The 115,000-nt window shown below is 39.2% G+C and overlaps 4 protein-coding genes and 3 pseudogenes across 7 annotated transcripts in view; all 7 read right to left on the reverse strand.

Annotated features, from left to right (window-relative positions):
• Positions 1-9,463: 9,463 nt before the first annotated feature.
• On the reverse strand, positions 9,464-20,241 carry LOC148722332 (sodium-coupled monocarboxylate transporter 1-like; annotated as a pseudogene). The gene is made up of 16 exons (XR_015992496.1): positions 19,812-20,241; positions 18,476-18,541; positions 18,088-18,139; positions 17,623-17,690; positions 17,343-17,497; positions 16,789-16,929; positions 15,768-15,897; positions 15,218-15,306; positions 13,901-14,010; positions 12,804-12,874; positions 11,945-12,031; positions 11,347-11,552; positions 11,042-11,142; positions 10,767-10,918; positions 10,215-10,266; positions 9,464-9,849 (listed from the first exon to the last, which is right to left on the reverse strand). The product of XR_015992496.1 is annotated as a sodium-coupled monocarboxylate transporter 1-like (transcript).
• Positions 20,242-21,625: 1,384 nt separating this feature from the next.
• On the reverse strand, positions 21,626-30,450 carry LOC148722333 (sodium-coupled monocarboxylate transporter 1-like). The gene is made up of 14 exons (XM_088737034.1): positions 30,375-30,450; positions 30,214-30,281; positions 29,927-30,081; positions 29,244-29,384; positions 28,933-29,062; positions 28,054-28,142; positions 27,815-27,927; positions 26,474-26,544; positions 26,123-26,209; positions 24,922-25,181; positions 22,762-22,849; positions 22,404-22,634; positions 21,989-22,084; positions 21,626-21,766 (listed from the first exon to the last, which is right to left on the reverse strand). Exons 1-14 carry the CDS (start codon positions 30,448-30,450, stop codon positions 21,626-21,628), a joined length of 1,746 nt encoding a protein of 581 aa, XP_088593160.1.
• A 17,501-nt stretch (positions 30,451-47,951) lies between these two features.
• LOC148722334 (sodium-coupled monocarboxylate transporter 1-like) lies at positions 47,952-57,225 on the reverse strand. The gene is made up of 14 exons (XM_088736172.1): positions 56,958-57,225; positions 55,640-55,705; positions 55,248-55,299; positions 54,780-54,847; positions 54,500-54,654; positions 53,943-54,083; positions 53,118-53,247; positions 52,270-52,358; positions 51,600-51,709; positions 50,503-50,573; positions 49,611-49,697; positions 49,012-49,217; positions 48,707-48,807; positions 47,952-48,583 (listed from the first exon to the last, which is right to left on the reverse strand). Exons 1-14 carry the CDS (start codon positions 57,222-57,224, stop codon positions 48,390-48,392), a joined length of 1,737 nt encoding a protein of 578 aa, XP_088592298.1. The 5' UTR covers position 57,225; the 3' UTR covers positions 47,952-48,389.
• Positions 57,226-57,636: 411 nt separating this feature from the next.
• Positions 57,637-62,549, reverse strand: LOC148722335 (uncharacterized). Its single transcript, XM_088737035.1, has 5 exons — positions 62,429-62,549; positions 61,272-61,470; positions 59,073-59,176; positions 58,731-58,873; positions 57,637-58,120 (listed from the first exon to the last, which is right to left on the reverse strand). The coding sequence occupies exons 1-5, from the start codon at positions 62,547-62,549 to the stop codon at positions 57,980-57,982; spliced, it is 708 nt and encodes a 235-aa protein (XP_088593161.1). The 3' UTR covers positions 57,637-57,979.
• A 33,411-nt stretch (positions 62,550-95,960) lies between these two features.
• On the reverse strand, positions 95,961-107,435 carry LOC148722336 (zinc finger protein 862-like; annotated as a pseudogene). Its single transcript, XR_015992809.1, has 4 exons — positions 107,421-107,435; positions 107,045-107,237; positions 96,796-97,462; positions 95,961-96,743 (listed from the first exon to the last, which is right to left on the reverse strand). The product of XR_015992809.1 is annotated as a zinc finger protein 862-like (transcript).
• Positions 101,348-105,950, reverse strand: LOC148722337 (uncharacterized; annotated as a pseudogene). Its single transcript, XR_015992393.1, has 2 exons — positions 105,769-105,950; positions 101,348-102,501 (listed from the first exon to the last, which is right to left on the reverse strand). The product of XR_015992393.1 is annotated as an uncharacterized LOC148722337 (transcript).
• An 848-nt stretch (positions 107,436-108,283) lies between the features above and the next one.
• Positions 108,284-115,000, reverse strand: part of LOC111321465 (RNA cytidine acetyltransferase) — a 21,497-nt gene continuing 14,780 nt past the window's right edge. The window contains exons 17-28 of the mRNA XM_088735697.1: positions 114,176-114,309; positions 113,651-113,699; positions 112,950-113,046; positions 112,741-112,851; positions 112,186-112,299; positions 111,269-111,324; positions 110,711-110,761; positions 110,528-110,596; positions 110,087-110,185; positions 109,533-109,606; positions 109,223-109,325; positions 108,284-108,786 (exon numbers count right to left, since the gene is read on the reverse strand). Coding sequence (XP_088591823.1) covers positions 108,718-108,786; positions 109,223-109,325; positions 109,533-109,606; positions 110,087-110,185; positions 110,528-110,596; positions 110,711-110,761; positions 111,269-111,324; positions 112,186-112,299; positions 112,741-112,851; positions 112,950-113,046; positions 113,651-113,699; positions 114,176-114,309 — 1,026 coding nt within the window. The 3' untranslated portion in view covers positions 108,284-108,717. The remainder of the gene's footprint in view (positions 108,787-109,222; positions 109,326-109,532; positions 109,607-110,086; positions 110,186-110,527; positions 110,597-110,710; positions 110,762-111,268; positions 111,325-112,185; positions 112,300-112,740; positions 112,852-112,949; positions 113,047-113,650; positions 113,700-114,175; positions 114,310-115,000) is intronic.

The following is a 115,000-nucleotide window of genomic DNA, read 5'->3' on the forward strand; positions in this document are numbered from 1 at the left end:
TGCTTTGCAGACGTAATCTTATACACCGGGACCAAGGTTAGCTTTACAGTTTTGTGACATATGACTTCAGCTTTCACCTTACCAGCGAATGGATATTACACTATTGAGGGTTGTGTATTCATTTTCTCTTCCTTTGAAGTTGGGTTGGTCAAAGAAAAGCTAGAGAGGAATCGAGATTTTAAATTCCCTTATCCAGCCGAAAAAAGGATGAAAAACAAAATTAAATAACAAATGTAGTGAAATGATCCCGTTACAGGAAAGATAGAAGTCAATTCTAAGACAGACGTGCAAGGGTAGATCTGTGAATAATAATCACATTATTTCCTGATTCAGAAATGAACGTGTTTCATCTTTTGTGAAAGTTTTGTCTCTCTGTACTTAGAACTGGAAGTTACCTCGGGGTTAAAAGGGGCTATAAGTTTCTGCGAAACGTATCTACGGGAATTTCCTTCCTGCCCGCTCCATTTCCGGTCCCGTTCTTTATTGAAATGTTATTGTACATTATTTAAATGCGGAAGAATCGTACAATTTTTTTGACATCATGGTTCCATGCTAATTCGAGGACAGAAATTTACTACTGAGAATATTTCAGTCTAAATCTTACAGGTACATCCAGTCGTAATTGCCTTCCCGACATCGCCGAGGTACGTTCTTATCTCCATACACAAAGGGGTGGAATATTTCAGTGCAGCAGCGAAACACCCAGTGTTAATACTAGCATAACACGTAGCGACTGCGTATCTTCTTTTACCATAAGTGGCTACCCTCTTGGATTGGACGCACGGGTGATCGTTTCTTTTAAATCTTTGCAGATGCCTTAGGAGCTTTCCCTGGTCTAATATGGTAGCTACTACATCGCGTGACATCCTTTCATGGTTGCTTGAATCCCTGCGCGTGTTCTGGTCACGCAGTGGTCCGGTCTTTTTAGAGTTCTCGGCAAGGAGAGATCTTCCAAGAACAAAAGTCAATCCCAAATGATTGACAATAAAGGTGGCGAATAACATCTATAAATAATTTATATAAAAACGATAAGTATGAGAGGACACGTGAATTATTCTTGAATTTTCTATGATATGTATCTTTATTGTTTTGACGAAGTACATCTCCATGTAGCCCTCTTTTTAGCGTGACAGGCTGACCCTCGATGTTTGACTTTTTTTCCACCACTGGTACGTACAAAAAATAATCTTTTAGTTTATTTGTATAGAGGTACTTAGCGCTATAATAAAGGTATGGACAGATTCCTTCCAAAAAGGGTCTGATGAAGGGATTATCGAAACTAACCTACCGGTACCTACAAATTATCAGGGTTCTGGTTAAAACAAAAAAACAAAACCAGTAATGTTGATTTGTTTGCGAGCAGAATGGTGGTATTTTATTGCAGAAGTTAAGTAAAAAGACATATATATATATATATTTAGTATAATTTCAGTGCTGAGCAAAGAGTTTCCAGCAATCTGATTGGTCGAGCGGTTCCTTATATGACGCTATATAAACCACTCCACGCGGTTTATATAAAATGTTAAAATAAAATGTTAATAAATGTTACTAAAATGTTATGATTTTAGAAATTTCTCTGTTGTTCAGCTCTGAAATTATACTAAAACAATTATTCGCCTCAGGTTCGGTGAATATTGTCGAATAATCCCCTCGACTTCGTCTCTTTTGAAATAAGTGTAACGGCAATGTAGCCATAAATTTCAATTTCAGTGTTCCTATTTTCTAGGGTTTTCCAAATTTCTTTTTCTAATCGCTACCAGGCCTTTTCCTGGAGCTCAAGCTCTATCGCCCCAGGCTTTTGATAAGAACATAACAATAATTGTATTTTAAATAGTTCTGATTTGGTCTTAAGCACAATAAATCACTATCTTTATTTTTTGTCGTACTCAGCTGGGATTGCTTAAAAGGAAGTAATAAGTTTGGGATTGAGAATGTAGGAGTCTTTCGGGATAAATTTAAACATTTCTTCTATCGATGTCTTAGCTTCGAAACACAATGACAAGATAATTAAATCATGGACTCTTTATATATAAGTCCTTCAAAAATTGGGTGCATCACATACTTCTGACACATTTCGTACATACCTGAATTAATTTAACCATAATAGTTTCGGATTTAGTGAAAGGCTGGTTCACGATTGTTACTGACAAAAGTGGCGGAGAAAACTTTGTATTCAGCTGTGCTGTTTCCTTGGATCAACAGGCTTCTCAGGCTATTGAATGTGAATTATGATCGGGCTGTTCAGTTCTTTTCACCAAGAGTTGAACTTTTCATATGCTTAGATCCTTTGAGGCCCTCGGTTAAATAGAACTGCAGTAGCTGAAAGATCACGTAATGCGTACGAGTTCAGCATTGGAGGAAATCATGGTAGACAATTACTTCACCGCACACTTTGTGCACAAACTTTTCATGACATGGTCAGCTTTGCCCACCAAAACATCATTTTGCTTGGCACCGTTGCTGAGATTACATTTTAAGGTATTGCTGAATGATATTTTAAGCAAAAACATTCGCAAATTCTCCCTTGAAATGTTTCACTCTCTTTCAAGGAAGTGCTAGTTGCAGAGATATTTTGGACTCACGACACAGAACGTGAGGGAGGAATAGTTTAATATCCGTAATTCGTTCACGTGTTGCTTGCCGCTTTTGCTGTAACACCCAAAGGTTTGTTTACTTCATAGCACCTTTGCCCTGCTCAAACGATATCAACATTGAAGTCTAAATATTTGCGGGCAGGGGGCCCTTGTTAATCGTGCTACCTTAAAATACCTTAAACGTTTTTTAATGCTATGCTGAGAACTTTTCCACACAAACGCTACTTTTACATGAAAGAAATAACTTGCTGCCATTTCGAATCTTAATAAACGAAGATTTTAGTAAATACTTTACATCCGTGTATGTCTGAAATGGAGTGACATTTGTACGTTTATAGTCGACTTTCCAAATATAGAATGAGTAAAGCGAACGTGAAAAGTGCATAAATTAAATAGCTAATCACAAACTTCTCGGCACTTAAGGTGTTTTTTCATAACGGTTTGTATTGTCTAGATGCCGCCGGGTACATGTGTATTTCACGTATGTTACAGTACATAACAAATAATAGATAATTCTATCTCCTTACAACCTCACAATGACAAATCCCATCATACACTGTGAGAAGCTATAGATATGAATCTTTAAAAGTAGTTTTTGTCGGAGGTAATTCTCGCTTCAAAAGTTTTGTCTTCTGCAGACGTCAGACGTAACGTGATATACTGAAACCAAGATTAGTTTTGCATTTTTGTGACATTTCAGTGTACCAGTGAATGAACATTTCGCTATTGAAGGTTCAATGTTTTGTTATTCTTTTGTTGCACTGGTGAAAAGAGTGTGGATCTAGTTTGTACGAAAAAAGCTTAGGATGAATAAAAATTTCAAAAAATAAAAAATAACAAAATAACATCATTGTTATTTACTAGTAAGAATAAGTTAGCTCCTAAGAAAAAAGTATAACGTATAATAGTTAAACTGTTTCTGAAATATAAATGAACGTGTTTCACCTTTCTTGAAAGTTCTTTTTTCTTTTTTTTTTTTTTCTGTTCTTCAAGCCGGATGTTACTCAGGGGTTAGACTAGACTACACATTTCTACGAAATGCATTTACAGGAATGTCCTTCCTGTCTGTTCCGTGATTTCCGGTTTAAATACATTACTGCCCTACTCCATTGAAATGTTGTTCACGGTACATTGTTTAAATCCTGTCCACTGTAAAATGCTTAAGATATTTTCCTGATTTAAACATGCGCATCTGCAGAGTAATCTTATCTGATAGAAATTCCCTTTTCAAAAGTTCTGTGTTTTGCAGACGTAATCTTATACACCGGGACCAAGGTTAGCCTCGCAGTTTTGTGACATATGACTTCCGCTTTCACTTTATCAGTGAATGGATATCAAACTATTGAGGGTTGCGTTTTTATTTTATTTTCCTTTGACGTTAGGTTAGTCAAAAGAGCGTAGATCTAGTTTGCACAGAAAAGATAGAGAGCAATCGAGATTTCAAATTCCCATTTCCACCCCAAAAACAAACAAAACAAAATTTATTAACAAATATAGTGAAATAGCCCCGTTACAGAGAAGATTGAATTTAATTCTAAGAAAGAGTTGCAATGGTAGATCTATGAATAATAATCAAATTTCCTGAATCAGAAATGAACGTGTTCCATCTTTTGTGAAATTTTTGTCTTTTTGTACTCAGAGCTGGAAGTTGTCTAGAGGTTACACATGGTTACAAGTTTCTGCGAAACGTATCTACAGGAATGTCCTTCCTGTTTGCTCTGTTTCCGGTTCCGAGTGTTGCTACCGTACTCCATTGAAATGTAATTGTACATAATTCAATTTGACGCTCGATTGAAAAGAATCGGCGATCACGTACATTTTGAACTAGACCTCAACTTGTCAACAAAACTTCTTGTAAAACCCGGGGTCCCCTCAGGTTTAGTACCCCCGCGAGTCTTGGTTTGCCAACATGACGAGGTTACCAAGCCGATTTCAACGGTCGTTGTGTCATGTTTAAAAAGGACTCGGACGTCTACAAACGTTTTAACGTTTCACTGAGGACTGGAAGAGCCGCCTGGCGTCGATCGCAGGGCTGAGATTGTGTGGCTAGAGAATCGAAATGAAAGGTGGGTACATTTTAGCTCGGGATGTTTTACTTCGTTCGGGAGGCTGTCTGGACAGAAGTGTTCGGCCTTGTCTCCTCTTTAAGAAGAGAAAACCAGGATTAAAAAGACCCGATTAAATCAAGTGAAATCGGTAAAATAACGACACCAGGAGCAAGCAATACACGTATGGAATAAGGTAAGCCATTTTTATTTAATATTTTCACTTTTAACTATCTCTATGGCTATCTTGTAGAAAATCCCATACAAATCCTTATAAATCGATATGCAAATTGTGTTCCTTGTGTGGTTCTCAAAGAGAGCTTGGGCTGCCTGTGCTAGGAAATGCACGAAGCTGAAAAACGCGCTTGCAGAGCTTTAATTCAGTTTATCATTAGATCTTTTATTATTTCTTTTTGCGGCCGTCGTCGTCACGATTTCCTTAAAAAAACCCTATTGAACTGCTATTCTAATTTATCTTACTTGCGATTGGTTTAAACCTGCAATCCCAAGTTGAATACTTCCTGTGTGAAAGCATCAAACCATTGCAAACCTTCTGGTTTTTTTTGCCCACGAAACCGCTCTCTTTGTCTACGAAACCACCCCTCTTGTCATAGCACTGCTTTTTGCGCTTTTTCTCAAAACGCAATTTGTTTTCCAAGAAACAAAAAAGGCTCAAGACGTTATTGTGGAGTGGCCTGAACAAATCATTACAAAAAAGAAGAAAAGATCGATAATCAGTCCCGTTCATATTTTCAATGGTGAAAAGTAAGATATCCCATCGCGACACAAGACACTGACGCAATAAACTAGTCAAATGTTCCTAACAGAACTAAATTAAAAGTACAAACAAATTACAAATAAGATCGTGTAAATAATCCGATATAAATACATTTCACACGACTCAAAGGTTACAAGACAAAGGTAAAATAACGATTTACAATTAACGGTACAACGATGTCGTAAGCAACTTTCGCTTAAACTAAATTTTAAATCATAACTTAATTCACAAAACTAGAAATCACGATCAAAATAAGGAGGAGAAACACTTAGCTGAAAGCTAGTTTACAGGTTTTCCACCAAACAACTGAAACAAATAATTCAAATTGAAAATAACCTTATCTTATTAAGAATCCCATCTGGCCAAAGGCAAACCAGTCGGCTATTTACAAGCATGGCCGAGGATTTGAACTCGGAGCCACCGTGAAACAATTCCAGGTAGTGGTCAGGGCGGGACTCGAACCCGGGAACGGCAGATTGCGAGTCCGACACGCTGACCACTCGGCCACACTGCCTTCTCAAACTAAAAAGGCGGAAAAATATTTACCTTGGTGCCGCTATCACTAGAACAATTAAAAAGGGTTTGAGCACGGCGGCTAAAACTTCGCTTTCAGTTGAAAGATCTGGCGTCAACTGGTATGACAAGAAAAACAACTTAACCTTTATACAGCTTGCTGGCTGCCGCGGCACTTTCGTGAGCGCTTGCGATACGGTAGAACCGTTCTAGAAACGAAAGTAGCGCGCGCGTATCAGCAAATTCACAAACAGAAGACTTAAATTAAAGTGAATAAACGTCTCTTTGATAGTTCTAATAAAAGATAACACGCGCGCTGCTCTATTGCGTCAGTTACACATATTTTCAGTGGGGAAAAGTAAGATATCCCATCGCGACACAAGAATCTGACGCAATAAACTAGTCAAATGTTCCTAACAGCCCGTCCCAAAAGTGTCACTCACCTCTAAGTCATCACGTGCTCGATATTCCGAAAGTCTTATTTAAGTTGTCTTCACGCTGGAGTAGTTGACCTTGAAGAGCTCGACGCTATAGTGTTTTCTCTCCAACTTGCAGACCACTTTTATATTGTTCTGACTCTCATTTGTGTTCAACTTTCATTTTCCCATTGACCGGAGCATGCTCATAACTTTATCCCTGAGACGGGAAGTTTTAAGGAAGTTTAAACTGTCCATTTTTATCCTTCTCAAACTAAAAAGGCGTAAAAATATTTATACACTATTTATACACTACATTGCATAGGCAAGGCAAGGAAAGTCCAAAGTCAGCTCTATATACAGCTTCAATATGACAGGATCCTTGCGACAAATCATTTAAAAGATTGAGTAGTTTAATAGCTGAGAAATCTCGAAAAGTTTAAAAGTTTGCGAGAGTCTTTAACAACCGGAGTCATGCGCTAGAGAAAAATGATTAGGGCGTAAGTTAAACTTCGTGGTTATTTTTGGCAAATATATACTTAAACGAGCTGAAACAATTTCCTCCTGCTTTATCTCAGAGTCAGGGAGGGGTAACAACTAAGTAAACGACTAAGGGCAGTTTAACCAGTTCTGTTGATATTAAGTTTAAACCGCTGCAACTCTCTTCCATATTTTTGCTTTACAGTGATGTTACAGTTTTTATTTTTCAATTTTTTTTTATTTAATGGTGATATTTGAATTAGAACTGCTACACTTGTAGTTCCCTTTTTTGTGTAGGCGTCAGAAACCACCCTCTTAAAATACAAGCGATTGCCGCGCCACGAATACTGAAAGCTCTGTCAATAGCATTATCAAATGAGTTCCAGCACTGTTTGTCACTTTATAAATTAAAACTTAGCCTAAATGATCCAGTTTTACTTTAATGATGATTGCCAGCCCTATCAAACGACTATTTAAAGGTTTCATTACAATAAAAGAAAAAACAAAACAACAGCAACTATTTTTTTAATATCACGGTCTGTTATGCAGGAGAGAAATATTTGTTGCGTGAAGAACGTTTTCTAGGTGCTTTCGATAAATATCCATTTAATGATTATTTCCGAATTTTAATTTCTGCGTTATTATATGAAATTCAATATTTGTATTCAGTTGGGCTGAAATGTATGAGCTGTAAAGTAGTTTTTCCACTTCCTCTACTATCGCACTTTCAAATGGCTTGGCTATAAATTTTGTTCAAAAGCAACTTTACTCAGCCTAAAGTAAGGCGGTAAGATAATTCAGAAGTCTTGTCGAATTCATTTCACTATTTTAAGTAAAATAGCCACCCGCGAACCCAACAAAGGCTGTGGTGAAAGCAAACGTGAAATTCGATAACCATCTTCTCTAACAGATGCCATTAACTCCTTCACAATCGAAAAACCCCGCATCGCAAAAAAAAAAAGAAAAAGAAGAAGAAACTGAAGAAACTTATGATAAAAATAAGTAGTCTTTCCTTTTGCTGGTGAAAATCAAAACTTTATGTCGATTGTGAAACAAGAAAGGTGGTGGGTGCTAAGGAAGATGGTGCCACAGGATTCCAGGTAGATGTCATAAGTGAACTCATTAATCCTTACAAACCCTCTTAACATGAAGACTCATTTTATCCACACACTGACAGTTCTTGTTGTATTTCAAATGAATAAAGGCTGATAGTTTCTAAAGAAACTGTTTGGGGCTGCGTCGGTGGGGGTAACGAAATAATTTGAACATATCAACAAAGTTGAAATGGTAAATTGGCCACCGTTACGATTATAAAAGCTGACGTTTCGAGCGTTAGCCCCTCGTCGGAGCGAAAGGAAAGGCTAAAGCTCGAAACGTCAGCTTTTATAATCGTAACGGTGGCCAATTTACCATTTCAACTTTGTTGATATATTCAAATTATCTTGTTGTATTTCCTTTGGTTCTGACAAGGAGAATTTTGTATGATAGTCAGAAGCTTGTTGAGTGTATGATCATTTTCAGTTTATTCTAATGACCTCTATGTTTGATTGGTAGATGAGAGGCTGTGGGGAGGAATTAGAACCCAGTCACTCTTTGTCATTAGAGGGTGATTTGCGCAAAGTGCACTAAGAATTTCAAATTATAATTAAAATAAATAACTTTTTGTGTAGCTGTTCCGTTTTGGCGCCAAAATGCAGTCGCAAAGAGTCTGGGGACGAATTAGCCTTTTCATATTTAAATAGGTGCAACGAATTTAAATACTTGTCTAACAATCAACCAAACACATCCGCTAAAAGAACATGTAAAGAGCTGTATAAAGATGTTCGTATTACCCAACAGAATTGTAAGTAATATTTCGCTGCGAATATTTCAGCCCTTCAAGTGTAATTACATATTTGAAACACAATTCATTCATTTGCTTTGCAGTTTGACTGTTGCCGATGTTACCTTTGGCAACCAGTAAAGAAATAAAACAGTTATCTGTGCATCTGTAGCCTTCACATTTAAGTAACGCTTCGCTACGTAAGCGCGAATCAGAGGGTTTAATGCGAAACTCTTCTTTCTATATCAAATAGTTCAAGTGCGCATGTTTCGCTCTTTTCAGGAGGCTGTGTACCACAGCTGTGAGCATGGGTTCCTTGACATCGCAATGAGGTTAAAAATTTTTGGTAAGAATGAATTATATGTTCATGCATTACCTCTGAAGTGTATTTTGTCAGGGTGTCGTAAAAGCATAAAACAATTTTCTCAAAGGCCAGAGAGATGTTGCGATACATAATGGGAATGTTGGGAATAGAAATTTAGCAGCCGACAACTCCACGAGGTGGCTTTTCTTGTCTGCTGTTTCCAGGTCGAGTTGTATTTTGGAATGTTGTTGTTTTGGGAGGGAGGAAAACCTGAGGGCCTGGAGAAAAATGCTCCGAGTAAGGACGAGAATCAACAACAAACTCAAGTAAAGTTTACTAATCTTATTTTCCAACATGCGTTTTACCGTCATGTTTGTAACTGCAGTTTGTGTGCTACTTCTTATCAAACTCAATTTGTATGTGACGCCAGTTCTGGGAATCGAACTAGGGCTACAGCGTTGGGAGGTGAGTGCTCACACCGCTGCGCCATACCCCTCCCCGGTCTCATATATATAATACGAAAATATAATTTATTAAACCGATTTAGTTTGTATCTGATTGGCTAGAAGGATGCCGCGAGTTTACGGACCAATCACAGAGTGTAGAATTGCAGATTGGTCAGTCTATTGTCAAGTGCACACCTGTTGTAGCAAGACTTCTAAATCACTATAAACAAATGTATTTTACTAAATCCATCTGCTTTATTTATTTTTCCTGCTCAGGTGTGCCATGGAACATTCATTGTTGGAGTCAAACTGTTGGTCACGCTTACGAACAAGGACAGAAGGCGTTCCTCAAATATCTGTTGCGTGACTTTCAGTCAATGCCGACTAGTGAGTACGCTAGTAACTTCTGTGAGGACGGACTTGGCATCCTGTTCAATATCTTGAAGGAATGCTAGGTAACATAAACAGTGAATCAGTGATCGAGAGACCTCATTACCTGGTGGCAAAAGAATCGATATATTTTCATGCTTCTTGAAGAATATAGATAGATACGTATGATGCACGATCCTCGCAGTAGAGAGCGCTATTTATGCAATAGCGCTAATCAGACCTGAAAAGAAAAATCAGGCCTGTACGGGATTCGAACCACTGACCTCTGCGATACTAGTGCAGCGCTCTACCAATATATTCATATATTCATCGTATCTAATATAGATAGTCCTCATATTCTGGTTGTGTTTACTGTGGTTTCGTCTACAATGACAAGCTTATCACCCAGCTTAAATCGATGGCACCGTTTTGATTTTAGGACCTTACTCTGTCGAAGGAACTTGCCTCAATGCTGTCGTGTTGTTTTGACCGTCAGCCTCTAAAAGAAATCAAGATAGTGGTCATTTTTGGCCACTGCTCAAAATGGCCATTGAATGTCCACTTTTTCAGCTGCGATGGGCTAAATGCAATATCGCGAGAACTATATGGATATTACTGGCTTGACTGGATCATCTTTTGACGCAACTATCATATGATCACGTCTCACTACAATTTAGTATCCTCATTTTTCACGAGATCGTTCTCTTGATTTTGAAACAAACAAAGTTAGAGACAAAGTCACGACAGAAGAAATGTTAACTAAATCGTAAATCAGAAGATTAATTTTACACTCCGATACGATTTTGGTCACTGGTGTCCTTGACTTCCTTACCTGAGGTCGTTGGCAAAGATCTGTAATCAGGGTCTAAAGCTTTTGACTTAAGTATTTATCCAGAATTGGAACTGTTACTGGTTTGGACCTCTGAATTGCAGTTTTTGAAATTTAAATAGCAATGACTAAAGACATACACTTCTGTGGAGAAGGAAATACAACTTTACCTTCTTTTGGACCTCTTTTTCATGGCTAAGATACGCCATTTCTTCTTCTTCTTCCCATGTGAATTTGTTACCAGGCAGAAAGCCGCTCAACCGAGCTTTTCTTGGGAATAGCAACTTGGAATCCACTTGCTTACGCCTGTCTGCTTCAGTTTCTAAGTGAAACAAAGAGAACTCCGAGTGAAACGCAAAGTGATATAGGTTAGCCACCACAGTTGTATATTGGCTACCGATCTATGAACGTTATCTTGAAGCCAAGATAATTTAATTGTAATTACCAAGGGCAAAACTCGCGATCAATCTAACAATGAATGCTGCACCAAATGACACACCAGAAATCCACAAATAAGATAAGCTGTATAAATCAGCCAGCGGGGTGCTGGAAATGAGAAAAAGATAAAAGAAGCGGATTGATATAACTTATGAGTACAGTTTCAGCCGAACAAACCACGTCGAAAGTAATGTACTTGAACACAAAGCTTTCTATCACAATTTTTAAATTTTTTTTGTACCTTGCAGAACCAGCAAGTTTGAAATAACTGAGCGTAAAGTGAGAAATAAATCATTTGCGATCTGGTCTTACCTCGTGTGTGGTTTGAAACGGTGTTTAATGGTTCCGTTGTTGTATTTGGATAGAATCCCTTGTGTGTCGTTTATCAGAGCTTCTTAGTAAAATGAACACCCTTCAACCGAGCGTAAGCCTGGGTTGGTATCAGGTGGGTAGAAAACAGAACCAATGAACACCCATGCTGACAACGCAACACCTGTTAGAACTCCAAGGTAGATACCCTACAAACAAGGGCCAAACCACTGTAAGAATTAGTATTTAAGTCCCGTTACCTATGACCTAAGCCAATATCACGTGCGTTTCCCACCGAAAAAAATGCTTTCCCTCAAGGAAAAATTGTTTTGTGGAAAATGTGTCTAGAACGTATGCTCCCTAGTTCCTTGAAAAAAAGGTTCCTTCTAACAGAGTTAACTTTAAAAAAGGTTCCCTTCCAAAGATAGTGTCCTTTAAATATTCGTTTCTCTCTGAAAATGCTCTCTCCTTCGAAAGGACAGAAAGCTCTCAAAGTCAACTAGTACTATTCCCAAAGTGGTATCGGATTCGGATTTCGCCTACGAACAAGAATTTCAAGTTTAGGACCTTATGCACGTCGCCACTGCTCGGTAGCACTCACCTTTGAGTTCATCCTTGGAAAAAACATTCCGAGTGTGACAGCTGCAAACAGTGCTCCACCAGCGATACCAGTGATACTGTAAGCAAGCTATAAAATATAAAAATTAAAAAGCAATAAAGATGAAATAATCAATTTTTAATATAAGAGAAAAATCGAGTTTCCAGATGGGATTCCAAGCACGGGGTTGAAAGCTGCTTGAAGCGAACAAAAACTAGCGTGACTCGGTCAAGATTGTTTGGATTTAAAAACTGATTCAATTACTATTTAAAAAATCGAGTTTCCAGATGGGATTTGAACCCACGACCCTCCGTGATCTACTCGGATACTCTAACCACTGAGCTACAGGAGACTCTATGGTGAGCAAGGGTCAATTAGTGGGTATTGACTGGAACCGCATCACGCGGCTACACAGCCAAACATCAGCTAGCGCATAGAAGCTCACTAACAGCATCACGCTGTCACATTAAAGCATCACATGCATTAGAGCATCACATGCATTAAAGCATCACATGCATTAAAGCATCACATGTATTAAAGCATCACATGCAGCCAACCAGCCTCCAAAGTGAACATGTAAAGATGAAATAAACAATTTAAATAATCGAGTTTCCAGATGGGATTTGAACAAAATCAGGATTCAATTACGGTTTTAAAAAATAGGTAGTGCATTAACCGGTTTCTCGAAATTCATGCATGCTTTGCGCGCCTACTCTCTAACACTCACTCAGTCAATCATAGCTGACGGCGATATGGGTGGTGTACTTAAAGTGCACTGCCCCCTTGGATGTGGTCTTCTCAGATAGTCTGTACTGACCTGAAAAATGTCGCCGGTAAACCAGGTGAAAAAAAGCTGTCTTACCTGGAGAACCATTGCACCAGTATATTTCACTGCAAAAGCTCCACCCATCACAATTACACCATAGAAGACCGCTAAGAGAGGAAAATACGCGAAAATAAACAACACTTCAAAAGCAACGCGCTGGTCGCCCCGCCGGGTTTTATGAGAAGAGTAAACAGTTAAAGAAGAATTGCTAGAAGAACTGAGACACTCTTAGCATTGAAGTTTGTATGTGCTTCTAAGTTAGGCCCTGTTTATAAGCAGGTAGGGTAACCCTAGTGCTAGGGTTACCCCGACAGGAGGGTTACCCTAACGCTCCCACATTTCTTCTTTTTTTCATCTTCGTGTTTACAAGGCAGCTAGGGTTACCCTAGCACTAGGGTAACCTTAGCTGAGCGCTAGGGTTACCCTGTCGCCAGGGTAACCTTAGCTGAGTGCTAGGGTTACCCTAGCGCCAGAGTAACCCTAGCTGCCTTGCAAACGCTCTACTGGGGATAACTCGCCTACCCGGGACAACTTTTTACTTGTTTCAAGACCCTTTGAACATTGATAACAATGCGTGCGGTTACCAAGCATAGGTAAGTTGTCCCGGGTGGTAGGGTAAACCTACCTGTGAAATTTTGCTTGTAAACCCGGGCTATCTTTGACCCGCCTGCTAGGATAACCCTAGCACAAGGGTTACCCTCCTTGCTTGTAAACAGGGCCTTAGATAAATGTGGGTAGACATATTTGGACAGAAGACACGATATTCAGCACATTTATGGAATATTCTAGGATTTCTAGAACGTTCTTGATTAGTCCTTTAGAAAAGTTCCAGTTAGTGGTTTCGGCATGAATACGTAATATCTATTTATAGAAACTTGACTTGTTTACCGTAAATTCTGGAAAATTCTATAATGTAGTGTTACTGCAAATAGTCGTGTTGTAAACCTGTAGAATCTTCTAGAAAGATTGTAAGGAACTATATAAGAGGGAACAGTAGGTTGGTGTTGTTGTTGAAGTTTACTTCAGTATCCCGCGAGTTGTATGAAGATCTCAAGGAAATAAAAGGAGTTAGCGAAGAAAATTCAACTCAAGGTTTATCACGAAACCAATATTTGAGTAGAAAAGTGCCTTACCCATAACTTTACTGATTTTGGTGGCCTCAGAGTCAGTTAATGTTATTCTTCGCTTGATGAGATCTTCAACTGTCACAAGGGACATAGCATTTAAAGCCGAGGATATTGTGCTGGTAGGAAAATAAGTATAGAAATAAATAAGCACTTAATAAATAAAAATTGGAAGTCAACAATGGTACGTCCGAAGGGTACTCTTCGTCCGTTTATTTGTCAGGTTGAAACTGGAACCTGATAAGTTGAAAAATCATAATGATATACCAAAAGCAGACACTGAAGAAGGTTTTATTAGAGGTATTAAGCGAGTGATCTTGAAGAGAAAGGCGTCTCTCGGAGGATTATATACACTTAATGTATGGTCCCTCGGGAAACTTGTTAGTTTTGTTTTTTCGAGAGTCCTGATATATCCCGGACAAAGTGCTTCGGACAAAGTTAGAGTTGGTGAACAAACGTGCGCTCCGTTTTGTTTTTTAGAGATAAGTCCACGCCTTATGAGGAACTTTGTAAGCGTATCGGTCTCTCAAGTCTTCGTGAACAGCGATTAGCGAAAATATTGTCCACTGTCTTTAATATATTAACCAGTTATGCAGGACCAAAAAGCTTACGTGATCTTATAACAGTTAGGTGCTCCACTTATAACCTTAGGGGCACCACAATACTTGACCTCCCAAAAGTAAAATCAACAACTTTCGGGTTAAGATCATCGGATATGCTACATCAAACTATGGAACGCTTTACCGGACGAGTCTCGAAAGATACAAATATTTACTACTTTTAAAAATTACTTAAAAACATTAGATCTCACGGGACTCTAGCGCGTGAGGATCTATCCTTAGTTATATTTCCTGTTCTTGATGATTACATTTTATATATTCAACTCGGTGACTACATTGTTAAATTCTTATGTTTTAACATTAGCTAGTTCTTAATTCTTAATTTATTTAAATTTATATACCTTCACAAGGCTTTATAATTTCCTTTTCTCTTTTTATTTCGTGGCGTACCTGTAAACTAGCTTTTAGCTAAGCGTTCTGACCACGTTAAATAAATTGATTGATTGATTGATTGATTGTTATATATTTTGACCTCTCTTAAACAATCATATGGCAAAAATATGTTGTTATATACATTCGGCGCGAGGGCAACGATAGCGCAATTGTATCCCGGTCGGGATACATTTGAATTTGATCAGGGGCGCGTGACCAAGAGTCAAACAATCACAGTGCACGTTTTGTTAAGTGAAAGGTATATGAAAATAAATGATGTTCCAATAGCTGTTACATCTGATGAAGATACAGAATAATATGTCAAGTTGGCTACCTGAGAGCAGCGCCGTAAAGACAGGCAGTGAACACTCCTGGCAGGCCCTTTAGATGTCCAAGTTTGTTAACGACGAAATACGGAAGAACCTGAAAAGCATTTTGAGATAATACTTAAAATAATCTACTAAACTGAAAACGCTCGGTTCAAGAAGTGCCATTGCTGTATTACGGAATACAAATAGCCCAGCAATAACGGAGAAACTGTCTAACTATTTACGCAAAATTGTTTTAAAGTATTTTCAACAGGAGAGGAGTTACGCCTTGCAACATGCAGAAAAAAAACATCATAGGGAAACCAATGGGGGGGGGGGGGGGGAGAGGAAGAGGGTTGGGGTGGGGTCAACCTTAGATTCGATATCCACCGTGGTTGGGTCTGGTCTTCGAGTCTCCCAAGTACAAAGTTAGTGGGATCCCAGACATACGACTCCCCCAATTGAAGAAAAGTATTAATTCATATAATAAAAAATCCTGACTTATTTATACATTACGATAAAAAGACACTAAATCGAAGTAGAACCCCGTATCCTGTCCCTGGATCTGATCCTCACCTGATCTCCTCTCGAGATCTTCTTGGTTTCTTTCAAATCGCAATCAGCGTATGTTGCAAATATCACCATTCCGTCCAATGTACAAATAGTTACCACAATAATCAGCCCTGGGACATTCAACCATAATGCTCTGTAAAACATACACAAGTACAAGTGCAATAAATAACAAAAAATTCCTGCGAAACTTAATACCCGTGGTGAATGACTACATATAATTTTGTACTGTTCCTTGGGGTTAGGAATAGATAAAGGGTTATTTTTCATTTTTTTTCCTTCCTTTACTTGTCGCTGTGTACTCTTACGCGCCCTGAATACCTTGAATTAGATTTTTTTTTTAAGTAATTCGTTTCTATTGCATAGACCACTTTCATAAATGGCTGCCGGATTAATATTCTTTTGTTCAACTTTAAATCAGCCCTTCTGGCCTTGCTTGAGATAATGTATTCTTTTGAATTTTGTACTGGAGAACGAGGCCAGAAGGGGTAATTTAAATTTAAACAAAGGAATATTAATACGACAGCCATTTATGAAAGTGGTCTATTGTGCAACTTTACTGCGCATAATTCATACGCGCGAGAAGCGCGCGACTGCACCAAATCGACGGCTTCCACAGGCCAGCGGCAATGCGAGGATGTGAATCGTGATTCCATCGTAAACAAGCTCGGTGGACCCAATCTGCAAAACTCTATGGCCACTCTTTAAGTGATTAAAATAAATTTAATGGAGGAGCCATACAAGGTTTAACAGCTCATGTCGGGTAAAGTCTATCTTGAAGTGGAACGCGATCAGGATCACCCTTAAATTAAGAGAAAATTTTTTCTCCAGCTTACAGCGAGATAAAAGCACGAATTCAGGATAATGTGGGCCTCAAATTATTCGATTTGGTTTGTGGATAGCTTCGTGTCATTTCGGAAGATCTTCACTTCATCATATTCTTCATGCGTGTAAATTAGCTCTGCAAGGTCGTCGCAGTCAGTCACATGGGCGCAAAAAAAAAAATATTATAACCATCCAAACGGACCTTTTGGCCTCCTTGAGGGTCCTTATTGCGAGATACCGCTGTACGAAGTATTGGGTGGTTGACCAGACTGGGAGGATAGCGATAGTACCGCCCATGGCAAGTGTCCAGAACGTGTTACGAACCCGGGGGTCTGGGTTGAAACTAAGGAAAGATTATATCAACAGAACCAAGTGTAAGCTTAAAAGTAGTACCCACCCACCAATTCGTTTTCTTGTGATAAATTAAAGAGGGTTCCAAACATTTTTCATTCTCTTTCTGCATCAACTCAGTATTACGCAAGAACTTTTCCCTTGCATCCTGCAGATTTGTCACATAAACCTATTTCGACGGCATAACTTCCGCAAGTGCCCCTGGTTCCAGCGACGGTAGTGCATCCGATGTACCGATCGGAAAATCACGATCATAATTTCGACATCTGTCGGGACCATTCGGAATGTCTCATAATGGGTCGGCCTTTGTTAGATATATGTGACTAGTATGGCAAGGCTATAAGAATGCGGGAATACTTTTTCACGATAGATCGATAAAACCTAATATTTGCATGTGATACATACTCAAAGAAGTTGATTCGTCCGTGTTTTTTGTTGATCTCCCAGACTTTGCTAAGTCCGCCTACTTCTAAACTTCCTCTGACAGCAACTATGAGAAGACCTGCTAGCATGATAACCGATTGAAATACGTCTGTCCAAACCACTGCCTTAAGACCGCCCTAGAAATACATGAACACATACCTTAGTATCGGATGCATTCAACCTTGATTGTAATCAATACTGTATGAAGGACTCGTTTAAAAAAAAGATGAAGGGAGTTACGGAATATCGAAATATTTCTCACCAGAGAAGTGTAAAACGTACACACAACCCCAGTGGCGACGATAGAAACCGAAAGTGGAATACCTGCAACTGGAATTAAGAAAAGATAATGTCTTTCTCCTGAAAGGAACGTCAATCAAATTAGGTGGACTAAGATTTTAAAGCAAGATTTCAAGCAGACTCATGCGTAAAAGCCTTAAGAGAGACCATTGGATGTCTTTGAAAGGGATTTAGTGCGTGTTTGGTGAAATGGCCTTCGCCGCTGTTACGTCTGATGATTCTTAAACTTAGTGTTGTGGTTGAAATTGTAATGGATGTCAATACCTTCCCTCAGGGGCATTCTCAGAGTTCAAGTCCGATTACCAAGGTCACGTACACTCCATCTCGACTAACACAACAATTATCTAAGTAACCAGAGCACAGGAATTCCCTACCCCCAACACTGAATGGATCATGTATGGGGTAATATCGATGTTTATTCACTTACCCGCTTCCAATGCCAGCGAAGGAGCAAACAACGCCACGAACAGATACAGAGTCTGTGAGAGATCGAGGAAAAGTTGATAATGGTATCACACTGTACGTTAGAAGAGCTCTTCCGAAGAGGAACTCTATCGAATGAAAGTAAAATAGGGCATACAGAATTGGTTCACCTCTCTGACCGTTTGTTTGTGATGAAGAAAACTTAATGACAATTGCTTGAATAAGGAACGGGACGGTTGCTTGACGGGAAGGGTGGGGGGAATGGGTAGTTCGAGTAATGTGTTTTACCCGTAAGAGTTGTTGTTTTTCGAACAAGTTGCCAAACAACTCCAAGGTTACCTCCCATTTCGAAGAAAGAAAAGGAACGATAATTTCATTGAAAATGTACTCACCACCGATATTAAGAAGAATGCACAGCCAAGCATTCTTACACCAAAAGAAAAGCGTTTTTCAAGGTACTACGGAAAGTAGAAAAATCAGTAAAAAATAATGAATAAATAATTGAATAAGTGAATTAATGAACGAGTTAAAAAATAAGTAGCCTGAGAGCAGGTCTTTGGGAATGTATGAGGATTTAAGCAACGCGAGCACGTTAGAGGTCTGCAAAAGGTCCCTTTATTATCTAGCTGGCAGCGCCTGCGGGCAAGATGAAGCGAATCCTGTGTTCTGATTGGCTACCCGCGCGGGCAAGATCAGGATTGCCTGCTTTGATCCCGCACAAGAAAAAGGGTGTGTGGAACGGACTTACAACTTTCGTAACTTCTGGACAATGCCGGCGACGAAGTCACAAAAAGCGGGAGAAGACAGTCAAAACAAAAAAATTAATAAATAAAATGAATAAATAAATAAAATAAACGACTCTCTTGGGTTTATTGCACCACAAACACCGGCTTGGATTTCTTTCCCGGCTCTCAAAATAAACACTGAAGTCGTTCTTGATTCTTATCGAAGCGAAATCTTTTTTCTGTATAATAGATCCTTTATTGACCAAGCTTGTTCGGTCAAGATGACTGGAAGTTAGCCTCGTTCTTTTTTTGCGTTTGCGTTTTTGTGGAGCTCGACTTCGTCCCGGTCCATAAAGAACTCGGCCACTATCCAGCCATCTTGATCTCACGCTTGGTCAATAACGCATATGAAATGAGACTGAGGGTCAGACCCCGCGATCGCGAAAAGCTATGCCCGACTAGTCTCAAATCTTGCCACGCGTGGGGAGGAGATAAGCTTGTCATACAGCGTTAATAATGACGGCTTGCTCGCAGGCTAAAGAACAAGCTTAAGGTGACAGATGATTCAATAGCTGCGTTATTAACCTTAAAGATGGGTTAAAGTTTAACCACAAACTGCTATGGGCGTTGAAATGAAAACATACCTGCTATTCAAAGACATTATTCATGAACATCTTTCAACCCAACTTATGCAGCTGGCTCTTTTTCGCTCGTAGAAAACGAAGGCAGGAACCGCGTAAACGATATGGAACAAGCAGAACTCTTGCGGCATCGCTTGTAACGCCTCAACGCATACACAAAACAACCAGTTAGGCTGGCTAATGTTTAGGAATAGATATCGAACTGAACTCGGCCTTGAAAAGTTTTTAATGATGCAAAAATTATCAATGATCAAACATTGACGATAAAATCAGGGATAAGTTGACTCGATTAGTATTAATTGGCCCCAACAGGTGTTAAATAACGGTCGTAATTTCTTTCTGACTTGCTCGCGCCGGCTTACCTCGTTCACCGAAGTGATCTTGACTCGTCTAAACATTGGAATGTAGACGGCGCTTACAGATATAGAAATCAACACGTAGCTTATGAGGATCAAGTAGAACTGTGTTCCATAGGTGTAGATCTCTGCCGGCAATCCAAGGAGAGTGATTGCCGAGAGGAACGACACTAGAAGCGATATGGCGACGGGCCACTTCTTCATTTGGCGGTCGCCCAAAAGATATTCGGCCGTTGTCTTTTGTTTGTCTCCACCCGGTCCGCAGCCATACCAAATCCCGATTAGCGCCGAGACAAGCAACATGATGGAGAATACGACATAGTCGACTACACTGAAGCGATCTTCGGCCATAACTGCGTCAATATTGCCGATTTTGGAGGACTGCCCTTATTACAGCCAAGTCTAAGGAAGTTATCTTGCGCAAATTGTATTATGGTAATCAGATCAACCCCGTCAGTGTCAGACAGATAGCTCGTTTTAATTACCCATTGTTGAACCTAACCCTAACCAACTTGCCGATCTCTTGAATTTAAAAATAGAAAGACAGTTAAAAACGTTGTTCTATTGATATCATTGTGTGTCTGTCAGCTACAGTCAGCTATTTGATAATTTGTTGGGAAGTTTCACAATAACTACAACGTTGCGGAGAGAGCACGTGACGCTGTTACGAAGAGTAACACAATTCCTAAGAAACCCGCCCGCTGTAATTTGACTGACTAATGAGTTTGTTTAAACACAGTTAATTCTTCCCGATTAGAGCCGAAGTGTTTAATGTTTCCTTTTTTTCTCTGCTAATGCGGAAAAGTTTAATTGCTTGGGGCTTTAAATCCGCCCGCAGCATACCTAACTTTCAAGAGGTATCAAAGGCAAATGGCTGACTCGTCAGTTGTCATGATGTTTCATGATGTGACAATTTTTCTGTTTCAGAAAGACTGCAATGCTAACATGCAAATTATGTTTCCCACATTCCTAAGGAGTAAGTTTTCTCTGATTGCTTTTTTATCCGCTGTGATTGGGAACCTGGCAAACAAGAACCTCGGAACTGTAGAACACAACGATCAAGAAGAGATTAAGAGAGCGGGGGGTAGAAAAAAACATTGTAAAATACGGTGTCAGGCCAAATGTTTACTACTTTTTGAGTTACAGCGCACTCTAATTCTTTCAGATCTCTCACTGAATTGTTAATAAATCCATGAAGACTTCTTTGACTTTCTGACAACCCAAAAGGACTAGCCAAGTGATAACCTAATAAAACAGAAAACCTACCCCTATAACGAGCTAACCTCTACCGACTCCCTATTTTTATGGTGATAACCTTCGGCAGCCTTTGTTGGGCGCGATCCTGTTTTTTCTTTTTTCTTTTGCTTTTTGTTTTCCTACCGGAATCTTTTTTTGTAGATCGAGTAATATGGGCAAAACTTTTTCACGTTTCGGTACCTTAGTGCATATTTACGTTATCAATCGAAGACAACTGAAATGGTACCACTATTGCACTTTATTTAATCTTCCTCACAAATGTAAACATCAAATAGTGGGTGAAAAATTCTAAGACAACTCTTGACAAATAATTTCGTTTATCTCTAATATACAACAGCATTGAATCACTTAATATCGGGCCATTTTTGGTGAAGTAAGCACGAACTAAACTTAACTCCAAGTAAACCTGATACATGCAAAGACCTCAATCCAGTCACAGTCATAACCCAGATCACGGATTTGTTAAGGTTTCCAAAACGATCAGAGAGCTTCAGAAAAGTTGTCTAATACGTCGACGCAAAATATTTCCTATACAAGTCGAAAGCAATTATATTCTATGCTACTTAGAACAGTGTTTCGTTATCTTCAGTTACTTCATCATCCAGAATGCTGTGTCCACGGTAACGTTTTTTGTACATTCCGCCGTTTCCGTCTTTTGCGCTTTCTTCCAATGGTCGATCGTCTGTCTCACCTACGACGATCTCCTGAAGATTGAAAAGTCATACACGCTGTTAACAAATCAACATTGGTTTAGCGTGATCTATATTCTTATCGACAACGGTATTCGCCATTAAAGTGGTCAAAGTGTTGTGGACTCACGAGATGCAGCCGAGTGAGTCCACAAAAAATTTTGACCCCTGCGAGGACGACTATCGTTGTCGATAAGAGTACAGACCACGCTAAACCACTATTGATTTTTTTTTTACCACAATATCGACGTCAAATGAAATAACTGTGTCAGTGCATGACACGTTGAATGACACGTTGAATGACACGTCGACGGGAGCAGCGTTGTCTGTAATCTGTCGATAACGACAGATTGGCTAATCAGATTTTGACAATACAGCCAATTGCGCTAAAATTGAATCTAATCAAAGCAATAAGGGTCATTTGTCTTCCATGGACACCTCGAAACTTCACCTTCCTTTGCTACACATAACCCAACGTAATATTCCGTACCGCACTGTGCCGTAGCGTAACGGATGGTACCGTAACAAAATAGAAAACAATAAATGACGGACAAGTCCTATTACTCTATGTTATGGAAGTCACGTTACCCTTTTAATCTTTACGAGTGACTAGCACCTAATTTCTCCCTACAGGCGATTATTTAAAAAGTACCCTGTGAGCGTAATCTTTCACCACACCCTCATCTTCGTCCAGGCCCCAGCTAAACGAGTGATACGGTAAGAACCCGTAGAGCCATTCCTTCAGTGGAAACATCAGCTTGGGGTCGATTTCTCTATCGCGGTCCTCTTTAGTTTCTGTAAAGTGAGGTGAGCAAACTTGTTGTTGAATGTGACCTCTGTCATCACAATACTGTGCCACAACTTCGTTCCCAGGGTCTCTGGCCTGGAGCGAGATTGGAGCGGGAAGATGAGAGACCCTGGAAACGAGGTTGATTGTAGCACTCACGAGAATGCTTAAACTACAGCGTTAGTTTGGTTTTTTATTGGTAGTTAACAAAAGCGAGGCTTACGAGCACACCCACGACAAATGACGTTAGTACAGAAAGCCCACTAAACCACAAGTAAGAAATGTGGTAGAAATCATCCGCAATGCCAATACTGATGAAAGAAAAGAAAATTCAAACAATCAGTGTGAGGTGTAAAGGGGGTAAATTTCCAAAGAAACTGGTGCTACGTCATCCTCGGAGACCCAGGGGCTGTGGGTCGAAATTAGGGCATGAAGAGCCCCTGGGGACATCGTCTTACAAGACTAGTTCCAAACGGCCGCAGTCGCTCTGCCATCTGATTGGCGCCAGAAAATCTTTGTGTTTTTCTGCCCAATCAGAGTGAAGTGTACTTTAAAGTCCTTTCGTGTGCTTTAACACGGACATAGACTGCAGTGCAAGTTTATGAAATGTTAAACGAGACTTAAGCTTAAATCTTTCTAGATTTTTGCATAATTTACTGTGACTGAAACTTTGCCAATCCCATGAAGTTATTTCGTCGCACGGGCCACGCAGGTATGTCGAGCAATTGGCGCTTTCGTCTACGTAGCTTTCTGCTTCTGTGCGCGCCAAAATCTAATCTTCGCTTTGTAGTAGAGTCGTTCACAATACGGCTTAAGTTCGTGGACGACCTCCAGCAAGCGCTTAGAGAAAGCTTAGCTGTGTTTCCGGTTAGCTAATTAAAATCTGAACAAAAACTTATTAACGAGAACATCGTGGGAAGGACAGATATTTTCGGGCAGTTACCGAAGGGGTTTGGAAATGGTTTAATCTTTCAACTGCTGCCTAGAGTGTTGAAATTCTTGAGCTAGGAAGGCCACGGATTCTCTTCTAGTCCCTTGGTCATTGTCATTTCACCTCTTCTGTCGATTGTTGAAGACCAAGTTAAATACCTTTGATCATTGGGAATCGATCCGATACTGCTTTCAATGGGGAAAACAAAACCAAAGACCAAGAAATATTGGATGAAAAGGGCGGGTTTGCGGAATATATCGGGCATCAGAAGTGCTTTATTGCAAATGTCAGCTTAATAGTACAGGGTCATCTACCCACGTCTAAATAAGCAAAAGTTTCCACGCTTAGCTTTTCTTTTTTTTCAAGCGAAGATGAGATTAGATTTTGGCACGCACACACAGTACCAGTTGCTCGAGATACCTGCGGGGCCCGTGCGACGGAATAACTTCACGGGATTGGCAAAGTTTCAGTCACAGCAAATAATGAAAAAAATCTAGAAAGATTTAACGTTTAAAGCGACATATCAATGACTGCAACCAATGTGTTGTATACAAACCTCGCAAACTTTAAAACCCGTTCTCTAGTGATACCTGCAAAAGTATTCAGTATAATTTTCGGTAAGATTTTCGCGGACAATCTGATCGATTTCTCCTACATTGCGTGCTGAGACTGAAACTTTTCACCTCAAGCAAATCTCCGTCACACGGTCCAAACAAACAGCGAGCAACTGAGGTATTAGTCTATGTCCGTGTTAAAACACACCAAAGGACTCTAAAAGTACACTTCACTCTGATTGGGCAGAAAAACACAAATATTTTCTGGCGCCAATCAGATGGCAGAACGACTGCGACCGTTTGGAACTAGTCTTTTAAGACAATGTCCCCAGGGGCTCTTCATGCCCTAATTTCGAACCACAGCCCCTGGGTCTCCGAGGATGGTGCTACGTCAGTTGTGGGGATATTACAAGATTGTTTGGTTTTGACAACTGAGTTGGTAATGTAAATCGGCCACCGTTAAGAGACTTTTCGAGTGTCAGCCCTTCGTTAGGAAATTCGCTCTAACGATCGAATGGCTAATGCAGGGGCCCTTTTCGCAAAAAGTCCTGGTCACTTAATGGGCCCGCAAAGCTGTTCTGTTTCATTCATGATAGGGATTTCAGAAGTTTTGATTATAATACAATAAAACTTACAGCTAAAGAAACAAAATGGACTGATTTGGGTGCCAGAACCTGCTTTTCTATCCTTCAAATTTTGATTTTAAAACATGGCTTCAGTTAAGTTACCGGGAGTATCGAGAAACGGACCCCTGGAAACGTCATCTTTAGGAACTCTTTACGGTAGTCAAGTTACATTATCAACTCACTTGATGAAATTAAATCATAACGAGAGGTGCACCCTGGATAGAAATAACTCCCAAAGGAGAGAACGATATCTCGTGTACAGTACAACTTACCCATGGGGTTTATGAGGGTTTTGAATATATCCGTCGCCATATTGGTCCAAAATTGCCCGCGAATTGTTCAGTATTTCCGCAGTTACGTTGAGTCGCCTAGTAGCGTTGTAATCCAAGCTGGTGTAGAACACAGCGTCTTTATAAAACTGGCATTCCTGCACTGAAGTTGTGCCGGGATATTTGTTCGGAGGATAGAAAACTGACCCCAAGAAAACCCAGGCAGTTAATGCACACCCAGAGAAAACACCAGCGTAGGCTCCCTGTGGAAAAATATTCGAAGAGTTAGTATGCTGTGCAGGCGTTGATGTGTCTATTACAAAAACTTTACCTATCGAAATATAACAAATATAATAAGATAAAAATAACAATAAAAACAATAATAATAATAATGATAATAATCATTTTGCTAGGGTAGATATATAAACACTAGGAAAATGAGAGTGAATTTAAAAGAATGAGGATACAATGGAAACCTTGAAATTTTCGAGTGGACAAAACGTGGCGCAACGGCGTAAAATAATATATGTTCTAACTCTTATCACGTTGTTATTGATCCTGGAAATAATCAGTCTTAATCAACAAGCTTTCTTTCATAAATGCCGCAATCTGATTGGCTACACCACTCGCTGATTGGCTACACACAAGCGCGAGTGGAATAATTGTTTTTATTAAAGACGCCCTCAAGAAATTATTATTTTGTGAGAAGAAACCGGATTTTTAGTTCCCCTTTGATTTTAAACTGACGCGCACGCTTACCATATTTGTAGATTATGGTATATTGGCTCATATATCATAATGGCTAAGCCAATAACAAGTCTTGAATTGCATTATCCAATGATCCAGTTTTTAATAATAATCTTTTAACCCCTAGACTAGCATCTAATTTCTCCTTACAATATCACCTCCTGAATCAAACATTAAGGTCAGGAGAATAAAGGAAATGATCATCAATTGGAAAAAGCTCTCGGTTGTTAAACAAGTTCTCTTTGTCGGCACCTAAGGAAATGTATAGAGAACAGTATGGAGAATATGTATGCTGATGTTAGGGTGTAAGCACCGGACACCTGCCACATATGAACCAAGCATATGACCAGACTTACTAACTATATCCCTGTGGCTCCGTCCTATCTCATCAGCTTCTTGATGTGAAGCTCACTGCTTTGTGGCGCTTGTGCGCGTGCGTGTGTGTGTGTGTTCTCACCTTTGAATTTGCTCGGCGCACAAACATTCCCAGCAGAAAGATACCAAGCAGTGGACCACCGCAGATTCCAAAGATGCTGTAGGCGAGCTGATGAATTGTTTAAATACAAAACGCATTACAGGTCACTCATTTCTATTGTGCGCATCCATTCTCGTTCATATTTTCACTGACCCATTGCTACAAATTACTGGAAAAGTAACTCATTTCAATAGCTTACAGTCCAACTATCTAACCAGAATTTAAAACTCGGGCTCTATTTCAAGTAGCGAATACAGTAGATTGACAATCCCTCCCTAATATCCCACCTCAGCATAAATTGAGTATGCCATGCAGAGAAGATCCTGCACTCACCTGTAGAACCATAGTACCCACGTATTTGACTATGAATGCTCCAGCGATAACAATATCACCAAACACAACCGCTTGAAAGATATATAAAATAAAGGATTACATACGTAAATACATACATACATACATACATACATACATACGTACATACATACATACATACAGGTTAGTTGACCACTCCCCATGGGGGCTTTTCGGGGCCAATTCCCACCAATTCCAACCCAGGGGAAGACGTTCACGACACAATATTCTCGTGCGTGGGAAATAAACGCCTCCTACCCCTAACCCTGCAGGAGACGGGGCCTACGGTTTATTCGTCCTTATCCAAGAAGACTAGAATATCTATCCATTTCTTTATTAGAGAAAGGTAGAAATTAGACTACGTTGAACACCGATGAAATAAAAAACAGTGAAAGGTAAACTCTTTCATGAAAATAAGAGATTTTGCTGAGTCAAAAGATCGATATTCTCGAATCTTTATCTATTCAGATCATCATTCAAATTCGTTACCCCTCATAGATTACTTTAAAATTAAGCATCGAAAGTAGTCCTGGATAGCAATTATTCTCTTTTATTTTTTACAACGCTCTGTGATTGGTGGAAGAAAGACTCACGCGTCCCTCTCAATAACCAATCGAATGTAATAATGAAAAACCAATCGCAATTTAGTCTCTCACGTTTTCCCGCCGCCCTTAAAGTTCTTCACCAGGAACCACTATGGCAACTGATGATACAATGTAATTCCCTTTGCTCTTATCGGCCGCTTGTGATTACTTTGTAAATAAAAACTTCCACGGTGTTTAGGGCTGATCATGCTTTCCTGCGCAGGTCAAAGTAATGCGCGGTGGTTTAAATTGAAGTTTCAAATTTGGCAAGAAGGATCGCGGTTTACTCCTTTACTCCCACAAGTGACCAAAGATTAAATTCTCTTTACAATGTCGATATAGTCTTAAATAGAGTCTAATACTCCATTCACACCAAAGCTTAAACATGTTTAAAAGCTGTTTTATGAAACACCGTTTAAATTTTTTTTCATAGAAGCTACTTAAACCAATGTTTGTCGACTTCAAATTTAGCACATTAAAGAAAATACAAACCTGATGGAAAATTCAGTTTTCAAGTTCAGTTCTCCGCGTCTGATTTTTATTGATTTAAACCAGGTTTAACTAAATACGTTTTTCTGATGTGAATGGCGCATAAGTGACGAGAAAGAGATATATCAAATAGAGGATAATGATGGGTTTAAAATCAAATTCTTAGAGCTAGAATACTTAGAAACGTGTGACAGACAGAGTGGAGAATTCATATTCAGATCTTGGGAGTAAAAGGGCGATGGTTACTTACCGATAATCTTACAAAGTTTGGCAGCATCCGAGTCAGTTAAGTCCTTCACTCTTTTCTTGATGATATCTTCTAAAATTACTAGTGACATGGCGTTCAGCGCAGAAGATCCCGTGCTAAAGAGCAAGAAAGAAAATTATGGATATATACTTCGATCTTCATCCTTTAAATCCTTTATACGAAAGGAATTTCCGTGCGCTTTTTAACGTACAACATGGTTTCCATTATCGTCCACATCTCACCTTAAAGCTCCCGCATAGAGACAAGCAGTAAACATTCCCGGTAATCCCTTCAAGTTGTGCAGTTTGTTGATCACAAAGTAGGGCAGTGTCTGTGATGAAAGAAAAGAAAAAAGTGACGGAAATTAAGGCAGAGAAATTATGGTTGCTGTTGGTGTATTTGACGAAGCAACCTGAGTGTGTGTAATAGGCGCTCGATTTAATGGGGGCGAGTAATTTAGACCTGCATGCACGATCGAGAAGTCAGTCGCGCGGGCTTAAGCGTTTCTTTTCTCTCACACGTGTCTTTTTTACGCCCTTGATGAGAGCAGGTCTCGCAGGCTAAAGAAAGTAAAGGGAAATTCCTTATGGACGTGTGATTTATTCCCTCTCACGCGTTTTCGACACCAGAAGTCGGGAATGATGGACACTCTAATTCAATAGATTGGCCCCTATGCAAGGACAGGGCCAGATCGGCTACAAAGAGATATGTCAGTTGGCAGAATTGACCCGTTCCATTTACAGACAGGACAGTCTCCTCCAGCCTTCCTGTCTATTTACCTTGCCTTCTGTCTGTCTGTCTGTCTGTCTGTCTGTCTGTGTGTCTGCCTGTCTGTCTGTCTGTCTGTCGGTCTGTCTGTCTGTCTGTCGGTCTGTCTGTCTTTCTGTCTGTCTGTCTGTCGATCTGTCTGTCTGTCTCTCGGTCTCCGCGGCCTGTTTACCCGTCTACCTGTCTCTCATTTAGTCTGCCTATCAGTTCTTTTTAGATTGTAACAAGACTTTAAACTCACTGGTCATCAGACCGCACCCTATCGACTAAAGGACAAAACTCCCTTGGGTACAGAGATGAAACGTTCGCATTTTCAAATAATTTCAAAATGAGAAAAAACTTAAGGTTTTTACCTCGTCATTGCTGCTAATCTTCTTGTCTTTTATGAGGTCACATCCTGAGTACACAGCGAAGATAACGAGTCCATCCAAGCAACACAGAGTGACAATCACAATGAGCCCAGGGACGTTCATCCACACGGCCCTGAAACGCGATAAATCAGCAAGTCTGAAGTTTGGCTGAGAAGGAAGTCACAGGTTACCAGAGTTTGGACACTTCTAAAAAATAGTCCGAGGACTGTTGCTGTGAGGATCTCCTTATGTCTTGTTTCAGTATCATAACGGGTAAAGGCAACAATAACTTGGGTAAAAGATAGCTTGGTTACCTTTTAGCGTCTTTTAAGGTTCTTATGGCAAGAAACCGCTGAACAGCAGTTTGGCTGACTGTCCATACAGGCATAGCAGTGAAAGCGCCACCAATGGTTAAAGTCCAAAATGTATTTCGTATCTTTGGGTCTGGATTGAAACTAAAAACAGTGATGACCACATTAAAAAAAAAAAACACAAAAAGTATGTGTATCGATCGTAGCTTTAACCTCTCTCCACCAAGAATTTTAAGTTGGAATTTCTCTTTTCAATGTGCAGATATTTCCAAGCAGAGAAGTGAAGAGAAATACAAAAAAACATCATCAGTTTAGGAGATAAACTAGATTTGATACCATGATACTATTAACAAGGAAAAAGTTAGCCAATACTTATAAAAAGAATTGTAGGCATGAAATGCTATAACGCCTAGGCCGTTTATTGGTTACTCACTTTGATTTCTTATTGGTTCCTGGTAATGTTGGTTTTTAGTAATGAATATAACACTTAATGAAGAGGTGTTCTCAGGCAACACGCCACTCCCTCAGGAAACACGCCACTCCCTCGAACACCGCTCTAAGCGTGGAAAATCCTTGGCCCCTGGAAAAACGCAGGTCCGCAGAAGTGTGGCGATCGATCGAAAAGCCCAACCGATTCAGAACTAAAATGATGCGACTTTTTACAATTTTATTGGCCAGTTTCTTACTCAAAAAACGTGGTTCTGTTAAACTTCTCGTTTATCTCCCAAACTTTGGACAATCCACCGACCTCGATGCTGCCAATCACCGCAACCGTAATAAGCCCTCCTACCATAACCGCTGACTGAAATACATCCGTCCACACCACGGCTTTCAATCCACCCTTTTGGATGAATAAAGAAAGAATGAAATAATTCTTAGCAGCTTTGTTAAATAGGGCGTTTAATTCACAAGCAAACCAGCTGAATTTCGGGTATATTGTTAATCTATCCTGAAATTCTTATCATTTACTCACCAGACTGGTGTAAAATGTACAAACCACCCCGGTGGTCAGTATGGAGGCCGTCAGTGGAATTCCAGCCACTGATTACAAAGAATACACAATGAATAAGAAAATTGATTAAAAATACGAAAACAAAATTTTAAATATTTTATTTCGGGGACAGAATGATTTACCTAGTTGTAGTAAGCTTTCTTGTACAACATGCACTATTAACGTTTGCGCCCAAATATCAGCATGCATATTCTCCATACTGTTCTCTATACATTTCTTAATAATAATAATAATAATAATAATAATAATAATAATAATAACTTTTATTTGTATAGCGCTCATATCTTAAATTCATGGCGCTTTACAACACTGTACGGGGGACTTAACCGGACTGCTAACCAGTTTACAATCAAATAAAGGCGAATATAACAGATACCCACTCCCCCCAATTCCCAGTAAACAGGCCACACCACATTACAGTAATCTCGTGAAGTGGGTTCTTAAGGCGCTGACAAGGAGAATCTGCTTCACAATCAAGGGCTTTTTTTAGTTGGTGATAATTTAATTTATTCGCATGACCTTAAAGTTTGATTCATGGTTGATATTGTAAGGAGAAATTAGCTGCTAGTCTCTCGTAGGGGTCAAAGGTTAACAAATAAATCCCATGTTGCTATGCGTCTGTTCAGTAAAAAAATCACCGATGACGTCAAAATGAGGTAAGAACACAAAAGTGGCGCACAAGGTGCTGCCACATTTTGACATCTTCGTACGACAGCATGGAACGTATTGGTTTCATATAATGTACATGCAAATTGCCGTTAGTGGTGACGTAATCTGCAGTGGCGGGTTCCAGACCTTGAGCTGAGGGGAGGGGGGGAGGGGAGGGGGGAAGAGTGCATTTTGTGTGTGTACACCTGCCGGCTTCTCTTCCTCCTGCGACTGTTTTTTTTTTAATTAAAATGGGGGGGGGAGGGGGTGGGGAGCAAGGGGGCACCCCGGGCCCCTATCCTAGTTCCGCCACTGATCTATGCGTCTGTTCTCCAATACTAAGAACAAATAAAAAATTCATCTTTCGGTATCATTAAAATTACAACTGGTGAGTTTGAGGACGAAAATCGAAATTTATAGTTCATTGTAAAAACGCTAATTCAGTAAACGCGTCGCTACTTACCGGCCTCTAAGGCGAGTGAAGGTGCATACAGGACAACAAATAAATAAAGGGTCTGCAAAAAACAACATATGAAAAACATTTCAGCCAGATGCCACAACTACTTCGCTGAAACTGGAAACAATTACTTACGTATTCTAAAATGAAGAACACGCATCCTACCATCCGCACTCCAACACTGAAGCGTAGTTCAAGATACTGTTAAGGGGTCAAAACAAGTCAGTAATCAGTCTTTGCTTTGAACACAATCTATATTTTGGAGATTCTTGGATTCACTTGGAGATCTTTTGGCTTAAACAGAGAGGGAAGAGGGAGGAGTGCGGCGGAGTGGGGCGAGACAAGACAAGACAAGAGTCAATAATTATGGGATTACTAACTTCGCCAAACTAACGGATCATAATAATTGTGCGACAGAAAGTAAAGAGAATTACTAACAAGATCTTGGGAGTGAAAGGATTAGAGTTCTAAGCCCCGCACTGGTTGAGATTGTCGACGTAACAGCGAATAAAATTCGAAAGATGCTGGTCAGACTTTCTGGGTTAACTGGCCATATTTAATACGATAAAGATGGTAATGCAGTAAATGGTTTGAACCCGGGGGTAACATGTGAAGGTGTAGTCTGATCGTCTGGGTGAGTGTAGTCCTGAGAAGGACTGTTGTCGGTGGTAGTGACTGACGTTTCGACAACCTGTGCGGAAGTCATCATCAGAGTCAAGTGAATGATTGTTGTCAGTAGAATGTTCTTATTCCAGTTCGTGTGAAATGATCGGTTGGTTTTGCCGTGATGTTATTGGCTGTAAGACTCAAGTGACGTAAGTCGGTCGTGATTGGTCTTTTTCGATCTGTCGGTAAAGTTAGGTCGTTCTTTTTCGGTCGTTTGTGATGTTTATGTCGTGAATGAGTCGTTTGTATGGAGCGGGTAGTTGTTGACATCTGTTTAGGGGAGTCTGTTCTAAGTTAGTAAACCAGCTTTCCAGAGTCAGTCGTTGAAAATAGTCAGTGCTGTAGGTTAGGCATTGCGCAGAGTCCCAGTCAATGTTGTGGTTGGTAAGTCGATGAATGAATGTCCGGGAACTTTCGAACACTTAGTCAAAATAGAAAGTACGTCATTAAATAACTACGCATGGTAGAAGTTGAATAATTGTTTTTGTTGAGTAAAACGTTTGGACTGAAGTTGAACAATTAATTTTGTTGAGTAAAATAAATATAGCTATTGAAGTGGAATAAATATTGTTGTTGAATAAAAATAATTTTGGTTGAATATGAAAAGAAAATGCGTGTCGTGGAACATAAATATAAAATGTTGAATATAACTGTAAACTGTCGAATAAAAATATATTTTGTTGAGCATAAATATTAGCTGTTAAATAAAATTATGCAAGTTGTTGAAGTTTGCAACATTTGGCTAACCATAGTCGAGCGATAGTCGGCCGATAGTCGACTCCCAACCAACCAGCATCTTAAGTCAATCTCTTGGTTGAGGTGTAGACTGACTATCGGTCGAGTGTCGTTCGACCATTGGCAGGCTGTCAGGCAGACTGTCAGGCAGACTGTCAGGCAGACTGTCAGGCAGACTGTCAGGCAGACTGTCAGGCAGACTGTCAGGCAGACTGTCAGGCAGACTGTCAGGCAGGCTGTCAGGCAGACTGTCAGGCAGACTGTCAGGCAGACTGTCAGGCAGACTGTCAGGCAGACTGTCAGGCAGGCTGTCAGGCAGACTGTCAGGCAGACTGTCAGGCAGACTGTCAGGCAGACTGTCAGGCAGGCTGTCAGGCAGGCTGTCAGGCAGACTGTCAGGCAGACTGTCATGCAGACTGTCAGGCAGACTGTCAGGCAGACTGTCAGGCAGACTGTCAGGCAGACAGTCAGGCAGACTGTCAGGCAGACTGTCAGGCAGGCTGTCAGGCAGACTGTCAGGCAGACTGTCAGGCAGACTGTCAGGCAGACTGTCAGGCAGACTGTCAGGCAGGCTGTCAGGCAGACTGTCAGGCAGACTGTCAGGCAGACTGTCAGGCAGACTGTCAGGCAGGCTGTCAGGCAGGCTGTCAGGCAGACTGTCAGGCAGACTGTCATGCAGACTGTCAGGCAGACTGTCAGGCAGACTGTCAGGCAGACTGTCAGGCAGACAGTCAGGCAGACTGTCAGGCAGACTGTCAGGCAGACTGTCAGGCAGACTGTCAGGCAGACTGTCAGGCAGACTGTCAGGCAGACTGTCAGGCAGACTGTCAGGCAGACTGTCAGGCAGACTGTCAGGCAACCGGTTCACCATCGATCTCATCAGTTCTGGCGACTGTTGATCGCTTGTCTACAGGTATTTCGACGAAGGCTAGTTAAAACCCAAATGATGCTATTTTTTCGCTATGTACATTTGCTGTTGACGACATGTTTCCATGCTAATTGGAGGACAGGAACTCACTATTGTGAGTCTTTCATTCTAAGGCCTACAGGCGCAACCAAGCGTAATGTCACGGCTTACCGACATCGCTGAGATACGTTTCTAACCAGATACACAATGGGGTGGTATATTTCTTTGCAGTAGCAAAACAGCCAGTGTTAATACTCATAGCACAAAACGACCGCGTATCTTATTCCTCCATAAGTAGCCGTACTTTCTTGGATTTAACACACGGGAGATCGTTTTCTTAAACCTTTGCAGACACCTTGAGAGCTTTCCCTGGCCTAATATGGTAGCGGCTACATCGCGTGACATCCTTGCATGGTTGTTCGTAGTCTGGTGCGTGTCTTTCTGGTCACGAAGTGGCCCGGTCTTGTCAGAGTTCTCGGCAAGGAGATATCTTCCAAGAACAAAAGTCAATCTCAAATGATTGACAATAAAAATGGCGAATAATATCTAGAAATAATTTACATAAGAACAATAAGTCTGAGAGGACACAAGAATTATCCTGAATTTTGTGTGATGTGTATTCGTATTGTTCTGATGAAGCACAAATACATGTAGCCCCTCGATGTAGGACTTTTTTTTTCTACACTGTTACAAAAATATAAAGTTTTGGTTTATTTTAAAGGGGTGTTTGGTGCCAAAATGACTGAATATGGGTACATTCCATTCAAAAAGGCTTTGATTGTGGGATTCCGTAATCATGATTGGCGCGGAACTAACCTATCTACGAATTATCAGCGGTTCTGGTTAAAAACACAAAAAGAGTAAAGTTGTTGATTTTTGTACGAGTACAATGATGATATTTATATAGATTTTTTTTTTAGCGAAAAACTGGCTTTGAAATTGTCCGAACTTTCATAACGGACTATAAAGCAATTTACTGGAGGGGTATCCTTTAAAGTACAAATTATTGTTAACGAGCTCGAGGGCCTACTTTGACTACTTTCGGGATTCGGGCGGTAGCATATCCACTCATACTTACAGACCTGAGTACTCCATCTCATTTGTATCTTCCTAGAGTATTTTTTTGAAGTAATTATGACGGTAGTCATAACAACCTTTCGTAAATTTCAATTTTAATTTCCCGGTTTATTGGGGGGTTCTCTGTATTTCTCTTTTTAATCGCTACCACGCAAGCCTCTTCCTTGAGCTCAAGCTCTGTCGCTCGAGGGTTTTGACTTGAACATAATGCTACTCCTGTTCTTCAAATAGTTCCGATTTGGTCTTAAACACAATAAATCATTATCTTTATTTTTGTTGAAGTCAGCTGACTTTTTTTTAGAAGGAAGTAATCATTTTAACAATGAGAGTGAAAGAGTTGTAGATTTGGAATAAAGTCAAACATTTCTTCTGCTGCGGGAGGTCTTCGAAACGCAAATATAACAAGATAATTAAATCATGAACTCTTTAGGTCCGTCAAAAATTAACCGCATGGCAAACTTTCTATACATTCTGTACATAACATACCATAATTTAACAATGATAGTTTCGGATTTAGTGAAAGGCTGGCTCAGTGTTGTTGCCGACAAAAGTGGAGGAGAAAACTCTGTATTCAACGGCATGTACTAAAACCAGGAACACCGGAACACCCCGGAACACCGGAACAACAACATTTATTTATACCACAAAGAAATAAGATCGGAAACATTAAGAAACTATATATTTAGCGCCTGCTTCTAGCTTCTAAGCTCTTTCGTGTTACGTAGGTAAACAAATTACATCTACATTTTATTTTTTCACACTGTCAACTTCGGTGTTCCGGGGATGTTCCGGTGTTCCGTGGTGTTCCGGGGTGTTCTGGTGTTCCAGTGTTCCGGTGTTCGGTGTTCCATGATGTTCCGGTATTCCAGTGTTCCAGTGTTCCAGTGTTCCAGTGTTCCAGTCTTCCAGTGTTCCAGTGTTCCAGTGTTCCAGTGTTCCAGTCTTCCAGTGTTCCAGTGTTCCAGTGTTCCAGTGTTCCAGTGTTCCTGGTTTTAGTACATGCCGTATTCGGCTGTGCTGTTTTCTTGGATTTTCACCAGGAGTTGCCGGCTTTTCATATGTTTAGATCTTCTGAGGCCCTCGATCGGTTAAATAGAACTGCATGCAGTAGCTCAAAGATGACGTAATGCCTACGAGTTCAGCATTAGAGGAAATCATAATATAATAAACAATGACTTCACTGCACACTTTGTGTACAAACGTTTCATTACATACTCAGCTTTTGCACATGCACCAAAACATTATTTTGCTCGGCACTGTTGCTGAGTTTACATTTTAAGGTATTTCTGATTAGCATGTTAAGCAGACTGCTGACATTCGCGAGTTCATTCTCCCATGAAATGTTTCAATCTCTTTCGAGGAAATGTTGCAAAGATATTTTGGACTCATGGCACCGAACGTGAGGGAGCAATAGTTTAATTTCCTTGATTCATTCACGTGTTGCTTGCCGTTTTTGCTGTAACACCCTAAGGCTTGTTTAATTCATAACACCTTTGCACCCTAAATATTTGCGGGCAGGGGGCGCTTGTTAATCGTGCTGTCTTAAGATACTTTATACGTTTTTTCATGCTATGGTGAGAACTTTTCCACGCAAACGCTGCTTTTACGTGAAAGAAATAACTTTCGTATCTTGAGAAGCGTAAATTCTAGTGAAAACCTTGCTCCTGTGTATGTCTGAAATGAAGTGACATTCGAATGTTTACAATCGACTTTCCAAGAGCTAAGCGAACGTGAAAAGTGCATAGATAAAACAGCTAATATCATGCTTCCGCGTTTGAAGTGTTATTGTAACGGTTTGTATTGTCAAGATGCCGGTACATTTGTGCATTTCACGTATGTTCCAGTAAATAACAAATAAATCTATCTCCTTACAACTGTAGCATGGTATCCCTGAGTATTATGTGTACTATGTCACGTGACTAGCACATGGAGAGAGATCCGCCATCTTGATTAAAAAAAGACCTGTCGCGTCGTTCTGTTGACATCTATATTTGTCTCGTCCTGCAACTTCCTATAATATTACAACAACCTCACAATGACATATCCCATTATTTACTGTGAGAAGCTTTGATACAGATCTTTAAAAGTAGTTTTTGTCGTAGGTAATTCTCTGTTCAAAAATTCTGTCTTCTGCAGACGTAACATGATATAACTGCAGCTGGACGACGATTAGTTTCACAGTTTTGTGACATTTGACCTCTGCTTTCACTTTACCACTGAATGATAATTTTACTATTGAAGGTTTCATGTTTTATTATTCCAAATAAAACTTTCCAATTCCCTTTCTAGTAAAAACAACCAAACAAAATAACAAGTAGTGAAACAACCTCATTACAATTTACAAGGAAGATCAAATTAGATTCTAGGAAAGAGATGCAACAGTTGATCTATATACATAATATTTAAATTGTTTCCTGAATCATAGATAAACGTGCTTCATCTTTTTTTAATATTCTTTCTTTTTTTTTTTTTTTTTTCCTGTCCTTAGAGCTGGGAGTTACCCAGGGGTTAGACCTTTAGGATGCAAGTTTCTACGAAACGTATTTACAGGAATGTCCTTCCTGCCTGTTCCATTTCCGGATGAAATATTATGCTGCCCTACTCCGTTGAAATGTTACTGTATATTGGTTAAATCGTGGCTCAATTGACAAAAAACAGAAGAATTGGAGATCACGTATATTCCCAACCAGGGAGGGGGTGGACTACTTGAATTTTTTAGCGGGGAGGACTAGGGGAATTCCAAGGGTGGGGAGGGACCGTAAGAAAACCCTTGCTTTCAGTAAATTGATATCAGCCTTTTAAGTCTAAGTAAAATTTCATATTATCTTCTCAACCTTACACATCCTCCTGTCCACGGTAAAAAGCTTAGGATATTTGCCTAATTTAAACATGCATCTGTAGAGTAATTTTATCTCGGAGAAATTCCCGCTTCAAAAGTTCTGTGCTTTGCAGAGTAATCTTATACACCGGGACCAAGGTTAGCTTTGCAGTTTTGTGACATATGACTTCAGCTTTCACCTTACCAGCGAATGGATATTACACTATTGAGGGTTGTGTATTCATTTTCTCTTCCTTTGAAGTTGGGTTGGTCAAAGAAAAGCTAGAGAGGAATCGAGATTTTAAATTCCCTTATCCAGCCGAAAAAAGGATGAAAAACAAAATTAAATAACAAATGTAGTGAAATGATCCCGTTACAGGAAAGATAGAAGTCAATTCTAATACAGATGTGCAAGGGTAGATCTGTGAATAATAATCACATTATTTCCTGATTCAGAAATGAACGTGTTTCATCTTTTGTGAAAGTTTTGTCTCTCTGTACTTAGAACTGGAAGTTACCTCGGGGTTAAAAGGGGCTATAAGTTTCTGCGAAACGTATCCACGGGAATTTCCTTCCTGCCCGCTCCATTTCCGGTCCCGTTGTTTATTGAAATGTTATTGTACATTATTTAAATGCGGAAGAATCGTACAATTTTTTTGACATCATGGTTCCATGCTAATTCGAGGACAGAAATTTACTACTGAGAATATTTCAGTCTAAATCTTACAGGTACATCCAGTCGTAATTGCCTTCCCGACATCGCCGAGGTACGTTCTTATCTCCATACACAAAGGGGTGGAATATTTCAGTGCAGCAGCGAAACACCCAGTGTTAATACTGGCATAACACGAAGCGACTGCGTATCTTCTTTTACCATAAGTGGCTACCCTCTTGGATTGGACGCACGGGTGATCGTTTCTTTTAAATCTTTGCAGATGCCTTAGGAGCTTTCCCTGGTCTAATATGGTAGCTACTACATCGCGTGACATCCTTTCATGGTTGCTTGAAGTCCTGCGCGTGTTCTGGTCACGCAGTGGTCCGGTCTTTTTAGAGTTCTCGGCAAGGAGAGATCTTCCAAGAACAAAAGTCAATCCCAAATGATTGACAATAAAAGTGGCGAATAACATCTATAAATAATTTATATAAAAACGATAAGTATGAGAGGACACGTGAATTATTCTTGAATTTTCTATGATATGTATCTTTATTGTTTTGACGAAGTACATCTTCCATGTAGCCCTCTTTTTAGCGTGACAGGCTGACCCTCGATGTTTGACTTTTTTTCCACCACTGGTACGTACAAAAAATAATCTTTTAGTTTATTTGTATAGAGGTACTTAGCGCTATAATAAAGGTATGGACAGATTCCTTCCAAAAAGGGTCTGATGAAGGGATTATCGAAACTAACCTACCGGTACCTACAAATTATCAGGGTTCTGGTTAAAACAAAAAAACAAAACCAGTAATGTTGATTTGTTTGCGAGCAGAATGGTGGTATTTTATTGCAGAAGTTAAGTAAAAAGACATATATATATATATATTTAGTATAATTTCAGTGCTGAGCAAAGAGTTTCCAGCAATCTGATTGGTCGAGCGGTTCCTTGTATGACGCTATATAAACCACTCCACGCGGTTTATATAAAATGTTAAAATAAAATGTTAATAAATGTTACTAAAATGTTATGATTTTAGAAATTTCTCTGTTGTTCAGCTCTGAAATTATACTAAAACAATTATTCGCCTCAGGTTCGGTGAATATTGTCGAATAATCCCCTCGACTTCGTCTCTTTGAACTAACTGTAACGGCAATGTAGCCATAAATTTCAATTTCAGTGTTCCTATTTTCTAGGGTTTTCCAAATTTCTTTTTCTAATCGCTACCAGGCCTTTTCCTGGAGCTCAAGCTCTATCGCCCCAGGCTTTTGATAAGAACATAACAATAATTGTATTTTAAATAGTTCTGATTTGGTCTTAAGCACAATAAATCACTATCTTTATTTTTGTCGTACTCAGCTGGGATTGCTTAAAAGAAAGTAATAAGTTTGGGATTGAGAATGTAGGAGTCTTTCGGGATAAATTTAAACATTTCTTCTATCGATGTCTTAGCTTCGAAACACAATGACAAGATAATTAAATCATGAACTCTTTATATATAAGTCCTTCAAAAATTGGGTGCATCACATACTTCTGACACATTTCGTACATACCTGAATTAATTTAACCATAATAGTTTCGGATTTAGTGAAAGGCTGGTTCACGATTGTTACTGACAAAAGTGGCGGAGAAAACTTTGTATTCAGCTGTGCTGTTTCCTTGGATCAGCAGGCTTCTCGGGCTATTTAATGTGACTTATGATCGGGCTGTTCAGTTCTTTTCACCAAGAGTTGAACTTTTCATATGCTTAGATCCTTTGAGGCCCTCGGTTAAATAGAACTGCAGTAGCTGAAAGATCACGTAATGCGTACGAGTTCAGCATTGGAGGAAATCATGGTAGACAATTACTTCACCGCACACTTTGTGCACAAACTTTTCATGACATGGTCAGCTTTGCCCACCAAAACATCATTTTGCTTGGCACCGTTGCTGAGATTACATTTTAAGGTATTGCTGAATGATATTTTAAGCAAAAACATTCGCAAGTTCTCCCTTGAAATGTTTCACTCTCTTTCAAGGAAGTGCTAGTTGCAGAGATATTTTGGACTCACGACACAGAACGTGAGGGAGGAATAGTTTAATATCCGTAATTCGTTCACGTGTTGCTTGCCGCTTTTGCTGTAACACCCAAAGGTTTGTTTACTTCATAGCACCTTTGCCCTGCTCAAACGATATCAACATTGAAGTCTAAATATTTGCGGGCAGGGGGCCCTTGTTAATCGTGCTACCTTAAAATACCTTAAACGTTTTTTAATGCTATGCTGAGAACTTTTCCACGCAAACGCTACTTTTACATGAAAGAAATAACTTGCTGCCATTTCGAATCTTAATAAACGAAGATTTTAGTAAATACTTTACTCCCGTGTATGTCTGAAATGGAGTGACATTTGTACGTTTATAGTCGACTTTCCAAATATAGAATGAGTAAAGCGAACGTGAAAAGTGCATAAATTAAATAGCTAATCACAAACTTCTGCACTTAAGGTGTTTTTTCATAACGGTTTGTATTGTCTAGATGCCGCCGGGTACATGTGTATTTCACGTATGTTCCAGTACATAACAAATAATAGATAATTCTATTTCCTTACAACCTCACAATGACAAATCCCATCATACACTGTGAGAAGCTATAGATATGAATCTTTAAAAGTAGTTTTTGTCGGAGGTAATTCTCGCTTCAAAAGTTTTGTCTTCTGCAGACGTCAGACGTAACGTGATATACTGAAACCAAGATTAGTTTTGCATTTTTGTGACATTTCAGTGTACCAGTGAATGAACATTTCGCTATTGAAGGTTCAATGTTTTGTTATTCTTTTGTTGCACTGGTGAAAAGAGTGTGGATCTAGTTTGTACGAAAAAAAGCTTAGGATGAATAAAAATTTCAAAAAATAAAAAATAACAAAATAACCTCATCGTTATTTACTAGTAAGAATAAGTTAGCTCCTAAGAAAAAAGTATAACGTATAATAGTTAAACTGTTTCTGAAATATAAATGAACGTGTTTCACCTTTCTTGAAAGTTCTTTTTTTTTTTTTTTTTCTGTCCTTCAAGCCGGATGTTACTCAGGGGTTAGACTAGGCTACACATTTCTACGAAATGCATTTACAGGAATGTCCTTCCTGTCTGTTCCGTGATTTCCGGTTTAAATACATTACTGCCCTACTCCATTAAAATGGTGTTCACGGTACATTGTTTAAATCCTGTCTACTGTGAAATGCTTAAGATATTTTCCTGATTTAAACAGGCGCATCTGCAGAGTAATCTTATCTGATGGAAATTCCCTTTTCAAAAGTTCTGTGTTTTGCAGACGTAATCTTATACACCAGGACCAAGGTTAGCCTCGCAGTTTTGTGACATATGACTTCCGCTTTCACTTTATCAGTGAATGGATATCAAACTATTGAGGGTTGCGTTTTTATTTTATTTTCCTTTGACGTTAGGTTAGTCAAAAGAGCGTAGATCTAGTTTGCACAGAAAAGATAGAGAGCAATCGAGATTTCAAATTCCCATTTCCACCCCAAAAACAAACAAAACAAAATATATTAACAAATATAGTGAAATAGCCCCGTTACAGAGAAGATTGAATTTAATTCTAAGAAAGAGTTGCAATGGTAGATCTATGAATAATAATCAAATTTCCTGAATCAGAAATGAACGTGTTCCATCTTTTGTGAAATTTTTGTCTTTTTGTACTCAGAGCTGGAAGTTGTCTAGAGGTTACACATGGTTACAAGTTTCTGCGAAACGTATCTACAGGAATGTCCTTCCTGTTTGCTCTGTTTCCGGTTCCGAGTGTTGCTACCGTACTCCATTGAAATGTAATTGTACATAATTCAATTTGACGCTCGATTGAAAAGAATCGGCGATCACGTACATTTTGAACTAGACCTCAACTTGTCAACAAAACTTCTTGTAAAACCCGGGGTCCCCTCAGGTTTAGTACCCCCGCGAGTCTTGGTTTGCCAACATGACGAGGTTACCAAGCCGATTTCAACGGTCGTTGTGTCGTGTTTAAAAAGGACTCGGACGTCTACAAACGTTTTAATGTTTCACTGAGGACTGGAAGAGCCGCCTGGCGTCGATCGCAGGGCTGAGATTGTGTGGCTAGAGAATCGAAATGAAAGGTGGGTACATTTTAGTTCGGGATTTTTTACTTCGTTCGGGAGGCTGTCTGGACAGAAGTGTTCGGCCTTGTCTCCTCTTTAAGAAGAGAAAACCAGGATTAAAAAGACCCGATTAAATCAAGTGAAATCGGTAAAATAACGACACCAGGAGCAAGCAATACACGTATGGAATAAGGTAAGCCATTTTTATTTAATATTTTCACTTTTAACTATCTCTATGGCTATCTTGTAGAAAATCCCATACAAATCCTTATAAATCGATATGCAAATTGTGTTCCTTGTGTGGTTCTCAAAGAGAGCTTGGGCTGCCTGTGCTAGGAAATGCACGAAGCTAAAAAACGCGCTTGCAGAGCTTTAATTCAGTTTATCATTAGATCTTTTATTATTTCTTTTTGCGGCCGTCGTCGTCACGATTTCCTTAAAAAACCCTATTGAACTGCTATTCTAATTTATCTTACTTGCGATTGGTTTAAACCTGCAATCCCAAGTTGAATACTTCCTGTGTGAAAGCATCAAACCATTGCAAACCTTCTGGGTTTTTTTGCCCACGAAACCGCTCCCTTTGTCTACGAAACCACCCCTCTTGTCATAGCACTGCTTTTTGCGGTTTTTCTCAAAACGCAATTTGTTTTCCAAGAAACAAAAAAGGCTCAAGACGTTATTGTGGAGTGGCCTGAACAAATCATTACAAAAAAGAAGAAAAGATCGATAATCAGTCCCGTTCATATTTTCAGTGGTGAAAAGTAAGATATCCCATCGCGACACAAGACACTGACGCAATAAACTAGTCAAATGTTCCTAACAGAACTAAATTAAAAGTACAAACAAATTACAAATAAGATCGTGTAAATAATCCGATGTAAATACATTTCACAAGACTCAAAGGTCACAAGACAAAGGTAGAATAACGATTTACAATTAACGGTACAACGATGTCGTAAGCAACTTTCGCTTAAACTAAATTTTAAATCATAACTTACCTCACAAAACTAGAAATCACAATCAAAGTAAGGAGGAGAAACACTTAGCTGAAAGCTAGTTTACAGGTTTTCCACCAAACAACTGAAACAAATAATTCAAATTGAAAATAACCTTATCTTATTAAGAATCCCATCTGGCCAAAGGCAAACCAGTCGGCTATTTACAAGCATGGCCGAGGATTTGACCTCGGAGCCACCGTGAAACAATTCCAGGTAGTGGTCAGGGCGGGACTCGAACCCGGGAACGGCAGATTGCGAGTCCGACACGCTGACCACTCGGCCACACTGCCTTCTCAAACTGAAAAGGCGTAAAAATATTTACCTTGGTGCCGCTATCACTAGAACAATTAAAAAGGGTTTGAGCACGGCGGCTAAAACTTCGCTTTCAGTTGAAAGATCTGGCGTCAACTGGTATGACAAGAAAAACAACTTAACCTTTATACAGCTTGCTGGCTGCCGCGGCACTTTCGTGAGCGCTTGCGATACGGTAGAACCGTTCTAGAAACGAAAGTAGCGCGCGCGTATCAGCAAATTCACAAACAGAAGACTTAAATTAAAGTGAATAAACGTCTCTTTGATAGTTCTAATAAAAGATAATACGCGCGCTGCTCTATTGCGTCAGTTACACATATTTTCAGTGGGGAAAAGTAAGATATCCCATCGCGACACAAGAATCTGACGCAATAAACTAGTCAAATGTTCCTAACAGCCCGTCCCAAAAGTGTCACTCACCTCTAAGTCATCACGTGCTCGATATTCCGAAAGTCTTATTTAAGTTGTCTTCACGCTGGAGTAGTTGATCTTGAAGAGCTCGACGCTATAGTGTTTTCTCTCCAACTTGCAGACCACTTTTATATTGTTCTGACTCTCATTTGTGTTCAACTTTCATTTTCCCATTGACCGGAGCATGCTCATAACTTTATCCCTGAGACGGGAAGTTTTAAGGAAGTTTAAACTGTCCATTTTTATCCTTCTCAAACTAAAAAGGCGTAAAAATATTTATACACTATTTATACACTACATTGCATAGGCAAGGCAAGGAAAGTCCAAAGTCAGCTCTATACACAGCTTCAATATGACAGGATCCTTGCGACAAATCATTTAAAAGATTGAGTAGTTTAATAGCTGAGAAATCTCGAAAAGTTTAAAGGTTTGCAAGAGTCTTTAACAACCGGAGTCATGCGCTAGAGAAAAATGATTAGGGCGTAAGTTAAACTTCGTAGTTATTTTTGGCAAATATATACTTAAACGAGCTGAAACAATTTCCTCCTGCTTTATCTCAGAGTCAGGGAGGGGTAACAACTAAGTAAACGACTAAGGGCAGTTTAACCAGTTCTATTGATATTAAGTTTAAACCGCCGCAACTCTCTTCCATATTTTTGCTTTACAGTGATGTTACAGTTTTTATTTTTCAATTTTTTTTTATTTAATGGTGATATATGAATTAGAACTGCTACACTAGTAGTTCCCTTTTTTGTGTAGGCGTCAGAAACCACCCTCTTAAAATACAAGCGAATGCCGCGCCACGAATACTGAAAGCTCTGTCAATAGCATTATCAAATGAGTTCCAGCACTGTTTGTCACTTTATAAATTAAAACTTAGCCTAAATGATCCAGTTTTACTTTAATGATGATTGCCAGCCCCATCAAACGACTATTTAAAGGTTTCATTACAATAAAAGAAAAAACAAAACAACAGCAACTATTTTTTTAATATCACGGTCTGTTATGCAGGAGAGAAAAATTTGTTGCGTGAAGAACATTTTCCAGGTGCTTTTGATAAATATCCATTTAATGATTATTTCCGAATTTTAATTTCTGCGTTATTATATGAAATTCAATATTTGTATTCAGTTGGGCTGAAATGTATGAGCTGTAAAGTAGTTTTTCCACTTCCTCTACTATCGCACTTTCAAATGGCTTGGCTATAAATTTTGTTCAAAAGCAACTTTACTCAGCCTAAAGTAAGGCGGTAAGATAATTCAGAAGTCTTGTCGAATTCATTTCACTATTTTAAGTAAAATAGCCACCCGCGAACCCAACAAAGGCTGTGGTGAAAGCAAACGTGAAATTCGATAACCATCTTCTCTAACAGATGCCATTAACTCCTTCACAATCGAAAAACCCCGCATCGCAAAAAAAAAAAGAAAAAGAAGAAGAAACTGAAGAAACCTATGATATAAATAAGTAGTCTTTCCTTTTGCTGGTGAAAATCAAAACTTTATGTCGATTGTGAAACAAGAAAGGTGGTGGGTGCTAAGGAAGATGGTGCCACAGGATTCCAGGTAGATGTCATAAGTGAACTCATTAATCCTTACAAACCCTCTTAACATGAAGACTCATTTCATCCACACACTGACAGTTCTTGTTGTATTTCAAATGAATAAAGGCTGATAGTTTCTAAAGAAACTGTTTGGGGCTGCGTCGGTGGGGGTAACGAAATAATTTGAACATATCAACAAAGTTGAAATGGTAAATTGGCCACCGTTACGATTATAAAAGCTGACGTTTCGAGCGTTAGCCCCTCGTCGGAGCGAAAGGAAGGGCTAAAGCTCGAAACGTCAGCTTTTATAATCGTAACGGTGGCCAATTTACCATTTCAACTTTGTTGATATATTCAAATTATCTTGTTGTATTTCCTTTGGTTCTGACAAGGAGAATTTTGTATGATAGTCAGAAGCTTGTTGAGTGTATGATCATTCTAATGACCTCTATGTTTGATTGGTAGATGAGAGGCTGTGGGGAGGAATTAGAACCCAGTCACTCTTTGTCATTAGAGGGTGATTTGCGCAAAGTGCACTAAGAATTTCAAATTATAATTAAAATAAATAACTTTTTGTGTAGCTGTTCCGTTTTGGCGCCAAAATGCAGTCGCAAAGAGTCTGGGGACGAATTAGCCTTTTCATATTTAAATAGGTGCAACGAATTTGAATACTTGTCTAACAATCAACCAAACACATCCGCTAAAAGAACATGTAAAGAGCTGTATAAAGATGTTCGTATTACCCAACAGAATTGTAAGTAATATTTCGCTGCGAATATTTCAGCCCTTCAAGTGTAATTACATATTTGAAACACAATTCATTCATTTGCTTTGCAGTTTGACTGTTGCCGATGTTACCTTTGGCAACCAGTACAGAAATAAAACAGTTATCTGTGCATCTGTAGCCTTCACATTTAAGTGACGCTTCGCTACGTAAGCGCGAATCAGAGGGTTTAATGCGAAACTCTTCTTTCTATATCAAATTGTTCAAGTGCGCATGTTTCGCTCTTTTCAGGAGGCTGTGTACCACAGCTGTGAGCATGGGTTCCTTGACATCGCAATGGAGTTAAACATTTTGGGTAAGAATGAATTATGTGTTCATGCATTACCTCTGGAGTGTATTTTGTCAGGGTGTCGTAAAAGCATAAAACAATTTTCTCAAAGGCCAGAGAGATGTTGCGATACATAATGGGAATGTTGGGAATAGAAATTTAGCAGCCGACAACTCCACGAGGTGGCTTTTCTTGTCTGCTGTTTCCAGGTCGAGTTGTATTTTGGAATGTTGTTGTTTTGGGAGGGAGGAAAACCTGAGGGCCTGGAGAAAAATTCTCCGAGTAAGGACGAGAATCAACAACAAACTCAAGTAAAGTTTACTAATCTTATTTTCCAACATGCGTTTTACCGTCATGTTTGTAACTGCAGTTTGTGTGCTACTTTTTATCAAACTCAATTTGTATGTGACGCCAGTTCTGGGAATCGAACTAGGGCTACAGCGTTGGGAGGTGAGTGCTCACACCGCTGCGCCATACCCCTCCCCGGTCTCATATATATAATACGAAAATATAATTTATTAAACCGATTTAGTTTGTATCTGATTGGCTAGAAGGATACCGCGAGTTTACGGACCAATCACAGAGTGTAGAATTGCAGATTGGTCAGTTTATTGTCAAGTGCACACCTGTTGTACCAAGACTTCTAAATCACTATAAACAAATGTATTTTACTAAATCCATCTGCTTTATTTATTTTTCCTGCTCAGGTGTGCCATGGAACATTCATTGTTGGAGTCAAACTGTTGGTCACGCTTACGAACAAGGACAGAAGGCGTTCCTCAAATGTCTGTTGCGTGACTTTCAGTCAATGCCGACTAGTGAGTACGCTAGTAACTTCTGTGAGGACGGACTTGGCATCCTGTTCAATATCTTGAAGGAATGCGAGGTAACATAAACAGTGAATCAGTGATCGAGAGACCTCATTACCTGGTGGAAAAACAATCGATATATTTTCATGCTTCTTGAAGAATATAGATAGATACGTATGATGCACGATCCTCGCAGTAGAGAGCGCTATTTATGCAATAGCGCTAATCAGACCTGAAGAGAAAAATCAGGCCTGTACGGGATTCGAACCACTGACCTCTGCGATACTAGTGCAGCGCTCTACCAATATATTCATATATTCATCGTATCTAATATAGATAGTCCTCATATTGTGGTTCTGTTTACTGTGGTTTCGTCTACAATGACAAGCTTATCACCCAGCTTAAATCGATGGCACCGTTTTGATTTTAGGACCTTACTCTGTCGAAGGAACTTGCCTCAATGCTGTCGTGTTGTTTTGACCGTCAGCCTCTAAAAGAAAGCAAGATAGTGGTCATTTTTGGCCACTGCTCAAAATGGCCATTGAATGTCCACTTTTTCAGCTGCGATGGGCTAAATGCAATATCGCGAGAACTATATGGATATTACTGGCTTGACTGGATCATCTTTTGACGCAACTATCATATGATCACGTCTCACTACAATTTAGTATCCTCATTTTTCACGAGATCGTTCTCTTGATTTTGAAACAAACAAAGTTAGAGACAAAGTCACGACAGAAGAAATGTTAACTAAATCGTAAATCAGAAGATTAATTTTACACTCCGATACGATTTTGGTCACTGGTGTCCTTGACTTCCTTACCTGAGGTCGTTGGCAAAGATCTGTAATCAGGGTCTAAAGCTTTTGACTTAAGTATTTATCCAGAATTGGAACTGTTACTGGTTTGGACCTCTGAATTGCAGTTTTTGAAATTTAAATAGCAATGACTAAAGACATACACTTCTTTGGAGAAGGAAATACAACTTTACCTTCTTTTGGACCTCTTTTTCATGGCTAAGATACGCCATTTCTTCTTCTTCTTCCCATGTGAATTTGTTACCAGGCAGAAAGCCGCTCAACCGAGTTTTTCTTGGGAATAGCAACTTGGAATCCACTTGCTTACGCCTGTCTGCTTCAGTTTCTAAGTGAAACAAAGAGAACTCCGAGTGAAACGCAAAGTGATATAGGTTAGCCACCACAGTTGTATATTGGTTACCGATCTATGAACGTTATCTTGAGGCCAAGATAATTTAATTGTAATTACCAAGGGCAAAACTCGCGATCAATCTAACAATGAATGCTGCACCAAATGACACACCAGAAATCCACAAATAAGATAAGCTGTATAAATCAGCCAGCGGGGTGCTGGAAATGAGAAAAAGATAAAAGAAGCGGATTGATATAACTTATGAGTACAGTTTCAGCCGAACAAACCACGTAGAAAGTAATGTACTTGAACACAAAGCTTTCTATCACAATTTTTAAATTTTTTTTGTACCTTGCAGAACCAGCAAGTTTGAAATAACTGAGCGTAAAGTGAGAAATAAATCATTTGCGATCTGGTCTTACCTTGTGTGTGGTTTGAAACGGTGTTTAATGGTTCCGTTGTTGTATTTGGATAGAATCCCTTGTGTGTCGTTTATCAGAGCTTCTTGGTAAAATGAACACCCTTCAACCGAGCGTAAGCCTGGGTTGGTATCAGGTGGGTAGAAAACAGAACCAATGAACACCCATGCTGACAACGCAACACCTGTTAGAACTCCAAGGTAGATACCCTACAAACAAGGACCAAACCACTGTAAGAATTAGTATTTAAGTCCCGTTACCTATGACCTAAGCCAATATCACGTGCGTTTCCCACCGAAAAAAATGCTTTCCCTCAAGGAAAAATTGTTTTGTGGAAAATGTGTCTAGAACGTATGCTCCCTAGTGCCTTGAAAAAAAGGTTCCTTCTAACAGAGTTAACTTTAAAAAAAGATTCCCTTCCAAAGATAGTGTCCTTTAAATATTCGTTTCTCTCTGAAAATGCTTTCTCCTTCGAAAGGACAGAAAGCTCTCAAAGTCAACTAGTACTATTCCCAAAGTGGTATCGGATTCGGATTTCGCCTACGAACAAGAATTTCAAGTTTAGGACCTTATGCACGTCGCCACTGCTCGGTAGCACTCACCTTTGAGTTCATCCTTGGAAAAAACATTCCGAGTGTGACAGCTGCAAACAGTGCTCCACCAGCGATACCAGTGATACTGTAAGCAAGCTATAAAATATAAAAATTAAAAAGCAATAAAGATGAAATAATCAATTTTTAATATAAGAGAAAAATCGAGTTTCCAGATGGGATACCAAGCACGGGGTTGAAAGCTGCTTGAAGCGAACGAAAACTAGCGTGACTCGGTCAAGATTGTTTGGATTTAAAAACTGATTCAATTACTATTTAAAAAATCGAGTTTCCAGATGGGATTTGAACCCACGACCCTCCGTGATCTAGTCGGAAACTCTAACCACTGAGCTACAGGAGACTCTATGGTGAGCAAGGGTCAATTAGTGGGTATTGACTGGAACCGCATCACGCGGCTACACAGCCAAACATCAGCTAGCGCATTGAAGCTCACTAACAGCATCACGCTGTCACATTAAAGCATCACATGCATTAGAGCATCACATGCATTAAAGCATCACATGCATTAAAGCATCACATGCATTAAAGCATCACATGCATTAAAGCATCACATGCATTAAAGCATCACATGCAGCCAACCAGCCTCCAAAGTGAACATGTAAAGATGAAATAAACAATTTAAATAATCGAGTTTCCAGATGGGATTTGAACAAAATCAGGATTCAATTACTGTTTTAAAAAATAGGTAGTGCATTAACCGGTTTCTCGAAATTCATGCATGCTTTGCGCGCCTACTCTCTAACACTCACTCAGTCAATCATAGCTGACGGCGATATGGGTGGTGTACTTAAAGTGCACTGCCCGCTTGGATGTGGTATTCTCAGAAAGTCTGTACTGACCTGAAAAATGTCGCCGGTAAACCAGGTGAAAAAAGCTGTCTTACCTGGAGAACCATTGCACCAGTATATTTCACTGCAAAAGCTCCACCCATCACAATTACACCATAGAAGACCGCTAAGAGAGGAAAATACGCGAAAATAAACAACACTTCAAAAGCAACGCGCTGGTCGCCCCGCCGGGTTTTATGAGAAGAGTAAACAGTTAAAGAAGAATTGCTAGAAGAACTGAGACACTCTTAGCATTGAAGTTTGTATGTGCTTCTAAGTTAGGCCCTGTTTATAAGCAGGTAGGGTAACCCTAGTGCTAGGGTTACCCTGGCAGGAGGGTTACCCTAACGCTCCCACATTTCTTCTTTTTTTCATCTTCGTGTTTACAAGGCAGCTAGGGTTACCCTAGCACTAGGGTAACCTTAGCTGAGCGCTAGGGTTACCCTGGCGCCAGGGTAACCTTAGCTGAGTGCTAGGGTTACCCTAGCGCCAGAGTAACCCTAGCTGCCTTGTAAACGCTCTACTGGGGATAACTCGCCTACCCGGGACAACTTTTTACTTGTTTCAAGACCCTTTGAACATTGATAACAATGCGTGCGGTTACCAAGCATAGGTAAGTTGTCCCGGGTGGTAGGGTAAACCTACCTGTGAAATTTTGCTTGTAAACCCGGGCTATCTTTGACCCGCCTGCTAGGATAACCCTAGCACAAGGGTTACCCTCCTTGCTTGTAAACAGGGCCTTAGATAAATGTGGGTAGACATATTTGGACAGAAGACACGATATTCAGCACATTTATGGAATATTCTAGGATTTCTAGAACGTTCTTGATTAGTCCTTTAGAAAAGTTCTAGTCAGTGGTTTCGACATGAATACGTGATGTCTATTTATAGAAACTTGACTTGTTTACCGTAAATTCTGAAAATTTCTATGATGTAGTGTTACTGCAAATTGTCGTGTTATAAACCTGTAGAATCTTCTAGAAAGTTTGTGAGGAACTATATAAGAGGGAGCAGTAGGTTGTTGTTGTTGTTGAAATTCACTTCAGTATCACGCGAGTTGTATGAAGGTCTCAAGGAAATAAAAGGAGTTAGCGAAAAAAATTCAACTCAAGGTTTATCACGAAACCAATATTTGAGTAGAAAAGTGCCTTACCCATAACTTTACTGATTTTGGTGGCTTCAGAGTCAGTTAATGTTATTCTTCGCTTGATGAGATCTTCAACTGTCACAAGGGACATAGCATTTAAAGCCGAGGATATTGTGCTGGTAGGAAAATAAATATAGAAATAAATAAGCACCTAATAAATAAAAATTGGAAGTCAACAATGGTACTTCCGAAAGGTAGTCTTCGTCCTTTTATTTGTCAGGTTGAAACTGGAACCTGATAAGTTGAAAAATCATAATGATATGCCAAAAGCAGACACTGAAGAAGGTTTTATTAGAGGTATTAAACGAGTGATCTTGAAGAGAAAGGCGTCTCTCGGAGGATTATATACTCTTAATGTATGGTCCCTCGGGAAACTTGTTAGTTTTGTTTTTTCGAGAGTCCTGATGTTTCCCAGACAAAGTGCTTAGTTATATATTTTGACTTCTCTTAAACAATCATATGGCAAAAATATGTTTTTATATATATTCGGCGCGCGGGCAACGATAGCGCAATTGTATCCCGGTCGGGATACATTTAAATTCTATCAGGGGCGCGTGACCAAGAGTGAAACAATCACAGTGCACGTTTTGTTGAGTGAGAGGTATATGACAATAAATGATGTTCCAATAGCTGTTACATCTGATGAAGACACAGAATAATATGTCAAGTTGGCTACCTGAGAGCAGCGCCGTAAAGACAGGCAGTGAACATTCCTGGCAGGCCCTTTAGATGTCCAAGTTTGTTAACGACGAAATACGGAAGAACCTGAAAAGTATTTTGAGATAATATGTAAAATAATCTACTAAAATAACGCTCGGTTCAAGAAGTGCCATTGCTGTTTTACGAAATACAAATAGCCCAGCAATAACGGAGAAACTGTCTAACTATTTACGAAAAATTGTTTTAAAGTATTTTCAACAGGAGAGGAGTTACGCCTTGCAACATGAGAAAAAAACATCATAGGGAAACCAAATAGGGGGGGGGGGGAAGGAAGAGGGGTGGGGTGGGGGGTCAACCTTAGATTCGATATCCACCGTGGTTGGGTCTGGTCTTCGAGTCTCCCAAGTACAATGTTAGTGGGATCTCAGACATACGACTCCCCCAATTGAAGAAAAGTATTAATACATATAAGAGGCGCGGTGGCCTCATGGTTGGTACGCTCGACTCCGGATCGAGTGGTCCGGGTTCGAGCCCCGGCCGGGACATTGTGTTGTGTTCTTAGGCAAGACACTTTACTCTCACAGTGCCTCTCTTCACCCAGGTTTTTAAATGGGTAGCGGCAATTTAATGCTGGGGGAAACCCTGCGATGGACTAGCATCCCATCCAGGGGAGAGTAGAAATACTCCTAGTCGCTTCATGCTACAAAGACCGGAGTTAAGCACCAGCCTAATGGGCCACTAGGCTCGTAAACAGACTTTTTATTAATTCATATAATAAAAAATCCTGACTTGTTTATACATTACGATATAAAGACACTGAATCGAGGTAGAACCCCGTATCCTGGCCCTGGATCTGATCCTCACCTGATCTCCTCTCGAGATCTTCTTGGTTTCTTTCAAATCGCAATCAGCGTATGTTGCAAATATCACCATTCCGTCCAATGTACAAATAGTTACCACAATAATCAGCCCTGGGACATTCAACCATAATGCTCTGTAAAACATACACAAGTACAAGTGCATTAAATAACAAAAAATTCCTGCGAAACTTAATACCCGTGGTGAATGACTACATATAATTTTGTACTGTTCCTTGGGGTTTGGAATAGATAAAATGTTATTTTTCATCTTTTTTCCTTCCTTGACTTGTCGCTTTGTACTCTTACGCGCCCTGAATGTCTTCAATTAGATTTTTTTTTTTAAGTAATTCGTTTCTATTGCATTGTGGAACCTTACTACGCATATATCATACGCGCGAGAAGCGCGCGCCTGCACCAAATTGACGACTTCCACAGGCCAGCGGCAATGCGAGGATGTGAATCGTGATTCCATCGTAAACAAGCTCGGTAAACCCAATCTGCAAAATTCTATGGCCAGTTTTTTGGTGATTAAATTAAATTTAATGGAGGAGCCATACAAGGTTTAACAGCTCATGTCGGGTGAAGTCTATCTTGAAGTGGAACGTGATCAGAATCACCCCTAAATCAAGAGAAAAATTTTTTCTCCTGCTTACAGAAAGATGAAAGTACCAACTCAGGATAATGTGTTCACAAATTATTCGATTTGGTTTGTGGATAGCTTCGTGTCATTTCGGAAGATCATATTCTTCATGCGTGTAAATTAGCTCTGCAAGGTCGTCGCAGTCAGTCACAGGGGCGCAAAAAAAATATTATAACCATCCAAACGGACCTTTTGGCCTCCTTGAGGGTCCTTACTGCGAGATACCGCTGTACGAAGTACTGGGTGGTTGACCAGATTGGGAGGATAGCGATAGTACCGCCCATGGCAAGTGTCCAGAACGTGTTACGAACCCGGGGGTCTGGGTTGAAACTAAGGAAAGATTACATCAACAGAACAAAGTGTAAGCTTAAAAGTAGTACCCACCCACCAATTCGTTTTATTGTGTTAAATTGAAGAGGTTTCCAAACATTTTTCATTCTGTTTCTGTATCGACTCAGTATTACGCAAGAACATTTCCCTTGCACCCTGCAGGTTTGTCACATAAACCTATTTCGAGGGCATAACTTCCCAAAGTGCCCCTTGTTCCAGCGACGGTAGTGCATCCGATGTACCAATCGGAAAATCAGGATCATACCTTCGACATCTGTCGGGACCACTCGGAATGTCTCATACTGGGTCGGCCTATGTTATATATATGTGACTAGTATGGCAAGGCTATAAGAATGTGGGAATACTTTTTCACGATAGATCGATAAAACCTACTAATATTTGCATGTAATACATACTCAAAGAAGTTGATTCGTCCGTGATTTTTGTTGATCTCCCAGACTTTGCTAAGTCCGCCTACTTCTAAACTTCCTCTGACAGCAACTATGAGAAGACCTGCTAGCATGATAACCGATTGAAATACGTCTGTCCAAACCACTGCCTTAAGACCGCCCTAGAAATACATGAACACATACCTTAGTATCGGATGCATTCAACCTTGATTGTAATCAATGCTGTATGAAGGACTCGTTTAAAAAAAAGATGAAGGGAGTTACGGAATATCGAAATATTTCTCACCAGAGAAGCGTAAAACGTACACACAACCCCAGTGGCGACGATAGAAACCGAAAGTGGAATACCTGCAACTGGAATTAAGAAACGATAATGTCTTTCTCCTGAAAGGAACGTCAATCAAATTAGGTGGACTAAGATTTTAAATGGCAGTTCACGCAGACTCATGCGGAAAAGCCTTAAGAGAGACCACTGGATGTCTTTCAAAGGGATTCAGTTTGTGTTTGGTGAAATGGCCTTAGCTCGCCACTGTTACGTCTGATGATTCTTAAACTTAGTGTTGGGGTTGAAATTGTAATAGATGTCAATACCTTCCCTCAGGGCCATTCTCAGAGTTCAAGTCCGATTATCTAGGTCATGTACACTCCATCTCGACTAACACAACAGTTATTTAAGTAACTAGAACACAGGAATTCCCTACCCCCAACACTGAATGGATCATGTATAGGGCCATACCGATGGTTATTCACTGACCCGCTTCCAATGCCAGCGAAGGAGCAAACAACGCCATGAACAGATACAGAGTCTGTAAGAGATCGAGGAAAAGTTGATAATGGTGTCACACTGTACGTTACAAGAGCTCTTCCGAAGAGGAACTCTATCGAATGAAAGTAAAATAGGGCATACAGAATTGGTTCACTGACCTCTCTGACCGTTTATTTGTGATGAAGAAAACTTAATGACAATTGCTTAAATAAGGAACGGGACGGTAGCTTGATGGGAAGGGTGGGGGGAATGGATAGTTCGAGTAATGTGTTTTATCCGTAAGAGTTGCTGTTTTTCGAACAAGTTGCCAAGCAACTCCACGGTTACCTCCCATTACGAAGAAAGAAAAGGAACGACAATTTCATTGAAAATGTACTCACCACCGATATTAAGAAGAATGCACAGCCAAGCATTCTTACACCAAAAGAAAAGCGCTTTTCAAGGTACTACGGAAAGTAGATAAATCAGTAAAAAAAAATGAAAAAATAATTGAATAAGTGAATTAATGAACGAGTTAAAAAATAAGTAGCCTGAGAGCAGGTCTTTGGAAATGTATGAGGACTTAAGCAACACGAGCACGTTAGAGGTCTGCAGAAGGTCCCTTTATTATCTAGCTGGCAGCGCCCTCGGGCAAGATAAAGCGGATCCTGTGTTCTAATTGGCTACCCGCGCGGGAAGGATCAGGATTGCCTGCTTTGATCCTGCACAAGAAAAAGGGTGTGTGGAGCGGACTTACAACTTTCGTAACTTCTGGACAATGCCGGCGACGAAGTCAAAAAAAGCGGGAGAAGACAGTCAAAACAAAAAAATTGATAAATAAATAAAATAAACGACTCTCTTGGGTTTCTTGCACCACAAACACCGGCGTGGATTTCTTTCCCGGCTCTCAAAATAAACACTGAAGTCGTTCTTGATTCTTATCAAAGCGAAATCTTTTTTCTGTATAATAGATCCTTTATTGACCAAGCTTGTTCGGTCAAGATGACTGGAAGTTAGCCTCGTTCTTTTTTTGCGTTTGCGTTTTTGTGGAGCTCGACTGCGCCCCGGTCCAAAAGGAACTCGGCCACTATCCAGCCATCTTGATCTCACGCTTTAACGCATATGAAATGATACTGAGTGTCAGACCCCGCGATCACGAAAAGCTATGCCCGACTAGTCTCAAATCTTCCCACGCGTGGGGTGGAGATAAGCTTGTCATACAGCGCTAATAATGACGGCTTGCTGGCAGGCTAAAGAACAAGCTTAAGGTGACAGATGATTCAACGGCTGCGTTATTAACCTTAAAGATGGGTTAAAGTTTAACCACAAACTGCTTTGGGAGTTGAAATGAAAACATACCTGCTATTCAAAGACATTATTCATGAACATCTTTCAACCTAACTTATGCAGCTGGCTCTTTTTCGCTCGTAGAAAACGAAGGCGGGAACCGCGTAAACGATATGGAACAAGCAGAACTCTTGCGGCTACGCTTGTAACGCCTCAACGCATACACAAAACAACCAGTTAGGCTGGCTAGTGTTTAGTAATAGATATCGAACTGAACTCGGCCTTGAAAAGTTTTTTAATGATGCAAAAATTATCAATGATCAAACATTGACGATAAAATCAGGGATAAGTTGACTCGATTAGTATTAATTGGCCCCAACAGGTGTTAAACAACGGTCGTAATTTCTTTCTGATTTGCTCGCGCCGGCTTACCTCGTTCACCGAAGTGATCTTGACTCGTCTAAACATTGGAATGTAGACGGCGCTTACAGACATAGAAATCAACACGTAGCTTATGATGATCAAGTAGAATTGTGTTCCATAGGTGTAGATCTCTGCCGGCAATCCAAGGAGAGTGATCGCCGAGAGGAACGACACTCCACCCGGTCCGCAGCCATACCAAATCCCGATTAGCGCCGAGACGAGCAACATGATGGAGAATACGACATAGTCGACTACACTGAAGTGGTCTTCGGCCATAACTGCGTCAATGCGGGGGGCAGAAAAGAACATTGTAAAATACGATGTGAGGCCAAATGTTTACTACTTTTTGAGTTACAGCGCACTCTAACTCTTTCAGATCTCTCACTGAATTGTTAATAAATCCATGAAGACTTCTTTGACTTTCTGACAACCCAAAAGGACTAGCCAAGTGATAACCTAATAAAACAGAAAACCTACCCCTATAACGAGCTAACCTCTACCGACTCCCTATTTTTATGGTGATAACCTTCGGCAGCCTTTGTTGGGCGCGATCCTGTTTTTTCTTTTTTCTTTTGCTTTTTGTTTTCCTACGGGAATCTTTTTTTGTAGATCGAGTAAAATGGGCAAAACTTTTTCACGTTTCGGTACCTTAGTGCATAATAACGTTATCGATCGAAGACAACTGGAATGGTACCACTATTGCACTTTATTTCATCTTCCTAACAAATGTAAACATCAAATAGTGGGTGAAAAATTCTAAGACAATTCTTCACAAATAATTTCGTTTATCTCTAATATACAATAGCATTGAATCACTTAATATCGGGCCATTTTTGGTGAAGTAAGCACGAACTATACTTAACTCCAAGTAAACCTGATACATGCAAAGACCTCATTCCAGTCACAGTCATAACCCAGATCACGGATTTGTTAAGGTTTCCAAAACGATCAGAGAGCTTCAGAAAAATTGTCTAATACGTCGGCACAAAATATTTCCTATTCAAGTCGAAAGCAATTATATTCCATGCTACTTAGAACTGTGTTTCGTTATCTTCAGTTACTTCATCATCCAGAATGCTGTGTCCACGGTAACGTTTTTTGTACATTCCGCCGTTTCCGTCTTTTGCGCTTTCTTCCAATGGTCGATCGTCTGTCTCACCCAGGACGATCTCCTGAAGATTGAAAAGTCATACAAGCTGTTAACAAATCAACATTGGTTTAGCGTGATCTATATTCTTATCGACAACGGTATTCGCCATTAAAGTGGTCAAAGTGTTGTGGACTCACGAGATGCAGCCGAGTGAGTCCACAAAAAATTTTGACCACTGCGATGAAGACTATCGTTGTCGATAAGAGTACAGACCACGCTAAACCACTATTGATTTTTTTTTACCACAATATCGACGTCAAATGAAATAACTCTGTCAGTGCATGACACGTTGCATGACACGTCGACGTGAGCAGCGTCGATAACGACAGATTGGCTAATCAGATTTTGACAATACAGCCAATTGCGCTAAAATTGAATCTAATCAAAGCAATAAGGGTCATTTGTCTTCCATGGACACCTCGAAACTTCACCTTCCTTTGCTACACATAAACCAACGTAATATTTCGTACCGCATTGTGCCGTAGCGTAACGGATGGTACCGTAACAAAATAGAAAACAATAAATGACGGACAAGTCCTCTTACTCTATGTTATGGAAGTCACGTTACCCCTTTAATCTTTACGAGTGACTAGCATCTAATTTCTCCCTACAGGCGATTATTTAAAAAGTACCCTGTGAGCGTAATCTTTCACCACACCCTCATCTTCGTCCAGGCCCCAGCTAAACGAGTGATCCGGTAAGAACCCGTAGAGCCATTCCTTCAGTGGAAACATCAGCTTGGGGTCGATTTCTCTATCGCGGTCCTCTTTAGTTTCTGTAAAGTGAGGTGAGCAAACTTATTGTTGAATGTGACCTCTGTCATCACAATACTGTGCCACAACTTCGTTCCCAGGGTCTCTGGCCTGGAGCGAGATTGGAGCGGGAAGATGAGAGACCCTGGAAACGAGGTTGATTGTAGCACTCACGAGAATGCTTAAACTACAGCGTTAGTTTGGTTTTTTATTGATACTTACCAAAAGCGAGGCTTACGAGCACACCCACGACAAATGACGTTAGTACAGAAAGCCCACTAAACCACAAGTAAGAAATGTGGTAGAAATCATCCGCAATGCTAATACTGATGAAAGAAAGGAAAATTCAAACAATCAGTGTGAGGTGTAAAGGGGGTAAATTTCCAAAGAAACTGGTGCTACGTCATCCTCGGAGACCCAGGGGCTGTGGGTCGATTTCAAGTTAGGGCATGAAGTGCCCCTGGGGACATTGTCTTACAAGACTAGTTCCAAGCGGTCGGAGTCGTTCTGCCATCTGATTGGTGCCAGAAAATCTTTGTGTTTTTCTGCCCAATCAGAGTGAAGTGTACTTTAAAGTCCTTTCGTGTGTTTTAACACGGACATAGACTGCAGTGCAAGTTTATGAAATGTTAAACGAGACTTAAGCTTAAATCTTTCTAGATTTTTGCATAATTTACTGTGACTGAAACTTTGCCAATCCCGTGAAGTTATTTCGTCGCACGGGCCACGCAGGTATGTCGAGCAATTGGCGCTTTCGCCTACGTAGCTTTCTGCTTCTGTGCGCGCCAAAATCTAATCTTCGCTTTGTAGTAGAGTCGTTCACAATACGGCTTAAGTTCGTGGACGACCTCCAGCAAGCGCTTAGAGAAAGCTTAGCTGTGTTTCCGGTTAGCTAATTAAAATCTGAACAAAAACTTATTAACGAGAACATCGTGGAAAGGAGAGATAATTCCGGGCAGTTACCGAAGGGGTTTGGAAATGGTTTAATCTTTCAACTGCTGCCTAGAGTGTTGAAATTCTTGAGCTAGGAAGGCACGGAATTCTCTTCTAGTACCTTGGTCATTGTCATTTCACCTCTTCTGTCGATTGTTGAAGGCCAAGTTAAATACCTTTGATCATTGGGAATCGATCCGATACTGCTTTCAATGGGAAAAACAAAACCAAAGACCAAGAAATATTGGATGAAAAGGGCGGGTTTGCGGAATATATCGGGTATCAGAAGTGCTTTATTGCAAATGTCAGCTTAATAGTACAGGGTCATCTACCCACGTCTAATAAGCAAAAGTTTCCACGCTTAGCTTTTCTTTTTTTTTCAAGCGAAGATGAGATTAGATTTTGGCACGCACACACAGTACCAGTTGCTCGACGTACCTGCGGGGCCCGTGCGACGGAATAACTTCACGGGATTGGCAAAGTTTCAGTCACAGCAAATAGTGAAAAAAATCTAGAAAGATTTAAGCGTAAATCTCGTTTAACGTTTAAGGCGACATATTAATGACTGCAACCATCGTGTTGTATACAAACCTCGCAATCTTTAAAACCCGTTCTCTAGTGATACCTGCAAAAGTATTCAGTATAATTTTCGGTGAGATTTTCGCCGACAATCTGATCGATTTCTCCTACATTGCGTGCTGAGACTGAAACTTTTCACGTCAAGCAAATCTCCGTCACACGGCCCAAACAAAGAGCGAGCAACTGAGCTATTAGTCTATGTCCGTGTTAAAACACACCAAAGGACTCTAAAAGTACACTTCACTCTGATTGGGCAGAAAAACACAAAGATTTTCTGGCACCAATCAGACGGCAGAACGACTGCGACCGTTTGGAACTAGTCTTGTAAGACAATGTCCCCAGGGGCTCTTCATGCCCTAATTTCGACCCCCAGCCCCTGGGTCTCCGAGGATGGTGCTACGTCAGTTGTGGGGATATTACAAGATTGTTTGGTTTTAACAACTGAGTTGGTAATGTAAATCGGCCACCGTTAAGAGACTTTTCGAGTGTCAGCCCTTCGTTAGCAAATTCGCTCTAACGATCGAATGGCTAATGCAGGGGCCCTTTTCGCAAAAAGTCCCGGTCATTTAATGGGCCCGCAAAGCTATTCTGTTTCATTCATGATGGGGATTTCAGAAGTTTTGAAAATAATACAATAAAAATTACAGCTAAAGAAACAAAATGGACTGATTTGGGTGCCAGAACCTGCTTTTCTATCCTTTAAATTTTGATTTTAAAACATGGCTTCAGTTAAGTTACCGGGACTATCTAGAAACGGGACCCCTGGAAACGTCATCTTTAGGAACTCTTTACGATAGTCAAGTTACATTATCAACTCACGTGATGAAATTAAATCATAGCGAGAGGTGCACCCTGGATAGAAATAACTCTCAAAGGAGAGAACGATATCTCGTGTACAGTATAACTTACTCATGGGGTTTATGAGGGTTTTGATTATATCCGTCGCCATATTGGTCCAAAATTGCCCGCGAATTGTTCAGTATTTCCGCAGTTACGTTGAGTCGCCTAGTAGCGTTGTAATCCAAGCTGGTGTAGAACACAGCGTCTTTATAAAACTGGCATTCCTCCACTGAAGTTGTGTCGGGATATTTGTTCGGAGGATAGAAAACTGACCCCAAGAAAACCCAGGCAGTTAATGCACACCCAGAGAAAACACCAGCGTAGGCTCACTGTGGAAAAATATTCGAAGAGTTAGTATGCTGTGCAGGCGTTGATGTGTCTACTACAAAAGCTTTACCTATCAATATATAAAAAAAAATAATAAGATAAAAATAACAATAAAAACAATAATAATTATAATGATAATAATAATTTTGCTGGGGTAGATATATAAACACAAGGAAAATGAGAGTGAATTTAAAAGAATGAGGATACGATGGAAACCTTTAAATTTTCGAGTGGAAAAAACGTGACGCAACAGCGTAAAAAATATATGTTCTAACTCTTATCACGTTGTTATTGATCCTGGAAATAATCAGTCTTATCAGGCAGGTTGTCAGGCAGACTGTCAGGCAGGCTGTCAGGCAGACTCTCAGGCAGACTGTCAGGCAGGCTGTCAGGCAGAGTGTCAGGCAGACTGTCAGGCAGACTGTCAGGCAGACAGTCAGGCAGACTGTCAGGCAGACTGTCAGGCAGACTGTCAGGCAGACTGTCAGGCAGACTGTCAGGCAGACTGTCAGGCAGACTGTCAGGCAGACTGTCAGGCAGACTGTCAGGCGGACTGTCAGGCAGACTGTCAGGCAGACTGTCAGGCAGACTGTCAGGCAGACTGTCAGGCAGACTGTCAGGCAGACTGTCAGGCAGACTGTCAGGCAGACTGTCAGGCAGACTTTCAGGCAGACTGTCAGGCAGACTGTCAGGCAGACTGTCAGGCACTGTCAGGCAGACTGTCAGGCAGACAGTCAGGCAGACTGTCAGGCAGACTGTCAGGCACACTGTCAGGCGGACTGTCAGGCAGACTGTCAGGCGGACTGTCAGGCGGACTGTCAGGCAGACTGTCAGGCAGACTGTCAGGCAGACTGTCAGGCAGACTGTCAGGCGCAACCAAGCGTAATGTCACGGCTTACCGACATCGCTGAGATACGTCTCTAACCAGATACACAATGGGGTGGTATATTTCATTGCAGTAGCAAAACAGCCAGTGTTAATACTCATAACACAAAACGACTGCGTATTTTCTTCCTCCATAAGTAGCCGTACTTTCTTGGATTTAACACACAGGTGATCGTTTTCTTAAACCTTTGCAGACGCCTTGAGACCTTTCCCTGGCTTAATATGGTAGGGACTACATCGAGTGACATCCTTGCATGGTTGTTCGTAGTCTGGTGCGTGTCTTTCTGGTCACGAAGTGGCCCGGTCTTGTCAGAGTTCTCGGCAAGGAGATATCTTCCAAGAACAAAAGTCAATCTCAAATGATTGACAATAAAAATGGCGAATAATACCTAGAAATAATTTACATAAGAACAATAAGTCTGGGAGGACACAAGAATTATCCTGAATTTTGTGTGATGTGTATTCGTATTGTTCTGATGAAGCACAAATACATGTAGCCCCTCGATGTAGGACTTTTTTTTTTCTACACTGTTACAAAAATATAAAGTTTTGGTTTATTTTAAAGGGGTATTTGGTGCCAAAATGACTGAATATGGGTACATTCCATTCAAAAAGGCTTTGATTGTGGGATTCCGTAATCATGATCGGCGCGGAACTAACCTATCCACGAATTATCAGCGGTTCTGGTTAAAAACACAAACAGAGTAAAGTTGTTGATTTGTGTACGAGTAGAATGGTGATATTTATATAGATTTTTTTTTAGCGAAAAACTGGCTTTGAAATTGTCCGAACTTTCATAACGGACTATAAAGCAATTTACTGGAGGGGTATCCTTTAAAGTACAAATTATTGTTAACGAGCTCGAGGGCCTACTTTGAGTACTTTCGGGATTCGGGCGGTAGCACATCCACTCATACTTACAGACCTGAGTACTCCATCTCGTTTGTATCTTCCTAGAGTATTTTTTTGAAGTAATTATGACGGTAGTCATAACAACCTTTCGTAAATTTCAATTTTAATTTCCCGGATTTCTGGGGGGTTCTCTGTATTTCTCTTTTTAATCGCTACCACGCAAGCCTCTTCCTTGAGCTCAAGCTCTGTCGCTTGAGGGTTTTGACTTGAACATAATGCTACTCCTGAACTTCAAATAGTTCCGATTTGGTCTTAAACACAATAAATCATTATCTTTATTTTTGTTGAAGTCAGCTGACTTTTTTTTAGAAGGAAGTAGTCATTTTAACAATGAGAGTGAAAGAGTTGTAGATTTGGAATAAAGTCAAACATTTCTTCTGCTGCGGGAGGTCTTCGAAACGCAAATATAACAAGATAATTAAATCATGAACTCTTTAGGTCCGTCAAAAATTAACCGCATGGCAAACTTTCTATACATTCTGTACATAACATACCTGAATTAATTTAACAATAATAGTTTCGGATTTAGTCAAAGGCAGGCTCACTGTTGTTGCCGACTCTGTATTCGGCGGCATGTACTAAAACCAGGAACACCGGAACACCCCGGAACACCGGAACAACAACAACATTTATTTATACCACAAAGAAATAAGATCGGAAACATTAAGAAACTATATATTTAGCACCTGCTTCTAGCTTCTAAGCTCTTTCGTGTTACGTAGGTAAACAAATTACATCCACATTTTATTTTTTACACCGTCAACTTCGGTGTTCCGGGGGTGTTCCGGTGTTCCGTTGTGTTCCGGGGTGTTCTGGTGTTCCGGTGTTCCGGTGTTCCGGTGTTCCGGTGTTCCGGTGTTCCATGATGTTCCAGTGTTCTAGTGTTCCAGTGTTCCAGTGTTCCAGTAGTGTTCCAGTGTTCCAGTGTTCCAGTGTTCCAGTGTTCCAGTGTTCCAGTGTTCCAGTATTCCAGTGTTCTAGTGTTCCAGTGTTCCAGTGTTCCAGTGTTCCAGTGTTCCAGTGTTCCAGTGTTCCAGTGTTCCAGTGTTCCAGTGTTCCAGTATTCCAGTGTTCTAGTGTTCTAGTGTTCTAGTTTTCCAGTGTTCCAGTGTTCCAGTGTTCCAGTGTTCCAGTGTTCCAGTGTTCCAGTGTTCTAGTGTTCCAGTGTTCCAGTGTTCCAGTGTTCCAGTGTTTCCGGTTTTAGTACATGGCGTATTCGGCTGTGCTGTTTTCTTGGATCAGAAGGCTTCTCTCAGTATTGAATCTAAATTATGGTCGGCTGACAAACCGTTCAGTTCTTTTCACCAGGAGTTGCCGGCTTTTCATATGTTTAGATCTTCTGAGGCCCTCGATCGGTTAAATAGAACTGCATGCAGTAGCTCAAAGATGACGTAATGCCTACGAGTTCAGCATTGGAGGAAATCATAATATAATAAACAATGACTTCACTGCACACTTTGTGTACAAACGTTTCATTACATACTCAGCTTTTGCACATGCACCAAAACATTATTTTGCTCGGCACTGTTGCTGAGTTTACATTTTAAGGTATTTCTGATTAGCATGTTAAGCAGACTACTGACATTCGCGAGTTCATTCTACCATCAAATGTTTCAATCTCTTTCAAGGAAATGTTGCAAAGATATTTTGGACTCATGGCACCGAACGTGAGGGAGGAATAGTTTAAATTCCTTGATTCATTCACGTGTTGCTTGCCGTTTTTGCTGTAACATCCTAAGGCTTGTTTAATTCACAACACCTTTGCCCCCTAAATATTTGCGGGCAGGGGAGCTTGTTGATCGTGCTGTCTTAAGATACCTTCTACGTTTTTTCATGCTGTGGTGAGAACTTCTCCACGCAAACGCTGCTTTTACATGAAAGAAATAACTTTCGTATCTTGAGAAGCGTAAATTCTAGTGAAAACTTTGCTCCTGTGTATGTCTGAAAGGAAGTGACATTCGAATGTTTACAATCGACTTTCCAAGAGCTAAGCGAACGTGAAAAGTGCATAGATAAAACAGCTAATATCATGCTTCCGCGTTTGATTTGTTATTGTAACGGTTTGTATTGTCAAGATGCCGGTACATTTGTGCATTTCACGTATGTTCCAGTAAATAACAAATAAATCTATCTCCTTACAACTGTAGTATGGTATCCCTGTGTATTATGTGTACTATGTCACGTGATTAGCACATGGAGAGAGATCCGCCATCTTGATTAAAAAAAGACCTATCGCGTCGTTCAGTTGACATTTATATTTGTCTCGTCCTGCTTCTTCCTATAATATTACAACAACCTCACAATGACGTATCCCATTATTTACTGTGAGAAGCTTTGATACAGGTCTTTAAAAGTAGTTTTTGTCGTAGGTAATTCTCTGTTCAAAAGTTTTGTCTTCTGCAGACGTAATGTAATATACCTGCAGCTGGACGAAGATTAGTTTCACAGTTTTGTGACATTTGACCTCTGCTTTCACTTTACCACTGAATGATAATTTTACTATTGAAGGTTTCATGTTTTATTATTCCCTCGTTGCACCAGTCAAAGGAGTGTGGATCTAGTTTGTACAGAAAAGCTTGAGAGGAATAAAACTTTCCAATTCCCTTTCTAGTAAAAACAACCAAACAAAATAACAAATAGTGAAACAACCTCATTACAATTTACAAGGAAGATCAAATTAGATTCTAGGAAAGAGATGCAACAGTTGATCTATATACATAATATTTAAATTGTTTCCTGAATCATAGATAAACGTGTTTCATCTTTTTTTAATATTCTTTCTTTTTTTTTTTTTTTTTGCTGTCCTTAGAGCTAGGAGTTACCCAGGGGTTAGACCTTAAGGATGCAAGTTTCTACGAAACGTATTTACAGGAATGTCCCTCCTGCATGTTCCATTTCCGGATGAAATATTCTGCTGCCCTACTCCGTTGAAATGTTACTGTATATTGGTTAAATGGTGGCTCAATTGACAAAAAACAGAAGAATTGGAGATCACGTATATTCCCAACCAGGGAAGGGGTGGACTACTTGGATTTTTTAGCGGTGAGGACTAGGGGAATTCCAAGGGTGGGGAGGGACCGTAAGAAAACCCTTGCTTTCGGTGAATTGATATCAGCCTTTAAGTCTAAGTAAAATTTCATATTTTCTTCTCAACCTCACACATCCTCCTGTCCACGGTAAAAAGCTTAGGATATTTGCCTGATTTAAACATGCATCTGTAGAGTAATTTTATCTCGGAGAAATTCCCGCTTCAAAAGTTCTGTGCTTAGCAGACGTAATCTTATACACCGGGACCAAGGTTAGCTTTGCAGTTTTGTGACATATGACTTCCGCTTTCACCTTACCAGCGAATGGATATTACACTATTGAGGGTTGTGTATTCATTTTCTCTTCCTTTGAAGTTGGGTTGGTCAAAGAAAAGCTAGAGAGGAATCGAGATTTTAAATTCCCTTATCCACCCGAAAAAAGGATGAAAACAAAATTAAATAACAAATACAGTGAAATGATCCCGTTACAGGAAAGATAGAAGTCAATAGACCGGTTCACGCTCTTGAGTGCATGCTGGGTAATTAGGGCAAGCAAATCCAAAATGGCGGACACGCTCGGCTACACTCTTTTGCTTGATCTGAATACTTAATGAATATCGGCTTTGTTTCAGAACTGGTCGCAATTTTTAGTATTGACAGTTCAAGATAAAAGTCACAGCTACATTTTGAGCTCTGTATTTTCGATTTTAATGCGTCAAAAAATAAGATATATAATGGTTAACTACCGATGTTGTGTTGGAGGTTGTAACAACGACTCAAGATATCCAAAAAAGATAGTGAAACGGTCACATGTCGAAAATCTTCGCTGGCATTTTATTCCGAAGGATCCAAAGAAAAGAGCCCAATGGATTGCCAGCATATCCAAAGGACTTGTTGGATTCGAACCCGGCAACTACAAGACTGTTTGTTCGAATCACTTTCAATATGGAAAGCCAACGTACTCCTCACCAACTCCAACTTTGTATATGGTGCCAAGTGACTCTAACAAACCTTCACCCAAGAAAAGAAAGCTTGTGGCAAGACACGAAGTTGTCTCTACTGCTGAGGCATCCAATAACTCAAGCTTCAAAGAAGAAGGAACTCAATGCTTGATAATAAATCCGCTAACATACGGAAGTATGAAGTTTGCTGATTTAACAACAGAGCAAGATGTCCAGCGTTTCACTGGATTCCCTAACGTAGAAACATTTCAATTGATGTTTAATACACTCTTTGAAAAAGCCATGTGTATGCACTACTGGAAAGGAGACAAAGAAAGTGCTTTGAAGGACACCACCAAGCCCAGGTCAAATAATGTACAGAGAGCTCTAACCTTGGAGCAAGAGTTTTTGCTAACCATGATGCGAATCAAGCTAGGACTCTTTGTATTTGATCTGGCTTTAAGGTTCAAAGTTTCCGAGGCGACTGTCAGCTCTGTCTTTACCACTTGGGTTAAGCTGATGTCTAAAGAATTAAAGTGGATGATTTCCTGGCCAGATAGGTATTTAATTCAAAGAAATATGCCTGATATGTTTCGACGATATTACAGAAAGTGTAGAGTCATCATTGACTGCACAGAACTATTCTCTGAAACCCCATCAAGCTTAGAGAATGCGGCAATGTGTTGGTCAAATTACAAACAACACTACACGTTAAAGTTTTTGATAGGGATAACACCAAATGGCCACATATCATTTGTCTCTGAGACCTTCAGTGGGAGGTCATCTGATGTTTTTATTGTAGAAAACAGTGGTTTCTTAAACTATCTTCAGCCACATGACCAAGTTATGGCAGACAGGGGATTCAAGATTCATGACCTGTTAGCATACTACCAATGTTCTCTAACAATTCCACCCTCCAAGCATTCCAATCTCCAGATGTCAGGTGCTGATGTTAGGAACACATCACTTATTGCTAATGTACGGATTTATGTCGAGCAGGCTATCAAGCGAATTAAAGACTTTGCTATGTTAAAGCAAGAAATTCCCATTAGCATTCTTTCCCATTTGGATGACATAATCATCATTTGTGCAGCAATATGTAATATGAAAAAGCCTTTGAGTACATAGATTTCATTTCATCAATTATGTTTGCATTTTGTACCAGTCCAAAATGTTCCCATTCAATTTTCTCACAGGTTATAAGCTATGGTAGTCAAGTTTATTTACACATCTTCTAGAATACAATTCCTTTATGGAATTACACAAACATGTTTGTATATAGCTACAACAATGTTCAAACAATAACTTTGAAACTTTAGTAATACTAAATACTATAATGTTTTGGTTTCATCCGCACTATTTTGTACTATTTAGTAGTTTGTTGAGGTCATATTGCTTCCACTCTATAATTTTAATCATTATCTATTGCTTGTTCATTGCAAAATCTGCAAATGAATGTTGATTCTTGTTCAAAATTTGAGCAGGCCCAGTGAAACCATAGCATACAACATTCACACTGAACACTGTTTTCATCATCACATTCAATTTCATCTGGCTCAAGACAGGGTTTTTCACAGACAGCACAATAATAAATAGGCCTAGTACCTAGCAACACCCTAGCAACATAAGTCTTGAAAAAAATTGTTAGATTTGGTATGATATCTTGCCACAGTTTTAAATCAAACTCAATAATTTCAATATGAGCACCACTAAGTGGAGTCCAAACAACAAAAAAGGTTTTAGGACATCCTGTTAGGGCCATTTGTCCTTGTATCTGGTAATAATAACTGTGGGTTCTCTTGAGCATGATATTCCCATTCACTAATTCTAGATAAGTTGTATTGTTCCAATGCTCATCAAATTTCATGTCTGCAAGTGAGTATGGACATTTATACTCAATACAAGAATGACCACAGCAATCGCAGTGAAAAATACCATCTGGGGTAGCTCCCACAAAAGGGTAAGTTTTAGATATAAACAAGCCACAAGTCTGAAGCTTTGCATTTTTGTGTTTTTTGGATTCTTGTGCAAAGAATGATGCAGCAGCATCTCTCTCATGTTCTCTTCCCCATTTAATGGCAGGTATCATTGACAGATCGGTACAATCTAAAATTCGCTCAAGAAGAGGTGTTACTTTGCAATTTGGCTTTCTTTTTCTAAGAATTGTTTTTGTCTTTGTGTATACTTCATGAAAATGAGATGCAGTTATTCTACCTTTTCTTTGCTCTTTCCATATACTGGAGTTAGCCTGATCCCTTGTGGCCTTTTCTAATTCTTTAATGCTACTGTCATTGAAAGATAATTGTTCCAGAAATTGTCTCACTAATTCATCAGCATCTACACCATTGTTTTTAGAGGATATATCATCAGCTATAATTTGTAGTGATGGGGGAACATCATCAGAAGTTGGTGGTGCATATGAAATATGGATGACAGCATCAGGATTTATGTTTCGAAGAGAAGCTAGAAACTTTTGCTTGCTTTCTTCGGTAACAACCCTCAAGGATTCTGGCCGAGGATCAAAGTTCTGTTTTTCCTTGCTATTAATAGCATAACTTGGGTTTTCTTTGACTACCTTGTGGCTTTGGAACACCATGTCCTTTAATTTCATGGGTTGGATGTCTTTCTTGCTAGTATTATTCCACACACATGCCTTATCTGTGCAGGAAGGATCTGTGAAACCTTTCTGGTTGGCAAACTCAACTTTATATAAAAGGGCTATGACATGATTACAGCACTGACTGTATCCAGCTGTACAGCTACAATATGCCCCAAGAATTTCACCGGGAGATTTACAAATTATCCACACTTTATGAGGTTCTTCGCGAATTCTTTGAGATGGAGTGACAGATGCAAACAACAGAACTTTGTCTTGTCCATGAATTGTTTTTGAGTATACAGTGTGCACAAAACCACTTTTAAAGTATGAATACGCTTTTCTGATTTTATATTGACCAATATAGTCAGTGTCGAAAGCTTTTTTTCCAAGTATAAACGAGAATATTTGACCAATGTTTGTATGCGGCCACTTTGTTACACAGTCCTCCCAATCGACCATGGATAACGGATCCTTTATACCGCATGTGCGTAGTAGTTCTACATGTTCATTTTGTAGTGACTTGGCTTGGCTTTCGGCCGAATCTCGAATAGGCGTTTTATGTTCAAAAGCTACCAAAGCACGAGCAGCAAGATCCGAGTGTGTCCCTCCAGAGGGCAAACCTCGCTGTTTAAGATAAAACTGCAATTCCCCACATGAAAGTTCCAAAAAATCTTCGAGGTGCGTGGCCATGATCGTGTTGTTGGGATATTGAACTGTCAACGACTTTTGAGCGAGATGGCAATAACATAAAGAGCTCAAAATGTAGCTGTGACTTCTATATTGAACTATAAGTATTCAGATCGAGCAAAAGAGTGTTGTTCGTATCCGCCATTTTGGATTTGCTTGCCCTAATTACCCAGCATGCACTCAAGAGCGTGAACCGGTCTATTCTAAGACAGACGTGCAAGGGTAGATCTGTGAATAATAATCACATTATTTCCTGATTCAGAAATGAACGTGTTTCATCTTTTGAGAAAGTTTTGTCTCTGTACTTAGAACTGGAAGTTACCTCGGGGTTAAACGAGGCTATAAGTTTCTGCGAAACGTATCCACGGGAATTTCCTTCCTGCCCGCTCCATTTCCGGTCCCGTTCTTTATTGAAATGTTATTGTATATTATTTCAATGCGGAAAAATCGGTAATCACGTACATTGTTAAGCATGGGGTGGCCCATGTGACTTTTTAAGGGAGAGAGCGCTGTGCGAAAACCATACAGGGAAAAAGGTCGTATCGCCGAGTTCAATTTTTGTACGGCGCGCCGCGTTCTTTAAGAATGTTTTGGGCTTCTTTTTAAACGTAATGTGAGCTTTCTGCGCGATTCAAGCTATAAGGAAAGTTAATTTTCATTAAGCTGTTTCAAACAGTGCTAGATCTCTCTTTTAGTATAACATAGGAAGGTCGAATTAAGAAACGTGAGCAATTCGCCGTCGAAAATCCGGAATCCCCTTCTCGGACTCAGCGATATCATAGGCGAGTTACCGTTTTTGTTTTGCATAGGACGGCGATGAAAATCTTTTAAATCGTACTGGACCACTGACGAGTCGACAACTTTAAAAGTTTACGGAAACGATCATATATCGGATAATCAACGGTTTATTGATATAACTATTCGATCTGAAATCAACAAATTTCACAACAGTTATTTGTGGTATTCACCTACTTTGAGATCCCTAACAAACAAATAAAGAATTACCGTAGAAAACTCAAACCAAACCTACTTCTGTGGCGGATTTCCATAAACTATGAACTACTGAACTGAAACTGCGGCTTGAATTACCGAACTCGGCGAACTTAAACTCCTGTATCTGGTAAACGGCTGATTCACATTTTTCCTCAACGTGCTATGACTAGACGTGAAACTAAAACCATTCAAAGTGTAAATTGTTCCTAATTGTCAATCAAAGTTTGCCTATTGTCCGTTAATAATTAATCCGTTGAGGGAACACGTACATTCTTAGGTTATGTCCAGTAGTTTAGTTTCAATGGTTTTTGTCTGACAAAATTTGCCTTATTGGTGCAACAGATGTTAGGAGAAAAAGCACAATGCAGCTCCCAGGATGAAATGTGCGACAATGAACAAACATGGCAAGCAATTACATGACGTGCATCTTGACTTCATTACTTTAACTGATCGGCATGGTTCCAATATGAATACTGGTATTCAGGATGGGCCCATCTTGCCTTTTCGGGATTGCCCGCTTAGGTTCCCCGCAAGAATGTCGGCGATGGAGTCACAAAAAACGTCACAAATTATTTTTGATTCGTAGTAAAGCGAAATCTTTTTGCTATATAAGATATCCTTCTGTATTGAACAAGCTTGTTCGTTCAAAATGGCCGGACTGATTAACTTCGTTCTTTTTCGCGTTTTTATGGAGCTCGAGACAAGTTCACAACCTCACGTAAACGGTCTGCTAATTTTTTAAAGAAATAATTGAAAAGTCAGCTCTCCCAGGATAAGAAGGATAACTCGGGGGATGGTTATTTCGGGTTAGGGTTCCCAAGACCATATAAATGGGGCCTAACTCTACCTTTCGTGAGGCGACACACCGGTAAACCGGAAAGCAAAAGGCACTCGGCCGTTAAAAGGTGTTGATAGGCCTCAGCGACTCCTGCCATTCGTTAGCGCTTTTAAATCTTCTGTCCTGAAAGTTTAGCTCCTATTAGGATATCTCATAATGACTTATGAAGGTATACTCTCTCGCTGAAAACAGGTGTTACAGACATTTGGGTATCCCCTTGCTTTGAATTTCCGTATATATTTAAAAAATTTCTCATAAACCGTCTGCCCGAAAACACACACACACACACACACACACACACACACACACACAAACACACACACACACACACAGGTATACACAGTGCTCCTAAAACAAGATAAAGAATATCATTTTCCTACCCAGGACTTCCCCCGTGAGTCCACCTATAATGATAATAATAATAATAATAATAATAAAAGATTTATACCGCGCCAGTATCCTATTGTTCAAAGGCGCCTACAGAAAACTTTAACATTAACACTTAAGACAGCTAAAATTAATTATAAAATGCTTTTCTAAAAAGAAAAGTTTTTAATCTACTTTTAAAATCAGACACAGACTGAGAATTTCTAATTTCACTTGGCAGAGCATTCCATAATGATGGTGTTGCTACAGCGAAGGATCTTGCGCCATATGTTTTCAGGTTATAGGATGGAGAAACCAGAAGGTGCTTGGATGATGAGCGTAGTTGACGCGATGGGGTGTAAGATGTAAGCAAATCACAAATGTACGACGGTGCCAACTTGTTAAGTGCCTCGTAGGTTATAAGTAAAATCTTAAAAATAATACGTTGATTGACGGGAAGCCAATGAAGATTGAACAGGCGTAATGTGATCATGCTTTTTTGTAAGTGTGACGAGGCGCGCCGCGGCATTCTGGACGTGTTGTAGCTTTTTTATGAAAGATTGGTCTATCTGACAGCTGTGAAATGGCCAAAAAAATTAGCCGTTAGGTGTAAAAATTGTTGGTCGTAAACAAAAAGTTAATCTTGAAAAAAAATTTCTGGTAACAACAATGTAAAGATATTTAACAATTATTCCACGAGCGCGCGTTGGATATGAGATGATGGATAGCCAACGAGGCGCTACGCGCCTCGCTGGCTATAATCATCTCATAACCAACAAGCGCGAGTGGAATAATTGTTTTACTAAAAACGCCCCCAAGATATCAGACAAATCTTACCAAATCTTAAATTTTTTAGCTCCTTTTTAATTTTAACCCGACGAGCACGCTCACCATATTTATAGATTATGGTATATTGGTTCATATACCATAATGGCTAAGCCGATAAAAAGTCTTGAATTGCATTATCCAATGATCCAGTTTTTAATGATAACCATTAGCCGTTAATAGCCGAAATTTTACCTGTTAGCGTACAAGCCAATACCCCATTGAGACCCTGATGAAGTGAAAAGTTGTAAAATTAATAGAGAATTTCTCTTAAGATATAATGAATCCCACTTATGATCGCTTGATGCAATTCCCCTTCATGCCCATGTGGCCAAAGGCAAAGGGGCAACTATCTGGATTGCTTCGCATTGGATAACCGGAGTAAGCTTTTTGGGAAAAATTACGGATCTAAGTCCAAAATTGAGGCAACATGTTCCCAAATTAATTGTGAAAAATAAGTTAGAAGGCATGAAACGATTCACTCACTAGCATGCATCAAGAAGCTAATTGTATTTTGAAACTTTATGGGACTCCCAAGAGATTAAAGGTAAAAGACAGCCTTAGCGTCATCAATTGTTTAATTTTACTCTCTAACAATTAGCTAATTCATTTACTTACACTGTAAAGATTTTTTTAACTTTAAGATCCCTCTTTGTACAAGTATACAAACTGTGAACGATATTTACAACATCTTTGTTACAATTATTGGAAACATCGATACAAAGACACATTGCCTCATTAATTTTTAAAGCTGTAAACGATATGTTACCTGGATATAAGTGACTTGTTCGTTGTACGTAATAATGTGAAGTGCTTGAGAGGCACCAACAAGCTTGTTGTCCCATATAAGAAAACTACAAACTTCGGCTTAAAATCTACAACTTTTATTGGTGCCAAAGTGTGGAACTCTTTACCGGATGAATTACGTTCAATGGCAACCCTTAAGGAATTTAAAAATGCTCTAAGAGAGTTATATTTGTAATTTAATAATCTTAAGATTTTTAGAATGTTAGTTATTAATTGATTATGTAATGTCCTATATTTTTTTTTATTATTATTTTTTATACTTTGCTCGGCATATTAGCATGTATTGCTAGGGGGCCTAATCAGCCTCAACAACCCGTGTTGAAATAAAGTTACCTACTTACCTACCTACCATTCTCACTACTGACTCAATTCATATGTACGGTGACCTAAGCCGGCGCATAAAGTTTAAATTCAAATAATTATGTTGGTGTTGTAATTATTATTCCTCAGAATTAATTTTGCAATCTCGTGATTATACTTCCGTAATATATATTTCATGTTTTGTACAATTTGCTCACTGTTCTACTAACACTAAGTAATTAAATAAACTTTCATCTTTGTGTAAGCCGGTGCAAACTATGTTCAGCTGTATTCACATTGCTTACATTAAATATCGTACGAACTTCACTAACACAATACACAGAACGTAGTCAGGCGACAGTCGAGCATTAGTCGGCCGATGGTGGACTCACAATCAACCAACATTTCATATCAATCTCCTAGTTGAGACGTAGACTATCGGTCGAGAGTCAGGTTCGAGCATTAGCCGACTGTGAGTCGACAATCGGCTAACTATCGATCTTATTCTGGCGACCGTCGATCGCTTGTCTCTGGATATTTCGACCGAGGCTAGTTAAAAAAGGGAAACCACTTTCCTGCTATGTACAATTTTTTTGACATCATGGTTCCATGCTAATTCGGGGACAGAAATTTACTACTGAGAATATTTCAGTCTAAATCTTACAGGTACATCCAGTCGTAATTGCCTTCCCGACATCGCCGAGGTACGTTCTTATCTCCATACACAAAGGGGTGGAATATTTCAGTGCAGCAGCGAAACACCCAGTGTTAATACTAGCATAACACGAAGCGACTGCGTATCTTCTTTTACCATAAGTGGCTACCCTCTTGGATTTGACGCACGGGTGATCGTTTCTTTTAAATCTTTGCAGATGCCTTAGGAGCTTTCCCTGGTCTAATATGGTAGCTACTACATCGCGTGACATCCTTTCATGGTTGCTTGAATTCCTACGCGTGTTCTGGTCACGCAGTGGTCCGGTCTTTTTAGAGTTCTCGGCAAGGAGAGATCTTCCAAGAACAAACGTCAATCCCAAATGATTGACAATAAAAGTGGCGAATAACATCTATAAATAATTTATATAAAAACGATAAGTATGAGAGGACACGTGAATTATTCTTGAATTTTCTATGATATGTATCTTTATTGTTTTGACGAAGTACATCTCCATGTAGCCCTCTTTTTAGCGTGACAGGCTGACCCTCGATGTTTGACTTTTTTTCCACCACTGGTACGTACAAAAAATAATCTTTTAGTTTATTTCTATAGAGGTACTTAGCGCTATAATAAAGGTATGGACAGATTCCTTCCAAAAAGGGTCTGATGAAGGGATGATCGAAACTAACCTACCAGTACCTACAAATTATCAGGGTTCTGGTTAAAACAAAAAAACAAAACCAGTAATGTTGATTTGTTTGCGAGCAGAATGGTGGTATTTTATTGCAGAAGTTTAGTAAAAAGACATATATATATATTTAGTATAATTTCAGTGCTGAGCAAAGAGTTTCCAGCAATCTGATTGGTCGAGCGGTTCCTTATATGACGCTATATAAACCACTCAACGCGGTTTATATAAAATGTTAAAATAAAATGTTAATAAATGTTACTAAAATGTTATGATTTTAGAAATTTCTCTGTTGTTCAGCTCTGAAATTATACTAAAACAATTATTCGCCTCAGGTTCGGTGAATATTGTCGAATAATCCCCTCGACTTCGTCTCTTTTGAAGTAAGTGTAACGGCAATGTAGCCATAAATTTCAATTTCAGTGTTCCTATTTTCTAGGGTTTTCCAAATTTCTTTTTCTAATTGCTACCAGGCCTTTTCCTGGAGCTCAAGCTCTATCGCCCCAGGCTTTTGATAAGAACATAACAATAATTGTATTTTAAATAGTTCTGATTTGGTCTTAAGCACAATAAATCATTATCTTTATTTTTGTCGTACTCAGCTGGGATTGCTTAAAAGGAAGTAATAAGTTTGGGATTGAGAATGTAGGAGTCTTTCGGGATAAATTTAAACATTTCTTCTATCGATGTCTTAGCTTCGAAACACAATGACAAGATAATTAAATCATGAACTCTTTATATATAAGTCCGTCAAAAATTGGGTGCATCACATACTTTTGACACATTCGTACATACCTGAATTAATTTAACCATAATAGTTTCAGATTTAGTGAAAGGCTGGTTCACGATTGTTACTGACAAAAGTGGCGGAGAAAACTTTGTATTCAGCTGTGCTGTTTCCTTGGATCAGCAGGCTTCTCCGGCTATTGAATGTGAATTATGATCGGGCTGTTCAGTTCTTTTCACCAAGAGTTGAACTTTTCATATGCTTAGATCCTTTGAGGCCCTCGGTTAAATAGAACTGCAGTAGCTGAAAGATGACGTAATGCGTACGAGTTCAGCATTGGAGGAAATCATGGTATACAATTACTTCACCGCACGCTTTGTGCACAAACTTTTCATGACATGGTCAGCTTTGCCCACCAAAACATCATTTTGCTTGGCACCGTTGCTGAGATTACATTATAAGGTATTGCTGAATAATATTTTAAGCAAAAACATTCGCAAGTTCTCCCTTGAAATGTTTCACTCTCTTTCAAGGAAGTGCTAGTTGCAGAGATATTTTGGACTCACGACACAAAACGTGAGGGAGGAATAGTTTAATATCCGTAATTCGTTCACGTGTTGCTTGCCGCTTTTGCTGTAACACCCAAAGGTTTGTTTCCTTCATAGCACCTTTGCCCTGCTCAAACGATATCAACATTGAAGTCTAAATATTTGCGGGCAGGGGGCGCTTGTTAATCGTGCTACCTTAAAATACCTTAAACGTTTTTTAATGCTATGCTGAGAACTTTTTCACGCAAACGCTGCTTTTACATGAAAGAAATAACTTGCTACCATTTCCAATCTTAATAAACGAAGATTTTAGTAAATACTTTACTCCCGTGTATGTCTGAAATGGAGTGACATTTGAACGTTTATATTCGACTTTCCAAATATAGAATGAGTAAAGCGAACGTGAAAAGTGCATAAATTAAATAGCTAATCACAAACTTCTGCACTTAAGGTGTTTTTTCATAACGGTTTGTATTGTCTAGATGCCGCCGGGTACATGTGTATTTCACGTATGTTTCAGTACATAACAAATAATAGATAATTCTATCTCCTTACAACCTCACAATGACAAATCCCATCATACACTGTGAGAAGCTATAGATATGAATCTTTAAAAGTAGTTTTTGTCGGAGGTAATTCTCGCTTCAAAAGTTTTGTCTTCTGCAGACGCCAGACGTAACGTGATATACTGAAACCAAGATTAGTTTTGCATTTTTGTGACATTTCAGTGTACCAGTGAATGAACATTTCGCTATTGAAGGTTCAATGTTTTGTTATTCTTTTGTTGCACTGGTGAAAAGAGTGTGGATCTAGTTTGTACGAAAAAAAGCTTAGGATGAATAAAAATTTCAAAAAATTAAAAATAACAAAATAACCTCATTGTTATTTACTAGTAAGAATAAGTTAGCTCCTAAGAAAAAAGTATAACGTATAATAGTTAAACCGTTTCTGAAATATAAATGAACGTGTTTCACCTTTCTTGAAAGTTCTTTTTTTTTTTTTTTTTTCTGTTCTTCAAGCCGGATGTTACTCAGGGGTTAGACTAGGCTACACATTTCTACGAAATGCATTTACAGGAATGTCCTTCCTGTCTGTTCCGTGATTTCCGGTTTAAATACATTACTGCCCTACTCCATTGAAATGTTGTTCACGGTACATTGTTTAAATCCTGTCCACTGTGAAATGCTTAAGATATTTTCCTGATTTAAACATGCGCATCTGCAGAGTAATCTTATCTGATAGAAATTCCCTTTACAAAAGTTCTGTGTTTTGCAGACGTAATCTTATACACCGGGACCAAGGTTAGCCTCGCAGTTTTGTGACATATGACTTCCGCTTTCACTTTATCAGTGAATGCATATCAAACTATTGAGGGTTGCGTTTTTATTTTATTTTCCTTTGACGTTAGGTTAGTCAAAAGAGCGTAGATCTAGTTTGCACAGAAAAGATAGAGAGCAATCGAGATTTCAAATTCCCATTTCCACCCCAAAAACAAACAAAATAGTGAAATAGCCCCGTTACAGAGAAGATTGAATTTAATTCTAAGAAAGAGTTGCAATGGTAGATCTATGAATAATAATCAAATTTCCTGAATCAGAAATGAACGTGTTCCATCTTTTGTGAAATTTTTGTCTTTTTGTACTCAGAGCTGGAAGTTGTCTAGAGGTTACACATGGTTACAAGTTTCTGCGAAACGTATCTACAGGAATGCCCTTCCTGTTTGCTCTGTTTCCGGTTCCGAGTGTTGCTACCGTACTCCATTGAAATGTAATTGTACATAATTCAATTTGACGCTCGATTGAAAAGAATCGGCGATCACGTACATTTTGAACCGAGGGGTGAACCCTCTGCCTTTTCAGGGCAAGAGGACTGAGCGAAAACCACAACAAGGAAAGGTGACCGCGCCGATCGAGGTCAGACTTCGTGTAACGCGTCACGTTCTTTAAGCACGTTTCGTATTACTTTTTAACCATATCGTGCGTCCCCCTGTACGAAAAAAGGAGTGCGATGTGGTCTACAAGCAAAGTGAATTTTCCCATAGATTTACACAGACTCGAATCTCTAGTTTGATACACACAACCGAAAGTCTCAAGTGAGTTTTCGAAATTCTCAAAATACTCGTAAACGTCAAAAACTAAACCTTTACTTCCCCAATAATTTGGATATATCAACAAAGTTGAAATGGTAAACTGGCCACCGTAATGATTACAAAAGCTGACGTTACGAGCGTTAGCCCTTCGTCGGAGCGAAAAAGCTCCGACGAAGGGCTAACGCTCGAAACGTCACCTTTTGTAATCATTACGGTGGCCAATTTACCATTTCAACTTTGTTGATATATCCAAATTATTCATTCGCTCCGACGAAGGGCTAACGCTCGAAACGTCAGCTTTTGTAATCATTACGGTGGCCAATTTACCATTTCAACTTTGTTGATATATCCAAATTATTTCGTTACTCCCACCGACGCAGCCCCAAACAGTTGCTTTCGAAACTATCAGCCTTTACTTCCCCAACCCATTGTGGCTACCATTTTGAAATTCACAAGAAAATGATCGTGTGTGGTTGTGGAACGGTCAGCAGTCTCTTTGAATGTCACTGGATAGGGTGTTTAAGATGTCACGACGGCAAGCCTGTGAAAACCGCATGGTTTATAAAATGAACGTTAACTTCCGTTTCTCGTAAGTATCTACGAGAAGCCCAGCGTGTTTGCTGTCACCCCTTCAATATAACATGGCACGGTGGCGTAAAGTTAGTGGTACAGAAGGTGGTTAGTTTGCTGCCGGGTTTTACTTTGAAAGTTTACGTTGTTTTTCAGAATGGGACGGCTAAGAACACAGGCGGCCCAAGCTCTCTTTGAGAACCACACAAGGAACACAATTTGCATATCGATTTATAAGGATTTTTATGATATTTTCTACAAGATAGCCATAGAGATAGTTAAAAGTGAAAATATTAAATAAAAATGGCTTACCTTATTCCATACGTGTGCTGCTTGCTCCTGGTGTCGTTATTTTACCGATTTCACTTGATTTAAGCGGTTTTTTTTTAATCCTGGTTTTCTCTTCTTAAAGAGAAGACAAGGCCGAACACTTCTGTCCAGACAGCCTCCCGAACGAATAAAAAAATCCCGAGCTAAAATGTACCCACGGCCACAAATCCACAGCAGAATTCAGGGGTAAAGGTTGACCTTCCATTTCGATTCTCTAGCCACACAATCTCAGCCCTGCGATCGACGTCAGGTGGCTCTTCGAGTCCTCAGTGAAACGTTAAAACGTTGTAGACATCCGGTTCCTTTTTAAACACGACACAACGATCGTTAAAATCGGCTTGGTAGCCTCGTCATGTTGGCAAACCAAGACTCGCGGGGCTACTAGACCTCAACTTGTCAACAAAACTTCTTGTAAAACTTGGGGTCCCCTCAGGTTTAGTACCGCCGCGAGTCTTGGTTTGCCAACATGACGAGGTTACCAAGCCGATTTCAACGGTCGTTGTGTCGTGTTTAAAAAGGACTTGGCCGTCTACAAACGTTTTAACGTTTCACTGAGGACTCGAAGAGCCGCCTGGCTTCGATCGCAGGGCTGAGATTGTGTGGCTAGAGAATCGAAATGAAAGGTCAACCTTTGCCCTTGAATTCTGCTGTGGATTTGTGGCCGTGGGTACATTTTAGCTCGGGATTTTTTACTTCGTTCGGGAGGCTGTCTGGACAGAAGTGTTCGGCATTGTCTCCTCTTTAAGAAGAGAAAACCAGGATTAAAAAAAACCCGATTAAATCAAGTGAAATCGGTAAAATAACGACACCAGGAGCAAACAATACACGTATGGAATAAGGTAAGCCATTTTTATTTAATATTTTCACTTTTAACTATTTCTATGGCTATCTTGTAGAAAATCCCATACAAATACTTATAAATCGATATGCAAATTGTGTTCCTTGTGTGGTTCTCAAAGAGAGCTTGGGCTGCCTGTGCTAGGAAATGCACGAAGCTAAAAAACGCGCTTACAGAGCTTTAATTCAGTTTATCATTAGATCTTTTATTATTTCTTTTTGCGGCCGTCGTCGTTACGATTTCCTTAAAAAACCCTATTGAACTGCTATTCTAATTTATCTTACTTGCGATTGGTTTAAACCTGCAATCCCAAGTTGAATACTTCATGTGTGAAAGCATGAAACCATTGCAAACCTTCTGGTTTTTTTTGCCCACGAAACCGCTCTCTTTGTCTACGAAACAACCCCTCTTCTCATAGCACTGCTTTTTGCGGTTTTTCTCAAAACGCAATTTGTTTTCCAAGAAACAAAAAAGGCTCAAGACGTTATTGTGGAGTGGCCTGAACAAATCATTACAAAAAAGAAGAAAAGATCGATAATCAGTCCCGTTCATATTTTCAGTGGTGAAAAGTAAGATATCCCATCGCGACACAAGACACTGACGCAATAAACTAGTCAAATGTTCCTAACAGAACTAAATTAAAAGTACAAACAAATTACAAATAAGATCGTGTAAATAATCCGATATAAATACATTTCCCACGACTCAAAGGTTACAAGACAAAGGTAAAATAAAGATTTACAATTAACGGTACAACGATGTCGTAAGCAACTTTCGCTTAGACTAAATTTTAAATCATAACTTACTTCACAAAACGAGAAATCACAATCAAAGTAAGAAGGAGAAACACTTAGCTGAAAGCTAGTTTACAGGTTTTCCACCAAACAACTGAAACAAATAATTCAAATTGAAAATAACCTTATCTTATTAAGAATCCCATCTGGCCAAAGGCAAACCAGTCGGCTATTTACAAGCATGGCGGAGGATTTGAACTCGGAGCTACCGTGAAACAATTCCAGGTAGTGGTCAGGGCGGGACTCGAACCCGGGAACGGCGGATTGCGAGTCCGACACGCTGACCACTCGGCCACACTGCCTTCTCAAACTAAAAAGGCGTAAAAATATTTACCTTGGTGGCGCTATCACTAGAACAATTAAAAAGGGTTTGAGCACGGCGGCTAAAACTTCGCTTTCAGTTGAAAGATCTGGCGTCAACTGGTATGACAAGAAAAACAACTTAACCTTTATACAGCTTGCTGGCTGTCGCGGCGCTTTCGTGAGCGCTTGCGATACGGTAGAACCGTTCTAGAAACGAAAATAGCGCGCGCTTATCAGCAAATTCAGAAACAGAAGACTTAAATTAAAGTGAATAAACGTCTCTGTGATAGTTCTAATAAAAGATAATACGCGCGCTGCTCTATTGCGTCAGTTACACATATTTTCAGTGGGGAAAAGTAAGATATCCCATCGCGACACAAGAATCTGACGCAATAAACTAGTCAAATGTTCCTAACAGCCCGTCCCAAAAGTGTCACTCACCTCTAAGTCATCACGTGCTCGATATTCCGAAAGTCTTATTAAGTTGTCTTCACGCTGAAGTAGTTGACCTTGAAGAGCTCGACGCTATAGTGTTTTCTCTCCAACTTGCAGACCACTTTTATATTGTTCTGACTCTCATTTGTGTCCAACTTTCATTTTCCCATTGACCGGAGCATGCTCATAACTTTATCCCTGAGACGGGAAGTTTTAAGGAAGTTTAAAATGTCCATTTTTATCCTTCTCAAACTAAAAATGCGTAAAAATATTTACCTTGGTGCCGCTATTTATACACCACATTGCATAGGCAAGGCAAGGAAAGTCCAAAGTCAGCTCTATACACAACTTCAATATGACAAGATCCTTGCGACAAATCATTTAAAAGTTTGCAAGAGTCTTTAACAACCGGAGTCATTCGCTAGAGAAAAATGATTAGGGCGAAAGTTAAACTTCGTGGTTATTTTTGGCAAATATATACTTAAACGAGCTGAAACAATTTCCTCCTGCTTTATCTCAGAGTCAGGGAGGGGTTACAACTAAGTAAACGACTAAGGGCAGTTTAACCAGTTCTATTGATATTAAGTTTAAACCGCTGCAACTTTCTCCCTTATTTTTGCTTTACAGTGATGTTACAGTTTTTATTTTTCAATTTTTTTTTTATCTAATGGTGATATATGAATTAGAACTGCTACACTAGTAGTTCCCTTTTTTGTGTAGGCGTCAGAAACCACCCTCTTAAAATACAAGCGAATGCCACGCCACGAATACTGAAAGCTCTGTCAATAGCATTATCAAATGAGTTCCAGCACTGTTTGTCAGTTTAAAAATTAAAACTTAGCCTAAATGATCCAGTTTTACTTTAATTATGATTGCCAGCCCCATCAAACGACTATTTAAAGGTTTCATTACAATAAAAGAAAAACAAAACAACAGCAACTATTTTTTTAATATCATGGTCTGTTATGCAGGAGAGAAAAATTTGTTGCGTGAAGAACATTTTCTAGGTGCTTTTGATAGATATCCATTTAATGATTATTTCCGAATTTTAATTTCTGCGTTATTATATGAAATTCAATATTTGTATTCAGTTGGGCTGAAATGTATGAGCTGTAAAGTAGTTTTTCCACTTCCTCTACTATCGCACTTTCAAATGGCTTGGCTATAAATTTTGTTCAAAAGCAACTTTACTCAGCCTAAAGTAAGGCGGTAAGATAATTCAGAAGTCTTGTCGAATTCATTTCACTATTTTAAGTAAAACAGCCACCCGCGAACCCAACAAAGGCTGTGGTGAAAGCAAACGTGAAATTCGATAACCATCTTCTCTAACAGATGCCATTAACTCCTTCACAATCGAAAAACCCCGCATCGCAAAAAAAAAAGAAAAACAAATCTTCGTCCCTACCTACAACCACTGAAATATATTATCGCTAATCTGTCATTAAGTTTAATATTCACTGGACATATTCGATTTTTGTCTCTCGTAATGTAACGTACATACATTGCAGGAAAGAGATTAGGTTCACCTTCTCTTCCGGTTTAGCAGTGGATGGAAACGTGGAATTTTCCAGGGTCCTTTGTCGATTTAGTGACGTCACCACCGTCGCTTATTATAGCCTGGTGCTAAGGGCAAATATTTTCGGCTCTTGAGGGCGAAAAGGAAGTCAAAAAAACTTAATCCAAGACTCCCCACATGTTCAGTCGCTAAGTTGCTACTGAGAAACTAAGGTTTAAAATAAAAAAGGTGTTTTCCATGGATTTCTTTTGGAGTATGGCACACGTTTCGTACACTTTCCCTGCCGAACATGTTATTTCGTATGACGGTGAATCCTCATTTAAACGGCATGCACATGGACGATATTAATATGAACAGGATCAAAATAGAACGGTACGATTCCAAGAAAACTTCATTTCATGTTGATGTGCCGTAGAATTTGGCAGAATTGGCATTGGTATGTCTTGAAATCAAATGAAACAAAAAACCATAAATTCTTAATTCGGGTGGTCACCCACCGAAGTATCAGTTATTTTCCCAAAGGAAGCTGAGATCGAAAACACGCTCCATTTCAGAACTGCCTTTCCTTCTTGATACACATTCAAAGGCCTTTAAAAATATGTTTCACTCGATAACACGCTCACATTCAAACAATCGTCTTTATTTTTCAAAACTAGTTTCCTTTATAAAAAGTGTATTCTCACTTAATATTAGTCTCCCATCTGATGGAATATTTCAATTAAAACTACTTTCTTTTCCAGTGACACGTTTTTAATTTTAGTTCTGTCCCTTGAAAAAAAAAAAAAGATCGGCTAGAGGTGAAAATCTTATTGCTTCAGAACAGAACAGGTTATTTTAGACTTTTAATTATTTTTATCTTAGGCCGTCCGCACCCTCGGGTGAATTTTTAGACCGATTTAATTTGTTGTCATCTTCAGTTTCAGTTTTTTATTTTTTTTTTTATACCTTCCATATTATGATAACAATAGAGTCTAGAGGGTAAAGTGAGTCTGAGTCGGGCACAAAACATATTTATGCCTGCGAAAATAAACTCCATATTGTTTTATCAGTGTAGGTTCACGTGGTTCTTTGTGTTAAGTCCGACATATTCTCCGCTTATACTTCGCCTAGTGAATGTAAACTAACTGAGTGGTGTTTTCACTCCGAAAAAGTATTCATTTACATCCGCGCCAACAGCTGGGGTAATGCTGACGTCTCCAAAAATTGTTCATTATAAAGAGCGTTTTTTTTTTTTCCAAAAAGCTACGCTGTTTTTGGCGGTCAACTTACACAGAGTATATTGGTGGGTAATTATGAGAGAGGCAGGACGGGATCCGAATCAAATCAATATTCCAGCGTAACGTCGACGAAACCTGGAAAAAGGGTCCCTCTGAAACAAAAATTTACGATGCACAGACGAGTTGAACCAACTTAAAATAGCGAGACAAACGATTCAATTTATCAGTTAATGTCAAAAGACCACTGATTTATTTGAATCGGCGATGAATGTTTTAAAATCGAATGCCTTAATTCGATTTCAAGGAAAAAAATTAATCAAAGAAAACACCTGATCTCGTAATGTCGATTTCTAATCTAAGTTGATAAAAGTTTAAAAATTGATCTACTTTTATCAACTTAAATTAGTCTGTTGTTTCATTTTGAGAAAAAAAAATGTAAATGGAAGTTTAATGAGGCCTTTATCACTAAGAACAAATAGCCATGTTTGATTGACCTGAAACGGACAGTACATCAAATATTTAAATTCCGTGAACAGCCAAAAATTACCATCGGATATGGAAGAAATCAGAAGCTTCTGCCGATACTGATTTCGATTCGTATGTCTAATTATTAAAGGAAATATTCTCTGTGAGAGTAATGGTGATTGATGATCGATTCGCGGCATCTTTTCAACGCGACTACAAGCAGAATTGTTCCAATAATACGAAAATAATTGCGAAATATCTTTTAGTGATATTTGTATTTAAAAGACGATGCAGATTCTTTTTTTCACAATTTGTAGCCAAAAACTTCAATTGACCATAGACAGAGTTTGCCTTCGAATTTGTATAATTATAATTGATAACATAAATGCAAAAACCCAACTAATTTCGATTTCGTAACTGTATAAATTTTTAATTACAATCTTGCAATATAGTCGCGCTTAAATCAATTCACTTTGACTGAAGAACTTGCGAACTTCATACTCAAAATTTTGAATGGAGCATCTCATAAAAAACTAAATATGTCTTGTCGGACCGTGAAACATCACGAAGCCTACATTCGTTGCATATTACTATGATACTTTCACACAGTAAATAATTTATCAATTTCGGACCAAAAAATGCATGTCGGTTGTGTGGCGCAAACGAAGAGATAAGTACATTTAGTGAGTGAAAATCCGTAATAGATCAAATTAACGACAATCTCGGGGGCGTTGCTACTTTTATTTATTTTATTTCCAACCGCCTATGACGATCTTCCCTTCTTTACGCAAGTAAAGATACTTTTGGCCTGGCATGGGATTTTTCCTTGTAGATAAGTGTCCTTGAGAGCAAAGAGTTCAAATTTAATGTTCCGATGTTTCGTGTTTCCTCGAAGCCTTGTTTCTAATCTCGTGTTTACATGCAAGTCGCTTAACGATAATATGATGTGGTTCGTGCAAAGAGCCTAGTGAATCTGTCTTTATGCTAGGAAATGAAATGTCTTTTACTTTCTGTATTTCTGTTCGATTTTAGAGGGAAAAATCTGACCATCTTTGACAAATAGTTTAAAAGATCGTATCAGTCACGGCAGAACTTAAAGTACATCGCTGTTTATCTCACTTCAAGAAACAAAGAAAAAACGTGACTTGTAAGAGTTGAGTTTACTTTCGTGGTTCGGTCGAGTGGAACCTCATGGGTTGATCTTAATTCTAGTAAAATACAAATTCGCAGAGATATGGTTCTGAAGCAGCATATAAACTCTCCCTTTTTTTGGCCATGTCAACAACTACTTCGTTTGTTTCGGTCCCCGGTGCCGAGATGACGAACTTTACAATTGGATGATGTCATAAAACTGGTAAATTAAATTTAAAATAAACGATGCTGTTGTCTGGAAGAACCATGAGAAGCTGTTGGTGCACCTCCTATCAGCCATAAAAGTAAGATATCGATGATTTTAGCCTATGGTGGCTGATTTATTAGTGCGCAATTAATGATTTGTTGGTTCACGTGAATTAAAATCGCAATCTCAATGAGGGCCGGCGGCGTCCTCTACGAGTTATATCGAGTAAATTGCCCATCAAAACGTGACTGTACCGGATGCGTTTTAGCCTCGACAATAACACAAATGATCAAAATTTCGAAAACTGGAAAACAAAATTCATTGAAACTCCGATATAAAAAAAGCAATGCATTGTCTTTATTCGGCTTCCCGGGAAGTTTTACCTGCGTCTGTCAATATTTATAGCTGTGACAAACAATTCACGTTGACGGATCCACAACTCCAGCACGGCCACGTTTTTCGCTCAAAATCCAAAAGCCAGACAAAATTATATTTAACTCTCTCAATGAAGGTGAAAATCATTTTAGATTGCGATTTCCATCGCATGCTGAGGTCATGGCGAAGGTGGAAAATCCACGTACAAATTGTAGCGTTAAAAATGAAGAGTTGTATTGCAAATCAACAACACTGACTAGTAGCGACCACACAAACTTTTCCAACCTTAAAAAGGTTCACTGGGCTTTAAACCTGGAAGAAATTTCTTACTTCAGTCCAGATGAATGCAAAACAAGTGATTCCCTTTTGAAGAAGTTAAAGATAAAGGCTCGCGCTCTTAAAAACTTGGATATTTGCGACGATCTATCACAAAAGATTCAAGAACTTATTGAGAGAATGATGGACAAAATGTTTGGCCATTCCGGCGAGTTCCGCATTGAGGATTTCAATGATTTAAAGAAAGACTGGGATAAACTCTTCGAGCTCTACGGAGAATGAAAATGGAACAGAATACCAGGCTAGGACATTAATTCGAAAGAGTGTGTCACAATGTTTAGAGGAGAGTAAGCTTGAACCGGCGAAACATTTTCTCAAAATGTTTCGAGCCTTTAGAATTCAGTCCAAACCTGAAAAGTGGCTTAACAAATAAGTGAGCCTTGACGTTCTTCTTAAGCTGTACATGTTAAATGTTTTATGCAAACACATGAAATTGTACAAATTAAACACTTTTGTATTTGTAAAGCTGACTGGGTTCAGTTAAAAAGAATATTAATAACCTTTGTCGCTCAAGGCCGGATATGAAGATTCACGACAGCCCCGCAGTATCTGATCGTTAAACCAGGGAAGAAATTTTGGCGAAATCTCGACTCAAATGAAAATGCGATTGAGAAAGGGTTTCAAATTTTATTAATAAAATGACATGTTTGTATCTGTTATTTTCTGATCACCTTGAACTTCGCTTTTTTTAAACCGTGACCTTCGTTGGAAATTTAATGAGCAGAATCTCTCTGTAGTCATGTCGGATGGCAGTATGTGGTTTATTACAAAACGCGATGCGAAACAATTGTAATTACACATTACCATAATACCAATTATGGTAATGTGCAATTACCAACGCACAACAGTCCAGCGCTCTATCCATTGAGCTAACCGGGAGCGGCTAGATGAAAAACATTTTACAGCCCAGGGTAAGGAGTAGCTTTTGAAACAATAATTACTGATCCCCATAAATTCTATCGTTCTCTCTCTGCATTAAATCAACGATTGTAGTCTTTAAGATGACAAAACAACTGTATGAGGAAAACGGAGGCGGTTCTTTTTGTTAGCAGGGAAATTATCAGGGGTAATATGATTACACGCGCTAAATAACATGCTGCAATATCAAAAACATTGCAGTGTACAGGCTGCAATATTGAAAATATTGTAGGGTGCAGGTTACAATTATTAAAAATATTGCTTCTTTCACTCCTCAAAGCCAAAACCCACGCCCATTTCCAGCGGCTGGCGTCTGACACCCAACTTTTGTCAAATTTCTCGCATTCTGAACTGTAATTGGCGTTCTAAATCTTTGCTCTATTTCAAAAAATAAAATGGAAACGCCGCCTTTAGAAGTCGATAAAGAATTAAAGCACTTACAGAAATTTCCAAACGTTACACAACACTATCTTCGATTTCTGCTGAAATATCTACCTTCGTAGAGCTCTGTGTAATAAATAATCCTTCGCCTTCCGACGAATCCATACTCTTTCTAAACTCAGGTTCGCACTGAGTAAAATGACTGAATTCTCTGGCTTATAAAGTATGCAGATTAGCAGTGTTACACGCCTTGCACGAATTCCATCATTAGAACTGTTTTGAACAACTATAACAATGAGCTACAATAACAACCCTCGGCACAATTAAAATCTAAGATATATTCATCACAACAAAGAACAATAGCCACGTATGATGCACGATCCTCGCAGTAGATAGCGCTATTTAAGCAATAGCGAAAATCAGACCTGAAAACAATCAGGCCTGTACGGGATTCGAACCACAGACCTCTGCGATACTAGTGCAGCGCTCTACCAATTGAGCTAACAAGCCAACTGGGAGCAGGCTGTTAAGTTGATTCGTAATAAACCAATGAAAGTGATAAATAAGATACAATGAAATATATGAAGTTCATATATTTTGAACTGCGGTATTAGATACGTATGATGCACGATCCTCGCAGTATTGTATCATTGTATCTTAAAGAACAATAGCAATGAGCATCACAATTATCACACATAGGTGCGACTAAAATCGAAGATCCAACACAGACACAGAACAATAGGATTTCATGGGGATCAATAATTATCCATTAAATATCTACATTACACTAACAAACAAAACACTACAATTATTCCTTTATAGCAGAGGGAAAATAGCTGTTAGGCCAATGTTCTTCTTTTTTCGATCAATGATGATTAAAAAGCAACGTAGTTATTACTTGCACTTGGAAGCAATTTCCCTTTATGGCCTCAAAATTTCGATTTTGTATCTATCCAGCGCTTATTTTGAATTATCATAGTTATATAGTTATGACTACACGCTGATTTCAACAGGCTCTCAAGTACAACCCGCCAGGGCAGCGATGACATCTTGTATCTACATCTTGCACCTGCAGCTTAACAACGTGCACCTTATGCGCCCTCATAAATTACAGTTGCTCTTGCAGTCTGTATTCCGTTTCCTTTTTCGCGGAAGCGTGAACACAGCAAGAGTCTTCGTGGGTCTCAACAAGGCCTAACGACCCCGTTTTGCTTCTCTAAAGCTTAGTTGCTCGAAATAGTAATTTTAATAGGGATTCAAAGCCTATAAGTATAGGTAATCGCATGGGGCCGAGTAAAATTAAGGATTAATATCACGCATGTTTTCGGAAGTTATGGAAATTGCCTGAGTCGCGCAGCGACGAGGGAAATTTCTACAACTTCCGAAACACAAGTGATAGTAATCCTTAATTTTACGAGGAAACTATAATCCTTAATTTTACGAGAAACTATGTGATTACTTGTTTATAATATAAGGGGCAAAATGTTTTCTTACTGATCTCGCGCAAAACGGACGCCATTGTTACAAAACAAACAGAAATTTCTTTACCTTGGCAGCCGTTGCTAAGCGATTTTCAGCCAATCATTTTCAAGTTATTTTGCCCGGGGCAATTACAAAAATTAAGAAAAAATTCCCTCTGTCTTGACCAATCACAATTCAGTAATTTTTCCCCTTATATGATAATAACCTATATCCGTTTCCGGATGCAAAATATCATTCAGTAATTTGTTTATGCGTGTCCACAATGGGTAAGTATCCGTTCACATCTAGTATAATTAAAAAATACGTAAAATATTTCGCAAACAGATCCTAAGCGAACACAGATCGAAGGTCAAGTAAACTCTTCTGTGTTCATCGCTCCACTGCACTCTTATTGATGGGCGGCTTGTTTGTCCGCCCTAAGCGATCCATGTTGATCTTCAATATCCTTAAGGCGGCATCTTGGGTTGAATTGTATTTTTTTTGTCAACTTTGTTTTCTTTTGTTTTGTTTGGTTTTTAGAGAGCAATTTGTATAGACGTGACAGCGCCACCTTACCGTTTCTCAACAATTAAACTGGTTCTAAAAACTAACAAAACTGATACACATCTTTAAAAACTCGCAAAAAGATGATTTTGTAATCTGTTGCACTACCATTTGGATGACAAAGCCGGGGACTACAGATCTAGTTCTCCTGGTCCCTAAAAACGCAAAAAAACGAGGCTAACATACGACCAGCTTGACCGAAAAAGCTCCTTCGACAAAAGATTTATCATATCGCGAAAGAATTTCGCGTTATTAAGAATCAAGAATGACTTGATAACTGCGAGACCTGGGGAAAAAAACCGTGTTTGTAGCACAATAAACCCATGAGGGTTGTTTACGTTTTCTTTGTTTTGCCTGTATTTGCCGTTTTTTGCGATCAATCAATCAATCTTTATTTAAGGAGAGAAGCTCATTAACCTAAGGAGTTATCTAACATGAGGCCCTCACACTACTGAAACATTGACATAAAATATGAAAAAAATACATAACGACAAAGTATAAATACTAAATGAACATCTATATACATATGAGTGAAAATATAAAAAAACTTACAGAGTATCATGGAGCATTGTTGATTAAGATTAACTATTGCAAAAAACTAAAAACAAAAGACTATGATGTATAACTGCAACGAAGTTTGTAGCGACAATTGGGACAAAGCAACGTTTCCAGGTCAGAAGCACGAGAGGTAAAGGTTAGAAAAAGAGAGAGAACTTTACCTTTGAAGGCAGACAGATTAGTCGAAAAAGAGGTACAGGGGTTTGGGAAGCGTAGAAGTTCTTTAAGGTCGGAGTCAAGACAATTGAAGAGCGAAGCTACATTGAAAGCGAAAGTGCGTTTACTGCAGTTTGAGCGGGAATAAGGAAGTTGAAGGTCAAGGTTACAAGCTCTAGTTATTTGTCGGAAGGAAGGAAGTTGAAGGTCAAGGTTACAAGCACCAGTTATTCGTCTAGAAGACAAGAAATGGAAAGATTGTTTGAGACAGCTTGGTGCTTCAGGATTATTAAGAATATTAAAGAGGAGGACAAGCTTTCTAAGGTTAACTAAGAGAAAAATGGGGAGCCATTTGAGTTTGGCAAAGAGAGATTGACTGAGGACTGATGCCAGTCGGCGTCAAGGATAAGGCGAGCTGATTGTTTTTGAAGACGAAGTAGACGGAGAAGAAGAGTTTTAGAGCAAGTACCCCAAACAGTGGAACAGTACAACAACGAAGAGTGGATAAAAGAGTTATAGTAATTCAAAGAGCAGTTATGAGTAAGAAATGGTTTGATACGTTTCAGAAGGGCAAACGAAAGTCTGCTCCTAATGAGAGAGCACATATTGCTGATGTGGCTTTCCCAGGAAAGAAAGGAATCAATTGTTATGCCAAACAATTTAGCATGCGTGACTTGCTCAATAAGGTTACCATTAACAACTATTATCAAAAAGAGGTTCAGATAAATGGGCATATTTCTGATATTTAGTCAAGAGAAGAGCCTTAGTTTTGATAGAATTAAGTGCCATCCTATTAAAGACAGCCCAAGCAAAAATTTGAGAAGTAACGGAGGTAAGACAGTTATTTAAGCAAGGGAAAGAAGGACCTTTCACTAGAGCAGAGGTATCATAAGCGAACATGGTAAGATCAACATCCGAACACACAGAGAGAGGTAGATCATTTATGAAGAGCAAAAAGAACAAAGGACCCAAGATGCTACCTTCCGGGACACCTAGAGGCATAGCGATGCCATCGCGGATATTATCCAAAGGTAATTTACCTTTTTAACTCCACTCCACGTATGTTTTTCTTTACACGGGATCAAAGCGGGCACTCTCGAGCGGGTAAGATAGCCCATGTTGTAGCCAATCAGAACACGGGATCCGCTTCGTATTACCCAAGGGCGCCGCTAGTTATAAAATAGATAAATTTCAAACAAGTCAAGTTGAATGAAAACACGCGAAACAATCGATCCGGATGAAAACTAGTGATTAACGAAAAAAGATTAGAAAACTGTTCATGAAGCCTGAAGCAGTTCCTGCACATGGCGTCACATAAATTCTTTATTGAAGATCAAGTATCAATTTGACGTCAAAACAGAAACTGACGAAGGAAAATACGGCATCCACATAAAGCCAGCTTAAAAACAAATCAGTTTCCCCAACAAACAAGCAAGTCGTCTTCTTATGATTAATGCTCGATTTAACGTCAAAACAAAAACTGACAGAGGAAAATACAGCATTTACATAAAGCTAGCTTAAAAACAAATCAGTTACCGCAACAAACAAGCAAGTCTTCTCCTAATGAATTAATGCTCGAGTTCCAACCATTTAAAAAATCTGCACATGCATGTTCCTTAGAGATATACAGTGAAGAGAGTCAATGCTTCCTCCAAAATTTTAATGTCATAAATTTTATATGCAAATAGTTTCTTAATAACTGTTCATTGACAATTTTTGACTATTTTCTAATTACCAGTATTATTAATATTTGTCTCTGAAAAGCCTCCACGGGGAGTTGACAATAAAATTTGTATTGTACTGGAGTTTTACCAACCTACTTTTGAAAGTGGACACTAACTGTCCCGTGAAGAATAGGCGACTACTTTTAACTCTTTAACCCCTGACCTACATCTCATTTCTCCTTAAAAAATTTCACTCCTGAGTCAAACACAGGGGTCATGAGAATATCATGAGAATATAGGGAATGATCACCGATTAAAAAAGCTCTTGATTGTTAAGCAAATTCTCCTTGTCAGCACCTAAAGAAATGTATAGAGAACAGTATGGAGAATATGCGAACTGATGTTAGTTGTAAAAGGTTAAGAGGTTACTCACGTAACGTTGTATCAAAAATTTTCGGAACAGTTTCACCAGTTACTAGTTAAAGAAAGAAAAAAAAAACTGTTTTCGACTTTGCAAGCTAAAACCAAGATTTTGAACATACTTTCAAACAGATCAATTCATCATTAAAAAGCCTTCTAGCGTTACTTTTCCAATTCAATTCAAGTAACCTTGTCTCAATAAAACACTGCAACTCTGTAGTGAAGATTACCCATAGTGTACCATGGTCTTCTATTCCAAGGCCAAGTCGTCCCAGTGCTTATGCAATTCTTTCAAGAGTTCGAAATCAACCTCGTCGCTAGGACCGTAAACCTTCTCCACAAACTCCCACACTTTCTCCTGTATCTTCCGAGCTGCTACCAGAGACTGATGAGGTCGCTTGGTTTTCGAAGCGTCCACTTTTGTCTCAACCTTTTGCATCGAGTCTGTGTATTCGGTTACTTCATAGGGTAAGTTGTAGGGACTATAGTAAACTATTTCTTCCAGGTTAGTGGCCCAGTGAACCCTTTTAGGCAGGCTCGTGTGATTTGTTCCATGGGTTGAATGCATTTTTCCAGGCCCAAAGTCCATTTTATCTGCCGACTTTAAAGGTGACCTGATTTTAAGATCTTTACGACGCAACGAACGAGGCAGCAGTGAAAACACTACTTCAATCTATGGTTCTACACGGTGAAAGATAATTATCTTCTTACAAGTTGTTAACGGAAGCTATTTCCAAACAACCTTTTGTGCTTTATGCACGGTAAAGGTGCATCCGACAAACATTGCAACCACATCTACCAGCTGAGGAAAACAATAACAAGAAAGCTTTTTGAATATATAATGATTAAAAAAAAAACTGCCGATTTTAACAAAGAAGTAGACATATCGCTGGGAAATTTGATGCAAAGAAAGCAGAGTGTATCCTCTGATTGTCCTAAGACATATCTGATTGGTTCGAGCATATCATTGAATCTGTGAAGTCGCCTTCGAATGGCGGCGAGTCCCTTTATTTATCTCCAGACACTTCGACCTATGAAATCTAATTACGAACGCTACTTATACTATAACACTGTCTCCATTAGCAGACAATCCAACTGGGCTACGTCAATTGTATACTTTATTAATTCCAAGACCAGGGACGGCGCAGGGGGTGGGGCTGAGGGGGCTTTAAATATAGAGGCAAGACTGGTACAACGTAGATTAGTAAATTTTAAGAAGGAGCACTATATTTCGGCTGGCCAAAACAGCCTTCTTCAGGTGTAGTGGGAATTGACAGAGAATTGGGGTGATGCTTCATAGATAGCTGTATGATGTAACAGCGGAAATATGTAAAACTAATGTGATTGACAATGAGATAACAATAAAAATAAAAATAGTGAGCAAAAATAGAAATGAAGTGAGGTAAATTGGATAAATAACTAGAAACTAATACATTTCTTCGCGAGCGTTAAGGCCATCTGGATAAATAGTGTTGCCTCTTGAAATTAAAAAAGCTTCCCTGGCCTTGCGTATCGAGTCTCTCTTGGAAAACACTTTTTCGATGGCGATTAGCTCCATGTTCCTCTCCTAACTACTCTGCTCACGACATAAAAAAAGTTTTTTACCCTGTCACTGTACTAGATAGATTATCGTGTCATAGTGATACAGTCCCACAAACATCAAAAATGAGCCCGCTAAATTCACACGAGCTACAAAGAGGACACTAGAATGGATCATATACAACGTTATAGGTTACCTAAATCCAAGATGGCGTCTAGTGACGATAGAATTACGTTCGACATCGTGCATGTGCTGCCTTTTGGAAACGAGCTTAACGAGGAACTTTGCTGCAGATCTATCTTCAAAAATCTTCAACAATCACTAGATCTCTAAGTAAGGTTTGATTAGAAATTCTAGTCGCGAATTTAGCGAATAATTTTCAGGATTTGGTCGCCGATAGTCTATCGTGAAAAATTTGGCCTTCAGTGCCTTTCGCCTTTGCTCCAGTTTCTCGCAAACCAGCGGTTGACAGAAAGAACAGAATCAAATTATTCTAGACGTGGACCACGAGCAGAGATCCTGATAAGGCCTTCAAGTGAGGTGGTTTTCAAGGAGGCTCTTAGGCTGCTCTTGATCCTGTTTTGAGAGGAGACAATACGTTCACAGCCAGCAGCAGATATTGGAAGTACAAGTAAGATTTCCACCAGGTGAAGGATGTCTTTGAGATCTGACTTGTATGGATCTTTGGACAGGAACATTTTCCACAAACGGCTGTAATCCTTGTCACGAAACTGAGAGTTGAACGTAATCTTCATAGACTGCCACTGTGGTAGCATATCATCTACTTGACATCCAGCCGTTCGCAGAGCTGGTTCAAACCAGTTGGTCAGCCTTTCAATGTTGCCACTTCCGAAGACAATCAACTCTATATCTTTATGCGGCCAAGAATCAATATTAAAGACCAAAAAGTCCTGGATCACTTTATTAGGACTATATGGAGAATGGATGTCGGAGGAGTCTGGCGAATCCATTAACTGGCCAAAACGTTCTTTGAGGCCATCCAGGCAGAGGTCGATGGCCTTGTTAACCACGGAGTTGAAACTTGGGCCCGATCCAATGGAGATGCGTTTAACTTTTCCCTCAAGACTTCCTTCGAGTTCTATACCTTGAAAGACCATAATGTCTTTGTTACTTGACTTGTTCGAGACCTTGAGAAATTTCTCCAAGTAACCATTTGGCACATGGTGACTTTTTTCAGGCAAGTAATGGATGCAACTGTTTCTTAAGTTGAGATACAGCTACACGAAGAATCACGTCATCACTTTGCATCTTGAGGCTGAGCTTTCCAAGAATAGAGAACATGTCTGCCAAAAAGTGGCAGAAAGCTGCGAACTGAACATCTCTCATCCTCTTGGCAATGAATTTTGCGCGACCTTTGATGTCAGCGCTGGTTGAGGAAGTACTCAAGTGTTCCATATGACAGAGTACAAGGGCATACTGACCAGTTGGTTCTTCTGACGTTTTTCCCAACTTGATAAATACTTTCAATGCACGGCTGACATGTGGCAACCATCGTGTCCCAGATACTTGAGTCGGTTTTAATGCATCTACACCTAACTCACTAGCAAGAGCTTTCAATTCGCGTGAACTTTTAGGGCTATAATGGTAAGTCTTCCACACGACCTTCATCACGTCATAGACCTCTTCGACTGACAAATGCAACTCTTTTGCATTTCGAGGAGAGCAAGTTCAAGTCTGTGCGGCAGACAGTGAAAGTCTACAAGATATGGAATATCCTTCCTCATTAACGCCACTACTCCGCCCTTCTTTCCAAGATTAACACTTGCCCCGTCTGCTCCCAACGCGACAACTCTTTTATCCCACTGAATGATATCATCACAAGAGTTCACAATTGCTTCTTTAATTCCTGCAAGAAGCATTACAAAAAGAAACAAGGTTGTTTAGAGACACTGTAAAACTTAAAGACTGCATTCACCATTCTGGGAACTAAAAAGAGGAGCGCTTTGATCCATCTTAACATTTGCGTGTACTGTTTAATCAAGGCCAGGGGTGTGTTATGCATTTTAAAAACTTGTATCATAGCTAAAGGCTGATAGTTTCGAAAGAAACTGTTTGGGGCTGCTTCGGTGGGAGTAACCAAATAATTTGGATATATCAACAAAGTTGAAATGGTAAATTGGCCACCGTAACGATTACAAAAGCTGACGTTTCGAGCGTTAGCCCTTCGTCGGAGCGAGTGTATCATAGCTAGCTCGGTGTTTTTTAAGCGTAATAGACTTTCTTGTACCTCATCATGCCCACCTCCCGCTCGGTTAATAAGAACTAGGGAATATTTTTAATTGTACCCGCCGGCTACTTTATAAATTTATGTTTTTATAATGAACTTACCCTCCGCATGAGTATGTACAACTGCCTTATGTCCCAATATGCAGTTTATAGGAACTCCATCTCTCACCAAGCGGCATACCACTATGAAGGCCCATACTGGTCAAAATTACACTCTAAATAAATGCTATTGGCTGGACTGTTTTTTCATGCTACATCATGTTTTAGTGCATCTGTGTCGCTTTCTTGTTTGTATTAATATTTGATTTTTTGTGTATCATGCAAGAAAAAATTACTTTGAAGGCGATAATATAATCATTGATATTATTTTTTCATATGAAAGAGTATAATTTTTTTTCATTGCCATATACAAATTTTTCGTAACAGATTCAAAGTTTTTTTAATGTATATGTACATATCTTTTTTTGGATCATGATAGTATAAATTTTTTTCCGTGGTACTCATAAAATTTTGGGGATTGTGTGCTAATTTTTTGGATCCATGATCCATTGCTTTCATCGCGGAGAGAGGTATGAGTCGAGCGCCGCCATCTTGTTTTCAAAGTTGTAATTTTACAACCGCAAAAATGTCAAGGTATATTATATTTAGGGAACGAAATCAGCGAGGATTACAACTCTTCCTTCAGAATTTAAAAGGAATAGTTAATCTTCTTATAAATTTCCAAGAAACAACTTGGACAGAAGAAATCATCGAAATAACAAAACATAGATTACAGGATGCTTATGCAACACTGACTTTGATTGAACACGATCTCGAGAGAGCTCCAGAAAACTATACATTGAAAGAGTCTTTGCATATCCTAAAGAATAATGTGCAGTCCCTTCACGATGTTCTCCTTTCTCATGAAACTGTAGCAAGTGGAAGCTCATCAGGTAGTTTTTTTACTCCACCTGTGGAAGGCAGAGAGGGACCTGGAAGACCAATCATTGTGATCAGAAAGGACCAAATAGAATACTTACGTACAATTCATTTTTCTTGGGAAAAAATAGCCAAGCTGCTCGGTATCAGTGTATCTACACTTCAAAGAAGGAGAAAGATGTTTGAAATAGATGATAAACTTGAAAAGTTTTCAAACATTTCAGATGAACAGTTAGACCTCATCCATAAAGAATTGACTGCACCTGACACAAATCAAGCAAGAGGGGGGTTTCTCACACCAAATATTGGCCGAAGGAGATTTACTGGTGCCTTGAGAAGTCGAGGTATTAGGGTTCAGCCGTCAAGAGTAAGCGAATGTCTTGAAGAATGGATCCTATTGGCACTTCGTTAAGATGGAGATTAGTTATATACCGTCGCAAGTACAGTGTACCTGGACCCAATTCACTCTGGCACTTTGAAGGTGCTCACAAACTAATTAGGTGGAAGCTTGTAGTTCATCTTTGTATTGATGGATTCTCGCGTTTAATAATTTACTGCAAATGCTGTGACAACAATTGAGCTGAAACTGTTTTAAAACTCTTTGTTGAGGGAACTCATAAATATGGATTACCTTCCAGAGCAAGATGCGACTATGGAATGGAGAATGTGCATGTTACTCAATTCATGTTGGAAAAACAGGGCTTAAACAGGGGAAGTATCATCACTGGGTCCTCTGTTCATAACTGCCGAGTGGAGAGAAGTCATACAGATGTTTATTCTGGGGTCCTATGTTTCTATGCACAGTTGTTTAATGAAATGGAGAAAACTGGCATTCTTGATCCTTTGAGTGATTTGCATTTGTATTGTTTACACTATATCTACCTTCCAAGGATCAATATTTCCCTTCAAGAATTTGTTGCACAGATGAATAACAGGCCAGTTTCTACAGAGAAAAACAATTCCCCACTTCAGTTATGGACAGCTGGTATGCAACAGAATGTCAACCCCCCTGAACCCTCACTATCAGAAAGTGAATTAGATCAATATGGCTTTGATCCTGAAGGGTTAGTCCCTGTGGAGGATGTTGACTATCAGGTACAATTGAATCCACCAACATGTGCAATTTCAGGAGAACAAATGTTACAATTACCTGATCCCTTAGATAATGATGAATATCAGGGACAGCTTAGCTATTTGCAATGCGTAGATCTCACTTCTTCATTTCTAAATGTGAATACTTAGTTACACTAAAAAATAGAAAATAAAAAAAAATCAAGGCAGATTCTGAGTGAATACAGAAATATTTCTGAATTATTTTTACTTTCCACAATTCCATGGTTGATTCTTAGGGACTGTTCATTATTTATGGAGGGGATGGGGGGGATGGGTGATTAACTAGCAAAGGTACCTTTTTGTTAAAGGGTCCAACTACGATAAACACATTTTTTCAATGACTGCCCTTTAATTCCGATAGAAAAATTTTGCAACCCCAAGATAGCTCAAGAGTGTATTTCAAGACCCTCTTTTGTAGGCTTAAAAAAAAATTCAAGTCCCCCCATTTAATCACCCATCCCCTCCTCCCAGAAATAATGAAGGGTCCCTTACTACAAATTCACTTTAGAAATTAATTTCCTGTGTTGTTTTCAGCTTATCAAATAGTTTTTTTTTTTTATGGCAATTATTTTTGTTATTCATTGATGAAATCTACATAATATTCGGCCGAGTAGTTGGGTTAAACACCCATTGTATTCATAGCCAATCATCGTCCATTGGGAATTTGAAGTTAGTTAAAACTGCTCAAATCGAAGAATTCTTCTTTTCACATATCACCAAATAAAGTTTTGGATACGAAATTTTAACCCACCCACCTCCTCTTTGGCAACGAGAATGGCTACCTGTTTAAAACAAAGTTTAGGATTTTATCACTTCATTAAGGAGAAAATAATGTATATTTCTGCATGATATTTATAAGAATTACTGGTACTCCAACAAAGGACTAACATCTGAAACGACAGTACACACCTTTCACTGCCTGACCTGATCTCAACTATCACTGGTTCATTAAACACCACTGCAGCCTACATTAGTGTTCACTAGTTTTCATCTCATTATTTATGAAGTAGTTTTCATTGTTTTATGTTTTTTTCATAAGCAAAAGGATTGTGAAAAGGCAAAGAAAAACATTAAAATTGAGTGCCATTGGTTTTGAATTCTGAAACCATACGCTGACAATGCTGTCTCGTGTGGCTCAGGAAGCCATACATTGTGAGATGTCTACAACAGTAGTTAGTCATTCCAGTGTAGGCAACAATCACAATGACATCAAAACTAAGAAAGGAAATAATTACATCATGATAAAATGGAAAACTTTATTTGGTATATCATTTTTATGAATAGCAGTGATAACCATGAACAACAATTTTTATAAACTCCCAAAAATATAATATAAATTATTCCTACACAACTTAAAAGCTTGGGTTTGTATGTAGGCACAGTGGACATTCTGATTGTAAAAACATCTCAGTAAACAATAATAACAAATTTTAAAACTTTGTAAATATATGAAACCACAACCAAAGGTGTTATTATGACAATGTTTTTAGTTAGAACAAACTGTTAACATGCAAAAGGTTAAAACCATGATTCAAAACATGTTCCCTTGATAACAAACAGTCGATCTCTCCCTTTTTTTTCCTAGCCCACAGTTTTTGTAAAATTACACAACACCAAAGTAGGAACTACTGAAAGCCAAGTCATAAAGGTTGAACAAAAACTCGTCACCTGGAAGCTGTTTGGAGTAGCTTGGGATGGGTAGATTGAGAACGTTTATGCATGTATTGGCTGTGGGCATAAATGCATCACCACATTCAATGAAATTGATTTCTGGTGGTAAAACAAATCCTAGTGTAGGTTCTTCATCTGTTCCACACACAAACTGCAGCACATGACCAAGGTTAAGGGTGTTATTTCCTGACACTCTCCTTCCAGCAGCAACTTCTTTAATGTAACGAATAAATGCAGCATATACTTCCTTCTAGTATTTTCTTGCATTTGAGCCTTCCTCACAGAATTTAGGAGTGAGAAGATTAGCAAGCTTCTTCACACTGAGAGCACTTGCTTCACTTGGAATGAAGAGATACATGAAAGTGGGTAGTTTCATCAATAGCCGGAGAACACCAACTTTACGAAACCCTCTCATGAGATTTCTTACACATGATGATGATGTGTCGCCATTTGCTAGTTCTTTAAGAATGTTTTCAGGGAAGAATTGAGGATTTTTACCATTCTGAAGAACACTCAGCCCCATTACAGTGCCAGCTGGCTTGTATTCTTCAGAAAAATCTTCCCGTAACACTCCACCTTCAAAAAGGTTGTCTTTAATCTCAATCAGCATCAATCGAAAAAACTCCTTCCTAGGGCCTCCAAAGTCCCTTGCAGCCTCGCCAATAAAGTTCACTTCCAATGGTAACCTGAAGTTACTTATTGTGCTTATTTCCTCAAATACCGATTCCAGTAAATTCTCTCTGTCAACCAGAATAAAATTGGTTTCCCCTTCAATTTCAATTGATACATCTGCTGTCTCCAATGGTCTACCATTTAGAATCTTCCCTTGAGCATACTTTAGTATTTCAACAGGGTTTTGCACATCATTTACACAGTGATTTATGATCTCTTGGGTGATTACATCTATTTCTGTAAACTCCTTATCTTCAGTAAGGTCAATAGTTTCCCTCTTGTCAACTGAAAAGCACAATATACTCAGTTCTTATAGTGTTCATTATTATATACAATGAAAACGTGGAAAGAAAGACAGAAATTTAACATAATGTAATCGCCTAGTGTTGTTTGAATATTATACTTAAAAAGCTAATAGATTTTTTAACAGTCTAATGTTCTTTTAAAATAGCCCTTTTTACAGTTACCGGCGCCATATTGGATGTGTAACCGCGCAAACATGATAGCGAGGTTAGTGTTGAGTCGCGTTGCGAGTTCTAGTGAGAGTTTAGTGAAATGTGGTGGTGCTCTGTCCTTTTCATCGAGATATTTCGACAATGAACGATACTTTCCCTACGCAGGATATTCCTCCTTCTTCTTCGAAAAGAAGAGGAAGACACTGTGCCGCTTTTTGGTTGTGCTAATAGCTATTATGACACAACAGGCAATCCAACAGGTCTGCATTTCTTCTCGTTTCCGAATGACTTCCAGCAGCGAATCAGATGGTGCAATCTCCTGAATCGCCAGCATGCAAAGGACGGATTCTTCATTACAAAATCAACTTCTTTGTGCTCAGAACATTTCAAAAAAGAAGACATGCGAAAAAACGTGGGCAGGTCGCTGGAAATTGGTGAAAGGTTTATAATGTTTGTACGGTTGTTTTGTTGCTTGGATACCAAAAGAAAATGGAGCTTTGATTTTCGGTATTGTAGTGTTTATGCTGGGATTTTTTTCTCCTTAGTAAAAAGGTGACATTTATATTTCTTTGTGCACTGTGGTCTTATACGATATCTGTGAACTGAATGTAAAATTATAAAATTATAATGTAAAATTAAAATGTAAAATTAAAAATTTAATAAAATCATGAGTTTATTATTATATATATGGGCAGAACCATCTCGATTAAACTAGTCAGTACCGAAAAAAACACGGAAAATGCCTGCTTAAAGGGTCCCAGTAGCAACTGTGACAACTCAAGAAGAGTCATTTGAAGTTGAACAGGAATTATTTCCCCAAGAAGTTGAAGCAGCTGTGTCAACTGTCAATGCTGCTTCATCTTCACCAGCCCTGCAACAATCAGATGTTCTTAAGCTGCAACGGGAAATAGAGCCACTGCAAGTACAATTAGCTGACTTGAAAGAAAAACTAAGTGAAGTTGAAAATGAGGGGGATATTTATTGGCATGCCAATTTTCAATTGACAAAATTAAAGATGAGTCTGCGGTTCTATTTTATACTGGATTCCCAAACTATGGAGCACTCATAAGCTTCTATAATTTTATTGACCCAGTGCTGGCAAAGATGCAGTACTGGAAAGGAGAGAAATTGTCGAAAGAGAGTCAGCCATACCAAACAGATGATAACAGAAGTAAGCCGGGGCCTTCAAGAAATTGTCATTTTTGGATGAATTTTTGCTCATACTTATGAGACTAAAGGCTGGGTTATTTGTACAAGATCTTGCTGATAGATTTGGGATCAGCAAGAGCCTGGTGTCCAGAGTCTGCATTACATGGATTAATCTTAACTATGTGGAACTGAAAGAACCTTTCCCATTTCCAGCACAAGAACTTGTTCACAAAAATATGCTGCAAGAGTTTGCTCAATATGCAACAACTAGGATTATTTTAGACTGTACAGAACTGTTTATTTTTTCTCCTGTGAATAATAATGTTAATTATTGTCAATAGGCTCTTCGAAATGTTATGTTTGAAGAATAGAATTTTGAAGCTCCTTCCCATAAAGACATAGTTTAACTCGCGTTTTATTGTCATGCCAATCACTTCCCTTATTTACACAATGTACAATGGTACCTTATCTTGATTTTACAAGCCCAACATCTTTTTTTCCCTGAGTACTAACAACATTAATATTAATATTTCTTAATGTAAGGAAAGATTACACCTAAATCAATTTGAGCATTAAATTTGAGCTGGTGAAGGTGAAGCAGCATTGACAGTTGACACAGGTGCTTTAACTTCTTGGTGAAATAATTCCTGTTCAACTTCAAATGACTCTCCTTCAGTTGTCACAGTTGCTACCGGGACCCTTTTAGCAGGCATTTTCCATAGTTTTTTCGGTACTGACCAGTTAAATCGAGATGGTTCTGCCCATATATATAATAATTAAACTCATCATTTTATAAATTTGTAATTTTATATTTTAATTGTACATTACAATTTTGTAATTTTACATTCAGTTCACAGATATCGTATAAGACCACAGTACACAAAGAAATATAAATATCACCATTTTAATAAGGAGAAAAAAATCCCCCCCCCCCCCCAAAACAAAAATCCCAACATAAACACTTCAATACCGAAAATCAAAGCAGGCATTTTCTTTCGGTATCCAAGCAACAAAACAACCGTACAAACATTATAAACCTTTCACCAATTTCCAGCGACCTGCCCACGTTTTTTCGCATGTCGTCTTTTTTGAAATGTTCTGAGCACAAAAAAATTGATTTTGTGATGAAGAATCCGTCCTTTCCATGTTGGCGATTCAGGAGATTGCACCATCTGATTCACTGCTGGAAGTCATTCGGAAACTAGAAGAAATGCAGACCTGTTGGATTGCCTGCTGTGTCATAATAGCTATTAGCACAACCAAAAAGCGGCACAGTGTCTTCCTCTTCCTTTCGAAGAAGAAGGAGGAATATCCTGCGTAGGGAAAGTATCGTTCATTGTCGAAATATCTCGATGAAAAGGACAGAGCACCACCACATTTCACTAAACTCTCACTAGAACTCGCAACGCGACTCAACACTAACCTCGCTATCATGTTTGCGCGGTTACACATTCAATATGGCGCCGGGAACTGTAAAAGGGACTATTGTTCAGTTCATCATCTGGACTAAAAAAATTTGGAAATGAACATCTAAATTGCAGAGTGTTAAGTAATCCCATAAGAGAATAGTTTTGTTTAAAACAAATTGAAGCATTCCACTTAACACTATCCCCTTATGGGATTACTTGGATGTTTATTTCCATTTTTTTTAGTTCTGATGATGAACTGAACAAGTTCGAAAACGTTTGTCTGTTAAAAAATCTATTAGCCTTTTATTTATAATAATAAACATTCAAAGTATGAACAAATCAAAATGTAAATTTGAGGATCATTTAGTCCCATTTTGAGCTACATGTATATTGTTTCAATAATTACATGTATATGGTGCTCTAATAATACCAGACAGATTTGATGATTGTAATAATTTAAAAAAACCTAACACAATACCAATGCAACTATTAAAACCAAAGACAATACAATAGAATTAACTACTATCTTACAATATTACCTGCAGTAGTCTTATCAGCATCATGAAGTATAACACTTGGGTCATCTTCTTTTTCTAACTTCTTTTCATCAAATTCAAAAGGGCTTTTATCAAACTCGGAGTCATCACAGTCATCAGCAAATAAACGAACATAGACAGTGGTGGTGGATGCAATAGATTTCAACAGTATGCTGCCATAAATTTTTACTCCATTCGCTAATCAAGGCTTGATGTGTCCCATAACAGTTCTTTACAAACTCAAAATTGATATCCTTGCAATCATCTGGGAATTGTGCTTTTACTTTGCTGTACAAAGTAATTATTAAAGTAATTATTATTATTTTTCTTGTTATCATTATTATAATAATCATTATATTATTACAAATATATATAGGTATGTGTAGTGTTTTTCTTTTTTGGGTGGCCTTTTGCAAGGGAACCCTTTCCTGTTTCTTGGCCTTCCCCTCAGCTTTGTATATATGTTAAGTTTGTTGAGAAAAATGATTAAAGTAAAGTATCATTACACGTTTTGTGAATCGCAAAACCTGAAATGACTCGATTCTTTCTTTCCAGTTGCAGCTTTTCTTCTCTTGGTTGTGGTGTTTTTTCAGTGTTTGCCCCGACAATTACAATATCTTTGATCGCACAATCCCTTGTTGCAGTACGATTTGTTCTTCCAATATTATGGGATGACGATGCAACATTCCAGGGAGCATTGGTTGCGTTGCCCGATAGAGTTGGGAAACGAGAACGAAGCTCGCTGAGAACATTGCTAGGTCTACTTCCAGCTTGCCCTGGAGATTGGTTATCGGTACCAGAAGAAGATGATTGTCTGGCTGATGTATTTAATAGAGAATTAATCTCTCGGATGGCGTTTAATGCTATATTAGCTATTCTCGTTTCTCTACTTGACGAAGACATATTCCAAGATGGCGGCGACGACAGCCCGTTTTGGCGGGAACTTACCCTCGACCCATACCTCTCTCCAGAATGACCGCAATGCATCATGGATCCAAAAAAATGAGCACACAATCCCCAAAATTTTGGAGTACCATGGAAAAAAATTTATACCATCATGATACAAAAAAATATGTACATATACATTAAAAAAATTTTGAATTTGTAATTTTTTCTTGCATGATACACAAAAAATCAAATATTAATGCAAACAAGAAAGCGACATAGATGCACTAAAACATGATAGTAGCATGAAAAAACAATCCAGCCAATAGCTTTTATTTAGAGTGTAATTTTGACCAGTATGGGCCTTCATATACCACTGTTTCACTTTCAATACCTCCAAAGTCAGCCGTTCCATCTGCCATTAAACTGAAGTAGTTTTTGGAGTTTATCTCACAAATGAGGTCATCTCTGAAGCCGTCAGAAAGAAAAGAAACCAATTCTGCACAGCTTGTCTTATTTGCATATGTGCTGTTCAGTGTGACTCCGTTTTTTCTCTGCAACGACAGTAGCCCCTTAAATTTTGAAAAAGGCAGTCATTTTAAATCCAAATGAGCTCACGCGGTAGACATATCATGTTCACAAACGTGACTAAAAATATGACTACTACAATATGGTCTGCACGATTACTTCAGCTTTGAATTACGCATCGATGCCTCGTCATTTTTGTTTACTTTTTGTAAGAATAGAGTAAAGCATACTGTTATATTTACCTGACATTTCGCCATGTTAGATTTTCGCGTTGAGCCTTTGACGTCACTTCCTCTGAGTCCTGCGATCAATTTCCGGAACATTGTCAAATAATGGCGGACGCGAAATCGCGAGTTTAACGGCCCGAAAAAATATATTTCTGGTGCTCGGTCTAGACTGAAATTTGGCAGAGTAGGTGAAGGAGACACACTGAACACGAAAATGATGAAAAATGATGTACGAAAATTTTGATCTCAGGGGCACTTTAACTGTTTTATTCGCGTTATACCTTGGAAAGCCACTCTATATTTAATACTGGTGCGTTGTTTTATCTCACTGATGAGTTTTGGCAAAGAGGTAGGGACGGAAAATGGTCAGAAGACACTAATTCTTTCTTTAACAAAAGGATCTTCAATTCTTAGGTTATCGATGTTCTTTTTTTTGTAAAGATTTCCTTTAACTAAATATTCCAAGTTCTAAATCAAAAATGGATGGGCGGTGCTCCTCCAAATGGAAGTGTTTTATCTTCAATCAAAATGCCACGCCAATGCTATTTTAACGTTGCTGCAATACGCGCTGAAGCTTTGAATTCGCGCAGTCAGCGAAATATATAAAATTTTAATCTTTGTCGCTCACAGAGGCTTCGTAGCATCAAATTTCAAATATGCTCACATAAATATCAAATAATTCAAAGCAAAAGTTATGAACCTCGTTCCATGGATCAATCTCCTTTTCCAGGGGAAGGGATGAAGACAAACCACAGGAATGACGTCAAACATGTTGTTTATTCTGGTCTCTGAGTAAACTAATCACCAATTTTCTTAGGAACTCGTGCTATGAAAATCTCCATGTGGTAAAAGGAACGAAGCTGGAGCTTAAAGCGCTAGTAACCATGATAAGACTGTCAAAATAAGCTTTGCGGTCAGCTCTCAGGTCACTCTTCGTCAAAGTAAGGGTTACGCATGGGTTCACGTTCGGAAAGTCCTGTTGCCCTGAGCGCATGCGCACTCTCTTTTAATGTAGCAGCCGCCATAGTTCTTGAGTTCACGAAATTTTTGCGGTTTGTTACGGCCTATTCGCAAACGTTCTCTACTGTTCAGGAAGCATTCCATGGCATTTCTGATATTCATTTGGCTGAGTAATTAACGAGAGATTTTGTCACGGTCAAAGAATTCTAAACTTGCCGTCATCCTGCTGTTCCTGGCGTTAGCCAATTCAGAGTAGAGGCCGACTACTATCAAACGAGCGGCGACTGAAAATAACGGACAGATCCTCTTCTACACTGATTTCTGATACATGCTTAATAACTTTACAGCAGATTTAACCAGTGTGGTGCTTCTGTTTGGACTTTTTGCGTTTCTTAGGTGATTTGCTTTGATCATTGGATGGCTGAAAAGAAAACACATAATTTATGAAATGAGACAGATATTTTAGTGGCAGTTAAAAGAAAAGTTAGTGCATTATCGAGATCAAGAATCGAGAAAAGAGAAGAGCAGAGAGATAATACAAAAGAAGAGAACGACAAGGGCAGATACAAAGATTAAGCGAAAGTTGGGAAGAGAAGAAAAACAAATCGGCAGGAAACGAGAAAAGGTGTGGAATGCAAAACTGGGAAGTTTAAGGAGCAGTTGAGAAGCAAACGAAGGAGTAGGAAGAGAAGAAAGGAGCGTAAATGAAAAAGGAGGAGTAAAATAAAAAGGATAGCCATGCAAGGACGAAAGGAAAGGGAAATGCAATGACAATCTTTAAGAAGAGGTACGATTACACTCATGAGGAAAAGTAAGTAGAAAATGGGAACAACGGATAAGTTTTGACTTCTACCCACCTGTGTCTTCCGCTTTGTGCTTGCAACGCTAATTACACTGGTGTTGTTCTTATTATTACCTAAAGCCGTGCTCCATTCGTCATCTTTTCCTGATATGGCAAACCTAATTAAGAGCACAATAACTAAGTCAATTAATGAATAAACGGACGCTACTGACACAAAACAGACGCAACAGTCCAAAATCGATCGGAACCGCCACAATTCAGACGAAAGTGTCCGAAATCTGACGGGACTGTCCAGAAACGGACAGGCAGAAGAAAAGATAGACAGACAGACAGACAGACAGACAAAGGGCAGTGTAAGAACTCACTCGCTGAGATCAATATTCTTCAGTTTTTCCAGTTCTTTCTTTTGCTTTTCTTTCAATTCCTTCGCTGCCTCTTCCTGAAATTTGTCAACAAGAAATTATGCCATGAATATCTGGTTCTCTTCGAAACAGAAGTTTTCTTAAAAACGCCCTGTGAATAATATGACAAAATCGCTTTTGGTATCTCTCCGCTACGTGAATCACACCCACTCTATATCGTTGATAAGACACAACTTTGAGTTTTAATCCTTTCACTACCGACAGTGACTCTTGAAAAAGAAGTTTCTCACAAAATCATTGCTACAATTATCGAGCAGTAAGGTGAAAAGAAAAAAAGATAAATATCAACAGTAGGATGTTGCTTGATTTAACACTAAGATTCAGTCTTAAAAGACTAAGAAATATATGGCTAACAGAGCAGATAATTTGATGTTTAGATCTTGGAAGTGAAAGTGTTGAAAAGGTCACCGAAGGAAAGAAAAAGAGAAGGAGCATATGTCTGGAGTTTTCTTTGTTAAAGGTAGAAAGGTAGTAGTATGATAAGTTAGAAAGCTAACCAAATCTTCTTGAAGTCCTTGAGCTAACGGCTCCATCGCCACTTCTCTTCCTTTGGTGACTTGAGCATCAAAGGATGACTCCAGAACAGAATTAAAACACTGTGAGGAGAAAAAAAAAATTGGAACTGTAAACTTTACATCCGCAGAAGACCTACTTAGTCTATTTTTTTGACAGGTCTTGACATCTTGATATTGTTTAGTTTATGGAAATTGTTTCACAGCGCCTCGTGAGTCCACAACATTTTGACCACTGTGATGACGAAAGTCGTTGTCAAAAAGAGTACAGAGTGAGCGCGAGGTAATCGTAGCGAGATATGACGCAATCTTCAACCAATCAGAGCGCGCGTATCTCTATAATCACCGGAGTAATTCTATTTAATCGCACCTACTAAAAGACCTATTCTCTTAGAAGTACATATTTTAAATTTTTTTTATTTTTACCTGAACAACTTTTCTCAAAGTTCTGTTGAACAATCCCAGTAACTGAGAAGATGGTAGTTCTAGTTCTTTCTAAAAAAAACAAAAACACAAACAAAGAACAAACATAACAACCATAAATAGTATGTCAAATTTATGCTATAAAATATGTGAATGACCTTTCAAGGTTTGACGATTAACATATACCTCGAGGGCCTCTATTGTCTTGTGTTGAAGTCCAAGTCCGAGAAGAATCGCCTGTTGGAAAAAAACAGAGCATACTACATGACATACACCATCAGTAACCGAACCAAACCATGCGTGCACCAAAAAATATTTTCAACCTTTTAAATGTCTACCTTATCTTAGGGATGGGTCATTATTTATCGCTTAGGGAAGGGGGATCGGAGGATTTTGGTAGTGTCGCAATAACATTTACTTGACCCCCTCCCCTGTAGTATTCTAATGATCCCCTTCATTGGCTGTAATAATTTTCCTGATCCCCCCTCTCATGGTGGATACGTGCATATGGGTAACTGCACTTTCTATCCACAAACAGATGAATAATTGATTGACCCTATCAGAAAATCGTAACCTGACTCCTAAAAGAGGGAGAAGGAGACGAGACTCACGAAGAAGCCGGACGGGGAGGAGGGGGGGGGGGTGAATCGTTCCTTTGTCTGCTTCCAAATGTTGGTACTCCTTGAGACGCAAAGAAAGACCTTCCAAGACAATCTGAGAGCGTAGTATACTCCTTAAACTTACCGACTGCACTGCAGAAAGATCGAAGTCCATTTTCTGAAGGAAATATAGCCTGGAGACTGTGCGACAAAAACAATATCATGTCATAGTTAGAACTTTTTTTATATTCAATTCATGTTTGGAAATTCACCCCGGTTCCCTCACAGTTTGTCGCTAACTGTTTAAAATCCTGAGTGGGGTGAATTATTTTAGCTAGTCAAAATTAGATATTTTATACTCTTAGATTATACTGAAGGATTTTACCGTTTATTGCATCCATTTTGAAATTACTGGTGGTCCCTGTAATCTGATTGGCGCTAATTGGTGCGATTTATTCACGAATTGCACCATTTTTTGCTCTAAATCGCATCACTTTACGCTTGACTGAGTTTTTGACACATGACGTCAAAGTCTTTCTGTTTTGCATACAAAATAAGATGTAAAAGCGTTTCCGGTTCCGCTTTTTATTTAAAACCGGCTCAGTACCGCATCAATAAAATATTTGAATTCACCAAGTCTTGTATTTCGCTCGTTCGATTTTGAAATCACGCGTATGATTTCAGCCCAAATTGCACTCCACTCAGTTGAATTACCATTACGTAATACACAAAGTTATCTATCAAACCCCCACCCCCAACATCCTGGTATTGCAAAGAAGGACTGAGAGAGAAGGAAGCGAAGGGGGGTGGTGGTGGGGGGGGGGGGGAATGATGAGGGAGCTGTTGCGTTATGACATTTCCAACGTTTCTGTGACCTCAGCTCTGCCCAAAGTAAATTCTTTCAGTTCCAAGAATATTATATGTTCATGAAGAGCTGTTTAGAAAGCGCTGCTAAATTTTGGTCATGTAAAAGTAATAACACAATTTGTATCCGTTTTCAAGAACTTGTACAGGCCATTCAGATTGAAAAGAAAAAAAAAAGACTAGTTTCCTGTTCCTCACCCGCTGGAAGCAAATCTGTGATCAAATGGTAATCCACCATATTACGTGAATAAAGATCCAATCGCTTGATGTCGTAAGTTGTAAGAACCGCTTCAAGCTCACTTTTTGTTAAACCTAAGAAACAATGAAAACAGAAGGTACGCTGTCATGGTGGACTTACTGTTGATGTGTTAGCCCTCTTGCTACGAAGTAAAAGTTCAATTAAGAAGTATCGATATGTGAGAAGAAGCTAACTTTTAAGATAGACCTTCTGATCTGCACGTACCACTTGGTTGCTTTATCTAAAAATGAATTTCTCTTTAAAATTTCAAGCAGAATAGTGGTAAAAAGTAAGGAAAACTGAGCAGCAAATGGCGTGTCTTATTTGCATCAGTATAAAAGATAAATGAGCCTTTCTTATTGATACGTTTAACACTAGTAGAAAATTCATACAAAAAATTAATAAATAAGGCAATTCGCTCTCGACTTCTATGTTTGCGAACACAGGATTCGCTCTCATCAAATATCACGCAACGGAAATCTCATGGTCAAAATCTAATAGTTTAACTGATTTACCTGAATCTTTAACACCTTTGAAACTCTTGTTGTTCAGAATACTCAGAGCTAAAGACGGTCGAAAGTTGCGAAACTGATAAGAAAGGAGAGACAAAAAGCGCCGGCGGAAATCTGGAGAAAATAAAGAAAAAGCGATCATCAGTGAGACGCGATAACTTTGCCAATAATTAAAGGCGACGTATTCAGCCTTGGCAGGCCACACCACTCACCAGCCATGTACGCTTGCAGCCAGTTGTCATCAGAGTTTCCTTCTTGATCGGATAGTCGTCTTAACATTATACAAGAGTGTTCGCCAGTCAAATCATTCTAGAGAGTAAACAGAGACAACTCCAGTAAGGAAAAAAAAAAAACCCCTAGAAAAAACTACACTTCTACTATGGACGATAAGCGATACGCAGGGACAGTAGGTAGTTCAAGCCAATTCATACTAGGCGACTCGGTCTCAAAGCCCGGGCAAAGGGAGGACTACCTATTATTAATGCCAGACCTCGCACAAACCTCTCCCCGACTCGTCTCAAATCTTCCCACAAGCAGAGAAGCGCGTGACCTACAGCGCTAATAATGAGGGTTTGCTCGCACGGTACCCTCTCTTCTGTGGTAATATAGCAAACTGCAAGTGCTAAATGAAGAAAATAAAAATCGTAGAATGACTGGCTCCCAGTCTTTCGGCAACAAATCACTTTTAGCGAAGCTAGCAGCGCGCGGAGCAAGCGCAGCGTAGACCCATATTTATGAGAAATAGTCGTATTGCAAACTGAGCAAAGCATCAAAGATTGACCAGTGTTCATGCTTACTCTGCACTTATTCATATGTTGCCAAAGCATGCCCCTAGTTCCTGCAACAGAATCTCGTTCAGACGATAAAAAAAACTAATGAAGAAAATTGAGTCGGTATGCTTTAAATTCCTTACTGGAGTCTGGCGTAGGTACACAGGACCAAAGTCGGATTTCTTCCAAAATCTGGCAGAAATGTAAAAAAAGCAAAGACGTGAAAAAAAATTGTTTATCTATGTAAGTGAATTCATGATGAAAAAACATACCGCATTCTTGCGATAAATAGTGTTGCGTCTGAATAAGCAAATAAACATTCTGTTCGAGCAAGGGTGTGTGTAAAGTCAGGGGGGGAGAATGTTTTGGGATCATATGATTTTAAAGGGGATCGGAGGGCGGATCAGTCCTGTCATAGTACAACGCGGCGACTTTAAAAGAATTGACTGCCAATGTGGGGGGGGGGGGGGACATTAGAATATTAAGGGGAGGATCAAGTAAATTTTATCGTGAAACAACCAAAATCCTCTGACTTCCCCTGAGATAAACAATGACCAGTCCCTTGATCAGGTATGAATTTTGAGAAAAGAGCTCATTAACGAATAAAGGTCCTGTAAGGAGATTAGACGACATATTTTTGGGTAAAAAAAAAAAAATTTTGTCAGTACCTTAACAGTTGTGCTGTCAAACCGTAAGACACGCCCAAATAATCCAGCTGCTCGGCTGGTCTCTCACTGAGTTTCAACAAAAGAGGCGGTAGATTACTGCGTGGAGTTATTACCTCCTGTAGTAGGCCAACATCCTATGAAATACATGAAAATATTGAATATAAGTCAGTTGGAATTACTAGGTAATAAATGCTTTAAAGCCTGTAGGGCAAGCTTGGCAACCGGCCCCTGACAACCGGCCCCGGCCGGACCAAAACTCAAGGTCTTAAAATAATAGCCCATTTCCGAATTACCCTTGGCCTCATTTTCAAAACGAGGCCTAGTGCTCGACCATTCTTGTGAAAATAAGTTTAATTTGCATGTGAATGAAAATTTATCATATGAAAGGATGAGCACAAGGACTCGTTTTGAAAATGAGGCCAAGGGTAATTCGGAAAAGGGCTACTGAGAAGAATATGCTACCTTTCTATAGGCAGATTCATGCTGACGTCATTGTTTACATTTTTGTCATTTGCATACGGCTTTGCGTAAAGAAGGAAGCATGTTAGATACAAATTGACTTCAGACAGCTAAAGACCTAGAAAACCTTAGTACATGGTGAAATTTTTAGTTTTTTGGGTGTAATATTCAAGGAGAAATAGTCCATCAAAAACAGCAAAATTTCTGGGTGGCAAAAGCGCTAATGAGCTCATACACTCTATGTAAAATTTTGAGTTTTTAAACCCGTGTTGCACAAAAAGTATTCAATGCATCAGGCTCGTATTCATTGGCCGAGTTAATCGTACTTTGACCTTTCGATATTCAGAACTAATTTATTTTTAGCTC

Source organism: Stylophora pistillata, chromosome 10 (genome assembly GCF_964205215.1).
Source record: "Stylophora pistillata chromosome 10, jaStyPist1.2, whole genome shotgun sequence".
NCBI classification, from domain to species: domain Eukaryota; kingdom Metazoa; phylum Cnidaria; class Anthozoa; order Scleractinia; family Pocilloporidae; genus Stylophora; species Stylophora pistillata.

Bases quoted from the DNA above. Each gene is read 5' to 3' on its own strand.
- LOC148722333 (XM_088737034.1), bottom strand. From the start codon at position 30,450: ATGGAGAATATGCATGCTGATATTTGGGCGCAAACGTTAATAGTGCAT. The intron at 30,082-30,213 runs GTGAGTAAATGA...TTCATCCAAAAG, and splicing joins GTACATTTTACACCAGTCTG to GGTGGATTGAAAGCCGTGGT. The intron at 29,385-29,926 runs GTAAGAAACTGG...CACTGTTTTTAG, and splicing joins AACAGAACCACGTTTTTTGA to TTTCAATCCAGACCCAAAGA.
- LOC148722335 (XM_088737035.1), bottom strand. From the start codon at position 62,549: ATGGAGGAAGAAAATACGCAGTCGTTTTGTGTTATGAGTATTAACACT. The intron at 59,177-61,271 runs GTAAGTTATACT...TTCTTTCATCAG, and splicing joins AACCCTCATAAACCCCATGA to TATTAGCATTGCGGATGATT. The intron at 58,874-59,072 runs GTAAGTATCAAT...CTCACTTTACAG, and splicing joins GCTCGTAAGCCTCGCTTTTG to AAACTAAAGAGGACCGCGAT.
- LOC148722334 (XM_088736172.1), bottom strand. From the start codon at position 57,224: ATGGCCGAAGACCACTTCAGTGTAGTCGACTATGTCGTATTCTCCATC. The intron at 55,300-55,639 runs GTGAGTACATTT...GATCTCTTACAG, and splicing joins CATTCTTCTTAATATCGGTG to ACTCTGTATCTGTTCATGGC. The intron at 54,084-54,499 runs GTATGTATTACA...ATCTTTCCTTAG, and splicing joins GGACGAATCAACTTCTTTGA to TTTCAACCCAGACCCCCGGG.